The sequence below is a fragment of the Motacilla alba genome, chromosome 2 (assembly GCF_015832195.1).
Source record: "Motacilla alba alba isolate MOTALB_02 chromosome 2, Motacilla_alba_V1.0_pri, whole genome shotgun sequence".
NCBI lineage: Eukaryota > Metazoa > Chordata > Aves > Passeriformes > Motacillidae > Motacilla > Motacilla alba.
This window is the reverse complement of record NC_052017.1, coordinates 77516637-77645823: the sequence shown is the minus strand read 5'-3', so window position 1 is coordinate 77645823 and position 129187 is coordinate 77516637. Positions and strand designations below refer to the sequence as shown.

The window sequence follows — 129187 nt, the reverse complement described above, 5'->3', positions numbered from 1 at the left end:
TTATCGGGATTTTGGCTGCAGGAGGTTGCAGAACGAATATTCAACAGTTGTTCTTTGGGTGTGAAACAGTAGCTCTCCCAGTCTTCTGTGGCTGCCTTTTTAAAATAATTTCTTTTCTTTAATTCATTACATCACCTCATTTTCAAAATTAAATCTGCTAAAGCATAATGATCAAATACCTTCTGAAAAAGTCCTTAGCAGTTAGAAATTCTTTAAAGTTTGGCTGGGGCTGCTGAAGGAAAGTAGGTGTGAATTTCAGCATCAAGTATGACACCAGTGCACATTTGATCTCGTGAAGATGACAGCAACTGTCTGTGCAGGGAAGGAGAGAAAAATAAAACCTAAAAAAAAAAAAAAAAAAAAAAGAACCAACCAAAAACAATTGCAAAGCCATATGCTTTTCCACAGCCACATTTAGATCCAAAGTGTGATGAAATCACACGCCTTCCTCATTGGCCACTTATCTGTAGTCTCAAGATGAGGGAGTACCTGATGAGCTCAGCCAGTGCCTTCACTGGCTGTGTTGTGGTAGTAGTGACTTTCTCGGTGTCGCTATTTTATCAGAAGACCGAAACAGCACACAGAACCAAAGCAGCACTCCTCAGTCCACGACCTCATGGCATTGCATGGCTCTCAAGCTCTTCAGAGAGGCTTGCAGAATATATTCCAAACACTTGGTCTGACCTTTTGGCCTAGGTGGAGACCCGCTCAGCAATGTGCTCTTGGCAGAAAAGCATCAGACCCATATTGCAGGAGAGTGACATTCAAAGCAGTTGGGGCAAGGTGCTGTTAAAGCAATTTCATTCCCCCTAGAGTCTGCATCTATTATGGAGGCCATGCAGCAGATATATTAAGGACAAAAACCAGCAATGCTGTTTACAGTATTGCTCTAAAAAAATGCATATTCAGAGGTTGACTCCTTATAGTGGAATAAGAAGTATCATTGTAACTTTTCTGATCAGCCACTAATTCTGATTGTCATGAAAGTCTATTTTTCTGGAAGCTCTACATTAGCTAAGTCAGTGGTGGCCATTAAGCTTGGCCATTAAGGATGCTCCAATCCTAAAATTACGTTTGTTCACAAGGTGGTTGTTAAGTAGGTAAATAACATGGATTCGTCCAGATTTGATAATGCAAAGCAAAAAAAATCGCACATTGACAGAGACATTCTGATGAACAGCAGATGCTGTGGAGTTAGGAAATTCTCTCTATATAATTTTTTTCATAGCAATCTAATACCTGAAGGGGTTGGCAGAGAGGCTAAACAAAAGTGAAGACAGAACTAATCAAATAGATTAATTCTAAAGAAGGAAATGATAATCACAAAAATGATGGGAAAAAAAGGAAGTGTCAGAACAAACAGATGAGTCAAAAATACTGGGTAGAAAAGCGAAACCAGAAGGAAAAGACAGTGGAACTAAAGGAGTGAAATGAAGAAATGAATGCTAAAAAGTTACTCAACCATATCTGAGTAATACAGCATGCCCTTGCCATTTGCTGTATATGGAGGTTTATGACATTTTTCTTTTTCTTCCTTTTGTTTGTCAGCAAAAGTTCAGCAAGTGACATGGCTTTTGGGAAGGCTATAAAAAGAAGATAAAAATGTCAACACAGAAATGGAATGACTTCTTAGTGACAAAAAAAAAAGAAAGAAAAATGTGACTGTACAGAATAATAGAGTGCTTTGAGAAGGTCAGTCTTTTCTACCTAATCTTGCCTGAAATAAATGTATAACATGACTCTTAAAAGGAAATGCATCTGACATGAATCAGAATTTTTTTTTTTCACACATACGTAATTATCTTGGAGAGCTGACTGTGAGTGGGTATTTCACAGACATGAGTTTTTTAATACATCACCTGTTTGCCTGTCTACCAACAGCTACTGGCTCACTGGCTAAAACACAATTACAAAGGCTATCGATCCCTGTGCTTCAGAGAGCATTGGAGTTGTTTGGCATGCTGGGGGTGGGAGGAGATGCCAACAAAAGAGCAGAAGGGGTGGAGAACATTCTGTAACACAGCCTCCAACCAAAGCAGCGTTCAGCCTTCTGCTGAGTGAGAGAGGAGGACTGGAGCCAAAATCAAAGATTGAAACAGAAAGAAGAAAAATTTAAAGCAAGAAAGGATAATTCGCTTCATAACAGCAGTAGTGTAGGTGGTTGGGAGAAAGTAAAAAAAAGAGAAGCTGAAACCAGGAATAATTAATTTGTGATTAAGACTGGAACTTATGGGATTTATATTGAAGCACATTTTGCTATACATTTCTTGAAGAATCTTGAGCAAGTGATCTCAAGTGGGCTGAACAGAGGCGTCTCATTGCCTAAACACAGGCAGCTCTTTGCACTCCCAGACGTGTCCAACAGCCTCCAGAGGACTGTGGCTGTCACTTCTGCCATCTCTTTTGGGAACAGTAGGACACATATTCAAACCAGCTCTAGACTTCCAGATGCAGGAACATCTCCCTTAGATTGGTTTATTCTCTACTGAATAAAACTGAAACAATAATGTTTGCTTTCTCTGTTCTTGTTCCTACATCTTCCACTATAATTATGCGACATTTTACTGGCAGATTCAGGCCATATTTGTACACTCTTGATCTTGACAGAAGTATCTAGGCATTATAACAAGACAAATAATAAGGAACAGTGATACAGATAAAAATAACACCAAAGTAATAAGACTGTGGGACAGTAAAATGAATTGCATTTCCAGCAGGCAATGGAACAGGCAGGAGAAGTACAACCCCTGAGGGAACAGCTACATTCTTTTCTCCACAATGCCAGCTCATCACTGTGCAATATTTTCCTCCAAATAAAATATTGGTAATTGGAATACCAATTCTTTTACTTGAGGAGAATCAGCTGTAGGTAGAACATCCAGGAACAAAAAAAAAAAAAAAAATGAGGAAGGAGGAGAAATGAATGGAGGAGAAATGTTCAGGGAATAAACAGAATAAGGGGTATTGTTTAGTTGTTGTTTGGTTTTTGGTTTTGATTTTTTTTAAATTGTATATCAAGATAAACACTTTATGCAAATCTTTATGTACAGAAGAGGTTACACAGGAATAAGGTGTGCAGGTAACAAACTACTCGGGGGGGTTATAGGAATGGAAGCACTGTGTTACCACATACTGAAAAGCTGAACACTGCTCTTCTTTTTTTTTCCTCAAAAAATTTCCGTAACACATTGACCTGTACCATAAATAGAGGAACAAAACAGCTCAGTGATGAGTTTCTTCCTTTTTGCTGCTTCCTGTACCTCTGAGGAAGACAAGATCATACAGTCCTAAAATATTAATAAGGGAGCAAAGGGAGTAATTGCCAGTGTGTTACATTCAAAACAAAATACTAATGAGACAGTAAAAGTTAAATCTACTTATATAATAATACAGGCACAGCATTCTATTTGCCGAACATCTCATGTACACCCCTTTCACAATGAAACTCAAATTGGTGAAGATCACCTGTAAACAAAAATGAGGCATTTTGGCTGTAAGCAGATGTTTAATTTTAAATACATTTTGCATGTTTAATGTGACAGAAAATGCAGAAATGCAGAGTAATAAGGCCGTTTGCCACATTTCCATGTCCAGCTTTATTACACTAAAAGATCCCTGCAGATGGTTAATAGCTGTGCTAGTGACAGTGGATTATTTGCTGGTTCACTGAGCGTGCCTGATTTTTGTTATGAACACACACACTCATCCTGCAGTGGAAGATTTTGCAGTTATGTCAACCAATTCAAATCTCATGCAGGCAGAAACCACTTGTCCAATGAAAATCTTTATTTTCACACTGCTCTCTTGCATTTTTGGAAATGCATGCCTAATTTCCTATCCAGCTAGTGTTGGATAGGGTTGCATGCCTAGTTTCCTATAGCTCAACACTGATACATCCCTATATTGGCAGAAGCATCCATTCTCAGAACACTGAGGCATTTCTCAAACTTCTGTACATGCTGGGGCTCTGAGTGCATTTCCCCATCATGGAGGAAACATGGACATTTTTGGAAATATGAAAACATCCCCTTCCTTCTGTGGCTGGGGATGCTGGGGAAGCCACAGCCCCATTTTGTGGGAGCTGCTTTTAAGATGAGCCTCTGCTCTTTGGCCCTAACCTGAGCCACAGCTCCCACCATGCCTGGCCAGTGCCAGCCTCACCCCAGGGCTGTGGCTGCTCCAGTGCCTGAGGGATGCCCTGACTGCCAGATCCTACCATCACGCACCTTGGGACCTCTCAGAACTCCTGGAACAGGAGTCTGTGGTGCCCTGACAGATCTCTGTAGGGCTTTTTGTTTGCATTGTCCAAGAAGTGGTGGTTGGCATTCTTTTCCTTTCCTTCCCTAATTATTTCAGCATGCTTTCAGATGCTTACATGGATGATGTCATGAAAATTCTGATTTTTCATTATAATACATTTCTCTTCTTGAAATGCTATCATACCATCCATAATTGCTATGTTTTTCTGCTGGAATTCCTTTCTTAATTGCCAGCATGCTGTTTTTTATTGAAGGTGCTGATTTTTTCTTAAAACTTTTGAAACTATCTATGATTAATTTTTCTTAACCATGATCTTCCTGTGAAGATAGTCTCCCTTTTGATCTTCAACTGTTTGAAAGCATTTTCTTAACATTTTCTCTTGTTCCAGTTGATGAGGACAGAAAAAAAGGCTTAGCATGTATTCCAGAATGAGGTAATCTTTGTTTGCAAATAAATTTAGTTACTTGGTTTATTTTGGAAATAGATCAGCTGTCACGAATTCTAGAGGGCAGCATCATTGAGTTCAGTTAATTGAAACAGAAATGACAGAATGTCAATTAGCTTTTCCATTAGATGTTATATGAGCAAAAGCTACTGTACAAGGCCAAAGTGAATTTATTTTAGTATCAGCTGGTCAGATCCTTTTTTATATGTTTACAAAAAAAAAAAAAACAACAAAACAAAAAAACAACACCTTTTTTTTAAAAAAAACCCCAAACATTTTCTTTGTATTTCCTTGTCTATAAGCATCCGAAAGACAGCAATATGCAGTACAGGCATCTATAATATGCAGTACAGGCAACATCAAACCTTGAAAAGTAGTGGTGAGACATCAAAAGTAATGTAACAGCTTCCCAGATCCTTATAGTTGTCCTTTAGTCCATTCAATGTGCCTCCAGCCTATGTCTGACAACTTGGAAAACTGCAAACTGGCCAATGTTTGTAGCAAGGCAGTGAAATGCAGCTTCTTCTATGGAAACACCTTCTGAGGAATCCCACCATGAGCTGAACCCTGATGTGGTACACACAGAGCAGGGTGAGAACTTCACAACAGAGACTTTGTGATGGTGGGAGCTTGTTATAATTATACTGTGATGTCAAAACTGAAGTCTAGATACCCATTAAGTGAGAATGAAAATTTTTCTTGATAACCAAACCACAAAGAGCAACTAAGTAGGTATTTTGCTGACATACTTTACTGCTATTTACGTGGTGAAAGGAAAAGGGCATCCATTCAGGTCTGAGATGTTCATTCCTGGCTGAAGAAGCACTGCTCTGGTTGTTTCTCATACCACAGGTAGGCCTGTTTTGTCTTCAAGGGATTAGTCTCAATTAAAAATTAAAAATACAAGCCCCTGTTATTTGAACAAAGGACCAAGTCCTCCACCCTTGATGCAGCAGCAGTTGTTGCAGCCTGTGTGATCTCAGCCATAGAACGTGTCACAGTTAAGATGAATCAGCGTAACTTACAGAACTACCTAATCTAGCATTTTCTGAGAAACTGTGGCAGAAAAAATGCAAGCTGACAGATTTTGCTCTGGTTGGACTGAGAGTTTTCCAGCTCTGCTAGAAGTGACCTGAGGAAGTTGTCAGTTATCTGTCATTTAACTCCTAAAAAAGATAAGAGTTCCTGCAGATATGAGACTTTCCTTCCTAAAAGTTACAAACATTAGTGAGATTCAGTAGAAGAGCTGGAGATATACTTTATTTTTTCAAGGTTGCAGCTTGAGCATGTTTTTCTATGAAATAATCTCTTGTCCTCTTTATCTTTCTACCCCCCAGCCCTCCCAAAAAATAATTAAAAGACAAAAAAGAAAATGCTGTCTCATGAGATTGCCCATGCACACTGGGAGCCAAAGTTCTCCTTCTTGTAATAAATTTGTAGGAAAAAATATAGAAGTCACTGTGGGCCACATTGGATTAGATTAGGAAGGCGTTACATCACTGAAGAAGATCTAGTTCTTACAAAATCCACAGTATTTGCTAATTAAATAATCTTATTTCAGGAAGACTTGTTTTGGAAAGTTATATAAACCAGAAGTGACATCTTCTGTGCTTCTTAAAGGGGAAACAGTATTTTCTCACTCCATTCTCACTGGTCCCGGATTCCTGCCAGATGACTGAGGTGTTGGCTAAGTTGCTTATTTAGGGATTTTTGGGATTTTTTAAGTTCATTTTCTTCCTCGGGAGACCCTTGCAAAAATGCTAGTAAGGCAGGACCATGTTATCTGGTGTGGGAAAGGAAAAGAAAATGGTTACTGGAAGCTCATGAGTGTTTAATCAAGGTCTGAAATCTATTGTAAAGGAAATGTAGCATTTTCTGTACCTTGCTAGGAGATGTTTCCTGGAGATGGGTGTTGAGTAAGAGTTTATGCAAACTCAAGGATAGTTTTTAAGAAAGATTCTTTATTGATGGGTCTATGGTACTTTGCAAGCAAGGTAGGATAGGGCAGGGACAGAAAAGGGAAGCATGGAAATGCCTACAGTGCAGTAAAACCCAGGGATGGCCTGTGGCAAGGATCACTGTCTTTCATTGACGTGACATCCCAACGCACCAAGTACACAAAGGGTTGAGCACAAATCCATGCACCTGCTTCCTTTGCTGCACACTCTGTTCACTCCAGGAAGGCACGTTAGTGATGAGTGTTCTCACTACCAGATGTATCTTCACACTTAGAGCTTGCAAGGCCACTGAGCTTACTGCAAACTTGAACCTGAACATTCAGTTGAATAAAATCTCCTGCAGAGATGAAGGTATGTGTATTGAAATGTGACCCTTTTGAAGAATTGCTGCAGGAAAAGGTAGACTGTGGGATTGTCCTGCAACCGGTTTGAATAGTCCCTGACTGTTAAAACTGCAAAATATAATTTGCCTGAGTTATTCTGGACAGTGTGAAGGCACTGGGGCAGGAGCGGCTTCAGCCTCAGTGGCAGACACTTCTGTGAAAACTTTAAGTGTGCTCATCTGAAATCTGTGTCCTCTGGATGCAAGCTAAGATTGCATTCACACTGAACTTGCAGATATGCCAGAGGACTTGTAGGAAATCCGTGCCTTTTTGGGGTAGCATCTGGAGATCTAGAGATCAGGCAGGGTACCTAAGGGCATTCAAAATGGCACCAATTGTGCATGTAGATACATAAAAGCTTAATCAGTCACCTCAGAAATAGGACTGGGGCAAAGTCAGATTGCATTTAAGTGCATCTCAGCCTCTCACCTTTTCCCTAGACTTCTGAAGAACTAAAGCATTACCACTCCCACTTCTGTTTTGTCACAGTTCCTCTTCTGCCTCTGTCATTTGGGGTGGTGATGGTGGAGAAACAGATACATGGAAAATGCTAACTTGGATGAACAGATCCTGGATACAGTTTCAAAATTTTCATAGATTAAGCCTACTGCTAATCATGAATATACAATTAGTGAATTTGACCCTTGTTCTCCTGGTAACAAACTCTTCTTTCTGGAACAATTGCTTAGAACAGCAAGCAATTACTTTCTTCTGTACATTTGATTACTAATTTCTTACCAGAACAATAAAAAACAAGTAACTTCTCTTCCAGTCCTCACATTATAATTTTATTCCTACTGCCAAAGTGTGCCTGGCTGCTGCTTTGTATATTTGATGTGCAGCTGTGATAGGAAGCCACAAATTGCAGCATGGCATCTTGAAGAGCTGTGCTGCCAAGGGTAAAAGGACCCTGCAGGGTGTCTCTCCTCAAGGAGACACCCTAACTATTTGGAAAATACCAAATCATGCTGTGGTGTGGAAGATGCAGAATTAACTAAAAAAAAGGGGTTTTTTTCAGCCTTCTCCATTGCAGGAAAGAAAGTGGCTTTTGGCCAGCACACACTAAAGAAATGGGTACCCTTTCTCAATGGCTTGAAAGGCTGCCACTGGCTGCTGTGCCTGCGTTACATATTTATGTAGGCATGGCGCAGGAGGGAAGTATTATACCATAATGCTGTTTGGTTTTTTTTCACCGGCTGTAGTAGATGAGGGATACTTACAAAGCAATCAATCTGTAGGATGCCTCAGGATTAACTAAAATGCTTTTTTCATCATTTACGGTAAGCACGTGCCTTTTACACTCAAGAGAGGAAGGACAGCATCCTGAAATTGCACACAGTATAAACTAATCTCTACCTTTTATTGCATTAAAATGCATGAATATGCATAGGTGGCTGTGTCTATCTTCAGGTGAAATAGGGCAACCTTTATAAAGCTTCCATGACTAGCTGTGAACTTTTCGAATTCTGCATGTCCCAGAGACTCCGAGCTCTTTTTAGCCAAATGCTGGAAGCATAACACTACTTGAAAGATAAACCTGGGTGTTTAATTAAAATCTGAGTAAAGATATTTGAATATGTTACCTTAAATTTCATCCCTGTATGTATTTTCTTCTCAGAGATGCTTCTCCTGATAGCATTTCCTCTTTTGAAATTGGTCTGTCCTTTATTTATAATACACATTCCCAGCTCTCTCGATAATATTGCAATGATTCATCCAGAGAGTGGGGTGAGTTAGATGATCTTGTCCAAAGTGAAAAGTAGCATTCAGTGATTTTTATATTTTTATGTCTGGATCATGTTCCTCTGAATCACAGGGAAAAGGAGTTTTACCATCTTTAGTAATAAATGTTTCCCTGCAAAGCACACCCAATTTGCACAGTTACATAGCTGATGCACACATGAAAAGTTACCAGCTGACATTAATTAGCACTTTAAAGCTGTAGGTCCTGGGAGCAAAGTTCAGCACTCCAACCAACTGATCTTTCTGCCTATTTATGTACTTTATCTTCTCATGCCCATATGCATTCACTAGTTACTTTGATATCAAACAAACAAAAACAGATCATGCATACCTTCTTGTCCAATTGAATGCCATTATTGAATTTTTATCGAATTTGATATTGTGTTCTGAATAAACATGAAACTGCAGCATAAAAATCCCTAGGGGATTCTGAGAGAAGAAAATGAACAGAGGCCTGTGGTAACTTCAGATGTTCATAGGAACATAGGTCTCAACAAGCCAGAAAAGATCAAGAGTCTAAATGATTAAATGTCCTGCTTCCTGCAATGGTCTGTAATTAACTTTCAAAGAAAGTTCACATGGCCTATTTCCATACTGAGTAAAGCCTACCTGAAATTTATGTTTCAAATCCTAGTTGCAGGGGTGTTCATCTTGTGCCCTAAAGCATATGATTTGCTGTCCTAAATCATTCTAGTATGAGTATGAGTTTGCTCTTCTTATTGCCCCCACACACTGCTCCTTTAATCTCATCTTTGATACTTAGGAGAGATGTCAATCCAAAAAAAAATGAGATTCCTTTAGCTAAGTGTTTCCACATTATTTCCCTATTTTTTTTTTCATTAATACACTGGTTTCACTATAGGACATGAAAAATTTTAATGACATAGAGCCTAATTTCTGTACTTTTTCTCAAGGTATCTTCATTGTAATCTGTATCACTACTATTACTGCCTTAAGTAATAACTAAAAGAGGTCATGTTCTAGGTTAATAGCCTGCAGCTGCAATGGAGAGAAGTTTGCTGTACTAAATGCAGCTATCCAAATAAACTAGATATAGCTAAAAGTGCTACCCAATGATAGGAAGTATTTTCACACAGATGTTGATATTAATCTAAAATGCCAGTTCATTTCACTCTGCTTGAGTTCATTGTATTTGCAGCTACACTGAAAAAAAGAAATAAGCTTTGGAAACAAGGTGACCAAATAATTCTTTCAAGCTGAGAAGTTTCTGAAGGTGTCCAGCTGGAGAGAAAGGTGTCCAAATCAATGATTTACAGGGGGTTCCAGTCATCTTGATAGTCTTCACTTCAGATGTTTTTATATTCACTGTCAAAACTGACTTTGTGAAGACTTCTTCACCTGTGTGTTTGATGGAAAATAAATCACAAATCCTACATGACTTCAACAATACTTTCAGATTTTTAATAGAGACACTGACAGTGTCCAAAATTATGCTATGCTCAGTATTTATAGAGTTCAGTTGCCAGCTTCAAGTCCCTTTCCTGTCAAACCTAATAGTCAAATATCTGCATACTCAGCTATCAGGAGGGGGCTTACAGTGAGAACTTGATGGATACAAGGGATTGTTCTGCTATATCTAACATGCTCAGTCCAAACATTCTCACAATCCCTAGCTTGCACCTTCACAATTCATTATTATGACTCAAATACTGTTTGCAGCCAGCTGACGAGTCTGTCTTGTTCTTTTTATTTCCTTACAGAAATTATTAAGAGACACAAAAATATGATTGCCTTCCACCAAAAAAATATACCAAAAATGACCCCAATTTTGAAATTGGCATTATCCCCTTTGGCAAATGTTGGTAAGGAGCAAACACTACAAGAGCCTATTTTTGTGACATGCTAAGCAATCAAGCAAGCAAGGATGGAGACTAACACAATAGATGAGATTTTATTCAAGTACAGATGAGCATTCCCATTGTCTGAGAAGTTCAGAAATGCAGCAGAGAGAATAAGATATCAAGACTATCATTTTCCTGAGCAAAGCACATACAATTGCATACAATAGTGGATTCAAATCATTTTATCTGGCACAGAAATTAACACATTTGGCATTGAGCTTGTAAGCGTTAATTATAAGTAATTTGCTCTGGTCAAACCATGGTTTTACTGGTGCCTCTTGTTAAATCTATTAGAATATTGAGCTGATTAGTGCAGCATAGAGAGGAAGCAATATGCCTGGTTTTGTTTGTAAAATAAATGCTTTCCAAGGCTCTGTATGTGAATCCTGGAAAAGAATGGTTTTGATTTTCCCTTGAGAAATGGGCTGATGCATTTTTGTCAATAGGCATCCTTTTCAGATATAAACCAAATTCATTCTGTCCTTGCTGAATGGTTTCAGAGCCATATACCCTGGCAGCAATAATACTGTCAGCTTTCTCTCATATTAAATTCACACTTGAGGAGCTGTAGATGATGAATTTTAGATTTTGTTAATCCTTTCAGGTTTTGAGCAAACTAATGCAAAATCTGCTTGCCAAAAAAAAAATAAAGTCTGTAAATAAGAATAAAGAGTCTGTAAATAAGGGTCTAAACCTTAAGGTCATACAGTGAAACATTAAAAAAATTACATCTTTTTTTTTCATATATATATATATATATATATATATATAAATATATATATGATATCTCTCAAAGAGAGATGATTTTAGGATCGATTAAATAAGCCAAGTAGAGATCAAGACAACTAAGGTATTGAAGTAAACTTCAGTTATTACTGTAAATTTTAGAGCAACTGTATCTTTCCCTAGTCTGGTATGTATTGATCTTGGGAGGTAGGGGAGAGGCAGACAATTTTAGTGCTATACATGTTTTTACAATATCATGAACATTTAAAGAAGAAGATATGCCCATTCAAGATGCAAACATGATTGCTTTACACAGTGGCCTTGAGCTCTGCATTTAGTTTCATGGAGAGAGCATCAGAATGAAAATCAACAAACAGAGGCTTATCATCCAAGTGGGAAGCATGGGAAGCACATCATAGCATGGGAAGCACAGCATTTCTGGAAAGAGACAGAAAAGCAAGGAAGGGGCAATTCTGGAGCAAAAAAAAGGGATCAAGCCCAGTTCAGAAAAAGGTACTTCAGAGAGGAATTGGTATCCTGTTTGATTATTTTCTAGTGAGTATTGGCATGGCACTACTAGCCTCTACACAGCCTTTCTAGCTCAAATAGCTAAAAAAACAAGGTCTCATACAAATACTCTCTCTTGAGTGTAACTAGGGTGTGAAAACAGATAATCCCATTTACCAAGGCAAGCAGAAAGAAAAGACACATTGAGAACATACAGTTACTTAAGGTTCTGCTCAGCAATGTGTTTCTGTGTCCATTCTCAACACATGCCACAAACTCTCCCAAATATTTTCTATATGACTTCAGCTCATCTGTTCACCAGATATTTTTTTAGAATAGGGCACTGCAATTTATTACTGGGGAACAAACTTCCCATCCTTGCCTCAACATAGGAACATAGCTGGATCTCAAGCAGGTTCTACCTAGATGTTTTACTTTCCTCCTTAGGCTTATTTCTTTTCCTAGAGCTATACACTGTTCCTGATTTACTGGATCCAGAATTTAGGCAGAGTTCACTTTGAAGTCATTATGATGAATGGCAAAAAATTGGTAGGCTTCAGATTGCCAATTAAGTCTAAATTGAAAAACCTTATAATAGCCACTATTTAATATGGCTCATACAAGAAAAGATAAAAATAATTATGACAACATCATTGCAGCATGATCATGGAAAGAGTTATGATTTGTTTCAGTTTTGAGGAAATTAGACTCAGTGGGAGAAGAAAAAAGCATTAGGCATAAGAACCAACTGTAGCACTAAAACATAGACAATAATATTAAATCCTGATTTAAAAAAATATCCTGAAGTATGTGGGGAAATGTTCCTTTGTTCTTCAGGAAGGGAGAGTTCTAAATATTTATTTGTATATCAGGAACTCCTCTGAAACTATCCACTCTGAACCTGAAATGGGCAGAGTGGATGCTTCACACTATGTTCTGGACATCAATCTGTATCTTTCCTTTTACTATACTCAGTACAAGGTATGTTTCTACCTCAAGAGTCACAAATCCAACATGTATCTACACGTTTTAGCCCTGACACCATGGAACCTGTCTCCTCACCAGGGTGTCAGAAATATCTACAATTATTGCTGGAAGTTACAGTGATTATTTGTATAACATGTTAAAATGGAAAACATCGAAATTCACTCAGTAGAATGTAAAAAGTACATAGAGAAGGCTTTCCTCAAAACACCAGATTCAGATAACTGCAAGTTAACCCCAAGCACTGAAGAATGTCTTAAACATGGTAGCAGTCAGCTCTATACACCACAGGTGTAACGATGCAGAGAGTAGAATCAGGTAGTTGTGTATATGCTGCACTTACCAATCCAATAGAAGTCCGTCCCACACCCAATAAGAAAAAAAGTTGCAGTGGAAAAGAAACCACAAAAGAAAAAAACAGAACAGGTTTCTGTACACTGAGATGGCCCCAAGCAGCACCAAATGTAAGGAGCTTTCAAATTCATTTTCACACTTGAGTGCTCAGCTTTGTCACTGGTATTTTTAGTACCTAGACATGAAGACATATGAAGACATATTAGACATAAAAAGATGAAAGAATTTCCTGTCACTGAAATAATTCTAATTCACGGATGTTTGAGGTACTCCTAAGAAGTAGTGACATATAGGTATCCTGGACTAAACTGGTGAAATGCAGCATTCCAGGATCAGCCATCACCACTGCACAGTGATAAAGAGTTCAAACACACTGAATCATAGCTTCTGCTGGGCATTTTACACGATCACTCATTCCCTCTTCTCAGCCTGTCTAGAGACAGACACGAAGCAGTATCAGGACAATACTAACACAAGAGTTGGCTCTTGTTTTGTGGTTTTCTCCCTCTCCACATTTTAGCAGTATGTGGCTGTTTCTGTTATTTCCTGATCTGAGTCCTGTGTGTGTGTGTGGAAATTTTGCTAACAGCTAATTGTACTCATGAAATTCTAGAAGGGAATCCATTTCAGCGTGAAATACACTGTATATCCTGCATTTATTCTTAATCAGGAAGCTCAGCTTCTAAGGAAGTGTGCTGATACATCTTCTTTATTTTTATGTCTGGCATCTCAAAAAAAAAGGAAAAAAAAAGAAAGTATTGGCAAGACCACAATCTTTACTAGACTGAGGATTTAACTCCTTCAGAGCCTTGTGTTAAGGGAGGATGAATGAGTCTGAATAGGAGAGGCATCCTCATCCTTCATGCCGTACTTGTGGAGAAATCTGGTAGCTCTCTGGAGGTGGAACTTCAAAGCGATGTTATTCCTGATTCCAAATGCTAGCAGGAATTTGAAATTGCAGATAGCACCAGCCCACTCAAAACTGAAAGCCTGTATTGAAAGATTTTGTATGTGCCAACTAGATTTCTGATCACAAGAACGTCAGTTGCCATACTGAATTTGATCCAAATCTCTACATCTCTTGGGGTAGAGCAATGCACATGAGAGAGATGCACATGAACTGAGGAAACCCATTTAACTGTCTTCTCAAGTAATTGAATCTTAAAAATTTCACCAAAGCTATGCCATCATATACACCAGTTTGGAGGCATCTGCTGAGAGGAGTGTTTCAGTACCAGCAGATGTTGTTATGGATGATGACATTGCGTGTCATTGTTGCCTGGTAAATAACTTAAAAACAAGTGAAGAAATAGCCAAGCATATACAAAAATGTACCCTGCATCCAGAGTTAAAACAAACATTTAACTCATCCTTATCACAAAGAATGTTTCATCAGAGTGAATTTCTTAAGGTTACTCTTTTACTTAACTGGTAACCAGTTACCAAAGAGGGGCCAAGAGGTAAAAACATGCATTAGAATAGAGGGTTACAAATATTAGGCTGAAAAACCTGAAGAGTCTTGTTTATGTTTCTCAGAGAGGAAAACTCTCATTCCATAAAATCATGTATAGTAGCAGCCAGAAGGGTTTTCAGGAAAAGATACTAATAATATATGCTAATTTTTTAAGACTTTCTTTAAAAAATTATGGAAAATGCTCTTTTCAAATCTTGTATACACTATATTTAAATTCCAAGTAAAATGGTTTGGGAACAGTAACTTTCTGCAGAATGATGGAGACAACTCACGAAATGGCCTAGTTTGGCCTCTAGTTCAAACTGTAAATCAGAGCTGGAATGTGTATGGGAATACATATGCAACTCTACATGCACACACAACTGCATACAGTGCTGACCCAGAGATGCAAAACCTGACTGAAAACCTCTAGGACGGAAAAGGGGGAGCTGGAACATACAGTGTTCCAGTGGAGGCCACTCCCTCAGCTGAGAAAATGCAAGAAGGACATCAAGGCTCTGTCTGCCCCAAAAAGACCCCACGAAACTTACCCTGAGATCTTTCAACACTTAGAAGAAAATAATGGGAGATATAGGAAGCAACAGCTACTTCCCTTCCACTCAATTATGGCAGAAGAACATTTGAGCCATTCTCTTCTGACTACCCAACAGTGCCATTTCCACTGGGTGATTTGTCATGCTCCAGTAAAGCAGTCACCTTGGCTATACAGGATGAGGCATTGTCACCAGCTTTTCTCAAGGCACAAATTTTGTGGCCACAAAATTTGGAGGGAACACATAGACTGGACAAGTACCCACACACAGCACAAACTGTTCTCATAGCTACTCCTTAAAGACAACCACAGCTCAAGATAATCTATGCTTTGGCTGATAATCTTAGTAGTATTTATGGGAATTGCTGTGTAAAGTTACACATGGTGTTCCTTGCCAAAGGATCAATTTAATGTTCTGCCCTGAAGGTGCATCAGTTGTCTGAATAGTTTCCTCTTTATGGATTTAGGCAATATGAGACTGCATTTTCAGATACTCCTGGCTGGGATCCAATCCACAATTCACAAATAACATTGCTTCAGAGAAGGAAATGAAGGAGATGGGGAGGAACAGGGGTACAGACCTTGATAGTCTCTGTCAGACAGACTGAATCACTCTTCTATTACCTGCATTGGAGGGATTGTATGAAGCAAAGATTGGTTTAAGAAAGGGCTGTGAATCACTGAGCTCTGTTTCTAAGTAACAAAGAAGCTTACATTTCTGTGATGTTCACTGACCTTTTCAAATTCTTCTTTAGAAATATGATTGTGCTTACTACTCAGCAGATTAGCACTTGTCAAAGTGAATCTAGTTTGGGTATCAGAGCAGGCTCCCTTCTTCTCCCCATCCCACCCTTTCCAAGTATTGGTATCATTCCTTAGTATTTTGGATCTGTTAGTGTATTTGTAACTTCTTCCTTGGGATCTGGAATGCTGTTTTTTACAATTGCTCTACCTGACATGGTGCAAAGCTTATATGTCCCCACTGAAGCCAATTTACGGTCTTCACTTTTCCCCTGTAAGTCTTCATTCAGCTAAGGTTGGGATATCCAGTCTGATTTCCATCATTTGCACAGTGCCCACAGAGCTGAAACAAGAACAACAAAATTACTGGCAAATTAATAAAAGGAGGAATTATGCTATTATGTGCAAGATAGTGTCAGGGATGGGAGACAATTAAGAGCTGCTAGACCATAAATAAGTCCAACTAAGTGTGCTCAGAGACAGACATGATTTTATCTGATTTGTTTATTCTTTCACATAGAAATAATTTCTGCAGATTATTTCATTGGAATTTGTTAGGAATTCTGCTAGAAACCTGTCTAATTTCTCACTGTTCTTGTGCCCAGCTTCTGTGTCAACCTCTTTGCTGGTAGGCATGGGAAGAATGGAAATGCCTGATTCTCAGTGTCCTGAGATCCAGAGTAAATTTTGTGTCCATAAATCTAGCTTTCCTTTCACAAAAGGAGATGCAGCATTTAATGAAGGGATATTGATGATGTTCATCTCCACACAGGACCACTCAGATTCACTTTTACTCTGATCCCCATCAGATGCAGAAATTAATTCTCTGAGCTCAGTTCCCCACTGTGTCTCATGTCTAGCTCTTCAAAATGTGGGGAAAAAAGCAGAATAGGATGCTTTCTGCTTAGAAAGATGGGAATTCACAGCCACCCCACTCAAGAATTTTGTATTAGTAAGGGGGAAAAAAAGAAAAAAAATCCAACATGCCAGCTTTGTGAAGTGGCATGTGGAAAAATGAAACCCTAAGACATGTTTGTGAGATGCAGCTCAGCTATCTGTAATATATACCACACACTGCCTGACATGGTGTCGAGGTTTTAAGGAGTCCTCTGAAAATGTAAGATGATGCTTTTCTGTTTTCCTTATTCTTTTCTCACCATGTTTCACAGCAGATCAGGTTTCATAGCAGATCAGTTACTTAACTTTATCCACAGTATTTGCTCCCTTGCATCTGCTTACTTCTGTGTTGATGTTGCTTAAATAAGAAAAGGCACCTTGCAGATGAACATGTGCATATTTCTTCTCTGACTAACTGTTGTTTCCACCAGAGCAGTATATCCACCTTCTTCTGGAAACTGAACTGCTTCCACCTTCTGGAAACTGAACTGTCATTAGATTTAATCTTGTGGCACTTAATCCACACTACGGCTTCTGTGAGGAAAGAAACAGCTGTAGGGTGGAAAAGAGAGTACAATGGTAAATAAAAATACTTATAAACTCAAGGTCTACCTTCAGCCAAATGAGCACGAAGCAGAAAGAAAGTGTTCTTCTTTCAGAAAATAAATTACAGAATCCTCTCTTTGAATGTGGTTGTTACATGTATCTGCCATCAGCTGGAATTAGCAGAATGGGAAGAGTTACATAAATTCTGTGTACTGATTGCACAGCAGCCCAGAAGCCACTGGGGTGGAAAAGCCAGCAGGGGGTATGGGTGGAGCATGGGGAAATGTGGTAAAGGAGAAAAAGAACTAGAAAAGTTATTCTTGATTAAAGAGTGTTCCTATCTGTTGTTGGAGGCTTCATTTCTGGCCTGTTGTTACTGAATTTCATGAATACAAATGTGTACTTCCACATGTTGCTGAGTGTCCTGTCAGCCCAAAGGAACTTGTTCCCTCACGGGTGATGGGCAGTCTCAGGGAGACTGCAATAGGTCTATGCCAACCTCTTCAGTAAGTAACAAGCTCCACTCAAGACATTTGAAACCTATCTCTGAAACTGACAATAATTTAGTGCTTTACTAACTTGGCCACATTGCCAGTGATAGTTCCATCCACTAAAGCATCTGATAATGTCTTCAGGGTGAACAAACACTTTCAGGTTTGTTTCAACTAGCAGCACTACTGCATGCAGAAATGCTTTCTGGGCTATTTTCCTATTCCCAGCCATCTGTTACAATGGCATCCAGGCAGCTTAGAAATCCTTGGGTTTGTTTCATTGATGCATATATGCCAATGTAATACTAATAATACTAAGAGGTTGACACAGGCAGGCTGTCAAAATCCTTCAAGGGCCACTTCTGTTGAAAGTCTCAAGGAAAAAAACTGCCAACCACCTGCCTTATTTCTCTGTAAGGCACTTTGGTACCATGGTGATGAATGCACAGAGAGGATTAAACATTGCTTTGTTATCAGATGAGAAATCAGATGAGAAATCATTTTCCCTTTAAAAAAGGGAAAATGAAAGTTCCATGCTATTAAAACACTTATAAAGTGCAAGAACATCTTTTCATTGCACAGTCTGACTATGAAGCCCATTTACTCTTATTCCTTGTTTTATTTGCCAGATTAACTTCTCTAAAATCTATAGCTGCAGTAAAAAAACCCACAAAACTCCTGCCAACACTCCTCTGCATGAGCAGGACATCAAGGACAATGATCACAGGAAAAGCATTTAATAAAGTATCCATCAAAGAGTACTTTGTATGTACTGTGTCAATGAAATAAAACCTGTGCAGGTTAGGAACACTTAAGAGTGGAAACAACACTCTTCAATGTGTTTCCATCCAAAAGCCTGCACAGAGCTTTTTATTTGAAGAGAGTCAGCTCTCATCATCTGGGTCATGAAAGACAGTGGGTGGTCTGTGCTGGTTGTTTGTTAGTTGCAGGACTGATGAACGGTCCCATCTTCACTCTCCTGCACATCTCTGGTCTGGTCAGGATTTTTAGAAATTTTTCCAGGAAGACCATTGTCACTGATGAGATTTGGCTTCCAGCTCATATTAGTGTCTTCTTGCACCAAATACAATCCACTGGTAAAGGGGACCTTCAAGAACAGCAAGAAGAAGGCGGTGGTAGTGGGTTTCTGACTGAAAACAAGCAGCTGGGTTGTGATGGCTGAGAGGCCAGCGTGGACACTTGCTTGCTGGGCACCAAGGCAGGGAAGTTTGATGCCTAGGGAGGGTACTTAAGGGTCCCAGAATGAGACCCCAGGTGTGCAGGAATGCTGGCACCATATGGTAGAGAAGGGTAGGATGGTAAGCTTAAGATAAAGTCTGCTGTTAAGAATGAGACTGTAGTCCAAGACCTCTATCCTGACTTTTTCAGAATATTTCTGCTTTCTTGTGACAAACCATGGGGGCAAATAGAGGTCCTGAGTGCCAGTAGATGGATGAGTCTTTGGGTAGAAAGGAGGGATTTATGCCTGTTAAGAGCAGGAGACAGGAATAATCTATAAAGAATGGATGCAATATATGTTAACTGAAGCCAATACTTAAAAATGGTAATGGTCAAATGAGAACAAGCATGGCCATAAAGTAATTTGGGTCAACTGTAAACATGAAATTAAGAGGGCAAAATAAGAACTAGAGCAGCACTTTGGGATGGATGCTTATACTTACAGAAAAAATGTTATGTAAATACTCAAAGACAGGAAGAAGTAGGAATTGTGAGTTGGCTGGATGACCAAGGTGTAGAAAGGACATTCAGGAATGAAAAAGTCATGGCAGAGGAGCTCAATTTGATCTTTTCTTTTCTTTTTTGCCGATGAAGATGATGGGGAGACATCTGCTCCCAATCCAGTGGAAATGTGGCCGTGTAACATATCCCATATCTTGGCCAGCAATGCTGCAACACCACAGCAGCACATACACAGTGCTGCCTGCCACGTTTGGTCCCATCTCAAAATACAGCTCAGAGGAGGTTCTGGGAACCAGACTTGTGACCCTCCCTCCCACCCCTCGTAAGAAGGACTCTGCTTTGTAAAATAGGTTTTTGGAGAACAGGATGAACACAACCAGCTGGGAAATAACCAGCAAAGCTTCCTTAAAAATAAGCTTTCCAAGGAAAGGTGGAAATGATGGACGGTCCCATCTTCAATTACAATTGTATTCTCTGTGGAGGTGTCAATAAGCACATGAATACAGGCAATCAAGACAGCCTCATTCACCTGGGTTTTCAAAAATTGTTTCATAATGTTCCATGTGGATGGTATTTAGGGGTGTCCTGAAGAAAAGCTCCTTCTTCGGATTTAAAGGTTAGAAAGCAGATGGTTGTCTCAATGGTGACTTCTTAGGATGTGGACTACTGAAGGGCTGACCTAAGAACTGGTCCTAAGATCAGTCATTTTCAATGTCTTCATCAATTCCCTGAAAAAAGAATACTGAAATCTCCACAATGGTGGAGGCAGTTGGAATCTTTCCAGCAGCAAAATGCCCACCTGATATCAAGGAACTTGTAAAAATGTGTGCCTGTGTGGTGGAAGTGGGGATAGATGAGCTCCAGGATCAGAAAATATGTGTTATGCATTTTGGAGGGGAAAAATCTAATCCTACATGTACATGATGCTGAAATTAAAACCTGCAGTTGTAACTCAAGAGGGGTTTTGGAGTTACCACTGACAGCTCACTGAAACTGTTTTTCACTGACTGCTGCACATTTAGCCAACAAAATGTGGGGAATCATCAGGAAAGAACAAGAATTTGGCCCTAAAAAGACTTTGCACAAACACAATGATCTTAAGTACTGTCTACAGTCCTGTTCATTGCATTTAAAGAAAGGGAGTAAAGCTGGAAAAGGTTTAGTAGAAAGTCAAGTGAATAGCACCTGCCTTGGTAAGAAAACATTTACAGAGCCTGGATGTTGTTTGAAGATGTGGAGGTTTTTCCCACATAACCTCTGGAACTCACTACCACTCACTAGTCATTGCTACTCAGGCAGCTTTTGGAGGCACACCGGATCAGTAGGCTCAAGGACAAACTCATTGACCATGGAGAGATGCTAAAGGAAATAAGCAGGAATGCATCTTCAATGCTGCTATTAAAAGAGGCATGACTGCCGAGGATAGATGAGGAGGGTTAATTGAAAATGGCTGGGTTTACAGACTCTGGATAGTGTCTCCTTTTACCTTTGCTGGCTCTATGGGCTATTTGTTCAAGTGGATTTTCCACAGCTTTGTGGCTGCTACTGGAAACAGGATATTAGACTAAGTGCCTTTTCATAAGACCTGGTACAGATATTCTCATGTTCCTAGAGAGCTGGAAAATAAAGAAAAAACATGTAAAAGCCAGGTAACGCAGATCAGAACAAATCCATTTGTTTCTTTCTTAGGACTCCCAGAAAGAAATGCTATAGTTTATTGCTCTTAGATGAGGAGCTGAAGAAAAACTCAGCAGAGGAGAATATGCACTGTTTGTTTGTGAGACACTGTTGTGAGTGCGATTGCCAATTGAATTTTATCAATAATTTGCCAGAGCCAAATTATGATATAAAAACAAAGTACAAAATTTATTTCGCGCAAATTGACAAAATTTCGGTAAGCCACGGATCGGACAGGGTCTAGCCCGGGAAATAGACCCTGGGTGACGCCCTGAGCAACTCTAAGCACTGGCAGCTTCAGAGTGCGGCGAGCACACCAGCTTTCTCCATGTAGGTCTTTTTATCCCATTTTTTCTGCCGCGGGCTAGGAAGTCCATTGTCCTTTTCATAACCAAACAAGTTTCCAATGTTTCTCCGGTCCAGTAGAATGGTATCTGATGGAAGGTGGTCCTGTCCTCGATGTCTTCGGGAATAATTCATCGACTTTTGGTCTTGTGCTAGACAGGATTAATCTTAACAATACACAATCACATCCCGAGAGAGATATCCTTATCATCCGATACTCAGTTCTTACTGGAAATCTCTTTTGCAAACCGAAGTTTCCCAGAACTGTTTTAAAATTCTAGTGAGTTTCCCCCTTCAGTCAGGGGATTCAGGTGTGCTGCTGATGACATCATTCCCTGTGGGGCTGCAATTGTGAAACTGACTGTCTCTGTTGGGTTTTTACATGTAAATAGAGTCTATTGGTGTGGTAGGCGTTGGTGCTTTGCTGCACTGACTTTTCTGGTGTATTTCTTTGAGAACATGTCTAAACGTAACTCTCCTTCTACCTTACTCTATATTATTCTGAATCTATTCTTCTACCCTAATAAATATGAATTTTGACACTCATTCATAACATACCCCCACCTCTCAAGTTGCTATTCAAAATTCATATCTTAAAATTTTTTCTACTCAATCTATATTGGTAAAAAAATAAAAAGTAAAATTAAACAAAAAAGTCTGTTAAATTCTGTAACAGATCAATTGATTTCCCAATCTTCAAAGGGTACCCCTTTGTAAATCTGAAGGGTACCTCTAATATCCTTTGTCTGTTCCTCAAACCTTGTGAGAGCTTCGGTAGCAAAATCGTCTACCTCTGCTTCCTCTAATCTCATAATCTTGGATATTTGTCCGGATTTTCCTGTTGCAGCCTCTGGATCTATGGGCATAGTGCTGAGTTGCATACCTTGTACGACTGAATGGATTAGCCTGATAAAACAGGGAATTAAACAGGGTAGAAACAGGATTCCTGTGATGGAACATAAGATGAAAAAAATCAGTTTTTTCCACCAAGCACCATTGAAGAGGTTGTCCCACCATCCCGATTGCAGAATTGAATTCCAAGTTTGTACAGGTACATGTGCTACCCGTTTAATTTCTGCGGCTAATCCTTGGATAGTTTCCCCATAATCGTCAATCTCAATGCAACACTCAGATTCATTAAACTTTCCACAAACCCCTCCTTCTTCTGCGAGCAGATAATCCAGTGCAATCCTGTTTTGATAAACAAAAGCCCTCATTTGAGTATGTTGTTTGGAAAGCAGTGCTAATGCGTCAGCCGTGTGATTGGATACAATCTCTACTACGGCCTGGAGTCGTATCAGTCTGTTTAGTAAATATATGGGAGTTCGGTATCCCCAACTGCCATCCTGTGCCCAGGTGGCTGGACCGTAGTATTCAATTATTCTTTCGGCTGGCCAGTCATCTCCACCCCAAGTTTGTTTCCCCCCAATCTCAGGGAATTTGTTTCTAAGGTCCCGCTTGTTTCTGTTTAGGGTCTCAAACAGTGGGACTCCTAAAGAACTGCTTTCCGTGCGTGGTATGGTAAAGAAAACAGGCCTTATGATCCCCAGAGTGCATGACCCCTTCCATCGAGGATGTAATTCACTATATGCTTTCCTTCCACATATCCAATAGAGCCCATCGGGGGCTTTCCACCTCATTTTGGCATTCCCTGGGTCCTCCCAATACACTTTTAGATCAGGTACCGCTTGGTAAGGGTTAATCCCAGAACCTTTGTTCCAACATAGTTCAAGCTGTTCGTTCCAATCACAATTGTTTCCCCTTATCTGACTCCAATACCCTGCTGGTGGTTCTGGCTGCCACATTGTAACTTTGTCCTTTGAATTTGTTGCCAGGGTGGAGACGCATGGGGTGTACCCCACAACCTCGGTGTATTCCGGGCCGTCTCGGCTAATACAATGAGTTCCAATGACTCTTTGTTCTAACACCCACCCTTCGGGTCTTTGGATTGTTTTTGAGATTCTGGCAATTTTCCATTTTAGTATTTGTTCTGGGATTAAACTTTCCCCTTTCCAAGGCCAGGTTTCAGCTGATTTCAGTCCCCCGCAAATCCAGCAATTAGTCAATCCCAGTTCTGTGGCGATTTCTTGCATGAGATCTATAAATAAATTTTTATTAGAAGCCGGTAGTCCCATGTTATTATATTGCTTTTCCAGCTGATCGTACTGTTCACTCAAAGTTTTTAACCTTTCTTGTTCGATTCTTTTTCTCCTGAATTCAGCCTCCTGCCTCTTTCGTTCTAAGGTGACTTGTTTCAGTTTGCCCTCTGGATCTAACCCCTCTCTATTTCTTGAAAAACAAAACATTTTGTCATATTGAAAACACCGTCTGTTATCGGTTTCGCTTAAAAGGTCTAAAATGACTGGCTCATTATGTGAAATTGTACTCTCATCCTTTAGGTTTTGTCCCACCCAGTAAGTTTTGTCTCCCATTATACACATTTTGAGTCTCTCATTATCATAGCATAAGCGATTGACTTGTAGGTAAGCCACAAAAACAGATTCCTTTTTATCCCCAACCCAAACTGTTCGATTGCACATTGTGCAGACAGGTAAAGAAAGTATTTCTGTTTCCCTCTTATTTCTGTGATGGCTAAGATCCTCTGGTTGCCTTGCTGGATTAGTCACCTGGTCTGTTTTACTTTTTGATTGTTTTTCATACAGCCCCTCATGAGTGCCGCTTTTAGGGTAAAGTTGGTCTGGTTTTATTTGACCATTCCGTAGACTGGTCTGGCCTTTAGGATCTTCCGTAAGGGAACTGGGGAGGCCTGTTGCGATTCCTCCTGCCGCTTCGGTGATTATGATTAGGCTGAGGAGGACCACTCGGATTCGTATCCCTCTGCCTTGACCATCGCCCGTTGGGTTGCCACCAACGGCGTGGCAAACCATCTTCTCGGCAGCAGGTATATTCTCCCGGGTCCCCTCGCCGATATCTAGCTTCAAATCTCCGTTTGCAGGCCTCCCAATCTCTTTCCCTAATTGTCACTGACCAACAAGGTACTTTAATTCCTTGGCGACACTCTGTGGCAGTTATTTGAGCAGGCGAATTCAGTTTTCCCCTTATCCCGTTAATGTACCAATCATACCACTCTCGCGAATCCAATTCAATCGCCCCCGCCCACGTGGCGACTGCCAGGAGGCAACCAGTTAATCTTTGCTCTGTTCTAAGACACCTCCTACACAATCCCTTCGGTCTGTCCCCGTTTAGGCAGTGAGTAACCCAAATTTCATTACAATATTCACACTTAAAATGTACAAAAGGATAACAAGAACATCCCGCGATCCCGCATCGGATTCTGTCCCCGTCGGTCATTTACTTGCTCGGTGTAGCTTAAGTTTGAGGTCCCCAGGGGAGGAGGTGATTCTCCACTCGGGGTGTTGTTCTCCCGCCTCGGCTTTCTTTATTCGCGAAGCGTGTGTCCACCCCTTTTCCGCTGTCCGCACTGCAGTATCTGTTGTTAGGAGGACAAGAAATGGACCTTCCCAGTGAGGGGAGAGGGTGGCCTCTCTCCAAGATTTCACGAAGACCTTATCTCCCGGTTGTATTTTATGAATTGCAAATCCTAATGGAGCACTCTGTGTTATAATCCCTTGTTTCCTTAAATCCAGTAAGTTTTTGCTTATGGCTATAAGGTATGGCTGAACCTGCCTATCTTCAACTAGTGGATGCCCTACCGGTATCCCACATTCATAAGGCATTCCATACATTAGCTCGAAGGGAGACAGCCCAGTTTCAGAATGTGGTTTCGTTCGAATATTTAATAGAGCTATCGGGAGGCATCTCAACCATGACATTTTTGTTTCTAACATTAATTTGGCCAATTGGGTTTTTAGAGTCTGGTTCATTCTCTCTACTTGCCCAGAGCTTTGGGGATGCCACGGTGTATGGTATTCCCATCTTATTCCTAGAGCCTCCGCAAGCTGTTTTATAATTTTGGAAGTAAAGTGTGTTCCTTGATCCGAATCAATGTAATTTACAATCCCAAATCGAGGTATTATTTCTTCTAATAGGTTTTTAGAAACCACTTGGGCTGTCGCCCGTGAACTGGGAAATGCCTCTACCCAACGAGTTAGTTTATCGACTACTACCAATAAATATTTGTATCTTCCTACCTTTGGAAGCTCGGTGAAGTCCACTTGGATCCTTTCGAAAGGCCGGTATGCAATCGGTCGACTTCCCCGTGCTAGTCGACGTCCCCCCGCTCTATTAAATTTCTGGCATGTAACGCAGCCCTGAGTCTCCTGCTTAGCCAACTCGTATATCCCTTTGCAGCCGTAAAATTTTAGGAAGTGTTCCGCGAGAGCCCAAGACCCCCAATGCGTTTGTTGGTGTAACCTCCTCAGGATCTGCCTTGTATATTCTCTAGGGAGGAGTTCCCTCCCATCGGGCAATTTCCATTTGCCATTGTCTAATCGCCCCCCCATTTTCACATATTCCTCAGTTTCTTCAGGAGTAAGGTGGGGGACAGGGTCAGGTACCCCCTCCCCCTCTGTTGCAGGTACTTGTATCCTTAGTAGTGCGGCCCTTTTTGCTTCTTGGTCAGCTAGATTGTTTCCCTTACTGTGAAAATGTTCCCCCTTTTGATGTCCCTTAACGTGGACAATAGCTATTTCTGTGGGACCTCTTACTGCCTCCAGGATTTCTCTGATAATCTCACCATGTACCAGTTCCCGTCCTCGGGTGCTAATAAGTCCCCGTTCCTCCCAAATTCTTCCAAACGTATGTACTACTCCAAATGCATACTTGGAGTCTGTGTATATGGTGCCTGTTTTTCCTTTTAATCTTTTCAGAGCCTGTAAAACCGCATACAATTCACAGGCTTGGGCAGACCAGCTTCCATTCAGAGGTCCTGACTCAATTACATCTCCATTCTTACCGTTCACTATGGCATAACCTGATTTCTTCTTTCCCTCAATCACCCTAGCTGACCCATCAACAAACCACTTCTCACCTTCTTCTAGTTCTTCTTGTTCTAAGTCAGGCCGAATTTTTGTTTGTACTTCAACTACTTCTATACAGTCGTGAGTGAGAATCCCGGGTGACTCCCCAAATAAGAATTGAGCAGGATTAACCGCTGTGGTGATTCTTAACTCTAAGTCTGGTGAATGTATTAAAATGGCTTCATATTTGAGAAGTCTCGCGTCAGTCAACCATTTGTCTGCTGTCTGCTGCAAAATGCTACGGACGTTATGAGGTGTGAATACTGTCAGTGGAGCTCCAAAGGTTACTTTTTTCGCCTCCTCCACTAACAAGGCTGCTGCCACAATCGCTTGTAAGCAAGTAGGCCAGCCTCTGCTCACAGGGTCCAATAGCTTAGATAAGTACCCAACTGGTTTTCTGTCTCCTGCCCATTCTTGTGTTAATACTCCATGAGCAGTGTGTTCATTAACATTTACAAATAGATGGAAGGGTCTTTTTACATCAGGCAGACTTAACACAGGGGCTGAAATTAAGGTGTCTTTAATTACCGTGAATTTTCTCTCATCCTCTAAAGTCCATGTAATCCTGTCCTCCGTAAGTTTTTCGTATAAAAATTTTACTTTCTCACTGTACCCCTCAATCCATTGCCTGCAATATCCTAAAAGCCCCAGAATCTGCCTTACCTCCTTTTTGGTGACTGGAGGAGGTAAAGCAATTATTCCAGCAACCCGATTTGCATCTAGCTTTTTTTTTCCTTCCGTTAGCCAGTGCCCCAGATATTTCACTTCGGGTTCTGTGAACTGTAGTTTAGATTTGGAAACCTTTAATCCCTTTTCCCCAAGGAAATTTAGGAGGGATATAGTGCATTCCCTTACTGTTTCCTCCTTTTCCCCCGCTATTAGTAGATCATCCACGTATTGGAGCAGTTTAGTTCCTTCGGCAGGAGAAAATTCTGTTAATAGTTGCTCCAGAGCCTGACCAAACAAGTTTGGCGAGTCAACAAACCCCTGAGGCAATCGAGTCCACCTAAGCTGCTGTCTCCTATTTGTTACCGGGTCTTCCCATTGAAACGCAAAGTAATCGCGGCTTTCTTCAGCTAGTGGACAAGACCAGAAAGCATCCTTTAGATCTATGACACTATACCAGATATCTTTGGGGGAAATATTATTAAGTAAAGTATATGGATTAGGTACTGTGGGAAACAGGCTTTTAGTTCGGCTGTTCACGGCTCGTAAGTCCTGAACCAGTCGGTAACTCCCATCTGCTTTTCGGATTGCTAATATAGGGGTGTTGTGTCGGGACATACACGGTTCTAATGTCCCTTTCTCTATTAAATCATCTATGACTGGCTTTAGTCCTTGTTTCCCTTCAAGGGGAATGGGGTATTGTTTGACCCTTATGGGGTCTTCAGGTCGTTCTATTGCAATGTTAATGGGCTTCATATCTAGTTTCCCTGCTTCCCCTTTGTCGTACCAAACCTTTGGGTCTATAGCTTCTTCATCACGGGCTGTCAATTTATATATACTAGCTACTATTTGAGAATCCTGTACTACTAAATTAATTCCTAATTTTACCATAAAATCCCTCCCCAGCAAATTTTGTTCCGCTTCTTTTACTAACAGTATGTCTCCTACACCGAATTTTGTGTCCGATTCCACCTCTACATTTTTAATTATAGACACACTGAAAGGTTCCCCTTTCGCTCCGATGACAGTCATAGAGTCCCTACTAGGAATGCACCCCGGTGGGAGCTGCCGTACTGTTGTCCGGTCTGCTCCCGTATCAATTAAAAAGGTTAATTCTTGCCTTTGGGGTCCCACTCTAAGTTTTATCAAGGGCTCTTTAGGTGTTACTGACCCCAAACTGAAAAGCCCCTGACATCCCTAATCTTCCTGAAACATTTTCTCATCTCTTATCCTTTTTCTGCAATCCCGTCGAATGTGTCCCTTCAGATGACAGTAAAAACACTCAGGAGGTTCTCTCGGGCTGGCGGATTTTTCTCTAGGGGTAGGATTTGGCTTCTTTGTATCTCCAGAAGCCGGGTTACTCTCCTTGTTCCCCTTAGAGGGTTTTTGAGCCTCCCGAACAGCAGCTACTAGAATTTGGGCTTGGGCTTTTTGCTGTTCGTTCTCCCTTCTCATATATACTTTCTGTGCCTCTCGGAGTAGGTCCTGAAGAGGCTTTTCTTGCCAATTGTCTATTTTTTCCAATTTCTTTCGTATATCTTCCCAAGATTTTGCCACAAATTGTGTTTTTAATAAAACCATCCCAACTGGGGTATCCGGATCTGTGCCCGAATACATTTGTAGACCTTTTCTTAGTCGGTCTAACCAATCGGAGGGAGTTTCATCCTTCCTTTGGCATTCTGCCAAAACTTTACTAATATTCTGCCCTTTGGGGACCGCCTCTCTTACCCCTTGAATTACAAGATTTTTTAGATCGATCATTCGGCCCCTCCCCTCCTCTGTCTGGGCGCTCCAGGAAGGTCGCTGGTCCGGCCACTTCTCCTCCCCCCTCCCCCCTTGTGGGTTTCTCCTCTCCCAGTCTTTAATTGCTGCCTGCCTGATTAGATCTCGTTCCTCCGCATTAAACAAAGTTCTTAGAATTGCCTGTATATCATCATATGTGTATATGCTATTTCCCAGGAATTCATCCAATCTCTCAGCTACTCCCAAAGGATCATCCATGAGTTTACCCATTTCCTTTTTAAATGCTCTCACATCCCCCGTGTTGATAGGAACATTTACGTATCCCAGAACACCCGGGGCCGTTGGAACTTCTCGTAGTGGAAGTAGTTTAGGCAATTCCTTTTCCTCCCCTTCCTCCTCAGGTTTTGATTTCTTTATTTTTCCTCTTGTTCGGCTAGCTGGTGGTGAGTCTGCTTCCCCAGTAGGGGCCACCTGTGCTTCTTCCAAATTACTTTGTGCCGAACCGTCTGAGGGGAGGTTTGTTACCTCTCTTTTGGCTGTTGGTAAATTGCCAGCAGAGACGGCCCCCTGCTGTGGTGGCTCCTCTGGCGGCGCTGATGCCTGAGCTGGAGGATACGGAGGCGGGAGATTTTCAAGTGGTTCCCAATCCTCCTCTTTCTTTTTGCATATTTTGATAGGATATAATCCTACCGTAGCATTTACCCAGAGTCTAGCATACTCCTCTTCCTCATAGTTTGGGGCCCCTATATCACGCACATACTCACACAGAGCCCGACACACTCTTTTTTCAAAGGTCCCAAATACCGGCCAGATGACATTTCTCTTTATTTCTTTCCCTCCCCACACCTTAATGCAATAGTGTATCATTTTCCTCTTAGATTTCCACCTTCTGTCATAGTTCTCGTCCCACTTCTCCAGCATCCACCCCAAAGGGCTGTTAATGGGGATATTTAATTCTGGTTGAGTTTTCTCCCCCTCCCCCAGGGTCTTCTTAGCCTCTTTGCTTTTCTTTTGTCCCATACTTACGTTATTTGTTAGGTCGTTCCGCCTGTGCCTTTGGAAATGGTAATTTCCCTATTTCACCAGTGTTACTAGTCTTACGGTGAATCGTTCCGCAAGATTTTCCTCACTAGTGCTAATGCTCTCAGGTTTTTTCTGGGGGGTTTTACCGTGAAGTACCCCCCTCCCGAGGTCTGGGTCCGCCCCTGATACCCCCTTCTTGGGCTAGCTTTCCCAAAACCTCCTGTGATCGACGTCTGAAACCGCCCGTGTGTCCCAGATTTGACGTGTGTGTTTATCACTCGCTTCCCCGTCGCCTGACCCCTGCCCTCGCGGGAGAGGGGAAATGCAAGCTAAGGGTCCGCTCTCGCTTCGTGATTAGATCACGTCTCACTCACACACACGCTCGACCACCCCACTCAACCATGCGATACTTACGATTCCTTTTCTCGCGTGGATTTCTTCGTGCACGTAGAATTTTTATGAGTGAAAAAAATTATCCGCGGTTCCTTTGGAGATCCTCTTCTCCAAAAGTACTGAGAGCTCTTGGTGACGGGCCCGTCCTATCCCTGAATCGTGGCTTAAATTTTGCAGTGTTCGTTTTGATCTAATTGGTCTTTTGGATTTACCTCGAGCCGGCAGGACCGCCAAGCGCTCGGGCTTGGCGGGGCGCCCCCCGCTAGGACAAGGTGTCTCCAAAGATCCGTATTAGATCACGGCGGCGGTCAACATTTTGTTGTGAGTGCGATTGCCAATTGAATTTTATCAATAATTTGCCAGAGCCAAATTATGATATAAAAACAAAGTACAAAATTTATTTCGCGCAAATTGACAAAATTTCGGTAAGCCACGGATCGGACAGGGTCTAGCCCGGGAAATAGACCCTGGGTGACGCCCTGAGCAACTCTAAGCACTGGCAGCTTCAGAGTGCGGCGAGCACACCAGCTTTCTCCATGTAGGTCTTTTTATCCCATTTTTTCTGCCGCGGGCTAGGAAGTCCATTGTCCTTTTCATAACCAAACAAGTTTCCAATGTTTCTCCGGTCCAGTAGAATGGTATCTGATGGAAGGTGGTCCTGTCCTCGATGTCTTCGGGAATAATTCATCGACTTTTGGTCTTGTGCTAGACAGGATTAATCTTAACAATACACAATCACATCCCGAGAGAGATATCCTTATCATCCGATACTCAGTTCTTACTGGAAATCTCTTTTGCAAACCGAAGTTTCCCAGAACTGTTTTAAAATTCTAGTGAGTTTCCCCCTTCAGTCAGGGGATTCAGGTGTGCTGCTGATGACATCATTCCCTGTGGGGCTGCAATTGTGAAACTGACTGTCTCTGTTGGGTTTTTACATGTAAATAGAGTCTATTGGTGTGGTAGGCGTTGGTGCTTTGCTGCACTGACTTTTCTGGTGTATTTCTTTGAGAACATGTCTAAACGTAACTCTCCTTCTACCTTACTCTATATTATTCTGAATCTATTCTTCTACCCTAATAAATATGAATTTTGACACTCATTCATAACAGACACTAATTCTACAGCCAGCCTCATTGAGTAAAGCCAGGTTGGAGGGCAGACTCAAAAAAAACCAGCAGTGGATGAAAACAATTGCCCCAGCTTTATGAAGGAGCCTGCTAAGAGTCAAACTCAACTCGACCACAGTCAGACAACAGAGGATATAACACCTGAATGTTCTGCTTAAGGCCATCATCATTATTCAGCTGCTTGTAATACAGACTTTGGACACTGAGGTAAGGTGCTGAGGAAGGGAAGGAGGAACCAGACTCACAGGTCTGGTCTGCATTACAGAGTATGAACTAAATGACTGTAAGCAGGATTCTAAAACAAGACACAGCAGGAAGCAACACAGGTGCTGTAGTGTAGCACAAGCAGCTGGCCTTAGAAAACCAGCCTTAGAAACCTCAAAAAAATTGTCCTTGGAGATGTAACCTGCTTATAGGATAAACCTGCTTTACAGCCTAAACTATTGGGCTGGGGGAAGGGAAATCTGTGCTGAGCAGCTACAGGGGAACTCACTTTCTTGAAAACAAAACAAGAAAAGTATATGAAGTACACTTAAGAAGCTGAAGTCAGAGACAACTGGAGTCTAGTGATGCTCAAGGCTTGTAGGACATTAGGGAAGGAAGGCTGGTGAGAATCTGGCAATGCTAATATGGGAGTAGGATAAGGAAAAATGAGTCAAAGTCATATACAAAAATTGCATATTGTTTATACAAATAACTGCTCAGCTTTTTTGTGGTACCCATGGAGCAGCGCTGCCAGAGTTTAAAGCCTTGAGGCTTTTCAATGGTTTTCCATTAATTCTGTTCTCTCCTTTAATGTCTTGTGGAGTCTGTCCTTACCTTACAGATTATGCCATTTCCAGTTATAAACTTTAGGACTGAGGAGGAAAGCTGTCAAAACTGATGTAGTCACCTGTTAGAGCTTTGGGAGGGCATGGGAGTAGGGAGAGAAGAGAAGATTTCCTTAGCTGCTCCTTAAAGCTGAAGATTCATGGACTGTTTCAGCTCCAGGAAAACATCAGTATCTTCACAGAATCATAAAATACCAGGTTGGAAGGGATCTCAAGGATCATCTGATCCAAACTTTCTTGGCAAAAGCACAGTCTAGACAAGACAGCCCAGCACCACATCCAGCTGGATCTTAAAAGATCCAGATTCCCCAATGCTGGGGAATCCCCTGCTTTCCTGGGAGGTTTATTCCAATGGTTGATTGTTCTCATCATAAAAAAATGTTCGTGTCCAATTGGAATCTCCCCAGGAGTGACTTGTACCAATTATTTCTTGTGTTTTCCATATGACTACTTGTAAAAAGAGAGTCTCTATCTTCTTTGTAGGCACCCTGTAAATACTGGAACACGGTGATAAAGTGTCCCGTGAGCCTTCTCTCATCAAGGCTAAACAAACCCAACTCAGCCTTTCCTCACATGGCACCCATGGCCCTTCTCTGGACCCTCTCCATCCTGTCCACAGCTCATTGCATAGTGAGGACCAAAACCAAACACAGTATTCCACGTGTGTCCTGACAAGCACTGAGTAGAGTAGGACAATGACTTCTTTATCTCTGCTGGTTGTGTCCTTGTTGATGCAACCCAGCATCCCCATCCAGTGGGCTTGCTTTGCTTCAGCAGCACACTGCTCACTCATGCTGGACTTGTTCACCAGGACCCCAGGTCCATTTGCACTGAGCTGCTCCCTAGCCAGGTAGATCCCAGGCTGTGCTGCACTACTGGATTATGTTCTCCCAGGTGCAAGATCTTACTCTTGTCTTTGTTGAACATCATATGAACATCAGGCCACTCTTTCAGCCTATCCAGGTCTTCCTGCAGTGTGGCTCTCTGGAAGTGTCCACTTTTCTTCTCAGTTTCATTTCATTGTCAGACTTCATCAGAATGTGCTTGATCCCATCTTCCAGATCCCTTTTGAAGATATTGAACACTGTTGGGCCCAACATTGATCCCTGGGGGACCCCATATGTGCCAGACTGCCAGTCTGAAGAGAAGCTCTTTCCCACCCCCCTCTGTGAGCAGCTCATAAGAGGGTTCCCCAACACAGGGCCAAGCACAGGAGGAGGCTGTGGGAAACTGTACTGAAAACTTTGGAAAAATCCAGGTAGACAACATCCACCACTTAACCCACATCAACACAGGAGGTTACTTGGGTAACCTGCAAGTCCAGCTTTGCAGTTAGTTATTTGTGCAGACAGATTAGTCCATTAAGACGAAAGCATGGAGTTCTTCCCACTAAAAAGAAAAACAATCAAAACCTGAAATTTGGATGCACCATTCAAGCTGCAATACCAAAGCACTTTCAAGTAGATTATAGTAAGAAAATTATTATCTTTGAAGCAGCAGGGAGTGAGGGAAAGTTAATAAGAGCTCTTGCTTCTCTGCAGAGAAGCTTAAAAATACAATTCATATGCACCCTAGAAGTCCCTACTGGAGGAAGCATAAGAGGGTTGGGTTTGCCACTTTTTGCTGTAGGGGAGAGCTTGTTATTATATACAGCAGAGACTGAGGTAAGACTCATAATTCCTGTGAAAACCTGCTTCTGTGGCACTGGAGCCTCTTCTGTTCTTCATGGCTCTTTTTTTCAGTGTCCTGTAAAAAGAAAGAAGTTAATCCAACTATGCATGAAAATATTTTAAAGGGTTCTTGCCACTTTCTCCTAATTTACAAAATATGATTTGGGGGATGGAGAAGGTGCTAAGAGCTGCTATTGCCAGTACACACCTTGAGCCCAGCACCATCAAGACAGGGAACTGCACCAGGTAAACCTTTGGTCTGTGCAATATCAATGTTTATTAGTCTCGACAGTGATGTGAGGAAGATGAAAGCAATTTTTGTCATCTCTGTTTTGAAAGGATTGAATCTCTTTCAGTACTGCAGTGATGTTTTTCAAAACATACAAAGTTCAACAGGATGAATTAGTACATTAAGACAAGAGCATGGAGTTCTTCCCATTAAAAAGGAAAACAATCAAAACCTAATGTTTGGACTCATAATTTAAGATGCATTACCAATGCACCGTAAAGTGGACTATAGCAAAAAAAATACTATTCCTCTCCCTTACTGTGGCACACCTCCAATTGCTTGATGTACTGGTGAAACACAGACTTTCCACATAAATGCACATCACATGTAATTCACTATGTGAGGCTGATTCTTCTGGTTAATTTAGCCCCATTGATCAATGATCATCGCTCTTGCCACTCCTCATTATCTGTTACTCTCCTGGGGATGTTTACCTGCCAAAGCAGCCATCAGTAAGCAAAATATTGCTGAAATGCTGCAAAATGTCTTGGACTTTTGTTCTTGACTTCAGCCCAGACCACAGAGGAGAAAACTTCAGTGGAGTTGAGGGGATTTCCTGTAGATACTAAGGACAACTAAGTCCTATGCTGAATGGAGTAATTTCTCCAGTACTTCTTGGTTTCCACTCCCCAAAAAGAGTCCCCATACTGTCCTACATCTCTAGGAATGATGCAGAAGAAAAGTTTAGGTAGTAGACAAAGTTCTACAGCTGAGTGTGGAGACTTCTTATCTGCTGAGGTAATGGAAGGTACTGTCAACAATAGCAAGTGCTGTACAAATGAAATGGCACTGGCAGAAGGGAACTCCTGAGCACTCAGTCCACAATATTCTGCTTATTCTGATCAGATATTTAGCACAATTCCCATTCACAAATAATGAGTTCTTATCAGCTGGATCAGCACCACTATTGATTTTCTGCATACGGCTCCTCCATTCAGTCATTAACTTCTTTAAGGTTGTTTAACCAAGCTAAGATTATGCAAAAAAGATTTTGATTAACAGGGCTATCTTCTCAATGCAGCCCATTTTAAGGTTCATGTTAACTTAAAGAATGGGCTCCAAGTGAAATAAAAAATCCAGGTCATGAATACTGTAAATAGAGCTCTGTATGCTGATGAGTTGGGATTCTGCCATTAGGAGCCAAATAAAATGCAGGCCTAGGTAAATTAGCATATGCTGTATTACCGAGCTATCTACATCTCACACAGTGACACTATGGACCCCATTTAATCAGAGAAGATGACTATTAAAGGAGATAAAAAACTGAAAAGGGAAGCTGTGAGCTGGCATCAAATTTAGAAGCCGTTGCTTTTAAGCTGGTAGGCTGGAAAGGTGTGCTGGACAGAGGCTGCCATTTCCTTTAAGATTACACAGAATTTATGACTATTCAATTAGAACCACAAGGTCCAGTTTGTTATTTCTCTGACCCTGCATGCAGGTCTGCTTGGAATGCAAAGGCTAACCCTTGTTTTCTCTTGGCTGAAAACCATGGGGGCTTGCCACAGAGCTGGAGCTGAAATGTGGCTGTGGATGGGCCATAGAGCAGAAGTGGACTGGGGCAGATGGAGACATGGTGCGTGAAAGCAGGAGAGTGTGGGGGCAGCAGTGGGGAGAGAGCTTCATGGCTGTGGAAGGTTCCACAGAGCAGGTGCCAGAGGGAACACATGAGCTACCTAAGGCTTGTTCCTCCAGGTCCCGCCAGGAAGACTCCACACTTCCCACCCATATGGTGCCTGAGCTAACATTAGAATCATTCAGCTTGAGTGAAGTACCAGCTCAGGGAAAGGCAACAAGGCTGCTCCTAACAAATGTGAAACTCTTCATCCACATGCCCCCACATGCCATCTGTCCAGTTCATCACCCAAGCAAGGGAAAGTTGGAAGAACTTCCAGGATGAATAGCCTAGTGAGAGCAGAGGGAACAGAGGGCAGACTGTGTCTTCAGGAGTCCTGTCAGCGCTGTTTGCCATGGTGTCTGTATTTTCTGAAACACCCATAGTGACACTATTTATCAAAGATTGGTTTTCTATTATGGTGGCAAATAGTTTGGTCTGTAAGTGGAGCTACAATAGGCAGTGCGAATGGACAGAAATCTTGGCTGTGTCTCTCTGCTAGGCAGAAATGCAATTGCCTTCGATGAATAAAGGTGAAGTGGTCTTAACTGCAGTGCACAGACTCGTTCAATGTTTGCATCTCTTGCTCCATCATTCTCCTTTTTATTTTTTTTTTTAACCTGCTTACCTCAGGGCTCTGAGGGAAAAAAATTCCCTTCTCAAAATATTTGCTCATGACTGTCTTAGGTTGAAAATGGTGTGTATATGCCATTCCTATCTGATGGGACAGTTATCTTCTGCCCAGGAGGAGGAGCCAAGCATTCCTAACTGGATATAATCAGAGATTCAGAAGACCATAGCAGCCTTTCCCACTGGATTCCCAAAGAAGCAGCTCTTTCCCACCGGATTCCAAGGAAAACCAGGCCCATCTACACCACCACTGCATCTTCAGAGGAAGACTACATGCTTCTACAGGATCACTGCTTCTACAGAACCACATCTATCACTCCAGGAGGACTGCAGCCACCATTTCCATTGGGCTGCTACCAACACCTTGACCAACAGGGTGTCAGGTCGTATTCTGACCCTGTCAATGTTGTTTTGTATTACTGCATTGGGTTTTGTTTGTTCTTTTTCCTTCTGTAATAAAGAACTGTTATTCCTGCTCCCAAATTTTTGCCTGAGAGCCCCCTTAATTACAAAATTATAACATTTCGGAGGGAGAGTTTTACATTTTCCATCTCAGGGAAGGCTGCTGCCTTCTGTAGCAGACACCTGTCTTTTCAAACCAAGACAATGACTCAGTGCTGTCTCCAAGCACAGGTTCAGGGAAGTCAGTTCTGTTCTTCTCTCCTGTCAGCACAAAGAACTGAGACTAAATAGATCGAGTGTTAGGCCACAGCCTCCACTGGACTCTCAATGCACATGCCAGCTGGGAAGCAGAGCTGGGATCTCCTATGCAAGCCCCTTAATTCCACAGGATACATGAGGTTTTCCCCAGGGCTATAGGTGACAGCATTTCCCCTCTCAGGCAGACAATGCAGTATAACGGGCTCTGATAAATCTGGATTGTGGTGAAAGTTGTCAAGGTACAGCACAGGAGCTCTTACACTCCCGGTAGCTGGAGTCAGTTTCTTCCAGTCTGGCTGGGGTTCACATTGTGGTGGTATCCTTCTGGAGGCAACTTCTCCCTGCATCAGAAATAGTTTTGCTTTTTAATGGATGTACTACAGCAACTGTATCATGAGAAATAATTGCCTGCTCTATCCTCTTGTGGCTAGTGTGGGCTACATTGGACTCCAAGGCAATTTGTGCTTACTATTGAATGTGGACAACAGTGTGCATTTCTGATCAGGCTGGTGTACTATCTCCAAAGTTCTACACCTCTGGTGAAGACTGTAACAAACTTCTGGTGTAAGATAGCAAGTCCCATCTCCAAAGACAGAGGAAACCACATCCAACGGTTGTCCTGTTTGATTCTGAATCTGCTGGGTCCTTGCAAAGATGAGTGTTTTCCACAAATGACTGGATAGGAGACATTGCTGGAAGGAAGCTTTGATATCACTGCCCAGGGGGCTGCTCTGATGACTGAATCAGCAGCATTTCTCTGTATTTTAGTCTCAAAATTCAGGACAAGCATACATCAGACAGCAGGAAGAGGAAAGCAATGAAGTTAACACATCCCACATGAGCCAAAGAAACTGAACAACTAAAATCATGTTTGTTAATAATGCAAATTATGTTATGTCAAAACATCAGCTGGAATCAGAGCCCTTACAAAAAGCTACGTTTTGTGGGAGAATATCCCCAATGTTGTGTGGCTGTCCACAGAAGAGACCTTGGTGCTACTGCAAGATTTCCTTTTCTTTCTGTCTGAATACATTTACCTCTTTCTTGCTGTAATCTTGATCTGTATTTGTACTCCAGATAAGGCACATCACAGAGAAAAATGAACAGATGTGTAGGAATGCTGAGGCTTTTTGCAATATCATCACCTTGGCCAAGGAGGAAGATGGCCTTTCAAAACCTGCTGGGTACTCATTCATAAATTGATACTGTTGCATTAATGAAGGAATTCCACTTTAGTCTTCAATGGCTCCAGAAAATCATTAATTGTAGCCCAATACAGAGAAAAAAGCAAAAGCTCTGTGTACATGACTAAAAAACATGAGAGGCAAAAAGGTTAAAATGGAACTAAATCAAATAAATTACATCTACCTGCTATATTTCATATTTTTCTGAAGCATTTGGCTAGTTTATAAGAATAGTTCACACACTTCTTTGATGGACTTTTAAAGCATGAAGTTACTACTCCGTAAATACTATCCTCTAAAAGTCCATTGATATTCCTTTATTGCAGGCTGCAAACTTTTACACTTTCAGTATGCAGAAGTCTTGGACTGCACAAACCCTTTTCCCCTTATCATAATACTTTATTCTTTTCCTCTAAGCCCTTTAAGCTGTGCTGCAGATTTCATTATTTGCTCTGATAATCTTGAGAGCTGCTGGTAGGTGACTAATGAATTAAAGCAGGGAAGCTCAAGGCGCATATATTCAGAATAATCAAGAGTTTTCCTCTGAGATAATATCTAATAGGAATGCATGCCTTGGTCACACAAGAAGACCCCACAAGCACTTAAGATATAACTGGTACACAGTAAAACCCTGAGAAGCAAAGATTTATTAAAGGTGGAAGGTCTTAGCAGGAATGGAATACTCAGGAGGGAAGAAAGCCCCTAAACTGCTCTCATGATGATTTTACACAAAAACACTGAGAGGGATCTGATTAAGTACATCAAAGCAACCAGTTATGATATTTTTTTTGAGAGTGAAGGTTTGAAAAGCCTATGGTAAAAGTGCTCATAAGAGCTACTGACCACGTGTGCAGATGGGGCACAGTTTACCTGGGTGCTCCTGATACATGACTTAATGCATTTGTATGACCTTCAGTCCTAGGCATGGCTTCTTCTTGCACTTGCCACTGGACATCAAATCATCCCCTAGCCAGTCAGAAGGGGATTATTTCCCCACAATCAGTGAGCCAGTAAAATATTAGACAGAATAACAAAGGATTTATTTATTTATTCTCTCTGCTTGACTGATTTGCTGATAATATCTGCTGCTGTCGTAGATAGGCATATAAATGGGCATGGAAGTTCAGGAGCCTTCATACTGCAATGCCTTGCTTAGGTGAGCATGGGAACTGTAGTCTGCTCCTGCTGACATAAACTGCATGAAGAGTAAAATGTAAAATGTTATTTTGCTATCAGAGTTCCTTTGGTTGTTTGCTAGAATTACCAAGCGGCTTCATTTGCTTTACTCAGAGCTCAAATTCCTAACTGAGGGCTGGTGTCAAGGAACAAAGCATGGATTTTGGGTTACTCTACTGAGCCCTGTGAGCTCCCACTCAGCTTGAGATGACTCAGGAACAAGAGGAACAGCAGCAAAACAAGGACACAGTGCAAGGGTATCTAACCATGGAAAGAACAGGGGGATTTCCAAATGATTCAATGCTTCATGACCTTCTGAGTCTGGGTGATCTCGCTGCTGGGATATGATAAATGTTCAAGGTGGGCTGACTGCAGTTTCTGGCACCAATTCCTGACCCTGAGTAACTTCAGAACGCACATACAGCTTTGGCTGTAATCCTGCCCAAAGCACCTCAGCTATTCTTAATGGCTGTGCTGGGATTGCTTCTTGGAGCCATGCCACAGTACAGAAAAAAATGGATGATTCATGGGGCCAAAAGACCAAGTCATTTAATATAAAACTTCAAAGGCATCTGGCTGATTTCTATATTTAGCTGCTTAGTAACAAGAATTTGAACAGCTGGCCTATTAATTAAGAAGAGGGCACCCTCCTGCAAGCACTTAAACCTTCAAGTCAGTTCTGGTCAGCTATCTGAAATGCATCTGCCCTCAGGAGAGGACTCTTGCTTCAGATTACAACTCAAGGCAAGTGCCCAGACCTGGGGGAAGACAAAATGTTGCATTAGATCCTGCTGATTAATTCCTGATAGCTAGAGAACTGTGTGGGCACAGCAGAGCCACCAATCTTCTCTGTGCTCTGTAAATGGCTATGAAACTGTGCCATGATTACACTGCTCCTCCCCTCTTCTATAAAAGGCCATTCTTCTGTCAGGAACTGTATTGCAGGAAGAACCATGATGGCTTTAGGTGGAAAAGAGTCAAGGACAAACCTAAGCACAATGTTCTCTCAGGCAGCTAAGTTAGGCATAGCTGAGTTCAACAGACAAGGAAACCAAGACAGACTCTATGATGAATTATGGGGCATCTACTGACACCTGTTGGCAAAACTCTCAAATGTCCAAGGGTGATGGACATAGCTCCACACCTCACAGGTCACTCTTCCCTTCTCTGTGGGACAATGAACCTTCCACTGGCAGGAAAGCAGAGGCAACTGCCACATCCTATGCTAAAGATGAAGAAAGACAATGCCATTTACCAGTCATTTACTTGGATGTGGGATCAATGTAATACATTATTAGAGTAAAATTAAGTCTGGGTTTATTGTTGGCCTATGGCCATTTTAAGGTAATATCAGTTGGTAATGCTTAGCACTTAGTGGGGAAAACCCCTTGAAACAATTTTTCATTTTGAAAGCCTGCACAGTACAGTTTAGTTAAAATATTGATAATAATATAATTGTATTATAATAATAACATGAATGGCAGGATCCACTGAAACGCTGTGATTGCAAGGAATTAAGTAAACTAGGTATGACTGCTTCTATAAAAGATGTCAGAAAACATCTGGATTTTGGAACACATGATTTTCAGTGCATATATCATGAGCAAACACACAGCTGCCCTACCTTTTAGACATTAGTGTTAGTGCAGCAGAACAATAAAGACCAAATGCAGATCTTGCCTAGGAAAGCCAGGCTGCTTTCATGTCTGTAAAGTGCAGAAATTTAAGGGTGGAAAGCTACCCAAGCCAGAAAAAGAGAAGCCAACATATCTGTAGATGACTGTATAAACCTTGCAAACCATTAACAAGCATTGGCAGGGGTAGGAAAGCATTTTGCTTGTTTTTGCATGGGGGGATTTGGTTGAGGTAGAGCAATGCAAGGCAAATTGGCCCTGAGGTTTACAAACATGCCCTCTTTTCTAGCTTAAAAGAAACATAAATAACAGAGGAAGCTGAGGCATAGACAGCACACTCTGGCTTCAGCTGGTGTTGAGGACTGCACCTCCATGTGCTGCAGAGCCTGATGTGAGTGTGCTGCAGAGGCCAAAAGCTCTGGAGCACTGCAGCCCATGTGACACAGGGAGAATGCTCAGGAAGACTCCTTCCACCTCACCTGGCTGGAAAATATCACCAGAGCTGGGTAACAGGTTATCCTGCTGCAGTGCTCTTACACATCTGAAGTCCTTGGTTTAACCATTTGTTACAGAAATGCAAATTCTGTTGGTCTTGTGACTATTTACTCAGCCACTCAGTTTTGTAAACTTCTCACTGGGTCTTCCTGGCACGCTTTAAATAATGAAGTTCTTATTGAGCTGGCAGAATAAACGAAGAAGTGTTCCAAGGAGAAGTGTACCTTGCTACAAATTTCTTTTTGTAAAGCATCAGGTTATTCTTTGTGGCCTCTGGAGCTCATACAAAATGTAAAGACTTTCCTTTTCCCCTTCTGTAATCAATAGCATTTGCTGCTGCTAAGTCTGTTATTTGGCTTATTGATTGCCAGTCATTCCTACCCAGTCCTGTTTTCTGAAGATCTTTCAGGAAAGGAATATTAAGATATGAGGTTAACTGATGTGAACATGCAGTTCCTCTGAGTCCTGGTACACATTCCCTTTTGCCTATTAACACAATGCAGGAGGAGCAAGCCTCTTACTTCTACATGAAAGGTTATGGAATTTATCACTGTAAATTGCTAGCAAATATGAACTTGAATACATAAATACAGTAAAGTAAAAAACAAATAAGATTCCAAGGCCACAAATATAAGGAATAACAGAAAATATGTCTCAATGTTAGATGACCCTTTTCCTTGCATCAGAGAACTGTGTTAAGACATACATGCTTGGTAATGTCATTATTAATAAACCTGCTTACAGATTGCTTTTTGCTTTTGGGAAGAGTCATGTAACTTTAGACTGGGAAGAACTTTCAGAGTGATTCCGATTCCCTTCCTGGCCCAGCTAAAATTTATCAGTCTGCCTTTTAGTCTGGTACACTAGATGTGCAGAAATCCTTAACACAAAACCCATTACAGGTGTCCTGTCACCACTTCTATGGCTCCTGAAGTGCCTGGCTGCTGCATCTTACAGTCTGGAATGCAAGGGGTGGCAACAGAAATTTCCTTGCAGTCAGAAGTGCCTTTAGGTGGTCATTTTAAATATCCAGGCTCTGCCAGCTGCTGAGGATTTGATGATAGTCTGGTGACTTCTATTCTGCAATGGCAGCATGGTAGACTGTTGCATTAAAGCAATTAAACATTACAACTCAAGGAGTTAAAGACATATTTTTAATTTTCAGTCAGATGTGTCCTAAAGCTTATTTATAACCTTCCATCCATTGTGGTCATGATAGTATAAACCCACTTGAGTCCGTGCAGTGCAGTGTCCCACCAGCAGCACTGAGCTAATGGCGTGGAGGAGGATGACCAAAGCCCTGAGCAGATGAAGCCCATTAGCACAGGATGATGTTTTAATAGATCAAAACTCTTAAGACCTGCAGTGGAGAATCTCCCTGAGATGCCACTCCAGCATCAGCTGTCAACTGGGGAGCAGTCCAACACTTTTACATGTCAGGCCCTTTGCAATGAAGAAACCAAGGATCAGTAGCGGACTCTTAAAGGGGCTGCTTACTTTAAATACTTATTGACTTGGCAGCTTCAGCATAATTAGCTGTTAATTTGCTTTACATTTCTGAGTCCCCTGTATCTCTGCCACACTACATCCATATGCTTCTCTCATTCCTAGCTCCTTCCTTCCAGATGACAGGTACATGCTTTTCCCTCTAGTAGCATTTGGCTGTTTTTAGGTAACTAAAGTGTACAAAACAGAATAACTACTTCCAAAGTGAGATGTCAGATGTACACATGTGCTCCACCAGCTTCACCAGTTCCTTCATTCTGCTGCTTCATTCTGCAGTGCCAGATGCAGCACTAGGATCTCTTCAGTACTCAGCTGTTAATGGATGGACAGGCAGGAAGAACCCTAACCTTGTCCAAAATGAGGTACCTTTGCTATGCTTCTAACCAGCCTTTCCTACAATGAATGCACTGCCTGAGAAGAGATGATCTGCTGCTCTGGGAACAGCATGCCCACTGAATTACACTCATACCAGGAAATTCTTGCTCCAGAGTACCACTGTACTCTGACACAGTCTCAAATCTACTTATTGTAGGAGCCAGAAAATGCAAGGTTAGAGCAGGGGAGCACAAGTGCAAGGCTAGATCATAGCTGGAAACACAGCTCCCTGACAGGAACAAATGTAATTTGGAATTCTCTTAGGAAACAAAAATTACCCTCAGCTATCCTTTGTACACGGAGGTAAAAGACTAAACACGGAAAAGTGTGTTAAATAAAAATACTCCCAAATACTTGGACGTAGCTGAAATTACCCACAAGTTGTGCAGACTGTAGCACTGTTGCTGAACCCTGCTGATGGCCCTCATGTACTTGCTCCAGCCATCCTGTGCCAGCAATGATCTCCCAGGACCTACATAAAGATATTAATAGCAATTCATCTCACAGAAGCCTGGTGCTAATCTTGGCTCATGGCAGTGGTGAACTTTGCAGTCTCACCCTACCTCTGTTCTGCATGAATGCACTTTTACTCCGCTTTATTTATTTTCATAGTAAACACAATTCTGGGAAAAGCCTTCCTACGCCCTCTGCTGGTTTTCCAAGACAGCCATTTTCACCCGAGTATTACAACTTTTTCTGTAAAATATCAGTAGGTTCCCATACCTCTCTTCCATTTTCTTCTGATTAAACTGCAGCAAGATGTATAGGACAGAATCATAGGTCTAATTATACCAATTACTTCCTCCTCTTTCCCTGTGACCTGCAAAATGACTACCAATTTTCATGTTTACTTACCAGCATTTTTTCTGAACTAGACTGTTCAGGAAATTCAGGCAATCCCCATCTCTTCATAAAGAGCAGGCTTCCCTGAGCAAGTCTGCACAGAGAACAGGATCTGCCTTTGGTTCCCTTCCATGTTGAGGAGAGTGGCAAACTCCATGCACCTTCAGCCTAAACCTTATGGCTGCAAAGTGATTCGTCAGGGGATCAGTAATCTCCTTGTATTTCTGCTTTCACTGCCAAGCCTCCTTAAACACTTAATCACTAAGATTGAAGCAATTGTACTAGGTTATTCCCAAAACTCTTCCAGAATAATTCTTTAGTCTTTAATGTAGGTTTTGTATATTCCATGAATGTTTACCAAAAGCTCAAGACTGCATACTGCTCTGAGTCTCACTGGTGACTTATTCTGGTATTCAAAGCCAGCCTTGCAGGTTTCAATACTCAGGTTACTAAGTCTTAACCCTTCTATATTTTTGTGTATTTATATATAAAGACAATCTAACTTATCCATATGACCCTTTGATAGTACTTCTCCAAAGAAAAAGACATGACCAGCTCCCAGTGGCCAGATGGTGAGTCTTGTCAAATACAAGCAGGATATATTTTCAGTGCTAGAAATCCATACCATAATCACAGGCTGGGCCAGGTCATGACTGTAATAAGGGAAATGGTGTCTGAAGATTCACACAGCTTGAGTCACATAGCTGAGACCAGGTGTCTTACCTCTGACTTTGAGAGTGACTAACACAGAGTGAACCCTCTACAATCAATTCAAATGTGCACCAGATCCAGCTAGGGATATACAGTGGCAGTAAGTATCTCGTCAGGAAAAAGGAGGTACTCATTAATCAATCCAACTTTAGTTTACAGTTTCGGATGTGAACACAGCCTTTCTTGAAAATTCTCTCTGCCTCAATTTTCCCTTCACTCTAATCTGCACCTTTTCTAAATGTATTAGCCAGTTTACTTACTAAATGTTGTGCAAACCTGTAGCCTCCATTAATGCTCAAGCTCTTTGTTCTCAGTAAATGCAGGAACAGCAAAAAAAACTTCCAAGGCAGTAGAACTTTCACTAAAGAAACAAAAAAGCACTAATGAGCAAAACGTCACAGACAAATCCACAAAACCAAAACCCCCACACAGCATGCACCTCCACTATGAAATTATCACTTTCCTAAGAGTTCCATAAATACACTGCTCTCTCAGAAGTGCCAACATGATGATGGTGCTGCTTCTTCAGAACTTACCTCTTAGGGAGACTACAGAACTACCTTAAGTCAAAACACAATGTTAACAGACAAATCTCTCTCTGCTGTTCCCAGTGATATCACGCACACACTACTCACAAGAAAGAAAGAAAACTTTTATCAAAACCACACAGTGAAAGCCCCTCCTCAGGAATCCAGAGCAGTCCTAAATGCAGAAGTGAAACCTGGCTGTAGCCAGCTGCCTTCCCAATGAACTGACAGGCAAGGAAACAGCCACGTTCCTGCAGCACACACTCAGTGTCCAGCACACTACAACTCAGGGCATCAGGAGCCAGCTCATGACTTAGAAGGTGCCCTCCTCCCTAAAGGAAGGTCAGAACTGGTGAAGTCATGGAAACATTTAACATCTCCACCAGCAGGACCAACACAGTGCTGCTGCCTCAGCTCTAACATGCAGGTTTTCTCTGCACCAGTTGCAGGGAACTGCGTGCAACAGTTCACCTGCTTATGTGGGAGAGCCTACCTGTTCCACGCAATACATGTTTTGGGCCACTGCATGATGATAACCAAACAACAGTACTGAGTGGGAACAAAAAACACTGTCATCCACAGTATCTTCAGAGTTTCAAGCAGGAAATGCAAAATTTTGATTGACATTCATCTAAATGTTAACATCATTTTGAGCAGTTTTCAAGAAATGCAAATTCATTACATTCAAGGTAAAACAACTACGCTGCAGATTATCAATCCAGCCCTGAGCTGGAGCATTAGCAGGTACAAACAGGACAGTATTAATCCCGGAGTTATGTTTTTCATCAGTGCATTTCTTCAAACTATTATTACTTAACTTTCCATGAAACTTTGCTCTCAAATTTTTACCTTAATAGTGCCAGCTAGAACTCCAAAATGCCCAGCTACTATGTCTGGCACCACAACTGAAAACATTCAATACACTCCATCTTAAGCATTTAGATCTAGGATCTCCTCTTGGCTTCAACCACTTAGTAGAACTGGAAACTGGAGATATTCAGAGAAATGACAATGTCAACTGCCCCCCAGAAATGGGCTGCACAAAGATGGGCAGGAAGACTATGCATGTACCTTCAGTCATAGCCTTGACTACTCTGCCACATGTCCCACTGAAGATATTTTAAGTTAGGCCACCATTATTTCAGAAGAGACAAGTTCTCTGCCGTTCTTCTTTTTACAGAGGAAGACACACCAGCAAACACATCAGCATTTAATAGGTACCAAGTCCATTTTAATAGGAGAATCCACAACCCAGAAACCATTAAATCCCCCTTCCCATAACCAGCTGTAGGCAGTTCTCTTTGGAACTCAGAATCTGACTTGCATCCGGAAGTGCATCTGCTTTGTAGCATTATTACTCATTCCTGTCTTGAGCATCCATTTTGACTTCATCCTCTGCAGGTACTGCATGTCACGCTGCTGAGCAGAGATGGCCGCTGCAGGGAGAGAGAAGGAAGAGAGATGGATCACTGTCTGCCACCTTACTTACAACTTGTATGCAAACCAGCTGACCTGCTCATGTACTTCAGCAGTTACCTATAGGTTTTCCTGCCCATACTAGTACCCTTTTTCTCTGGGGAAAGCCCAGTTGCCTCTACAAATACCCATGACTGCAATTAAGGCAAAAGGTTGTTTTGCATTCCAAGCGTGATTCTTGTATTTCAGAAGTGGATATAGACCACAACTCTGTTCCCCAACTGGAAAAGCATGACTTATGTTATATTACTAAATAGCAAGAGTAGTGCCTTGGACAGGCAGAAACCAAGAAATCTCAGGAAGGCACCGAGTATCACAAACAATGGAATGAAAACCTTGCACAGAAGCTGCGCTGGATTTTAGAAACAAACTTCAGAAACAAACTTTTAGGCAGAAACCAAGAAATCTCAGGAAGTCACCGAGTATCACAAACAATGGAATGAAAACCTTGCACAGAAGCTGCGCTGGATTTTAGAAACAAACTTTAGAAACAAACTTTTAGAAACAAACTGGACTTTAGAAACAAACTAGATGTTTTAGAAACAAACATCTGCTTGGATGTCAGGAATTAAAATGAACCAAGGGGAAGACAAACTACTGCACAAATCCCACATGTAAAGCAAAGCTGTCCTCTGGAACTGCAGAGTGATGACATCCCAGAGCCTTCTCCTCTGCAAAGCTCTCTCATTGTCACTCACCTGCCTGCCCTGTCCAGCCCAAGGCTCGGTACTGCTGCAGCACCCGACCCACGGCTTTCTTGTTCTTTGCAACAGCCACGTCTCTTGTCACACCAAAACGCTGCTTGTAGTACCTCATCAAGGAACGGTGACCCACTCTGGCACCTGTTCACAGGAGGGGACATCTTGTTATCCATCATGAAACAGGCTCTGAAATGGAGTACTCAAGTACACTGTGAGAACTATGGAAAACCCTTCTGCTGAGACATGTTTTTTAAGGGTCCAGAACCTTAAAAATGTTAGGATTATTCGGGAACTCAATGTAATTACTGTAAGAGCTGCTTGAAGAAAAAACACAAAATGGGCTGCTATTCAAGACAGATAGCTCAGATAATAAACACGCAGTTATCAGAAAAAAAATCTTAATTAGTGGAATGAGCAGAAAGGCAATGCTGTTTCGAGTAAACAGTGAAGCCACTTGCTGACATTCAGGAAAACTTGTGTAACTGAAGAGCTGGCAGCACTTTTCAGAATGAAAGGGCTGAGGTCCCCTCATAAAAAAACACCACACACACAAAGAAAAAAAAAAGCAGCGAGAGTGCCAAATGCTGAACTAGAGAAAGGCTATTTAATAACTTAATTTACTGAACTAGTTTACTGAATTAGGTGGCTCTCTACAAAAAACTACTATACAAGATAACCTAAGTTATAGCCTCTCCAAGCTGCACTCAAACAAATATGGAAACTCTTGTTGGAGTAAACCACGACAGTCACATTATAATGAAGATGTAAAATGGGCAAATCAACCACTGCCCCAGCCCACATATCCGTCAGTGCTGAAGAAGCTGAACTACTTGGCAATGAAAATAATGGAAGGTGAGGACATATTAAATACTAAACTATCTTCTCCCCTCCCAGGGGAAAACACAACAATGGCCTATGCTACAGGTATTGGGGGCAGATATGGGAAGTGCAGCGAAAGTAAGCTGTGACACAAGCCTGTGCCCACCTGATGGAAGGATCAGCTCCATGGTGTCATCATCATAATCCAACTCTTTCTCTGCTGAGTGCTTTCCAAGACCCTCCACATCTTTCCCATCCTCGTGATCAGGATAACTGCTCCTGTGGAAGAGCAGCAATACATGGTTTAAACTATCCAGACCCACTCTGCAGAAGAACCACAATGCACAGCCACAGCACCTGCCTTGGTCTGAGAGTTCTTAACGGCAGAACTTTGCCTTGAACAGAGTCTGGAGACAAGGAAGCCTTCTCCTCCACCCTGTTCTGCAACTCAGCACAGTTCTGCTGCTGCACACTTTACAGTGACTTATGGTGAAAAGCCACCACAGTGCAGGTCACCAGCTCTGCACAGCTGCTGAATGAGTGCTCTCAGAAGCTCTACCTCTCACCATAATATGAGGTATTTCTGACCAAAACGAACAGAGCTTAGGATTAGTTGCAGGAAGTCCAACAAGAGGCCTCTAAATCACAGCAGTCCTGTTCAACTCCAGCTACACAATGAAACTTATGTAAGAAATCCACAATCTATTTAAAAGGTAGTGGGAAAGACAGTTATGACCTTTTATGGCCTTTGCTGGTGCACTGAAATCTCAATTCAGTAACAGCAAACAAACATACAAGACAGAATTCAAAATGTACTTTGATGTAGGACTGGTAATTATGGTCACAGAAGAAGACAACCAATCTTCTTGTCACCATTATCTAAAAGAGTGGGGAACCAGCAATGCAAAATAAGTATTGGAACCTGAAATACCATTAAATTTTAAGAATGAATAATAGTTTCTAATGAAATATTTAACTGTTCTTTTGACTGTCCCCACCTGTGTCCCACTTAGAGAGAAATGACCTCACCTAAAATCATAGAAATCTGCAAATTCCAGGGCAGCATCTCCATCTGTGAAGAGTTTGCAGTGGCTTTTATCATTCATATGAGCCTGGACTGCTTCCGTAGAGTAGAAGGATTTCCCCTTTTCATTGCACCAGATGCAGATTTTCCCAACACCGACTTTCTCTCCTGCAGAAAACATTGGCACTTCTATTGGTCTGAACAAAATCTCCCTAGTCAGTAATTAACATTTCTGTGACAAAGCCTTCCCAGCTTGCAGGCAGAGAGACTTAAGAGAAGCCTCAAGCCCTTAATTTCCAGGACAGCCCTGCTGTTCCTATGCCTTGACCATATGGCCTCACCAAGGACAAGTCTGGCCATTTAAAGATTTCTTGTGACAAGGTATGGCTCATGCATTATTCTCAATAAGAAATTTCACACTTCCAATACGTTTTTCTATGCAATACTCCAAAATTATTTTATTCTCATCATTATTTTTAGACTTGAAGGATGATACATTTTTTCCTTCTAGCTCTCTCACAAGCACTGTAAACCAAAGAGACAAATACTTGTGACTCTCCAGGTAGGACAATACAATTCATATGATTACTTTAGCAAGAGAGTTCTGTCCCATATTTCATGTTATCTGAACAACTTTCTCAACATCAGAAAACTATGTGAGACCTGCAGGGTACATGACCATGTTTGCTCATCCAAGTTTTCGCTCATTCTCCCAGGAATGCCTGTGGTCCTGCTCATGATCAAAATACTGTCAGCACTCAGACAAAAAAAAAAAAAAAGAAAAAAAAAAAAAAGAAAAAAAAAAAGCAACCCAAACCAAAACATTTGGTGTCATATCCAAATGAAAATAAGCACTATCAGAATATAATTATCCTGACAAAAAGATTAGAGAGCATCCAGTCATACCAAGATACTTGATTAGTCCTCTGAGATCCACAAGGTACTCTATGTCTGGAATGAAGAAGCTGTGGATTTTTGTCATATGCGCCACATTTTTTGTGAGAGATCTTGAGTGATGGGGACAGAACAAGCAGTCTGTGACTGGTATGGCCCCAACAGCAGGAATGCTTTCAGCCTCTGCCTGCTGTTCCTCTTCTTCTTCCACACTTTCCATCTCTTCGTCAGAGCCAATGTCTTCATCAGAATCCATATCTTCCCAGTCTTTTAAAGGAAGTTTTAAAAAAAATACTTAATTCATACTTTTCCCAAGCAACATAAGTCCCAAATAAGTTAGAAATATCATAGAACATATTGCACTTTTTTGTTCTTACAGCTAAGTGCCACACAGTCACTTGCAGGTGCAAGAATTGACCATTGCCAGTAAAAGACATTTCTTTTTAAGATGCACGGCAAAGCACAAGGTCGCTTATGAGAACCACTGGCAGATCTGATACTTCCCCCCCTCCATTTTCTCAACTATTAACACTTTACTGCTGTTTCTAGGCCTTTAATTTAGCACAGTTCAAGAACACAAACTTGGCTCATTGAAAACAAGACAACTCTGGTGACATCAGGAAAATACTCATTTCCAGCAGCGAGGAAAACGCACTCCTGTTCACACACTTAAAAGAACAATTAACATTCAGAAACCTACTAAGATTTTTGCAATACAATCTATGACTAACACATTAACACCGGACAGGGGCAAGCTGGCTTCTTCTTGAGGTGTTACAATCTATGTTCAGAGGTAAATGCTTCTTCTCATGTAGAACAGGTTCACTGAACTGCAACCGAAATTTCAAGAGCACAAAACTGCTGTATCAGATGCAGTAGCGTGACACAGGGGTTTCAGAAGCTGGACTGAAGTTCCACCTCATTCATACCTGTCCCTTTGCTTCAGCTCAATCACCCCATTCAACTGCTCCAATAGATGTGTTTGGAGCTGCACTGTCAACTACATTACTGAAAGCATCCTGGTTAAAAAAACCTCTTTTCTGGAAATTCTGAACCTCTGATCTTTTCAGCTGTCTGCTTTCCAGGCTGACCTCCAACACAAGAGCTGTATTCATAGGAAAAGGCCACTGGGGTGGCAACTTTAAAACCCATTTTAACACAGACATCAAAATGCTGAGAGGTGACACCACACAGGTTAAAGAGCAAATTTTCTCCTCTGGTCTTGGTGGGCAGAGGGAAACAAAACCAACTACAGTCTCACCTCCCTTCAACAGATCAGGAAATGAGTTGGGACAATAGCAAATGATCATAACTGGATTTCTGTTAATTTATTTTTTCAGCAGTACTTTTAGGGTAACCTGTTACATTAGCCTTCTTTAAAGGAAACTTCCTTTGACATTTTATGTGGGAAATAGTGCTCTATTATACAGATATACTAGTGACTATTTATACTCAATCTTTACATGCATTAGTGTCTCTAAGTTGAACAGCTGGCAGTCCAGATACTAACACAGAGTCCTTGGCTGCAAACATGGGCCAACTTTAACTCCTTTGTTAAAGGGAAAATTTAATCAACAGCAACACCTTTTGTGATGGAAAATGCTGCACTGCTACAGAAGTAGGAGGACGCTTTTGCTCAAACCATAGCTTACCCCAAGCTATCTTCTGTCAGTGTGTTTACTGCCTTACCTTCCTCATTATCCTCTTCTTCCTCTGCTTGTTGCTTGGCCAGCTTCCTTGCTTGCTGTTCAAACCACTGCAGCCGTGGAGGTATTTCTGGTCGTTCTCTGCTCTGGGACAAGCTGGCTCTTTCCCCGGAAACTGGAGAGCTACTCGCATTATTAGGAGGCAGAGGTGTCTTCTTTGGAGACGAAGATGGCTGGGCTCTGATGGCTTGCTGAATAGCTGTGTTCATTTCATCTTTATTTACACTCTCTGGGGCCAGCCCCTTTTCCAGATTCTTCTCATTTAATATTTTCACCTTCTTGCTGACAGCTTGGACAGCTTTCTTCTCCAGCTCCACGTGCTTCTTGGAATTCAGGTGATTCTCATAGGCATTGAAGGTGGAGAACCTCTTGCTGCACACTGTGCAGTAAGTGGCAGTGATTTTGTTCTGCTCCTCTGCTACTGCTCTCATTGCCAGGACTCTCTCCTGGAAATTCTCAGCAGTAACAGGAGGCATGTCAGCAACTTTACGCTTCAGGTTGTACCTGTGCCAGTCGGTTTTGTAATGGGCACGCTGAATGTCACCATCCTTGAAAGCCACACGGCAAGTGATGCAAGTGTAGGTGGCCATTACTAGAAAATGGCAAAAAATTAAAATTATGTTAAAAAAATTAAGTAACAGACACAAAAAAGCCCCGACACCTTCATCCTGACAACCTTCTTTTAAGGCAGTGTTAGACATACAGTTCTTGCACAGAATAAAATTTATTAAACACCAGCATCAGCAATGAGTATGGTATTCATGGGCAGCAGCAGCAAGAGAGGAAACTTCTAAATAAAAGACTTTGAGTTTACTTGTACCACAACAGCAGCTGAGCATCCCAGCTCTGGATGCAGAACCTGCTGTGCCTGTTGAGACTGGGATGCATGAGAGGGCCCCCATCACAGTACCAGTATTTTAGAAGATCTATGCTTTTCACTGAAGATCAGAGACTAGAGGTTCTTAACAAGCTCATGTTCTGCCAACTGTAAGACTTTGAGGAGACCAGTGATTTCTCAGAAACAAGGCTAAAAAGGGAAAACCTGCTTACGGGCCTATTTTGTATCTTCCACAGCCTTATTAAATGGCAAAAAAAAAAAAAAATTACTGCATTTAAAAATAAAGCCTTCTTAGCTACTTTGAAACAGTGTGTGTAGCGTTGACAACATTTACCCTGCAGAGATGTTCACCTGGAAATGCAGTCAGTCATGCCCAGATCTGGCACTTGAAACCACTGCCAACCCTGGTCTCTCTTCACTTCCCACCACCCAGCCAATCCTTGTTACTAGGGCTGGGACAGGACAACTGCAGAGCAGTGTCCTCCCACCCATGCTGTCCTTTCCTTCCTTCTCAGGGCACATGTTTGTTTTGTTTTTGGTTTTTTTTTTAAACAAAGTTGGTGGAATCTCTTGAATGCTCCAAAAGCAAAGAGCAAAAAAAGTGTCATCTGGAGATCACAGGAAGCACCCTCACTGTTTAACTGATTTAGAAAAACTATGGCTTAATCTGGGGGGAAAAAAAGAAATAATACATCAGGATGGGGGGGGGGGTCTGAAAGCAGGGAGAGGAAGAGCAGCCCCTCCCTGAAGCTATTAACAGGGAGAAATAGCCATAGAAGTTATAAACATGTGGAGTCAAAACACATTTTATGAAATGCTCGTTTCCTGGAACCACTGGGATCCTTACTTATTATTGCTTGTGCTATCTACAGCGTGATAGTGACAGGGGGGATGCAGCAAATGAAGGCCATATCATCTGGAGTACTTTAAGCATCTACTCAGTATAACAGACGCTTTTCTTTTTGTGTTTCAGAGAAAAACGTGTTCTCCGCCCACTGAGAGATCCCGAGGATTCCCTGAGGCGTTCCCCTGCCACCGGCAGCGCTCCCTGCCCTTCTCCCCGCCCAAGCACCAACCTTTGCCATCACCCACTGACTCAGAGCCACGCTGGCTGTTAGGGACTAACTCCTCGCAGGACCCTGGGGCAGAACACTCTGTTCTGATCCATGCCGGACAGACAGAAGCTACACGCTACGCTGTGACCACGGGGGCATTTAGAAACACCCAACCTCCTCCCGCTCCGCCCCACCCAAAAGCAAGCAGCTCGGAAGAAGAGGTTTGTAACTAAGGGAAGCCAAAGCCATAAACCTTCACCTCTACTACGTGGAGACGCGTTTACAACGCAAACTACGTAAAACAGAGGAATCCCGTGTAGTTACACAACACAGCGCCTTCCCACGACCCGTCTGCGTCTTCCCCTCCCGTTTTAAGCCACAGGAGCGAAGCCCCGAGTCCTACCTTGTGTGGGGCTCAGGAAAACGAAACCCCAGGCATTCGCAGCCAAGCCCTTCCAGCCAAACGCGATCTCCCCTGAGGCTCTTTATTACGGCCGATTTTTGGCTGCCTTCGGTTGGATTTAAACTGAGCCCGTGTCCCTAATTCTGGCACAAGGCAGGCGTTTATCACACGGACAACTAAAATTCGGGCAAAACCTACAGATAAATAAACACAAAAAAACCCAAAAAAACCCCCAAGAGATAAGACGGGGCGCAGGCGGCAGCCGGAAGCCACCAGGCCAGGCGTGGAGCAGGCCGGGATCACACGGAACATGCATCCCAAGGGAGCGCAGCCGGCTCGGCCGGGCCACGCCGCCTGCCCCCCTCCCCTTCCCGCCCCCTTCTCCGGGCCGGACCGGGCCGGGCGAGGCCCATTCCATCCCATCCCATCCCATCCTATCCCTTCCATTCCCGTCCCGTCCCTCATGCCCGGGACACGCACCTGCGGCCGGCGGAGCTGGCGGCGGCGGGCGCGGGGCGGGGCGCGCGGGCAGGAAGGGGCCGCGCGGCGCCCGGCGGGAGCGGCCCGCGCGCGCCCCCTGGCGGGCGGAGGGCGCGGGGCACGGGCGGCGCCCGGAACGGACAGGGCGGCGGCGGGAGCGCCGCCTCACGGGCCGTGCCCGGGCGTGGCTTCTCGCCTTCGGTTGCTTGGGTTTGTGTTTGTTTTGTTTCTTTTTGGTTTGTTTGATTGATTGTTTTCACGGAGTCAGTTAGGATGGAAAAGATGTCTCCGGTCATGGAGTCCGACCTGTGGCCGAACATCGCCTCGTCAACTAGACCATGGCACTAAGTGCCCGCCCAGCCCTTCCTGAAACACCTCCAGGGACAGGGACTCCGCCACCTCCCTGGGCAGCCCGTTCCAGTATCTGAGCACCCTTTCCGTGAAGGAATTCTTCCTGATGTCAAACCTTAACCTCCCCGGTTGCAGCTTGCTACTGCCTTCTTGTCCTATCACTGGTTACCTGGGGGAAGAGGCCGAGCTCCACCTGGCTAGAACCTCCTTTCGGGTAGTTGAAGAGAGTGATAAGGTCACCCTGTTTGTTGTTATAGGGTTTATTTCCATTTCTTGGAGCAAACACACAGTGAGATGATTTAAGATAAAAACTAACACATATTTATTAAAACAATCAATATAATAGTTCCATGTTTACAAAACAGTGATCAGGCAGGTAAAGTGCTGCAGAATACTTAAATACGGACATTTTGTAATTCTCCAGTTTCTGGTTGCCCAGGTGGGGGTTACTCACAGACTGCGACGCCGCTCATGTGCTGAGAACAGACGTGGAGACTACAGGGATTTATTTGTTCAGAAGGCTGGGACAGCCTGGAAAAAGTGCAGAACGAACACAGAACAAGTAGAACGAGTATCTCATCAGACCCTGTTACTTTGGGTTACAATTATTTAACCTCCTCTGCATAGAATAGTATTTTATTTCAACTAACAAACAGAAGAATGGTCAGTAGGTGTGTGGTACGTACGCATGGAAACCCCGTGTGCTGGGAACGGGTGGTTTTGCATTGGATTTGACACACCAAAGGCCACCAATCCGATGGTGATCCTGTCACTTGTCTACTGACATGAGGGGCAATTTTCCAAGTACAAAAGAGTGACCTGCATCCCTGCCCTGACATAGGTCCTTTTCTTCCATCAGGATGCGTGAAGAAGCCACTGCAAGGCACAAGAGGGTGAGCCCTTTGCTGCCAGGTACGAGCACACACACACACAACACAAGCAGCACCGATCCCAGGGCAGGATCACACACTCTTACCCCATGGCATTGGCTCACACTATGTCCTCTATGCTGCCTGTGTGCCTTTTGACTGGAAATCACACGCAAGGACGCTTTCCATGGAAAAACTCTATGTTTCAAAGCTATGTATTGCCTTACACCCCCTTGCCTATCTTCCTGCCCAGGCATACCATTTGAAGGATGAGAAGGTGACAACAGTGCTCAGTAGGAAAGACGCAGTAGACCATTCTGACAGGAATTTTTAAGGAACTGCTATTTCTTGGCTGCTGCTATAATGCAGCAAAATGAAGTTTTCTCAAGGGATTTCCAACTGAGGGCAGTGTGGAGAGGATCCACAAAGGAGAGAAACATTTTCTTTGTGTTTTGCTGGCAAACTGCTGGCAGTGGAATGTATTGTGTCCACGCTAAGTGTTTCTTACATGTGGTTGTGTGGAAGGGAAGAAATAATTTCCTGCAGAAAATGAGACATTTTTTTACTACCTGAGGAAGAATATTAAATATTACAGAATTACAGCCTTCCCATTACACAGTATTTAGGGGCTTGAATGTAATTGACTATTATGACAGCAGAAAAAAAATTCTAAAGACTCTCAGATAAGCAACTATGTCCCTTACTTTACTGATTTACTTGTTCAAGTTCTGGTTGGTTTTTTCTTTCTGAAAAAAAAAAAGGAAAAAAAAGAGAGTTGTATTGGAGAAAAATCAATCTGTTTATCTATCTTGAAACCAGAAAATGGGTAATTTACAAAAAGTCTGAGAAACTCCTCCAACTGCTTTTCTTTCTTATCTAATCTATTATTCTAGAACAGTGCCCCTGTGTTACATACTTTCATAACCACAAGTATTTTCCATAAAACAACAATAAAGTGCATGCTGTTACAATGCCACCATTGACAACCAGCTAGCCTGTCCTGCCAATCTGCTCCAGAAAAGCCTGGGAAGGAAGACTGCTCCCTCCCTGCCGCCTCTCCCTGTCCTGCAGCCTGCTTCCCCTTCTGGCACCAGTACCCCTGGACAAGGGAGCACACAGTTGTTTGGGCATCCTACAAAGCTTCATCAGCAACTTGGATTTGTACTCTTGTAACTGTACAGATTGTCCTAAACATGCGGCAAGGAAATGAGGCTTTTAAGTCATCTAAGAACTTTTTTAACTTGCTGATTTTCCAACAAAAGCTTTTTTAAATTTTGGTTCGGTGTTTGATTTTCTTAAAATTTGTTTTTTCCAAATGAGAAGAACAACCTGGTAAAAGCTAAAGAAGAAACTTAGCAACTAATGCTGTGGGCCATGTTTTCTAATGACTTCCAGAAACTCAGGTGTTGAGATATTGTAATTTGAAAGCTGCGTCTTGTGGGATCTATATCCAGCATCCACTTATTTTATAATGTATTTGATAATGAAGGCACAGGCTTACCCTTTTACTGGTAAAGGACAGCAAACACAGTCAATATGCATTACTGACACAAAAAGCACAAGCAACAATAAAGCTAGTGTCAAAACACCTCAGCATCCTTCCTTTTGCTATATTCTTTTTGGCCATCTGCCTATTCTTCCACCTCAAAAGGAAAAAAAAATACAAAATGAAGTTAATTTCAAACACAGGTTTACCTACACATGTATGTTAGTGGAAGATTTTTATCATCTGTTGCTGTACTTTTTGAGGGTCCTAGATGACAGTATTTACCTCTTCAAATGCCAGCAAATGGAAATTTACTTGAGTAGTAGTAGCAGCTGACATGGTCCCTCAACTTTGCTAATGGTATACATCACATTAAAAAAACTAGCTTTATTTCTTCCTATTTCTTGGATTACTATTGCTTGGTATTGCAATGCAGTTTTGTCACAGGTGAACAAAAAAGCCCTAGAAAAATAAGTTATCTGCTTGAGATCCCATGCCACTTACTCAGCATGTGTGGACTTTAAACTGGCAAATAATTTAAACAAGTTCTTTTTTTGTTTTAAATTACATGCCAAGAAGAAGATTCTGAGTGTCTTCTCTAGGAACTGACCTCACCAAATGGTTCTAAGTATATTAAAATCATCACCTTGCAACACAACTTTTGTTGCAAGTGGAAGCAGCTATCATGGGAAAAAAAGCCAAACCAAAACCTACAGAATCACAAATTAAGGAACTGGCACCTAAAAAGCCTTTTTGCTTTTTTTTTTTTTTTTTTTTAATCCCTAATCTCTACTCCAAACAATAACTACCCTCACCTGCTCCCAAAAAGGTTGTTCAGTTTACACAATAATAACTTTTAAACATAAAGATTCATTGGCTGACTTCACATGGGCAATACTGCCAAGGACCAGACTCCATCAAGGAAAACAGCAGGTGGTCAGTCATATAACATGCCACTTTACAAATCTACAAGGCTATAACAGCAAAAAACTTGGAAATGCATCACCATATCCAAAATAATTCAAAGGTTTTAAGTATGAAATCTAGGGGGTTTTATAGTGTTGCACACATATTTAAACTCGAGTTGTGCCAGTTAATGTGTTTCATATACAGTAGATGCACTACACATAATGCTAACTGCAGGGATCCATACTTTTTGGTAGTATTGAAGGAGGTGAGATGCAGTTAATCTCACTGCAGCCCTCTGATAACTTGCCCTCACAATATGAGTCATTAATTGTATTACATGATTGGAAAACTAGAGTAAATAAACTGCCAATATTGGAAATTTGGCTCAGGACCCCAAAATAGATGGTTGGCAAAAAGGTAAAAGAAACCTCTCCCCCAACTATTTTGAACAACTGACTTCCACCACGTATCTGCAACCAAACAGTGGATAGAGAATTCATTTCCATGCTATTACATTGAGGTATAACTACCAGAAACATTAAACTATCAGTATTAGCTGATACTTATCCAGTTAATTCACTCTGCATAAGGGAAATTATTACAACACATCTAAAGGGATAGTTAAAGCTTACAGCTCAGAATTTTCTTCTTTTCTTTTTCTTTTTTTTGTTTGTTTTGTAGTATTTGATGTTTTTTTTTTTTTTTTGTGTTTTATGTTTAGTTTCTTCTGTGTTACCAGCTGCAACTTCAAGGTTAATGACTTCCAAGCAGATTTGAAAGGAAGCCTGAAGACTTTTTCTTTTCCTGGGATTCTGCTTCTTGACCTTGTGAAAGTCCTAATTCTTTCTCAATCTGCTCTAGCTCAGACTGGTCAAGCAGTTCAAAATCATCAGCTTCTTCTGTGTCTGTCTCTTCGCTCAAACTGGGCGCTGCCTGTGAGGGAGCTTGCTGTAGGGACTGCAGCTGGTCTTTGATGGCAGCAGACACCGCAGCCGTGATGACATCACCAGCAATTCCACTCATTAAATTAAAGGTTTGGTCACTGGTCAAAGGCAAGGACAGCCCTGCAGTGGATGGTCTCTCTTTACTCTGTCTGGAAGCGTGATCCACCTTGACATCAGTTTGCTCTTTCCTTCGTTTTTGCTGGGTGGGCAAACCGATGCTTGAGTCATCGTCATCGTTTGTGCCGGCACCATTTTCTAAAGAGGGAAACTCTAAAAGATCTCTAGCGAAAGCTTCTTCATGATCACTATGTCGGTCAAAATCTATTACAGGGTTAGCAGAAGAAAACAGTGTTAGCACTCACAAAAGTTTTCCCACAACGTCAGCCACATGTAACAATGCAAGTACCAAGTGCTCCTCTGAATACATTTACTAATCCCTACTCCAGTAGTTCTCTACTGGAAGGAGCTTTGTGTGGCATCTAAAACAAAATGGTTTTGAGGTCTAGTGCCACAAATTGGCTCGTATCAACCTAACTATTTGAACAAAATAACTTTTTAAAGCTAACTTTTTTAGGTACATCTCTCTGTAATGAAACAACCCATGCAAATCCTCAGCACTGATATTTCAAAATATACCAAACACATGAAGTCCTAAAATTTATTTCTCTTCACAATATATATAAACTAAAAATATGTAAACATGTAAGGATGTGTTACAAGCTTTTAACATGCATATGGAGTAATAAAAAGAATGTTTATCTGTTTAAAGAAAAAAGATATAAAACCAATGTAAAGACTAATTTCTTTTTCCTTTCTTGGCCAATGCTTGTATTTAAAAGGAAACAGAAAATGGAAACTCTACAGATGATCAGAAATGTTTCATGTTGTCAAGAGGATAAAAAGCAGGATGTAATCAACATTAGATATTAATGGCTGCATTAATGAATGACACAATATTTGTAACTAGAAATGTGCAAAACATACCGTGGAATACATGGTCTGTGGAAGAGGCCTAAATCAGCACAAGCAAATACTTTCATCAAGTATTTGAATGAGATGGTAAAAAGTTTGAACTTAATTTCTATTAAAACAAGCAACAGAAGCTCGTTGTAGGATCATTCATAAGGGTTAAGGAAATAAATTCTAAAAATGACTCATCCGTCATTTTCTCCATTTCCTTTAGGAAAGACAGGCTGGGAAGGTGAGGAGGAAGGGTTGTGCTGCATGCAAAGTGGTGGCTTGAATGCACAGAGCTTTGACAGGAGATGAGGCAGTCCCTGAATGCATCCCATTAGGTCTTGCTCTTCTGTGTATGTCCCATTTGCTGAATTGCTCCATGGAGAAGAAGAGCTGATGTTATTCTTCACTTAGCTAGGCTATAAATACAGTTTCCCACATGATCCTTACAGCCAAGCTGGTGAGCAAACACGGTAAGGGAACCGAAAGGTGGGTGGAAAAGTGGCTGGACTGTGGGGGTCAAAGGCTTCATCAGCAACACAAGGTGCATCTGGAAGCTGCTTACTGGAGTCTATCACAGGGACTGAAACTAGCACTGTTCAAGGTTTTTATTAATGACTTGGATGACAGGCTGGAGTGCACTCTGCAAGTTCAAGGGCAGAAAGGAATTGCCGTGGGACAGGTGCATTTGATATTCTGGAGGTCAGGATGCCTTCAGAGGGACCTCAACAGGCTGGAGAAAGGAACAGGCTGAAAAGGAACATCATGACATTCAACAAAAACAAATGTTTAGTCTTGCATCTGAGATGGAATACCCTGTGCAGCAGTACAGGCCAAGGACAACAAGAAAAGCAGCTTTCCAGAAAAAGATCTGTGGGCAGCAGGTCAGTGGTATGTCCCTGCAGCAAGGAAGACCAACCACACACTGAGCTGGAGTAGCAAAATTGAAGGCAGAAAGTTAGTGGAAGGGATTTTCCTCCTCTATTCAGCAACTGAGTGTACCCATTGAAGTACTTTGCCTGGTTTTGACCTCTCCAGTCCTAGACAGACAATGGCATAAAGGACTGAACCCCCTGGAGGGCCAGCATGATTATTTAGGGGGCTAGAGAAAGAATGTATGTAGATGCTGAGAGAATGGGCCTCGTTTGGCCCAAGAGAAGGTGGCAAAGGGGGATCAGTTTAACTACTGAATGGGAAGGTAGAGAGAAGATTAACCTTACTCTTCTAGAAAATGCACAGTGAAAGGATCAGAGTAAACTGACATTCGAACATGGGAAATTTTGACTCAGTGTAAGAAAAAAACTTTTTCATCATGAGGGTAAGCAAATATTGAAAAAGGCTTTCCAGGCAAATTGCTGAATCTCTACCACTAGAGATGTTCAGAATTCAAGTGGTCACAGCCCTGAGAAACTTCATAAAGCTTTAATGAAGAGCTTTGAACCTGCTCTAGACAGAAAGATAGATGAGATGAATGACAACTGCTTTTTACAGCTTACAGTTCTGTGATCATACAATGCTGTCTATTTACAACTTGAAATATTAGGAAAATAATTGGAATTATTAATTTGGCCTGTAGTATCATCCTGCTTGTCACTTACAGGGAGCTTTCCCTAGGAGAAATGCAAGATGAGCAGAGCTACAGATCCCCAGGTGAGATAACACCAAACTACTGTTGTCCTTAATCTTTATTCCAGCAAAGTGTTTACTAATAAAAAGTAAGACATTTTTTCTGGTCAAGATCAAGCCAAGTGCTTGAGAATCTTTTCCTAGTCTAAGTCTTCATAGGCTCATTGCTGGCTGTCTTCATGTCTAGTAGTAAAACTTGATAGTACTTTCTTTAATTGGCTGTTTAACAGGTCAGTGTATTCACTGTTTCTTTCTCAGTTTTTATTTCCCTAGCTTACCCACAAAAGCATTGGTAGTAATTTTAAAAGGTTTACTTGCTTGAAAGGTTTGGTAGAACAGAGTACTACATGTAGCACTTATTGAATATGTTGGTTTCACCCAGTACTACTTATTTATTTAGACACTTGCTGATGTACTTTAACATTTTTAAGATGAGGATAGCTCTTACATAAGATGTATCCAAAACTATACAAAACACTAAGATTAAACTTAAACTCATTTCAGAGGGAAAAGTAACAACCCCAAAACCTGTCCTCAAATTGTCTAATAATTTTGAGGTAACTTGCATGTCTGGAATCCACTGATGATATAGATGAAGCTGTTACATACCATCAGATGTGTCTGTCTGTGGAGAATACCCCTCAGATAGATTAAAGGTCCCATTATCAGTCCAGGATACTTCTGAGACATCTGTGTCAGACACTGACAGCTCTTTGGCAACAATTGCAGGACTAACCTACACAGAAAACAGTCCCATACATGGTATGAATATATTTTTAAAAAAATCACACTGCAGAAAGCCAATGCTTAGAGAATGAAAAAAATCCTTCTTATATGTGATAGCAATATAAATCACCTACTATTTAAGCCTTAATTGAAGAAACATGAAAATACTATATGATGCTTAGAAGTGAAACATCCCTCTTTGTAATAACTAAAGGCTGTATTATACTAAAGAAGCATAGAAAATTCCAGCTGCTGTTATAAAAGCAAAATGAGCCTGCAAATACAAAACGTGCATAATGTAACAAAATGAGTAGACTTGGACCAGAAAAAACAGCCCGATATCTATAAGACCATCAAAAATTAGCTGAACAAAAAACCCATTATCTGTTACCAATTTATTGAACAATATTTAGTTATGTCAGATACAAATTTTTATCCCAAGGGGTATTTTTTTTTCCAGCACAAAACTACCTCCAAAGCAATCCCAGTCAAAGTCAGGCTTTAAACACTACTGATCAAATACTGCATAATAATTCCTATTTAGGATGATTTTTAAAATACCAACTGGTATTCTGATTGTAACAGAAAAACCTTTGCCATACAGTCATTTAGAATACTAGAAGAAAAGTGAGAAATTTTAGTGTTCTCATACATATCTAGAAAGATTTTATATACCAGTTTGCACCATCATTGAAAATTATTAGACAAGTGATTACAAAAATATCTGACAAATTACGTAGAACCACTACAGTTTTCTATTAATCTTTCCCTTTTGTATTTTAATTTGATAAAAATCAACTGCAATTTCAGTGTTGGAAATAAAAGTAACCACCTTTGCTTTTAAATATTAACACAATCATTCTACAGCCAGTACAAAATAAACACATTCTTAGCTCAGTAGGCCAATGAAACCATTACCTTGAAGGCCAGAAGTCACAAATGCAGTAGGTTGGTTAGTATAAGGCTAAAGGTGGAGACTATGAATCACTTCTAAAGCATACTGCTTAGTTCAGGAACACAGCCTCCTGGGGAGGGCAAAGTCTTCCACAGAAGAACAGAGACAGCAATCTAGATAGCCTCCCATTATCTATATAGATTTTAAAAGCAAGACAGGGCTGACTGAAAAAAAGTCACCTTAGGACACAGAGCTGATATGTCTAATTCACTGTCATCTTCTGTGGCTTTTGTTTTTGCTGTTTCTGAAAGAAAAAAGATACATTTTTTACCCTACTCATAACAATGGATTTCCAGGTTCACTGTGTGTTCTCTGTCACACAGCTTATGTAGCACAATAACTCTCCACCTGCTGACACAGTGCACCATTTATGTGCTATGCTACCAGGGAAACAAGCCTGACTGAGAGACTGGCTGCTTATCAAAATACAGCAACCACAGTGGGAGAAAGAATGTTATTCTGAATACATTCCAGTAGATCTATTCACCTGCACTGCACTTCCTTCAGGAGTCTCTGTTTTTCACTAGAATGTCATCTGCCCTGGCAAATAGATATCTCTCTTTTAGACTACACTGCTGGTAAAATGCACAGGTGTAACGTGTTGTTAGAACAGGCTGTGTAGTTATCCCACCACATTAATTTTACATGAGAATGTGCAATTTTCTTGATAATTGCATGTAATCTTCGTTCACAAACCCCTTCTTCTACCAACACCCAGCTACCCTGCATTCACAGTCATATGCAAATATGCATACGAAGCATCCTCTGAAGTCTGGTAGAATGTTGCTCTTTACAGATAAACAGAGATACAAATTTTGCCTCCTCTGCCTGAGAATCTTTTAAACCAATATAAAATGAATAACACAGTCAAAGTCTTCTTGGTTGTTTCTTCCTGCAACTTGATCTTTCCTCTCTTGTGCCAACACAAGGTTTGTGAGCCCATGTGGTGAACCCAAGAGGCAAAGCAAGGTAGGGAACTTGTCTGTGTAAAATTAAACCGGAGGATGAAATGCAGGAAAGAACACATATACCCTCAACCATTTTCCCAGTGCCGGCTTATGAAATTTATTAAAATATAGTCTGATCTTTATCTCTGCCAGTTTCACTTAAAAACTGAACAAGTAGAATAATGCATGAAAGAAAATTTCCAGTGCCTTATTCCTTATTTTCAATTACTATCACATTAAATGTAAGAGAATGGGAAAAGACACATGGTGGTTCTCCTTGGGTCTAGGAACAGCACATTGTATAATGAATTGTGTAATGGTTACAAGAAATGCATGTTTTAAAGCAGATATTAAGTCTACTGATATAGCACTAATTTAAAAAGATAGGCTACCTGCAAGTAGTGTAACTACACTACAAAGGTTTAATTACCAAAACTGGAGCACACACAAGAAATAAACTAACACTATTCATATACAGATTTTCCTGGAAATAGCTTTATTGCTTAAAACCTAAAAGTGTCCAGTATCAGAAAGATATTGGGGGAGATATGTGAGATTTTGTTTTAAATTGATTCCTCCCCTTTCCACATAGAAACTTGGATTAATTTGTAGCTGCTATCCTGTGGCAATCCTTATATGCTTTTGGAATATTTGGAGAAGAAAACTTTTTCTTTTTTTTTTTTTTTTTTTTTTTCTGGAGGGAGTGAAACCAAGGCAGATTTAGTTACAGGAAGAGAGTTTGGTCTCTTACTGAAAATTCTGTTAAGTACTTATTTTGAGATTCTTGAGTGAGTGTCTCACTGGGAAAGTTTACCTTATCTAAAGAGAGATAAGCACTGCAAGCTTACAGCAAGTAGGTTTTTTTTCTGAAAACTTGTAAGCAGTATATCTAATCACATACAAAGAGCTTGCCTTGTTTCTTTCCATGAAGTAATAATTTCTTTATTATCAAACCCAGATGTTTGACATACATTGTCACTTCTTATAAAGCTAATAAGAGTAGCCAGGTTCAAAGCAAGAAATATCTCTACAGTTGGCTTCTCAGGACAAACCAAACTTTTCGCAAGGTGAATAAAATTCTCTGTATACAGAAATACAATAGTAATATATAATAATATATGGGACTATAATTAACTACTCACCAGATCTCTCTTTTTTCTTCTGGTTGATATATTCCACTATTCCAAAATCTAGTTTCATGAAAACAGCCTTTATTTTGCTGCACAGTTTCTGTCCAAATTCATTGCACTTAAGGAAGGGACATAAAAAGGCACACAATACTGTGATAAAAATGAAGACAGAGAAAAAATGGTATTGAAATATTGCTGTACAAGAAGTTACTCAAAAATTTTAAACAATGCCTTTGCATAAGATAACTACTAACTTTACATAATACAGTTAGTTTTACATAAAACGCATGGTAAAATCCAGTTTTGAGGAACCATTCCTAGTCATCACGGAAAATACCATTATATTCATACCAATTGACATCTTTTTTACTATCAGTAAGACATGATTTATGGTCATTATAACATCTATCATTACCTTAACTTAGTCTGATTTTGATAGCTCAACTTGGACAAAACTTTTGACTAAGCAACATTGTGCCAGAAGCAACACACTGAAAAAATGTGTAAGCTGACTTCCATATGACAAAAAATTGCAAACAAATTCTTTCTTATATCTAACCTAAACTGACCCTCCTTCAGTTAAAAACCATCTCCTACTGTGCTATTGCAACAGGCACTGCTCAAATGTTTGTCCGCAGCTTTCTTGAAAGCCCTCTTTAGGAACTGAAAGGTCTCTCCCCAGGGTGCTCTCTTCTCCAGGCTGAACATCCCCAGCTTGCTCACTTTTCATAGGAGAGGTGCTAGGGCCCTCTGATAAACTCCATATCTCCTCCTTTGGACTCAACAGGTCCATGTCCTTCCTGTGCTGGAGACTCCCAGGACTGCAGATTGGGTGTCACCAGAGCAGAGCAGGGCGGCAGAATCCCTCCCTCCCTCCCTGCTGGCCACGCTGCTCTGGCTGCAGCCCAGGACAGGTTTGGCTCTCTGGGCTGTGAGTGCCCATGGCTGGGTCGTGTCCAGCCATTCCAGCGCCCCCAAGTCCTTCTGGGAAGGGTTGCTCTGAATCTGTTCATCCCCCAGCCTGGGTTGATACCAGGGTTTACCCTGACCCAGGTGCAGCACCTTCTACTTGGTCTGGCTAAACCTCATGAGGTTCTCATGGACCCACTTCTTGAGCTTGTCCAAGTCCCTCTGGATGGCATCCCGTCCCTCAGACTTGTCAACTGCACCGCACAGATTGGTGTCTTCTGCAAACTTGCATGAGTGTGTAAACAGGTATATAAATAAATAAATGAACAGTCCCTACACAGAGACCAAATAATGACCAGCACACACATACACAAATCATGACTGGAAAAGAGACCATACTTACACAAGACATAGGAGAGGACAACTCCAGGAATGTAACTTCCCAAGACAGTGAAAAATGTACATATGCTGCAGACTAGTAGGCAAAACTGGCAAAAACATTAAAATACACAATTAACACTTTCACTTAAACGATTAGATCATTTTGCAAAAGGAAGATGTTGCATGCTAATGAAATCTAGAATGCAGTGCAAAATTGAAGTTTGTTTTTTAAAACTGGTAATTACTCTTAACACTTCTAGTGAAAATAAGCATCAAACAGTCCACTTTGGATAATTAGGGATGCACCCTCTTCTACCATAAAAACATGCTACTTTTATTCATTTACTGTAAAGCTTTAACAAGATCATGTTTATTGCTAAAATTATTAGAAATTATACCCTCATTGCGTGAAAATAGGCTGGACAATTTATATGCAAGAAAAAACCCAAGTCACTAATTGCAATATTACAGTGCATACTTGCTGCATGTTTACAAAAGCAAAACATCCTTCCTCCAGCTACAGCTCTCTCCCCTGTCGTGTTACTTTGTGAAACTATTTTCTCTCACAGGCTGGCATGCAATGTCTTGATGCTTGTTGGCTGCTCTAACACCGCTGTTAATGCCATGGCTGAGCCAATTTTCAACATAAAATCTAAGATTTGGCCTTTGTGGTGACTGAGACATAACAGTGCATTTTTCACAACTGCACAGTGCTCAACTGATCTGTTAAAAGTTTGCAGAAAGGATCCATTTGCTTTTGGAGCTGAATTGCAATAAAATGGTTAATACAAAGAAATTTTGCACACAGCATTACTGCCTAATTTGCTTCTAATTATAGCAGTAAAATAATGGCATGGCTTAGAGAATGAGGTCAGGGAAAAGAAGGGAAAACATGCTATCAAATTGTATTTTCTAAACTAGTATTAGATATCTCTTAACATACAGTTACTGTTAAGTTACCACAATACTGATACCACATTTCTTTACTTCACTATAAACTTCTTTTAAATATAACTTTATTGTCCAAACATACAACTGCTCTTTATATAATTTATTTTTTTCCTACATAATTTTCATTCTTCTGTCATTTTTTTATCCAGTTGCTCATCTATATTTTCAATCAAAACTGCTAATATTTGAGTGTGGTACTACATACTTTCTATTTGGTAATTCTGAATGGCCTGTTTTCAGGAAAGATTTTCTGGCAAAATTAAGAGAGATTAAAAGAGGAGAAAAAGTCTTGTAGTCTTCTTTTAACTTATATTTAGCAACACAAATATAAAAAAAATTAATCTATTATTATAACAACATACATTTACTTTATTTATCTTTCTCTTTGGGAAAAAACCGCTGTTTCATGTTTGACTAGAACTAAATAATGATATTCTTCCAACTTGCAGGAAAAAAAAGCCTTACTTTTGCTTGCCTCTTCATGAGCTGGGTTCTCCAGCTCAGTCTTTCCAGTAAAAAAAGGGAAAATCACCAACTATTGTGTATAGAGAAAAATTGCAACAATAAAGGATGAGAAACTCTTTTCATATAGCTATTCCTGAAAACTACAGTTATTTGAGAAAAAAAAAAGTACATTTAAGAACATACCTATTTCCTTCTTTGCTTTTGCAAGTTTTTATTAAATTGTAGTTAAATTGTGGTGTTTTAAATTTCCTTTAAAAAGTCCATGGAATAACTGGTGAAGTTCCAACAGCTGTAAGGGGATGGACTGTATTGCTATAAAGTTTACTGTGAACAGCTTTTCCCAGTGACTACTTACCCATATTCTTCACCGCAAAAAAAAAAAAAAAAAAAAGTTAGCAGAAACTCAAGACTGAATGTGTCAGAATGTACATTTTATTTTTTTTGCTTGTCCTCAAGTTTTTTTTTCCTAAATCTATCTCAACTTTTTATTAAACCATATAGAACTGTTAATCTTACTGGGGAGTGCTTACCTTGCCAGGGTTTTGTTCCTTAAAGTGGGACATTTCTTGAAGAAATACAAATAAATTCATCAGTGTTTCTGAAATGCACTGATTTATTCTGGGTCTGTAGTCTTGACTGGAATCGGTGACTTTCCAGCTGAGCAAAACAAACAAAAATACCCAACTTTGTTTACAGCTCATATAGAAGTTGAAACTGGTTGAAAACATCATGTCAAGTCTTAGCCTCTGGCAATCCAATGGCTGTAGCTATGCTAGAGACACCTGTGCTTGTTTCTTCATATTTTATATTGAGCTAATTTGATCTTTTTAACTGAAAAAAAATAGTCTATTCAGTAGTAGCAGTTTTCAGTCCATAAAATATTACAGCTTATTCATTCTGGTCATATTATGACATTGAGTTGAAGGCACAGTTGTCATCTAAATCAAGCAACTGACCCCAAACTTGTTTTTAAATACTATTTTTCTTTTAAAAACATACCACAGTACTTTTTATTGCCACAAGATGGCCACATATATTAATACATTTCATTTTATGCATATATATATTTGTGCTTTTTCATTTCTATCTTTTATCTTGTTCTGCAAACTGTGATGATGAAATTGCTATCCAACCTAGAAAAAAGGAAATTGCTCTTGGAGTCTTAATGTCTACATTAATTTTCCTACTGAATTTTAGTTTTTCTATTATATTGAAAGGACTGTTTCTAAAGCTTATGACTGTTCAGTGCTTTTAATAAATAACAACCCCCCCAAAAAAAACCCATACCAAAGAATTTTCGGAAAACCATGGGACAGCATATGTGTCTATCACATTTGGGGCTGATCAGTTTATCCAATATTGAGCTTAAATGGTCACATTATATACCTTTGTGGAGTAAACAGAGCATCTACAACAAAGCTGGTTTATGAAAAAACAAATAATGATAAAGACATGCACAGGCCAGTCAATGTCAAGTCAAACTGGTGCAAAGAATGGACGAACCACCGTGCAAACACTGAGAATCTGAAGTCACTTCTACACCAGCTTTATGGAGTTACTTTTCGCATAACGCACTGCTGAGAACACACAGCTTTGATCACAGCGAATGCAAGCCAGTCATGAGCAACTCTGGTCATTTCACTGAGATATATAACCCATTACATGTCTAATGCATTAATAGTAAGCATTTTGTCAGAAGCAGATCGAATTACAAGATTAATAAAAAACTACATTATGAAAAAATGACCGTACACGGGTCGGTGCGCAGCCATCAGGGGACACACAGACGGTCAGATCAAGCTCCCAACTCCTTTCAGCTGCACACGGTCTCCGCAGCCGCTTTTGTAAAAAGGCACGATTTCGGTCCAAAATGCTCCGCAGAGACCCTTCCCTGCCTCCCGGCTGCCCCCGCTCGCCACGAGGTGGTGGCAGCCGCGGGGACCAGCCAGGGACGAGGTGGGGAGCGGGGGGGACACGGCGGGGACACAGCCACACTGCCCGGGCACCGCCACCTGCATGAAAAAGCGGTTTCAGCCACGGGGGAAGGCTCATTAAAGTGCGAACCCCAAAACTGGTGCCTTACTCCTGACTGCATTGGAGTATTTATGGTGTTGCAGTGGTGTGATTTCCTCTTACACTACAAAATAGTCAGGGTGAGGGTTTTTCATCCCCTTTGAGGAAAACAAACATGAACTATGTAAAACAGTGCACCTGAAATGCATAGGATAAGAGCCCTGTGTCTTGGACTAGGTGACTTTGGCAATTTCCCAGCCATGCAAGGCACTGAATGCGGATATTTGTCCACAACAGACAGTGAAAATAAAACCATAACATAACTCATAGAGATCACTGCAGGAACCCAGCTGGAGGGACGAGCAACTTTACACAGAACTTTCTGTCTGCATGCCACCCACCGCAGAGATTTCAATTTCCATCATCTCTGATCATTAGCGGCTTCAGGAAAGCATTATACAAGGGCTTTGGCTTACAGGAACTGCAGTTTTTATGGATAAGCTACTTCCCCTAAAGAAACACTGCTTCCACTGTCTGTAAACCATTCTACAGCATTAATAATAAGTATTTTAAGAGCTGCCCATTTATTCCATTATTGAAAACTGCTATTATGACAGTGCTCTGAATAACAAAATCCTTTTAAAGACTTTTACTCCTACCCTTTATTTGAAATTGTTGACAATCAAAGTAGAACTTTGCACAAAGCAAAAATGAACAGGCCTGATGCCTGCTATCAAATTAGAGCTTTGAAATACCTAGGACAACTGTAGATACTCACTTTAATAATTTTAAGCTGATAGCAAAAACGGGGGGAAAGAAAAAAGCAGAAACTACAAACTATTTTCACCACTAATATAAAGACAATATAGATTAAAGAGAAGGAGCTATAACAAGGCACAATGGGATAACTAGTAACAATTCAAAAACAAAAATGCAAATTATGAAGAAAAATTGCACATTTGCAGGGAAAGTTCTCTACAGTTGCGCCTTGCTTGGTGATAGTGATTCTTTCTTTAGCCAAGTTTTTGAAAGCATGAGCTACAGTGCAGATAAAATATCTTGCTATATGCTTTGGCCTTGTGGTCCACATGTGGTACGTGGACAAGAAGACAAGCAAGAGGAGTGGATGGTACACATGAAATTTGCTTCAAAACTTTGCAAACACACTACTGAACTCCACAAAAGAGTACTTGGCAGTTGCTTCTAGGCCACAAGAAATCCTAAGCCACCTTTGTCAGTTCTATAATAGCTACAATTTTCTATTTTACAGGGAACACCAGAGACTATTTTGAAGCCTTATTCTGATCTTAGGCAATTAGAGGTGTAAGAAAGCCAGCTTGCTGGTCTTTGGTGTGACCACCAGATGCACATGCTGCCTCTTACTGTTCACACCAAAAACCACCAGCCTTGGTGATATCTGTCTTTCCTGTCTTTTTACCCTGAGCTGACACAAATAGCAGTGTTACTCACAGTCCAGAGAGCTGGAACAAGGGGGAAGCAACAGATTCTGGTGAAAGGGGAGTGAGAAAGAAGGCAGGTACATCATATAGTTGTATGTACAACATATAATGTATGTACACAAAGACAGAGAGGTTATGTCATGGCCCTGTAAAAACAGATGTAACTATGAAGCCTGCATTAGATCAAAAGGAAGCAGGCACACAATCATGCATACTCCAGAGAAATTAATTTTCCAATGGTCACATTTAAAGATAAAAAGGGAAAAAGAAGACACGTGAAGTGATGTAGATGACGAATGTGGAGTGCCTGACTCTGACATAAGTCAACCAAGAATATAAATCTATTTCAGCATAATATTAGTACATTACTTAAATGTAAACCCTATACTTCCTGCCAAAACTTTGGGGACTGCTGTCCGGGTGCTCCTTTGGGGATAGCAGCCAACTCTGAATACTTTCAAAGGCTTTTGTGGGTCATTTAGAAAGAATAATATTTTATGCTCCCATCACTTACTCTTAGTTTGATATACAGTGCTACACTTCCATTCTAAAACTACTGTCAATAAGGTTGAGGGCGTTCAGAAGAAATAAATTACTCACATCCTTCTGACTGCCTATTGCATCATTTCTATAACTGAGCAAATATATAAACTGTTGCCTAGTAATTGTAAAAGAAACCTACCCAAAACACTCTACCACCCAGACGCTTCCAGTGATCACAGTCACAAACCCTGGCCAGAAGAGATAGTGGCCATTACGTTCGCTAAAAATGACTGATGGTGTCATGCTCCCATTTCATAGCTAGACATCTGTTCAAGCAAAGCCCCATCACATTTCTCTCAGAAAGGTCAGCAGATCTCATGTTACTGCTTTAAAGATCTCTTCGTGATGTGCTGGATTGTTTTAATTATGCACACACTATTTTCTATGTATCTTCATGCAGATATGCTACTCAGAACTGCTGCAGTGACAAGAGAACACCATGATGTGGTGGATTGGAAGGACTGCACCCACATAAACATAGAGTTTGTAATTATAGAGCTCCTAAACCCTCCTGATTTCCCAACTGTAACCACACACATTTGAAGCCTGTGCACTCTGTAATTTTCAGGGTAACTTGGAATGTAGTAGTCAAGGTGGAAGAACCAAAAGTTACATTCCTGAAGATATGTAAATCAAAATATAGGTAATATGGCTTTTTGGTAGCTTTCAAAAAAGTAATATATAGAACCTATAGGATAGTGCATCTCTAAGGGATCTGGATATCAAAGGACAAACAGGCAACCAGGAGTTCATAATGAAACTTGATCAAATGAAATCCAGGGTGTAAACTGTTAGCAAACCCTAATCAAGCAGGTCTACCTTTTCAGAGCTTTCACAGGTTTCTGCTTTAAGAAAGAAGTCACCACAGTGCAGAAGGGAGTGATTATAATGATACAGTTTTTCTCTGAAGCAAACATTTTATACCTGAAGACCTATACAAAAAAGTAGGTTTTAAAATTTTTCTTCTAAATTATTAAGGTACAGAGATAAGGGATTTAAAATAGTATCTAGACTAAAATGGTTTGTGTAAATTTTTTATTTTACATAGAAATTTCAGGAGGCAATATACTGAAAATGAAAATAAACACTCCTTTTTCTTTCCAAAATATAAAATAGCGTTGAAAGGAAATTTTACAGTTAAGTATATTAAAGTACCAATGGCAAAACCTCTAAAAGCTACTATTGAACTTTGGTGGAACACAATGCACTATTGATTAGCCTTATGGACACAAAATGTAACACATTGGTGAATGTTATGTGCACTATGTGGAAAGATAGAATGGCCAGCACTACTAAACTCAGAGCACAGTATCCTAATGACCTATGTGGCTAATTTTAAAGGTGACTATATAGAACTGGGCTCTATCCTGTGCCACTTTTGGATCCTATGCAATCATTAAGTATACTAAAATAATTGCATTTGTGTCATGTGGTCATGACCAAGTTAACCAGACCTACAATTTAAATGAATCACTGGGATACCATGTAAAATTGTCCTTGCATGAAAGACTTCCACCAAAGAAAAAGCAAAAAACAGGATGCATCTACAAATATACTCCATTCTTAGACTTCAGGGAGAATTTTCATCTACCACCTTTTTGCTCCAAATATTGCAAAGCTTTTCTAACAGAAATCTCTTCAGCTTGTAGCTTGTAGATATCCATATGCACCCTGTTTCCCATTGCTAATCCACAGGTGCGGCACAGATTAGGCTCACTAACATGTGGTACTGTGGCTAACATCCTTTACCAGATCACACCTGACTATCCCTTCAGTGCTGAGGCTTTGGGACCCTTTGAATCTCTAAGATAAAGAGACAGATCTTGTTTTTAAATGGAAGCTGGAGAATGTAGTTATCCACCTTAAAAAGTAGATAACATTTCCCAATCCAAAAATCTCCTTTAATTATCATACCACCAGTAGTTCAAATACATTGTTTATAAGAACTAAGTGAATTGTGTTATACTGTGTAACATTGCTTCTTAAACTCTTGAAATGCTTTCTTCCTGGCCTTGTCTATCTGCATCTGACACTTCAATTTTGTGCTTTTTATTAACAGTGCATCTGTCCAATTTGCTGTTCTTTTTTCCCAAAGGAAGGTGTGGAATAAAAAGCTGAAAAAAAAATCTTATTTCACAGCTTTCCTCCTTTTATTTCCCGACCAAGATGATTTTTTGTAACATTACTGTACAAGAAATATGTTTAAATCATCAGCATTTGATGAGGCTGGATGTGCCTTTCCCACTTGACTGCATAGCAGAGTGGTAGGGCCATGTGACAGATAAGCAAACTTTCATCCCTGACTCTATATACTCCTTGCACAGAGTGTTAAACCAAAGCCATAATTATATTTTCTTCTCTTCATCTGACACAGGAACATTTTACCACTGATTTCCTGCTAAACAATAGCAATCCAATAAATTAAGGTAGTTTTTTTGCTTATATTACTAGTTGGGAACAAAATTTACTGAAAAGGAAAGTAAACTTATTCTTATAAAAATACACTCAAGTGTTCTGCAAAGAGACAGGGGAATTCATCTTATCCAACAGATTGTTTAAATGAAAAAAAATGACCCATTGCTAACAAGATTATATTTTGGAGGGCATGTGTTCATCTCTTCTATTCAGGTATAATACATCAGTCATCTTATGAAGTCTTAATAAGGAGCTGCATTGTATTTCTTCAGCTGACTGAACACAAACTGGTTTATTCCGGCTTTTTTTGAAGGTGATTCCAGTATACAAGTGCCTCAATACAGCAGACAGTATTAAATGTTGTCACTTTTTGCTGAATGTCCTGCTAAGACAAACAAAATATACTCCAGCTAAATTGGGGCATTTCAGGGCTGAGCCCCTCTGGGCAGACTCTGGTGAGCAGACTGGCAGGCCAGCTCCCACAGGAAACCCTCCCTCTGTTCTCCTCCTGCCCAGCTCCCCTGAGGAGAACACCAGCTACTACTGCAGTTCGAGGTCATTCAAAGCATGATCTGACAGTCAACTGCCATTCGTCCAAATTCAAGACTTATGTCATTAAGATTTTTATAAACGTCTCTCTGCATGAGAACAGAGTGTTTCAGTGCCATGTAAATACTATTATTGACTTGCTTTCTGTTTAGCAAAGACTATAATGCTGTTTACTATATGCTGTTGCCCTTTTACCAAGACGGTCCAAGGGCTGGGATCTTTCACATCAGGTTCCCATTTGTAACTGTTACAAACACAAAAGAGATATTTTTGTTCAGAAAACTAAGGAAACTCCTTACTAATCAACAAAGTTCCATTTGCAGAACTTTAAACAGATCTGCCCAGCTGTTGGAAGCAATTCTTTTGGAATGATTTTTCTCTTGCAAAGACAACTCTTTTAGTGCTTTTTTCACAAAATCAATTTATTTTCCTCCTTCACAGCCTCCACATTCTTCAGCTGGGATATTCCTAGCTCAAGGCCTTTCAAAGTCAAACAGCTAGGAAAGATGAGCTTAGTATTCCCTGAAGTGTAGAAAAGCTGCACAAAAAAAAAAAAAAAAAAAAAGAAAAAAAGGAAAACTGTATTTTCAAGTGCCAAAGAGTATTTTTTAAAATTACTTTCTGTGTTACCTAACAAGATGACTATAACTTTTTCTGTGAACCACAACTTCATTTTGACTCTTTTCCATGGGTTTTAATGTATTTTGTACAAGTAGGTCATCACTTACTACTCTGATACGTTACTGAGAGTTCCTAAAGCCATATATTTCCACCACTTCAGAACCAATACTCACAGTGTCTTTTATACATTCTTGACTATCATTAGATTCCTCACAAAATGTCAATTAAAAAAAAAAATACTGTCTTACACCAAAACTGCAGTGGACTTGATGATAAAGAATTACTGAGGGAAAATATCTCCTTATGCTAAATTATTTTCAATCCTCTACCTGTGGCCATGTATTTCCTCACTGTTCTTCATCTGTTACCAGCCATGATCATGTGCCAAAACACAAGAGAAGATACGAGTGGGTACCTGCTCTTCACAGCTCTTCACTTTTTGGCTAGCCTTACTAAGAAGTACTTGTGCCTCTGTTCCTTTGCTTTTTTTTTATTTTAATTTGCAGTATGACTAACAAGAGTATTGACCAATGCCACATATTTAACTATGATGTAACCATGTTCATTAAATACACTTGTGACACAACAGTACATATTTTCTGAAGTAGGACATGAACTTGGAGAGAGGATGTAAGAAGTATTTGCATCTGAGCAGGGCCTACAAGGAGGGCAATGCACTGAAACCAGTCAGGGATCAAAGCTCATTCTGCACCTTCCACAAAAATACTACTGCTCTCCTTTTTTAAATGCATACAAGATGAAGCTTTGATTCAACGTGCCCTTAAAATTACACCATTATCTGTACATTTACATTACAATTTCTTCCTTTGCAATTCCAAGATTAATTGCTGCTGTACAGCTCCCATATCTCCTCCTTCTATTCCCTCTTGTTTAACTTGGACCAAAATATTCTGACCTCCACTAAGCCTCATTAGCACTTCTTCAGCAATGTTCTCCAGTTATATCCTATTTGTTATGACCAAGACAAAAAGGCAAATTAATTTCAGAAAAAGAAATTGGATGACACAAAAGGATGAGGGATGAACATCAGGGTCAGTTAATTTAATGGTAGCTTCAAAAATGATAAATGGGCAGAGCAGGCTCTGTTATGTTTTTCCAGGTTACTGCTTTAGAAAAGCTCATCTTTTTTCTTCCAAAACAAAAACTCCCAACTTTGACAGAAAAAGAGGTCTTAGAGTCTTAGGCCTTCTGTTTAGCTGCCAAATTTTGCTGCAAGCCTTTATAGAGAAAGAACTATGAACAAAATAAATTAGATATCATTACAAAGCTGAAAACTTTTTTTAAGGGGTCACACATATTTCCAGTTTATTGAAAAATAAACAATGGAACAAAGTGGAGATCTCACCAAACATTATTTGAAGAACAGCAATTAACGCTTTGGTGGTTATCAGGAGTCAACATTTCCTTAAGGAAAGAAAAAATGCTACCTGCCACTACAATTAATTGTAATCTATGTCATATATATATAGGGCACAATCCAGATATCCCTGCAAACGGAAATGTGTAGGTGACCCCACCCCTGCAGAGACCCAGTTGCCCCTGGGGATCCATTCACCCACGCTCATCCAGTTAGGGGGCCGTGCTTGAATGTGCTGCTCTACAACAGAAAACCAGAACCATCTCCTGTGTTTCATCTTGCAACACACTGACAGACATACTGGAAAAACATCCCCATAAATTTAAATTTTAGATTTAAATTTAACTAGAAGAAATCAAACCCAAAGCCACAATGAAATGCCCAATTCTGATCCCTGTAGTTGCTTAATTTCTTAGATTTGCCTCTGTATTCTGGCATTTTGTTCACTAACTTCTAAAAAAAAATCTCTTTTTACATACACAACAAATACTCTTTTTACAACATCAAATATTTCATTAACACCATTTTAGAGCCAACATTCACACCATTTTAGAACCAGCATTTTGATTAGCATCAAAACTATGGAAAAACCATGTGGACTTTAGGAAATCCAGATTATAAACTCTGTCATAGCCAAACATTAATAACATCTACTTTTCAAATACCTATTTTAAAAACTATTTGGCTAAATTTAATTAAAGCATTTATTTCACAGGAATGTGATAGATCATATTTGAGAAAACAGTATTTTTTTAAAATGTTATCAAGTTTTGGATCCAATTACTTTTTTTTTTCTTTTTGTCCTGACTGTTGGTTTTATCAGCTAATTAAAGTAAAAGCTGAATTTCAGAAAGACAGGTGTACCTCAACGGGACCCAGTGCCTTATCTCACAGAAATGAGTTAGTGTTCTTTCAGTAGCAAGGCTCCAACTAAACTGTTTCCATGCCTGACATACTGAGGCTTTGAAGGAAAAAGTGACCCGGTAGAAACCACACAGTATTTTCTTCCCTTCAGCTTCAGTTTAAGAGGTACCTCAGAGCTGTTCCATTTACCCCTATCAGACATTAAGGCTCACACTTCCCTCCTGAGAAGGTTAGCATTAGAGGCGAAGCCCTCAAGAAGCAGAAGATCGGTTACGACGCAGAGAAAACTGATCTCAGGCTGAGCACTCAGGAGCACACACAGATTAATTACATGAAGCCTCAGCCCTTGCTGCACTGCACGGGAGGGCCAGCACAAGCAAAGTACAGTACCTGTCATCTTGTCCCAGATCCTCACTGTCTGGCATTTCAGATGTAAAAGGGAATTCTCAGTCTCTCTCTACCAATCTAGATAATCCAGGCAATGATCTTCTAGTCTGTTTTGTGTTTTAGGAGCCACCAGCCCGGCACCTGTGCTGCTCGCTGCCAGGAAGAATGCTCCTTGCTCAGAGAGCAAATGTTTACAAGACATCCTAAGAGCTGCTGGTCTTGAATGAAGTTCAGAGCGGTCGGCTTTGATTGGCCGTGGCTATAAATAAACAAGTCGTGACTCACCTCACACACTATGACAGGGTGTTTAGTAGCAAGCACGGTCAAAAGCCAAACAGTTTGTTTTCCTTCTGGTCATGTGAGGGAGAATCACCACCCATTTAATACTTTTATTTTCCTGCTTCTACTGGAAATCTTCCTCAATATCTCCCATTTTCTCAGGTGTAAGCAGCAACCCCAATGATGAGAAGCTAAATCACTCAAACTTTAATAAAGTGAAAGGCTTGAAAATATGACAGCAAAGTGTTTATTCTTAAAACTATAGAGAAATCCTTTTTTTCCTCCCTGCAAAGCATCAGTCACAAGCTGTCATAAGAAGCCAAATTATTCCCCAAGGACTAAATTCACAGACGAAAAAATCCACAAAAACTTAGTAATTCTTTAAATAAGGAATAGGAAGACAAGTTTTCAATAATGATTAATTGCATTGCTTTTAAGTTCTGATTCTAATCTCATCAGCCACAACTAATCTTAGATAGGAGTACCAGAACACTGTGCTGAAAGAGTCCTCAAAAACTAAAGTATGCTGGCAGGAGGAAGCTTTCTGCCAGAATACTTTGATTGCTTCTGTGAAGGTGAATTGAATATGGATTTCCTCCTACGGCTCTTCCTCCTATTGCTGCATGCGTGACAAGGATTCTGTCACTCCAGCTACACCAGCTACGTCTCTATTAATGTTCAACACCCCCGCAACCTTATCTGTGCTGGTGAAGCTTTCTCACACACTCCAAGACTCCAAGGATCCCTATGTCTGTCGTTCAGTACATGGCTCAGCACTGCTCCTTCACACAGCTCTTCCTTCACTGAACAGGTTGACCTGTTGTTCTTATTATGTTTTCAAATCCATATTACATCCAGAGATCTTAATGTAAAAAAATCACTTTTCCTAGGAAGGAATCCAGCAAGATTTACACCTGCCTGTCCTGCATGAGACAGTAAGAATTGTCCTGGGGATGTCACATGTTTAAAATAAATTTAAAAAAAAAAAAAGCAAAGCTGGAGCAAAGGTATGCCATGTATCTTTGATTTGCTAAGCTATATATGGTGCATTGTGAGTAATGCATAATTTCTGGAAAGCTGCTTAACTTTTAGAACGACAAAGGATTCTACCCTTTCTTCTTTTTTTCATATAAATTTCTTCAAAAGGACTAGTAAGAGCTAAAAAACCAGGAGTAAAGCCCTCTGACTAAATTATGTAATGCAATATGTAAATAAGCATTAATAAATGTCATGCCTACAACTGAGACTTTCCATGGTCACCTATACCTCCATGTTCCAATGTAATAATTTTTTCTTTCCTTTTCTTCTTTTCTTACTTCTGATAGTTATAGATGAAATAATTAAAAGTTGAGTTTCTTCAAGCATACCCTGAAACAACAGACCTGCTAAATTCAAAACTCTTAATTAATTAAATGATTCTGTGTAACAGTTTCATCTTCAGATTGAAGTTGTGATGTCTTCTGATTAGGAAATAAAGCAAAAGAAATAACTGAAATCTGCAACATGAAGGAGCGTCATTCAAAATTTAAATGTAGCATGAAAAATGAAAGCAAACAAACCTGAACCCCCTATGCAACTTCGGCTGCTTCAGTTTCCATGCACTGGAATATACTCTTACATAACCACATACATTTACTATGTCAAATGCCTTTTTATAAAATATTCCATTTTAATGCATTCAATGGTCGCACTCAGAAGGTGAAAAGCTTTCAGTATCAAGTCTATCCCTGTATTTCAGCCTTGGAACTCGATGTACTCCAAACTCTTCAAGTGCAGCTTTGGACTGTTCATTTCTTGGTCATACTCTGCACACAGAGCTTACTGCTACAGCAGTAAAACTGTTTACTTCTACAATTCGTTACAACTCTTTCCAGCTCTCACTGAGGCAAGGAGGATAATATCACCTTATTTACTTATTCATAAGGAAGACCTGGAAAGATTAGGTTCAAAATTGCCTACTAAATGAGTACCTATCTAAAATGTCAAGGACCTGTTAGGTTGGAATTATACCATTTATAAAACACTTCAATACTCTAGTATTGAAGCGGTATTTTAGAGGTATCACTGCTCATCACTTTTGAAAATCATACTTGAGAACAGCATGAGTGCATAATTAGTGGAACTGCAATCACACTGAAGTATTTTACTTGATATCACAAAGACTCTTTAGAAAAATCATCTCATTTTTTTGACAATTCTAAATTCTTCTGCACCCAAAGGAATTGGAGTTTGTATTGGCCCATCTAGAGGTTTCCTGCAGAACAGGTTCCAGATTATTTCACAGAAGCATGAGATGGACTGACCTCTCCAAAAACACTTGGGTGGAAGCAGCAGGTAAACAGAAGTACTGTACTGAATCAGGCCAAAGGGTTCTGGAATCTTTTATTGTGTCCAAAAGGAACATCCAAGGAAAAACTACATTGCTGCCTTCTACAGATAGTCTTCCAGATTGTGGAGATTTGAACCAGCAGTGACGCCTATTTTTTAGCTCTGAGTGCATTTCCATCCTGTTGAAACACCTACAACATCTTGTGCCAAGGGCATCTGCAGCTTATCTGCATACTGTTTGGGAACAAAAAAACCAGCCAACCCCCACCCAATATTGTTTGCTCTGGTCTGGCCACTTCAACTGGTTTCCAAGATGTCCTATATTGGAACAGGCTCTTCAGCTTTTCACAGTGATTTATTGTTTTTGCAGACCATTATAGTTTGGGGTTTTTTTTGGTGGGACTGCAAAATTGAAAGACAAAGCTGTTTAGAAGAGTTTACCATTTTTTATCATTGCTAAAAATCAGTTTTAAACTTCTCCAATATGGAAAACTCAAAGTGACTAGAAATGACAGAAGGAGGAAGGAAAGTATTTTTCTACTGGTGTTATTTTTCAAGGAGATCCTTATTTCCTTGCTTAGCTGCAGCTAAGCCCTGCATTAACTGCACTGGACTTGAGTCACTCTTCTCTGTCCTAAGTTCCTTCTTGCCACTTTTGAGGCCTCAACTCACATGACTAATCCATACTTCTCTGAGCAACTTCTTTGTCTGAGCTGCTACATTCCAGCCTTGTTGTGTCTCTCTCACTTCTTGCAGCGTGTTCTGAAATTCTCCCTCCCCTTGGCTCTGTTGGTTCTTCAACAGAAAGAACAATCCCTTCTACCTTACAGTGAATTCCTCCTCCTTGTGCTATTACTTCTGAAAGGAACATGGAAGCCCTTGGTTTTGTAATCAAGAGGAAGAAGATTGTATCTACAATGTCCTCCTCTTGGTCAGCTCATTCAGCTTTGAAAGCCCTATTTTGCTCACCTGTTTCATTCATGTAAGCTCTTGCATGCCCTCAAACATCCTCATTTTTCTTTTGTAAATTCTTCCTGTGTTTACCATAACCAATTTAAGGTAGGAGAGACCAGAAATGTAGTCATCCAGAGTGAGAGCATACTGTTATTTACACATTTTGGCCTCTTTTCTAAGTTGTTCCTCATGCTCTGTTGGCTGTCATTACCACATTTTTACACAGAGCTTGCCAGAGCACCTGATCTTCATTATGTTATTTGGATAACTTTAAGAATAAATTCTTCTTACTTCTGTTGATAGGATAACTACATTATCCTGTTTTCCACTAAGCTGACCTCTTCTAGACCTTTCCAAAACCTTCCTTGAGAGCTGTTGAGAAACAGCTCTTTACTGTCAGGTATGAAGACACCCGTGCTGGCATGTAGATCGGATTGACAGTCTGCCTGACATACGGCTTAATCAGGGAATCTTACCAGTTTTCCTCTTGCCAAGTACAGATTTGGACTGAACATGTACCATAATTATCAAGTAAATGGCCTTTTCCCCAAATAGTACGGACATCTATGCAAAATTTTCCTTTTACCAGCAGGCACCAAAGACTGCACAAGTCTTCAGCAAAAGAAGGGAAGGAAAAGCTATATTCTTGCAGAGACAAGGAAGCAGCCTCACTGAAAAGCTAAAAAGGATTGGAAATAGTGTCACTGCTTTACACACTCAAGATAGATATGATGCTCAAGGGTTTCAGGAGGTAGGGGGTGTGTCCCACCCAGGCTGCAAGCTTTCAAAGACTTTAATTAATCAGCCTGTGGTGTACTTTAGTCAGACAACCAGCTCCAGAACTACTCACAACCACTGCTGCCTTCTATGGCTCTCCTCATCTAAAAGGAAACACAGTGCTTTCAGTGTATAACCCTGTTCTAATTATTCAGCTATGAATGAGTCTCACTTCTAATAATGTGAATGAAAAATGAAAAAATTACATATAATCTACACACACACACATATATATAATCCCACTCCCAAATAAACATCTAGTTTAGTTTGCATTTCCAGATTTCCAGAAGTAATTGAAAAGTCTAGCATTTTACTTTATGTAGATGGTTTGTACTGATGTTATCTTCAGCAAAAGCGTGGGTTTTAAAATAACCATGATTGTCAAATACATGTTTAGGATAAAAACTATTGTGTAATGACTTTTAATGCTATTGAAAAAGAAATCATATTATTAACATACATGAAGTCCCTCAAAATGGACTATTTCCCCTCTATTTCAATCTAGGAAACTGAATAAAATGATCACATTTGTGTGTGTGTGCAGGCATGTGTACATTTATATATTTATAAGCACACACATATGAAAGTATGTGTTTTACCATATTTCATCAATTTGATGGGCGTGCCAATTTTCCCATATTTTCCACCAAAATTTGCTAAAAGTTTCCTGTCCCGATTCTTTCTGTGTAAAGCTGAATTCAAACTGCAAATACTTATTATATTTACTTAACTTTGAGGTCTCTCCATACACTGTGAGATATACAAAGGAAGCTGGTTTTAAAAGAGAAGGAACCTTTCAAAAAAGCATAAATGAAAGATCCTTACACTGGGCCTGATGAGCCTGCTCAGTTCTTTGCTGGGGTACAATACCAGGTGTAACCACAAGCAGTAAGCAGTGTGCTAAAAAAGATGAAGACACCTATTACACACAAAACATAGTCTGGTATTTAGCTGTACCAAGGTTCAGGACTGGAAAAAAAATAAAAATAAAAAAAATCTTTCAACAGTTGAAGACCAATAAAAGCAAAGAATAAAAGTGCTCAGGAAAATTTTTCTTTCTTCATGGAATTCTGCATTTTATGCAGGATTCTTATTTGTACCTGAATGAAATAATTCGTTGTTAAACATTTTTAAGATCACAAGCTGCATTTTCAGAAAAAAACACTCCAAACAAACAGCATTCCATTTTGACAAAAAAAAAAAAGTAGTGCAACATTCAAAAAGCTAAACAAGATACCACATGCAAGAAATATTCACTGGGCAGAACAAAGCACATGAATACGTATTTTTAGAGAGTCATAAAAAATTGAATATGAAAGCAGACTGACTATCAACAGAAACCAAAACCTGATTTGTATCAGCAACAATGAATTGTCACTATGAGGTTTTAGTGTTTCTTGCAAAGCACACATAATGCTCCTTGGTGCATGACAGTATTTCCAAGTTTCAAACACAAGCAGAAAAAGGAGTTAAAGGAAGTAAGAGACACTTCAACTGCAGTTTTAAAAGCAGATTATTATATTTTAGTCACATAAAGACAGCAAATCTTGCTGCTTACAAATATGACAGATCATGCTGGATTTGTGGGACAAACAGAGAGGAGCTGGAGACAGGAAGGTAGATCTTACCACTAAGGGTGAAAATCTCAACTGCTCTGTGACTTTTTGGCCATGGAATCTTGTTAAACAGCTATAAAAGAAATAAATATTTGGAGGCAGAAAAAAAAAAAAGACTAAACAAAAAACCTAAACCCACGTAGCAATGATCTCAACCATTTCTGAAAATGATGGAGCATTTTTTCAAAATTTTCAAGAAACCTTTTACATACTGTTTCATGAAATTATTTGATTTATTATACTGCCTTTCTACAAAGCTACTAGTTTTCTCCTAGTTGTCATGATCTGTAATTTAGTCAAGTCATATTGAAATACATTTTTTCCCTAGGCATACAGGCTAGTCAATATTGTGAAACCTGTCCATCTCCCTGTCTCTTTGTTTGTAGCACTCTGAATCTGTTTCTTCTCAGCAGTTGTTTTCTTTTCCTACTGACAAAAAGAACTATATGAAAGGCAGACCACACAGCAAGATACTCAGACCACATACTGAGTGCACCTATGTCTAAAAGATGTTGCTGGTATTCTCACAATTTGCTTAGATGACACACCATTACTTCAATGCTGCAATCATCCTATGAACATGAGGCTAGGAGCCAGTTTTCCACCTAATTATATAACTTCTTCTCTGGTGCAGTAAGAAAATCTCTCAAGAGAGAGATTAGTGCAATTGCAAGCCATAACTAGAGCCAAGTCCAGGTCACCAGTTCTGAATTAGACCTTAGAAGCTTAAGGATGAATAACTGCAGGACTTCAAGTACATTATAATGTAAGCACAGCACACAGTTATATATCATTCATCATTTTCATTGACACCAATCCTATTCTTCTGTCCCAGCACAAAGAGCCAAAGTTTTGATTGATATTCAGAATTGCTAGCCAGACATTTTTATAGTAGGTATGATCCATTCTGATTCCTTAAGCTTCACAGCCTTTTTCAATGCCTGTATAGTGGAGGTGAGACAGATGACTAAATGACTGCTTATTTATCAACTTACTAACATCAACTTATCTATTTGTTTGCTTGCTATGTGACAAGACATGAACTCTCCAGTGTTTATGTGCCCAATGGTAAAATTGCAAGCATATTCTCTCCCTTTAAAAAGAGTTTTTTTTTCATTAGAATTGTCTTTCTTCAGCCTCAGTGTGGTAGTTTATAAAACTGTGCAGCTGTGGCAAAAGAAAAGATAATTAAATTATCACTAACATGACTCAGTTTCAAGGCCATATTTTCATGTGATGGAGAAACTGGTAATCTGTATGCTACATCTGTATGCTACTTTCCAACTCCAACAATTGTAACAGCAATTCTGATATACTATATCTGATATACTATATTCTGATATCAGCAATTCTGATATACTATAAGAAAAACAGTAACATCTACATTTATATAAGCAAATTTTAAAGTATTTACAAACTAAAATCAGGGAGAAAATGTCAGAGTGCATGCCACTTTAGAATGCACATATTTGTGTACCCTGATCAATCAGCTGGTTTAAAAAAAAAAAGGAACCTGTCACCACAGTTCATATTACATTTTGACTTCACATTATAGCCTTACCAGCTGAAGAGCAAAAGCAAACATAAACTTCTTAAATGCTAGCACCAAAACTTAAAGAAAATAGTTCTACCTAGTATCACTTGTGACAACATAGAAGGGTAAGACAGATAAATAATGAGAAGCAGCAGCAAGAAATGAATTATACAAAGCAGCAATTCATACACATACAAAATTAGAAGCTGGGTAAGATGGTTAATTCTGAGAGCACTGATTTAAACAAAGCTAACTTTATCCTGAAGTGACTGGGTAAACCAATTTCTTCACAGGGTTTCTCTGAAGTGAATACTTGTCAAACCAAACCATTCTGCTCTTTTAATATCCAGCCTTCCAATAAACATCTGCAAATTTAAAGCAATGGGAGGCTAATGCAACACCACACAGCTCCATGGAAAAGGCAGAGGGGCAGCCAAGACTGCAAGAGAGAACTCAGCGCTCTCCTGCAACCACACCCACCCCTAAAAAAATTACAGTCAAGTGGCGCCCGGGCTAGTAGAAGTCAAGAAGGGTTCAGACGAGGGATGATGATCAATGAGGACCTGCAGCTTGACCCATTTGTCAGCAAGGGCACCTGCTGAGTTGTGACTGAGAGGAATACCCCGAGCTGGCCAGGCGAGTGCTGCCAGAGCACTCAGCCAGAAGGGCAGGGCAGCCGATAACCTTCACCCTGCCTGCAGAGGATGACAGGACCCATGGCATTCTGCTGAGGGGCCGACAGAACCACTGGGAAGTCAAAACTAACTTCAGTTAGCAAGAAATTTGTCCCAAAGACTAATTTGCCATTCCCTACTCCTTTACTATTAATTTTTATTTAAATTCAGGGCATTTCAGAAGGTCGTTTAGAACACAGGTTTTGTGTTCAGGTATAGACCATTTGTATTGTACAACATGACAGCTGCTCCTGTCATTGCTAAAACTTCCTTTTTCCTCAATTTTAAAGGGACATCAAAAATTTATAAATAATCCTTTTTTTTATTAAGCTGTATGTAGTATATTTTAAAAGTACAATTTGCTGCTTGAATACTGAAAAATTAAGCTTACAATTTAGAAGTTACCTATATAAAAATTCGTACATATCTATATAAATCTGTAAAGTACTGAATATTTTATCACAGCTTTTGCTGTTTCCTTTAGAATCTTGAATAAAAATCATTGAACCCATCTCCCTGGATGTTCCAACAGATGTTCCTATAAAGAAGAGAAGTAGGAGGATGGGAAAAACCCCTCTCAACTCAGACTTTTACTTAAATGCAGTAAGGTGGTTTTTCATATTAAAAATCCCAAAGAACAAACCACAAAAAAAACCACCAAAAACAAACAAACAAACAAAAAAAAACCCAAACAAAACCCTAAATAAGAAAAAAAAATCCACTCAAAATAATGTATTTGGGAAACATTCAGAGTACTTCAAACACATAATTTTTCAACTGCTTTTCAGGTAACCTGCAGTGCTTTTTGCCTCCTTTCAGTAACTAAGAAAGACCCAAAAGACTAATTTCCATCTGCTGAAAGTATTTGTTACAAAAAAAAAAGCACCTCTTCAGTATGTTTTGAGTTTGATTACTGATTGAATAAGTATTTTCCAAGACACATCTGCAAGACTTTTGAGCAAAGTGTTTGAAACTTTAACAAAAAAGTTCTATTTATGTGTCATTTTCAGAAACTTCTGTTTCTGTGTATCATCATATTGAGTTTCTAGCTGAATTCCCACACTTTGAGACTTCAATTATAATAAAAAATACCTGATTCAGCTAACCAGTTAGGACAGAAGTTGTCAAGGTACACATTCTAAGAAAATTGTCTGCTTATGGTGAACACAATGGAAACAGCTTGTTCTTGTACAGCCCTGACATGAGAACTTCATACAGTAATTGTTCAGACACATCTCAGTTTATGTTCTGAGGCAAGCTACACATGTTTAGAACAGTATTTTTTTAAAGATCAGACATGAGAACCTCAGATATTGTTGCTCTGATTAATTATATTACTCTGATCTCATGCTGAAATGTACAAAAGCGTGATGTTAAGGTACACACTGACCCTGCAACTTCCTTGGAATGTGGTGGTAGCAACAGACACTCCATCTAAAATTGAGCAACAGCTATCTCACGTGCCCTTCTCGGATTTCTCAGAGTTTAACATTTATATACAATTTGTATAAAAATGCAGCTATAAATAGCTACATTTATTTCAGTCTTAATGTGTCACTTAACTGAATAAAAAGTCTTTTGCTGAAAAAAAGTCAATTACCATGACCAGCTAGACTGGGCCTGCAAAAGGCCCATCTAGCTCTGTGCCCTGTCTTTAATGCTTGCCAAAACTGAATACCTGGGGACACCTAAGCAACAGAATAAAAATATGGGATAATACATAATGATAGCTCCATAGAATACAATGGAACATACAACAATCTGCAGCTTGGGGACTTCCAAAGTCAGAGGTGGTGATTTTTAATTTAAAAGCCTCCAATTAATTTTCTTTAAAAAACTGTCCTGTAATTTATGTTTAAAATCCATCTATAGTTCTAATATTCACAATAATCATGTGTCAAGGCTTATTGCATGTTTTTCTTCTGTGTGGTATTTTGACAGACCTCTATTGTATTTCTCCTTAATTATTCATTTTCTCTTTTTAAAAGACCTACCTCATTTACTTGTTCTTTATATGGAAATAATTCTTTGTATTTGATCTACCTTGTTGCTATGCTCTGGATTGTTTTGTTTTTTTCTCCTGTACTGTTTTCTGGAAGGTAGCAGATCAGTCCCACACAGAGTATTCAGGATTTGGATGTACAATAGGTTGATGAGAGTGGCACGTGGCTGTCATTGCTTTTTCCCTGCATGTCTTTTTTACTGACACCGAACAGTAGATTTAGACTGTTGACCAATACTGGTTTTGTGAGACCACATCTTCTTCATGAGTGGTTACAGTCACCTTCAGACACTATTACTTTATATGTGAATTTAGTACTGGTATTTCTGCATAACTTCACAGTTACCTACACTGAATTTCAGATGCTATTTTACTGAGAAAGAATCCTGTAACAATATTCTGAAATTCTTCATAATTGGTCCTTGTCTTAATTTTCTTGAATAATTTGGTATCTGGTCATCCTGCTACTCACTGCCTTTTCAAATCCCTTATGAATACATTTGTCAGAATAGCTCCAGCACAAATAGTGGATATTTTTTTATTCACTATGAGATTCTCTTTAGCATTACCGCTCACTATGAATTGACCTACAGTAACCTCAATGGCCACAACTGCATCAGTGACCTATTAATCATACTACTAATCCAAGCATTCAGTAAAAAAAGGCTGAGCTTCTGAAAGAGGAGCTAGGGAAAATCTAAGCTAGGGAAAGGAAATGTGTGTCATATGGTGCTGTGACCATAACACACAGGATGACTTGGGAGAATGCGGTTTTGCGCTACAGCAAATATTTATCTCTGAAAATTTAATTAAACTGGCCACCTTAATAGGTCTGATCATCTATATTCATTGAGTGTCATGCAGAATATGAGCATATGTTACATTCTGTTTCTCTTAGTGTAAAATTTAAATACTTACAGCTGTCTAGAATTTATCTTCAGTGTTATTTAGACTCTAAAACATTTGGAATATTAATTTTAAAAATGTTAAAAGCACAAGATATATTTTAGTAAGCAAATATGTAACATCTCTTCTGTAAATAAGAAATAAGAGACGAAAAGGATAATTGGAAGGAATACCATGATGTTTGTTGAAAAACAGCTGAGCTGTTTTACTCAACTGTATGTTGAAACACCTAAAAGAGTTTAATATGTTATTCTGCTGATAGGCTCACATGCTTCAACAAAACTGTGCCAGGACATTCCTTCCTAAATTAGTGACTAATCAGATGCTGGGCTGGGAAGCACACCCTCACATGTTACAACCACCCAGACGTCTGCAGCATTAAAAAAAACCAAAAAACCAAAAAACCCTAGCCAACTACAACTGTATGTTCTTGTGTCCCCTATAAATAATTTCCATCATGCGTTTTGTAATCTAATGCTTGCATTTGGTAAACCAGATGTAATTAAAGGTCAAAACCTGACTACTATAGAAAGTACCTGATTACTTCTTCTGATCTTTCTCTTGACTATTATCATTCTAAATATTCTAAGCAAGGCTGTCCTCTTCCCTCCATATCAACAACTAGTATGTATTTCTAAATGCTAGTATATATTTCTTGTTTCATTGATCACAAATTTTTCTTGCTTCTTTTATCAAGTTCTCAAATTAATCAAAATTGCTTGCTTCTTTTTCTTTCTTATTACCCCCAGATTTCCATTGTCCTTTAAAAATTGTTTAGAATTTGAAAACTTGACAGAAATTAACTTAATAGGCTGTTAGGAGACCAGCACTTTTTTTTGTTGTTTTTGCAGAACAAACCCTACTCTTTAAAAAAAAAATTATATATAGCAAAAGCAGCACTTCTGCCTACAGTAAACAGTTAATACAGGGCAATATTAAAAGAGGATAAAAACTACTTGTATTTGCAGGAGAAAAACATCTTTTTCACATGTTCAGCAGAAGACAGTCCATTTGCTTTTCACGCAGTCTCTAATGATAATATAAAAGTACAGAATATGGTTAAGCCTGCAACCTATTTTTATGGAGCTTTTAATCAACCATCAATAGACTTATATTTAAAAGAAGCCATTCCAAAATGAAACAGTCCAATTTTCTTCTTAATCCTAAAAGGAGTCTCTCTATTTAAGGTAACACTGGGGGCTCCCTGAATGCTATAGTTTATAAATACCCTTTAAGATGACAAGTCAAATGACTTCAGGATTGCAAGTTATCTCTCACAGTTGTTCAACTGTTAAAATGGAAAGTGGTAAGAATAGAATAAAAACACCGATGGCAAAAATATTACATGTGCAATGGAACAAACATAGCACACAGGACATGACCATTTTAACATTACTCTTTTTGCTTGAATTTACTCTCTACCCTTTGAAAAGGTCAGCTTTGTGAACTTCTCTCCTGATGAGCAATTTGAGGTCTGTCATTCCACTCACACTCTTACACCCATCAAAAATGCAATCATCCTTTATTTACAATCAGTCTGGTACTTGTTGCAATGATATTGTGCTAGTTTAGGTAGTAATTTGATGCAACCCACCTAATTCTACAATAATGTACACTTTGAAATACATAAAAAAATGTGAAAAATAGCAACATTATGTTTGCAGAAAATGTAAATCTCTGAGGCAGGCAAACATATCCAGCAGCTCTGTGGCAATCCAACAGGCTGCTTCCAAACTAGGCAGTAGTTACATTTATTTTATTGTGTAAGCCTACAAAGAGTTAGAAAAAGGATGTTTCAACTGTATGTCAGGTTTCTGTTCTCTTTTGCAAGGCTTGGTACCTTGGTACTCTAAAAAAAAGTACTATTGCCTGTTAACCAATTCAAACTGACAAACACAATGTGCAGCTAAGGTCTGACTGTCTAGACATCTAACTACGTCTGCCTAAGCTCTTTGAAGTCTTTGAACTAGAAGAGAGCCTTGCTAACTCAGAGAATTGCCCTAGAAAACAGATGTCCTTTACAAGGAATTGACTTTCTCCAGTTTGTGGTGTCTGCAAAGCCTCGGAGTACAGTATCTCCACTTGAAAAAAAGGAATTAAAGATTGCACTCTGGTCAGTAACTTAGTGTCAGTTCTGCTGTATTGATATGAAGCTACTTTTGCATAATCACAAATTGCAAGACACATGGATTGCCATCAAAAATTAGAAAATCCCAGAACATGGAATATTTGTTCATAAATCTTTATGGATTAGGGATAAATATTTAGGGTGAGACCTGACAGAGGCAGTGACCAGTTGTTCTGTTTAAAATTTTGTGACTGAATCCAAGTCATCTCCTTTCCCTATCTGAGCTGGTTGGAAAGGCTGTTGCCACCCTTCAAGAGGCAGTTCTTGTAACTTGAACCTAGTAAGTTCAACACATGAGTTGAAGTACATGGCATTACTTTTTGGCTGACATTTTGTAAGACTATGTCCAAGCCTCTTGGATCCTCCAAATGGAAGGATCTTTACTTAAGATATGAGGGGTCTTTGTCACTTTCTACCGCATACACTCAATTCCAAGTTTCACTTTCTTATTGACAACATACCCGTCTATCACACCCCAGGACAGGTTCTCCTGCAATGCTATTTAGGCTGGCAGCCAAATTAAGAGTGTATCCTTCTACACCCTGTGCTGAAGCATTCTATTTATAGCAACAATTTGTAAATAGAAACAAGTTTAAAAAAAAACCAAAACAAAACCCAAAGCACAGTATTTATGCTGAAAGTGCAGTAATATTCAGAATTGACAACAATATGTAAATATGTCTGCCATTACTGAAAATTTCTAAGCAGCTTTGAAAAAAAAAATAGAGAAAGAATAACAGATGCTATGGTTAGCATGAAAAAGCTGACCTGCTCAAGAACAGCCAGAAAACAACATTTCATTAGATTCAGGAGGTAACCAGATATTGTCCCTTTTAGTTCATTTGATACTCTCTGTGGGGTGTTGCACTCCACATCAAGATTAATTGCTTGTTTCACAAGAGGTCCCTGAAAACAGAAAAAGTAATCTGAGATGGATGGTACCAGCACAATTCTTCTGCAGTTTTTCAGCTAGATTTTCTCTAAAGAGATGTTCACAGACTTAAGTCAACCCATGAAGATGGGATAGGCAAGTATTTTATGAGAAGCTTGTAGCTTTCATTGTATGACCAAAGTGTGGCCCACATCTCAAAACAGAAGAGAGTTTGGTTTGTTTTCCCTGTAATTAAGATTTTAAAAGCTTTAGTTCGGTTGGTAAAAAATACTGGTGTCAATATTGCTGTATCAATAAGAAATATGAAAGTATTAAAAAGTGAAGGACACCCTTACTGAAAGCTGGGAAAACTTGCCAAACAGCAAGTCAACACATCTGTTTGCAGACACAAGTCTGTAAATTCAAATGCAGCACTTGCCATACTTGCTCTTGTCTAAAATGGAAGAGTAGATCTAAGCACTCCTTACTGAGAAGGCGCAAAGCTGAGACAGGGACAAGTGGTATGGGAGAGTTTCAGAGTAACACTAATTGTTTTAGCAATTTTCTCCTTGTGAATCTCTGGTTTGTTTCTCCACTCACCACCTTCTGTGCCATTTTCTGTATTTGCTTTATAACTTTCCTTTTAACTCCGCCATTTTTAACAAGTTCTTTTATTTTCAAAGTGCTAGAAAAAAACTGAACTAAAAAAACCTTCAAATACCTTCAATTTTACGAATCTTCTACCTAATGTTCGGTTAGTGCTGTGATCAAAATAAACATTCTATCATTACAATAAACACAGTGACAAAAAAAAAAAAAGATGTGAGAAAGCTGAGATGATGGCAGGCAGCAGTGGGGAGGGTTCATTTTTTCCCCAGTGATGACAATATGGGTAGCACATGACACACCAGTGAGCATGTCAGAACTGGGTCAGCTCAGAATTAGCAGCTCTCAGATTGTTCACAATGGGCAAATCCACCTGCCTGTGCTCACAGATGCCTTCAACAGAACTGCATCTTAGACAAAGTGGATCCAGAAGCAAAACACTCACAAATAACTGAACAGAGACAGCCGCTCCATACTTAAAAATATCAAACATGGAATAGAGCTGGCTTTACTACATGTTGAAAATTGCTGAAGAAAAAATGCACTATGTTTAAACAAAAAATGACAAACAAAGGCTGTATATGCATCCTCCCATCACCACAGACTATGATCACATTTTCCAACTGTGTAGCATTTCATTTTTACCAATGTGTAACAAAGGAAATTCATTACTGAGCCACTTTTGCACAGGATGCAGCACATTCTGCAGTTTGCACAGACTGCACTTATGTCAGGTATTTATTTTCCACATTTAATCATGGATGCAGAGATATCACTTGAACAAATATTACAAAATTTAAAAAAGAAGCATTTAAAACTTAGTTTATTTAAGTGTAGTAAAAACACACCTCTCACAGTACCCAGATGAACTTTTTTTGCAAACTGGCAAAATCACAGAACCATTTAGGTTGGAAAAGGCTTTCAAGATCATCCTGTCCAACCACACTTCTAGGTATAAAGATCTTTTGAAACCTCCACATGAAATTGCCTTGTGTTCGTCCATGAAATTAATCCATCTGGTTTAATAGACGAATAATATTTGTTTACCCCTCAGAAGATAGAAACAGAACATGCACACACCCAAGAAAGCTTTCTAACAAAATGCTTAGAAATAACTGAAATCACCTGTTTGTGAGATTAGCAAGACCAAAAAACAACTGTCAAATCAGACTATGTGAGGTGTTCTTCTGAATCTTAAAATTTTAATTAAATATTTGTGTAAGAACACTTCAGTTACCAGAACAGAAGAAAAAATTTCACAGAGGTACACTACAGCAGTCTTCCACATGATTCCTTAGCATCTCAGTACTGGAACCCCAAAATAAACAATACTGAATGCTTTCAGAACTCTCTAAATAGTACTAAAAGTTTAAAATAATTATGAATAATTTTGATTACAACTAGCCAGTGGGGTACAGGAAAGGACAGGATTGTGGGACAAAAAGTAGAGTAATAAATTTCTCTAGGAATTACAGTTTACTAAGTAAAACTAAGGAAAAAAGGGCTATCCAAGCAATTTTAGATCAACTGCTATCACTTGGATATTAGAAAGACATTGAGCAAGTAAGTAACAAAGCTAAGAAGCTGTTAAAGCAGTCAAGGAGGTTTATTCAGCATCCAAAAAAGTAAAAATAATTTCTTTTTAAAAAGTACACAGCCTGTCCTGAAGATGAAAGCATACATCTCAACTGCTACAGTGCTTTTGATATTCTGCTATATGACACTTAAAAGCAAACTGGAAAAAAAAAACCCAGCATATATGCAATCCCCATAACTTTGTATTTAATTGAAAAGTTATACCAAAGGGCAAGGGCAGGGTATTAGAAGTGCCTTGTTATATGAGACTGGTATGTCCTTAACATTTTCATTCAGTATTTGCCTTAATCCTTCAGATGAGTGAGTTGCAATACCCCAGGAGGACTGGCAAACATAGCAAAGGACAGAATCAGGATTCAAAATATATAGGAGCTCAGACTGGGAAATGGCACAAAATCAACTACACTAACTCGTCAGGAACATGCTATATCTGACAAGCCGAGTGCATAAATGAAAAATGGGAAACAACTTATGAAACAAGCAGTGCAGTGGAAAAGAATAATGTTTCTACTTGAGTTAGTTACAAGTTTTTAGAAAAAAAAAAATTCTACGCCTGAGATGCATTTACAAGACATTTACCATATACAGCACCAGTCATGTCTTTTACATGATACTGGTAAGTGATTACTGATGTTGCTCAGTCTGAGCATCGTGCTCAGAGCAATACAGATACTGACACATGAATAATGACAGCTTCTGTAAATATAACTGGGTTAGAATATATCCTTGTACAAAAACAGTTAAAGCAGCCCCAGTACAATTGTGCTGGTCCTTTGTTTTTGCCCTTGCTTCTTCAGAAGTTACTCTTCTTGCAGCCAAGATAATGTTTAACCTTTATGCTTAACTAATAGGGACAGAAGACAAGTAAGGCTTACAGAAAGAGGAATGTAGTATTATCTTGGTAATTGTAAAGAAACGTGACAATTCCAACATTTTTCTCCTCATCTCTTCTGTGCACCCTCCACAATGAAAGGTGAGCTGAGCTTCTGGGGACAAGGAAGAGGGGAAAGTGTCTTGTAATGGTGAAGACAGAATTGAGATATAACCAAATTACTAGAGAATCACAGACAGTAGGCCTGAATTCAAAAGTTTGCAAACCACTCTATGTGAGAAGGAATTGGTTATGTGCACTACATATAATTTCTGGCAAATATAAGAAAAATAGCAAGCCAAACAAGCTAACTATTTCTACCAATGAGATACATGGCACCTACAAATGCTGAGCAACATCCCTCATTTCCCCTCCACTTAAACAAAAAAAGAACCAACCAACCACTAACCTTTTCGTGCAATTGTATAGAAAAAGGTATTAAACAGTTTTCAGACTATGTGTGACACTTTTGCCAAAGTTACAGCATTTCTACTGAAGTATTGTTTTTTATCTTGTAAGAAAAACTTTAGCAGTATGTTTATTTTATCATGTATCAATATAACACAAACAAACCCAGCAGAATACATTACTTGGAATGGTAGCTAACAACTTGGAAATAACTAACCAGAAATAAGAAATAAGGTCACATAATATTAAAAAAAAAAAAAAAAAAAAAGAAGCATCGGGAGGTTTTGCAATTCAGAAAATTCTTTCTGCAATCTGCAGGTTTGATCATTCATGTGTAAAGTGCCTTTAGAAAAAAACCCACCACACATATTGCTGCCTATCTGAGTTGTAGCAACACATTCTATAAAACAAAGGAAAATTACAATCTGGTATTTGAACAGTACAGTGGTTACTGAAAAAGTATGGGTTTAGGCTGCAAATAAAACTCAATTTCCATTTGCTTTCCACAAGTATGCATTCACTTCCTGAAGGACTGCAAAGCTTTTATATATTAAGAACATTTGGGAGAACCATATTTGAAGCAGAATTGTTTGAGGTATGTTATCTAGCCATATATATCTTCCAACACAAACTCATGAAAATATATGAGGCGAAATGAACAGAACAGCAACCACTTTGAAATACCAAGGCTGGAAGTCTTTCAATACTCCAAATGCCTTTAGACTACATTGAAATAACTGAAGAAGCAAATATTTGTTCTCAGGAGCCTATTTGTCTCCATTTATCTGTTAGACTATATTCTGCCCTCCGCCTTGCTATAGGTACACAGGAAGTATTTTCTTCAGTCTGTTACCATATTGTGTAGTTGTGTAGGGCCATGTGAGGAATGGATCCTGTCTGGATGACCAAAGCAAGACAAAGAGACTGCACAACAAAAACTGGAACTGGTGGTGACATGTTTTGGTACTGACTGGCCCACATGACTGCCCTTGGCTCACAGTACATTTTTTCCTATCTATAACATCAAGGAAATAGATTAACAAGTGTATAACAGAAACACTTCTGCTACAGCCTTGATCTTGTTGGACTTCCTAGTGGAAAAAGATCTCTTATTTCCTAATCCACTCATCTGCAAAGAAATCTCTTTGCAACACTCTGAAGGACAGGATTTTTATTTTGAGATACAGTGAAGCAGCATATCCTTGGTGTCTCAAGAGTGATCTGAATACACAATCATACTATGCCTGAGACTAATTTCAGAGAAACTTTACGTACACAAAGAGGTATAAAATTAATCAAGTCCCCATGCCCTGCAGTTATTATTGCTGTGGATTGGTATTCCCGTGTGTTGTGCCAAGAGTGCAAGAGCCAGTTTCTTATTGTAGCCACAAGCAACAGTCAATGGCATCTCCAAAACAGACAGGCCTTCAGATCAACAGGGAACAATGATGCAAGGGTTGTAAACACCCTCACTTGTCTCACCACCCTAGGCTTCCTGCATATATTCAAGGGAAACAAACAGTCATCATTAAGACACATACCTGACCCTCTTACAGAAATTTGTTTGGGAAGAGATACATCAGGATATACATCTCATGAAGCATTCCAAATCTTTCTCCATTGATCATGAAATCAGACTAAGCAGACTACGTCAGAAATATTTAGGCACATGACTTGCAGATTATCTTAAGCAAACCCAGCAGGAAAAACATATGTAAATCAGAGGTATGTAAAGCCTCTGACATAATAAACAAAGCATGGTAATTAGATGAAAGGGGCAACTGTCTCATTTATATTTAGGGACAACATGCAGATTTTTTTCATTGCTCTCAGTGACATATTAGGAATAATTTTGCACAAATGCATTATGGAGTTATTAGAGTTATGGAGTTATTAGATTCAAAAGATAATTTTTTCTTCTCCTTGGAAAAGAGCCCAGTAGTCACACATTACGTGAAATCTGTCAAGCTCTGAATGGTGCTAGCTCAGAATATTGTTCTTCAGAACACACTGACCATTGTAATGCATGCAAATGTCTATGAGCAGGGCTGCTGCAAGTGTGAAACCAGTGTAGCTCAAAAGATGAATTCAGATCTGGAGAAGCTATGACCTGAATTTGAAGCTCATCTGTCACATCAGCTGACCCAGTAATGGATGTTGTTACTTACCAAAGAGTAACAGTCGCCTGCAAGTGGGCAGCAACTTTGATGGCTCTGGGAGTTCACAAGTATCACTACAGCTAACTCTCATAAAAGGAATCCACAAAGAAGGGACTGGAGGATGGAGGTGGTAAGGAACAGGAAAGTCCTGGGCTCAGAAAATAACCTCTGTGTGTCTGTTTGTAACCTTCTATCAGTGAAGGCTATTATTTCAGAAATATCCCAGGTAGTTAACTACTGAGCTTCAAGAGCATTTCAATATTAACCATGGTTTTTAACATCAAGTCCTAAAGTGCTTCAGTACAGACAGCTGCCAGTTGAAAGCTTCCACCAAGTGTCCTTTTGCCTTGGAAATGTCACTGTTTCTCCTTACAGAATTCCAAATATTCACTGACCTGATCACATGAGCAGCAGTGGATGAGACATGCTGTTCATGGTGCTGCACTTGCTTATTTTTCCCTCCACTTGCTTATTTTTCCCTCCACTTGGGAGAAGAGGAGAAGATGTGCTTTGGAAATAAAAAAAAAAAACCCTTTCTTTCAACCTACATGGCCAGGAGAACCCTTTCAGGATTTATTTTCATAGCTGAAATGATTGTATCCACAACATTCAACATTTAATAATATAGTAGGTACTACACACCTACTGCAGTCTGTGTCTGAAGCAGCCATTAGTGCAGTAGGGAGCTTAACACCATGACTGGTCAGGCACAACTCTTTCCAGAAGTCCCAGGTAGCTTTGATCTGAGAAAATGATAAAACATAACAGGGGACTGAAAACAAGCTATGAAGAGCTGCTGGTCTTCAGAGCATTAACTCCTTTCTTTCTGGCTTATTCACTTCAGTCACTCTCTGATGGCCTTTCAAAAGGACTGTTGCTTAGTCCCTTCTCAGGCTGCAGCAAGGGTTTTTTTCAGGCTTGCTATAAAAGAATAATTCTGCATTAGTATTAATTTGACCTTCTTAAGTTTGACCACTGAAGAAATGAAGGTGTGCTACAATTCCTGTGGATATTCTAATACATCTAGTGACTAGAAAAGCACCAGATTTCAAAGAAATTTCTCTAGGATAGGAAAAAATAAAACATCTTTATAGTGAGGAAGAGTAATTTAACAAGTGACCTCTTCCAGCGCTCCTTTAAAAGCTGTCACCCATTTTCTAAAAAGGCAAGATACCTGTACAGCAGTTCCTCAGAAACAGAACTAGATTAAGGGAAAAAAAGGTGCTACATGCTACCATCCCTAAGGAAGGTTCAGCTTATCTTCAGTTTGAAATTTTAAATTTAAAATAGTACTAAATGACTCCATTAGAAAAACAAACACAGGTCTTCTTACATAGACACATTTTACATGTGAGACAACAAGCACTCTGCATTTAAGTTATGGCAATGAAAAAAGTAATGCTATGTTTGCCCTAACTAGTCAGCAGTGCTCAACAAAGATGAAGGAGAACCAAAAACAAGTGCCACAAATTAACAGCATTTTCATTGAAGTACTTCAGTCTCTGATACTTGGAATGTACATGCAGCAGACAAAATACAGAATGCATGTGAATGTTGAAAAAATGCAAGTTTCAGAACAGTCACAATCACCCTCCAATTCACCCTAAAACTACCAAAAGTTTACCAATTCACTGTAAAACTCATCAGAAATTAGTGCCACCATTTATGAAACATTCTACTGTGCTGGTGACTGACTGATATTGATTTTCAAAACCAGAATCACGTAACAAAAAGGTAGGGCAGGAGATTAGTCTGTTCAGATAATTTTGGTACTACCTACATCTGTTTCGATAAACCAAACTGTGTGTGGCAATTCTGTCAGGCACTAGAATTGGTCAGTTCTGCAGTTAAACCATTAAAATAGCTCTTAGCACATTTCTGGCGGATGCCACCTAGCACTTGCCAAAGCAATCCAGAGGAGTTTCAAAGTTGGCACAGACTAGAAACCCTTTCCTGCCTGCACACAGCCATTCTGCATGGACCTTAAGGCAATTACAAACTATGGATGCAGGGCTGTAGGGCCATGATGCCAAAGAGAAATCATGCACACAATTTATTAGAATAGACATTTATTAGAATAGGCATTGTCTCTCACTGAAAGTATCACAGATCTACACATTTTTTTCTCTGTAAGTTACTTAAGGGCCAGTGATTCTCTGCGGGATGTGGGGATATATTTGGCATGTCTTGCTCATATATGATAACATGAAAACAGTTTTTCATATCCAATTTTGCGTAAAATGAAAAGGAACCATGCACCCAGCCTCAACATCTTACAGCAGTTCTTTCAATTTCAACACAATCAACAGGCACATTTATAGTGGCATTCAGAAAAAGAAAAAACCACCCAGAGTGCAAACAAATGCAAAGTCTTTTTGTGAACTTATAAAAGCTATAATTGAAAGGTTGGGTGCAACAGTTGAAATTTCATTTCGGTTAAAAGGCGTCTCTTAAAGCTGCCTTAAGGCAGAGGACTGTGAAGTGCCTAAAGCAGTATCTATTTTTAGGGAAGGCACACAAGAGCCAGAGAACTGCAAACCCCTAAACACTCATCTCTGCTCTGTGCAAACTGTCAGGAAAACTAACAAAGGACATGCATGCCTATCCTAATGTAAGCTGTAAAGGACATCGTATCACAAACCTTCTGTCCTTTCCAAAAGTGAACCTGTTTTTAGATGAACATTGATGTCCATAAAAAATCACCTGGATTTTTGAGAAGGCTTTCAACAAGGTCTCTCATCAAATGCTTTTATGGAGCATAAGAAGCCATGACAAATAAGAGGAATTATTCTGTAAAGACAGAGACCAGCTGCAAGGATTAGCAGAATTTAATCAAGTATCACATGATTTCTTGCAAAAAGGCAGATGAAATGTGAAGAAATTCAAAGACAAAAAAACGCCAAAAACTCTTAAAGTCATATGGGCTTTAAGCTGATCTTCACTACTCAAGACATCACCTTGAAGTGATTATCCATGAAAACAAGAATCCATGAAAACATAATTTCAGAGCTCAGCAGAGGTTAAAAAAAACCTCAATCAAATGTTGGGATTTATTACGAAAAGAAGAGAGGGACAATGTATAGGATCAATGTATAGGATCATCAAGGATCTCCCTGAATGCTATTTGTAATTCTCTCTTCCCAGCAAAAAGGGGCACAGAAATGGAAGAAAAATGCAGAAAAGCACAATGAAGGCACCAAAACTCAGAGAACCTCTATTTTAGGAAAAATTAAGCAGTCATGAACTGAAGAGAACAGGTCAGGACAGAAGTTTATAAAAGTCACAGCTTGCTGGAGAATACTAATAGAGAGTAATTGCTCAGTATTTCTTCCAACAAGAAAAAATGTAAGAAGAGCTTACAAACTAATATAGACCAGTAAACAAACAGAAGACTGTTCACAAAGCACGTGGCTCAGCTGTGGATCTCTGAGCACAGGATGTTGCCAACAGCAGAAGTTTCTAAGAACAAAAGCAATGAGACAAATTCACGGAAGGTCCACCTAGAACAGCTTGGGAAGGTGGTGGGGGTAAGGTTCAACTAGAAGCTGCTGGGAAAGTACACCAGGAGAACCTTGCAAGCTTGTCCTGCTTTAATGCAGGACATTACCCAAGGTCATGTTTCTCCTGGCTGGATCCCTTCAGAGAGCAGATGCTGGGCTAGATGGACACATACAATGCTTGTATTATATTACCCAAAGGCATGAGCTATGGTGAGCTCATCAAATTCTCTTTTTCATTCTCTGCATTGTCTCCCCACAGAATAGCAAATCAAGTCCAGCATTCTGAACAACTGAAAACCTGAATCCAAGATATTTAAAGTACTATTTATAGTCTTTTCATTAAAATCAACTATTCTAGTTTGGTGACCTGATGAATCGACTAGGGAGTAAGAGAAGAAAGAGAAGAAAAATTTATCAGACTACATAATTATTTTTCAGGGAAACAAAAGGCAGTCAAAAACCTATGCTTCCTTTCACTTCACAAGCAATTTGGTTTTCTTTGCTTTCCTCTTCTTGAATGTAAACAGACAGGTAAAGTCAGATTCAAAACCCTGAAAGACAGTAAATTTTATGTAAATTTCTCTGGTGAATAACAGGAAGGAGAAATGAAATATAAATCACACTAATCTACTGTGCCACAGGAATGGCTTCTTGATTAAATTTTTTGAAGCATTGCCACTCTGCACAGATACATGAAGTAGCACTAGCTATGGTAAAAGCATTTTACTCTGCTCAGTTTATAAACTAAGCTGTCATCAATTCCATACAGCTCCATTTTATGCTTATGCGATTTCATACCTGTGGAAGTTAAGAGGTATGAAACTGAACAGGAGCTGCACATCTGAACTGCCTTCTGTAGTTGCTATGACATTGATACCTGTCTCTAGAAAACAAAACAAAAGAACAAAACCCAGCATCTTCCCTTTTTCAACTCTGCGTTGCTGTTTCTTCAGTGTCAGGCTATAAAACAATAGTGTACTAATGGATATGCTCTCAAATTATGTCAGATATATAATAAATCCTGGTGGTCTGTTTAGAAGAATAATGCCTTAAATATGCAGTGTTTTGTTCTGAAAATGGATTGTCTGCAAACTGTTTAGACATTGTTTATACTGCTGTTGTGCTTAAGGAATGGTGTTCCCTAGTTCAGTGTTCCCACTGAAACACTCCAAACCACACAATGCTCGCTCACGCCCCCATCACCCCTTCTCCTGTGAAGGGCTGAACAGGAGAACTGGAGACAAAAAAGGTAAAGATCACGGTTGAAATAAGAACTTTTTATGGGAAACAATAAGAAATAAGCAATAAGAATAAGAAAGAACAGCAATAAGAAAGAACAATAAACAGTAGCAGTGACAATATCAGAGTGTACATGGGAGGTGAATGATTCACACACCAGGTGTAAACTCCCAACCACACCTGACCTGGAAGGGACTCCTTCCCCCATCCCCGGAAATTGAGGAGAGGTGCTAGAGAATAAAAAGTCCTTTGAGTCCTGGCCATGCCCCTTCTGGCTACTGCAAAAATTAACTCTGTCTTTGCTATAACCTGGACAAGTGCCACCAAATTAAATAAATTATACACTCTCTGGTAATATAACATAAACATTTGCCTAAGACAGGCAAGTCAACAGGCTTCAAAATTATTAATTTCTATTCATATGGATATCAACTGATATTTATTTGTAATCATAATGATCAGTTACTTATGTTGACTTAAAGAGAAAACCCAGCCATCTTACCTACTTCTGGTCAGCAGCACTGGTATAAGTTCTAAAAGTTCTATGTTACCTCTTTGACCAACACAGTATTATTCTGCTTTTCGAAGAAAGCACTAATTCCCAGAAAACATAAAGCATGATCATCACAGTGTAGCAAAAAGCATTTCTAGAGGTATTCTGATATGTTACTATATACTTTAATATAACTCAAATCAGAAAAAAGAATTTATTAAAAATCATGAACAAGCACTAATAAACTTAGAAAATATTTTAAGATCAAAATAATTCAGAAATTTATTAGAAGAAAACAGACTTTTAAAGAAAAATTCCAGGCTAACTATAAAAAAATAAAGTAATAAATAACCATGCATTAAAAATAAAATACCTACTTGCCAGTGATGGTCCTCCAAAGCTGTCCACCTGCAATTATAAGAATGTAAGATCAAACACGATGCACTAAATCAGAAAGAATTTTATTTTTATTTTTATTTATTTATTTTTATAGAACATATACAGAATTGGGACAAAATGACTAAGGAATTCTCTGTATCAGTCAAACAGAAATGCTATATCATCTTACAGTAACAGTTATTGAATTGTTTTCTGTAAACTTAACATACAGTTAAAATCATTAATGGGACAAGTCAGGATCCTCTATGGCTATATTTCCACATGGAAGGGTGTCATAACCTTAACATGAACATATCCTCTACTTCTACACACTGACAACCACTCTACATTCCTCATGAATCTGTAATAGTCTTGCCATCTAGTGGCTGGCTGGAAGCGTGAAGCAGCTACACAGACATGATATACTGAGAAGAAATTTTTCTGCTTCTTGGAGTGGCACGTCATTGATTTCAATTCATTACCACAAGACTCCTGCAGTATTACTTCGAGGGCCTGATTTTTCTTAAACATTGTCCACAATGGCATCAAAGGCAACAGTAGAATAAATTAGTTTACTACAGGAAATAATTATTCTATAAGCTAGGAAACAGAGGTCTTCCTAGCCTCATCTCTAAAATGAATCATTAAATAATCACACAAACCTGAGATTGGTACGTCCTGAATTTGGTCACTACAAAAATATTATTTACAGGTAGGAGTGAATTACAGGTACGAGTAAATCTTTGCCCTCCAGCTAGCAAGGTATTCAATGATTGTGGTGATTTATATAGCAAAGAGCTTTAAAAAATCAAACTGATTGATCTGCTTAGCTTTATAAATTGGCCTCTGGGCTTGTAATACTCAAGCAGGAAACAGATTGGTAACCAAGACTCCCAGAAAAGGGAATGACAGTAAATCATCCTTCAGAAAAGGTAGCAAATACCTGCTGTAACTTAGCAGGGAACAAAGGGCTTTAGCAGTCAGAAATGACATGTTAGTACATCACAAAGTAATACCATGCTTCTCTGACATATATTTCCTGCTTTTGTACTATGTTCAGATGTTTTTTCAAACACTTTGCATGGGGTTTAACAATAAACAAAAGGCAAAATAAGAATCTTGAAAATAACAATCTTCATGGCAATGAAAATTAAAAACTTATGATGAGCATTTTGTGAAAGTATTTTCAAGATGGTAATGAAGTACAGGACTGGAATTGAAAAAAAAAACCTCCAAAACACCAGACCAGCCAACAAACTCAAAATCCCTTTCAAAATTGGTTGTATTCACATAAGACTTTATACACTCTGGACACTAAATGCTATACAAAGTAAAGCGAAAATACTGTTCACTTCTCATTTCAACTGTGCTAAGATAGGTAATTTCTCTATCTACTTACAAATTTCACTGATATATCTTGTATGTCTCAAAACTTCCAAAAATTATATGATTATTGTTAGAAGAAGTATGAATGTCAAGGAAAACTTTGTATTTTAGAAAAGAATGCATTTTTAGACCTAGCAGTTAAGAAACAATAATGACTGTCCACTCCTAACAATTACAATCATCTAAATGCTAAAACAAATCTCCTAATGCCCTCCCCATAAAATACAGCAAAATTTAATTGAAAATAGCAATAGACCATCACAGATCTACTATCACCTCCTAAAAGTAGCTGATACTTTTACAATAATCATAATACTGACCTGGCTTTAGTAATGAATTAGCATGCTCCAAAGTGCAGGTGTTTAAGCACGGAACTGTATCAGTACACTTACCTTTTATCTTTGAGAATACCAAATCCTTCATTATCTGAAGAATTAACACTCCAAGTATTATAAGGGAAGTCAGATGATACAATCTCCAAGGGGTCAATGCAACAAACCTAAAATATGAAGAAGAAATAAATGTTGAATACTTCAAAACTCATTGGAAGCATGCAAAAACAGCTGCTACTAATACTGAAAATAAACTGGAAGAAATAGACTCAGATTGCAATAATTGAGTTCAGTTTCTCCCCATAACCTTTCCATGAGAAGCAAATATGGAGAGCTCCAAGCATTGCATTTAAAGATACGAAGATTAAACACTGAGTTTGTAGTAGATTTTTGTCCATACTTTTATTTATGTACAGAGAAAATAAAGAAAACAAAATATTTTAATTATTGCATAGGAAGTGCTACTTGTAAATTACCTGTGGTTTCATTAAAAATAATTGTCTTTGCACAATGCACAAAAAAAAAGGTTAAAAATTTTCTTTGGCTTCCTACAGAACCTATGTTTAAGCAAGATTTTTATACAAATCATTCTTTAAAACAAAGATGAGGTAAATCTACATAACACTAAACTTGTCTTCATAACAAGATTTCATGAATTTCGTTTTTAATTACATAATTTTTTAGAACATATCTAGTCAAGTCAAACAACCTAGACTCAGAAAGTATGAATTTCAATCTCATGCATTGCTGACTTTACTATCCAGGTGTGTTTGGAGATAAGCTCTTCTCTCTGTTTTACTGGCAAGTATCTTAACTCACAAAAAAAAAAAAGGTGTGAAGTAAAAAGAATTAAAATTCAACTGAATAAATTTAAAAAAACAAAGTATTTTAATAGCTGGTTTTGAGCATTTTAAATCAGTGATCTGAACAGAAACAGTGAACAAGTTAATTTTTCAAAGTAAAATCACTTAACTTAAAAAAGTTGAGGTTAGCCAAAACCAGTAAGAAATCACTGTCCAAAGCACTGGATCAAATGAGAATACCAACAGAAACAAAATCATACAAAGCTGGGATGTTGTCAAGAAACCTCTCAGATTTGAAAACAGGGCAGCTGGCTACTCAGCTTCTACCCAGTTTCTGCTGCAGAGCTTTTCTGCAAGAGAGAGGGAGGAGTGAAAATAGCAGCAAACATGGCTACTGCAGGAAGCCAAGAGGTACCCTTTGAGCACACTTGGATTTTTAGAAAGAAAATTGACTTCACAATATTTCTAACAAGTTTGGGACACACTGCTGTAGTAGCAAACTGCTCCAGTATTCCTTGATAACCTCAAAAAGAAAATCTGCATTTAAAAAAAATCCATGCCACTAATTTTCACATTTAACAGAAACTCATAATAGCAATCACCCTGAGCAGACCAGTGTATGAATTCCAATACAAACACATAAGCTCACTCTGAAGGTTTTATCCAAATATAAAGGGTTTTTATATGTGTAGCGAATTTGAATTATAAGATTATTCTGTTAAATAAATACATAAAATCAGCACCTTTGTATAATTCAGCCAGTTCAAGATAACCAACAGAGAAGTGTAGAGAAAAATTTTTACAAGGCAACCTCTATCAAAACTGCTCAATCATAGCTCATTGTAACAGCTTTGCATCATGTTGTCCTACTATTTTTATTGGTAATATTATTCAGCATTAAAAATATTTGATTGTGTTTAAGTGTTAAATACCTCTGCATGGAAGACTTTGTTTAGCCTACTTACTTAATTTACTGATAATGGGCTGGGGGAGAGATGTGATGCTGTATAAAAAAAATCAAATGAAGAATTTTTCATCTAGCTTCAAGGCAACAGAAGTTTACAACAAATGCAGACCTTCAAACTGTTTGGGCTTAATATCCTGCCTATTCTACAGGGTCTTTATGGTGCTTGTGCATGAATGTTTATAGAATCACACAGAATGCCCTGGCTTAGAAATTACCATTGGCCATTCTTTGATGGTCTCAAATATATGCATCAATACTAGAATTTATATAACAGTGTGTGCATGTGTGTACATACACACACACATCTTACTAGCTTTTCAAGGTCAGATCAGATGCTTACTAAGAAGGCTTAGTGTGTCTTTCAAAAAATGCACAGAACATGTTTGACCTACTTTATGGTCACAACTAAACCACACTGTTAGTTTCACTGCAATCACAGCTGTCACCTGCTGTTAAAAACAATTGCACTAATGAGGACTAGGATTAGCAAACAAGGATTAACAAGGTAGCATCCTCTCTGAAAGATGCTTCCAAGTCATGTCATTCCACCTTCTCAATACTGCAGCGTCCCTGCTCCAATGTTTAAGGAAAAAACTATAATCCAGTTGAAGCAGCTAATGTAGTCACCAAACAAGGACTCTTAGCTTCTTTGGAGAGCTTTGAATCATTCTGACTGAACTTCCCATGTCTTAATAATATTAGCTCTTTATATAGACTGTGATGTTTGCAAAAAAGACCATCCCCTGTGAATTCACTCAGCCAGCTTGTGTCAGCCCTCAGGTGCCACAGCAACACAGATTAGAAAAACTATTTGTGAGCCATATGTCAGAGATCTGCGTCCTTGAAGCCCATCCTAGTGGAAAGCTGATAAGGTCTCCTTGCACTCTTTTGGCATATATCTATCAAACATAAGCTAATCAAACAGTTAGTTCAACATGCAGGGATATGAAAACCACCTATTATGCTACTACCGCTGTCAGGATTCAGAATTCTTCTAGGAATTATCAACATGATGCATAGCAACCAGACTAACAGTTCCTGTGGTACTTCTGCTTATTAATAAAAGTTAGGGCATTTTTGCCCCTTCTTAAAAAAAAAACCAAAAAACCAGATTGTACTCTTAAGCATTTCTAACACACACATATCTGACAAAAATGAAAGGCTCCAGAATGAAATCTTCACATACTGCACTCCTTCTGTATTGTAAAAGAATGTAAGAAAAGCTTACTGAACATGTTCTCTTTTTCAAGCAATAAACAAACCAGACTGAAGTTCAAATCGTTTAATTTCCTCTACAAGTGGTGCAGAAGTAAAAACCATTACTGGAGACATAACAAAGATTTGTTCCCCCCTCGAATTCTGCGGTATTTTGTGAATGTTTTCTGGGGGGAGCGGAGGGGTTAAGAAACAATGTACAGAATAATGCATTCCAGATAACTCCTTCAGCAGTTAATAGGACAGCTCGCACAACAAGGAGACAAGAAATTCTGCTGTAGGCAGTGCAGGACTGCAAAAAAACCCAGTCATGAGGTGCCCAGGACTCAGTCTCTGTCACTGGCTAAAACAGGCACTCCTAGCACAGGAAAGGCCCTCACTCACACAGAGCCCCAGGGGTGGGACACAGCCACCTGGCTTTGAGGCTGCAAGAAGGAACACTGTGAAGGATGTCCTCTGGTCCAGAGCACTCAAGTGAAAGAACTAATGGAGGTGCTAAGCAGGTGGCAGACCACTGTGGAGTAGGACTTTCAAAACCTTAGCTGTGTGAGAACCTGAGTACGTGCTCCAAGTGGAGCTCATCTGAGCAAGCCAGACTAGCTGACCTCCAGCTGTCCTTCCATCCTGCGTTCTTCTACGTAGGAAGAATGTGTGATGGAGCCAGCTTGCCACTCGACTCCATTGTGGAAGACTGAGAAACCATTTTTGTAAAATGAAATAGGAGCAATATCAATGGATAATTAAGCACTGGTTGTCCACAAAGGTTGTGGAATTTCTAACCTTGATGGCTGTGAAGACAAAACCCTGAGCAATCTGATCTGAATTAAGTACTGATCTTATTTTAAGCTTCAAGCCATACTAAAGACCTCGTGAAGCCCCTATGAACCTGAATAGTATTTTCATTCTGTGACTACTGTAGACTATTACAAGTGGTTGGCAAGATGCTGACCTTAGAACTTAGAGGCACAACAGTTTCTGTTTCTGGGCCTGGTTAAATTGCAGCTATTCTGAAATTATTCTAAACCACACAAGTAAGAATCAAAACTTGACAACTCCCACAAATAAAAGTGGAAATTATTCAACTGCATGAGGGTGAACCTAAAGATAGAAAAGTAGCCTAAGGCAACTTCTCCTTGTCTTTTCTCCAGTTCTTTAAAGTATGGGATGGTCATTTGTCAATACTGTCAATTTGTCATATCCAAAAGCAGGTATCTCACAGTGCACCAGAATTGTCCCAGAGCACCTGAGACAATGAACTGCACAAACCAGATTGTACAAAGTTATTCAAGTGTCATGAGCCAGCTAAGAAATTTTGACAGTTAACAATATCATACAATATTGCAGTCAGTAAACATAATAAAACTTATGAGGCATGAAAAAAGCTATTTGTAATTGTATCATGAGATACAGATCTACCAAATTGTCTCAAATGTTAAATAAATCAATCTGATTCTTTCATTTCAGCTGTTAAAATTTTCGTGTTTTTACAACACATTCTAGAGCTATGAATGAATTGCATTTTGTAAACACAAAACATAAGAAAACATTTAATCAAAAATTAAATTATTTAGACTATCAGCAGCCAGTGCTAGTTATTTCTGGAAAGCCTTAGTGGGTACATTTTTAATAGACATCTTATCCCTAGGTGAAATCAAGAGATAGTCACATAAATAAATGAAAGCTGTCAATAACACAGATGTGAGCATGGAGCTTTGCTTGACCATCAGCTTTTATGACACATTTATTGGCTGCATGAGTGACTTGTGGACTTCAGTTCTGTGTTCCACAAACTCATATTTATATCTTAAAACCAGAAGCCAAACGCTTCAGAGTAATTCCATGGTGTTCTAAAGAGCGCAGGCTGGTATATAACTGTTTCCTCAAAAAATGTTTAGGTGAAGATTTACTGACACCTTTCAGCCAGAGCTTTCCATAGAACTAGTCTTCTTCCAAACAGACACTGATAAGCAAGCATGGCCTATGACATAAACCACATAGAGAATGGCCCTCCCCTGTGTAGAGGAAATATTTCTAGTGCATTTTGAAAATACTGAACTGCTAATTTCAAAGCTATGTGTACTTTGCTCTTACAGGGGACCACTCAACGCTGTTTCAGACAAGCATCTACAGTGAAGGCATTTGGGTAAGGAAAAGATGTGGTAGTAACTGTTTCCTGGTGGTAACTGTTTCCTGCTTGGAGCTGAATGTAGCCCATTCTTCCACAATTACTGCTGGAGCAATCAACACCTGTGTGGTTGCAATAAATGCTGATGACTGTCTCAAGCAAGAGTTCTGCGGAAGGGAAGAGGGCTTATTTTCTTCTGATTACAGCATGAAGTACACTGCCTGAACAACATTTTTGAAATACATGGTAAAGGTAGTATCAGAAAGTTTGTGCCCTTACTGATCAGAGGGTCAATCATTTTGTTTGCCCTTCTGTGAATCAAGAAGGAAAAATATATATTCAACACTATATTATTTACAGGTAATTTAATGCTTAAACTCTCCTAACTGAAAAACCATCCCAAAGCAGGTTTGTGAATCCTGCTTTTTTTGTCTATTAAATTTACAATTTTATGTGAATTGCTCTTCTATATAAATGATTTTCATACTAAGCCTCTGTAAATATCAAAATGCTTTATCTACATATATGGAAATCCAAACCTCGAGTATTCAAAACAGTGGAAGTCAGAACTCAATAATCCAGTATTTCTCCCATTGCTCCTTTAGTACCTCTTGGTGTTGTGGTATAACACTAGCTGACAATTAAGGTTGCTCACTTTTCTCCTGCCCTGGTGAGATGGGAAGGAGAATGGAAAGAAGTAAAAGTCAGGGCTTAGGAATGCTTTAATAATTCAAATAAAGTTAGTAAGAGTAACAATAATAATAAATGAAATGTGATACAACAAAAAGAGAGAGGAATAAAATCCAAGACAGGCCAGTGATGCACAGTACCCCAGCTCATCACCTGCTGACCAGTGCTCAGCCCAACCTGATTTGTGATGGGTAGCTCCTCCCAGGCTGTGTACTGGGCATGACACACTGGGGTTTGGAATATCCCTTTGGCCAGCTCAGGTCAGCTGTCCTGGCTGTGCTCCTTCCTGGCTTCTTGTGTACCTGCTGGCTGGCAGAGCATGGAAAAATGGAAAGTCTTTCACTTAGGGTAAACGCTGATCAGCAACAACTGAAATATCAGTTTGTTTTCAACTTTGTTCTCATACTGAATCCAAAATACAGCACTGCAACACTGAATTGGGAAGAAAAATAATTCCATCCCAGCCGAAACCAAGACACCTGGTCTGAGCCAAAGTATTTAGGTAACTCTTCAAGAATTATAATGCAAAAATCCCTTCCCAATTCTGACACAACAAGTGTAGATTTTCACTTAAGTCAGAGTAGGTTACGCACACTTTTTTTGGTAGAATCTCTTTATACAGAATTTGGTACAGTATTATTATATTTATGTGATATTTAGCTTGCCTGTCTGAAAAATACACAAAAACTGGTACAGCAGATTCCATGTTGAAGAGAGGGAATTACATGTAAGAAACCATATCTGCATTTGTTCTGTCACAGATTTTAGAAGGAACAAAGGCTTAAATTCAGTCTAAAAAAACACCCCACCCTTCCAAAAAGCAAAATTTGTTGAATAAAATAATTTCAAAAGCATTTACTCCATATCTATGTTAATTAAAATTTTAAATATGCACACTAGCACTCTGGGTGCCTGGCATTTTGAACTTAGAAAGCTGTAATCTGTTTAGCTGAAAACCTGTTAAGTGTTGTAATAGAATGCTTCTTAAAAATATGTACATTCAAAATGTTTTAGATCGTGTCTAATTTAATGGAGAAAAACCTTCCATAAAGACATAAATTAGAAAGAAGTACCATTTTTCACTTCAAGTTTATCTCTAAATAAGAGAAAACCAGGTATTTGAGATATTTCAAACAGAGTAAAATGAAGCACTGAAAAGCAGCTGATTTGTAACCTATGTGCCAGCTAGCAAAGAGTGTTCCATTGGATAGCACCCAGAAATCTAAAAATTTTATCACTAGGTACATAAAAATAAACAAATAATTAAAAAACAAACAAACCCTAAAGCAGAAAATGCATGCTCTAAAACTTGCATCATCTTTTTTAATTCTTTCTTTGTTAAGAGAAAGAAAACTCAGCCATCAACCATTTATTCAAAGAGCTTATTTGTCCGGTTTCATTGAAAAGATTGGGATCGTATTTATTCAGCCAGAAAGCACAGACCAAATCAGTTTTTCTTTAGAAAACCTTCTAGAACTTACTAGGAAAAAAATTGAATAATAAATAAACCTCTTGTCCTAAGAAACAGACTCCCAAAAATTTAAATTACTGTTGCTTTGACAGCCATCTGTAGAAGGGGTAGTTCTCTGGAAGGTCTGCGCACAGGTTTCAGGGAAAAAGCAGACAGGTGGACAATGTTAACACATAGGATGGGAATTCAAATTGTGTATTTTCTCCACCCTAAGTCAAGAAACCAGCTCTTAATCTTAAAAATAAGTCTAAATAAAACCAAAAATACTGTAAGTCCCTAAGAAAAAACACTAGAAAAATGTTTCCAATGCTTTGCATTTAATCACCAAAGATAAATGTCCTTATAAAATGGTATATTTGGAAGTATATTGGTGGTCTGGGAAATAGGATTAAGTCAATAATTTCACATTGCAAAATTATCTCACACTGTTTGTAAGAAAACCTCTTGAAGAATGCAGCAGTTAGAATCATGTTTCAATATTTGTGCTTTTGTATCAGATTTATTGCAACCTGTTGCATTCAGACAGGCACATAAAAAGCATTTGAGAAAGAGAAAGTTTAAATGATCTGAACTACATACCTTCTGAGTCTACCAGAACATTAAATTCTTCTGTTACATCAGTGAAAAGAGGGGATGATATCTCCGTGGAAGCTAAAATTATTTTGATTTAAACACATAACATCAAATAACCTTGCTTCCTTTGTTTTTTCAGAAAAATGCCCAGATGACCTTAATTAACCTCTGGCAAAGTAGAGAAGAAATCTTAATCCCATTTTCTCATACAGTAGCAGCAGTTTGAGCAGTAGCACCTCTACCGTGCTGCCCTAAATCTCCTTTTCTTTAATGCTCTCATTAGTCCTGTAACATCTACCATGGAGCATAGCATATCCCCCTAAAACGTCCATTGTTCTCAAAATTCTACTTACTATTTGAAAGGTCTCATTATTTTGAAGCAATACATGAAGAAATTATAATTTCTCTCTTGAAACAGCTGCTTTAGACACAGCATACGTACTTTTCAGCAAGACAGAACGAACACAAGCCGTGCTGCAATTAATTTCTGTTCTCCATTGTTCTGGATTTCCATCTTCCATAATGTTCTCATCCTAGATTTGATCCTAAATTTTTCAGTAATGCTTGCTTTTCCTCAATTATCCTACTTGATTTCTTTGCAGACTGATCCTGATTTCATCTTATTGGTTGAAAAATGCTGTCAGCTGTCCAGATTTTTATGTAACACTGTCTGGCTCTTAAACAACCTCAATTTTCATTCCTGTAAACTAATCCCTCAGCCAAAAGTATGAAAACTGTCACTAAAAAGCTGTTAATGGCTTTTAATAATTTTTGTTAACTAAATCAAATGAATTTAACTTTCTCTTCCACTTTTCTACCTCCAAAGCCTTCAAAAGTTTTCATAATTTGTATTGGAAAAGTGAACATAAGCCTAAAACTGCCTGGGTAAAAACAAGTAGACCCTAAAATTATATCACAACTTCTGCTGAAGTTGGAATTTTAGCTTTACTTGAGGAAGTGTATTTTGGAATACCAACTCCTAGAAAGCAAAAAACAACAAACCACAAACATTTGTTCATGCTTAAAGAAATAGTACAGCAATTTGCTGTAATATAGCTAGGTGGAATAAAATAAATTCCAATACCAATAAGTTACAAAGACTTAGCGAAAGGCAATACATTAAATAAGTTAAGGACTATCAGACTAGAAGAAACAAACTAGCAACCATATAGGAAACCCATTCACATGAATGCACAGTGAATTTCAGAACTGTCTATGCCAGAATTTTTTTCTATTTTCTGATAATGAAGGTATTATCATTACAAAATAATAATGTCAATACTTAAACTACTCTACTATTCCTACTTGAGTCATCAGAGACATAAACTCTTATTAGAATTTAAGGCAGGAGTATTCACTTGTGTGCTATCCTGATACTTTTGATTTTGGAAAAGTAATCCCAAGACAACTACAAATGTAGCTCTAAGATTTCCTGTAAGAAAGACAGCCAGAGACCAGAATTTCCCACATTCAAAACCATATTTAGCATCTTGGTGCTATAAGGAAAAATCCATATATATTCTCCTGACTTGGAAGATATTACAAATTTATTTAAGTGATCTGAAAACCAGCATACTATAAACTGGCCTCAGAATATCAATATCCTGCCTTATTCCAACTCAGTTAATTTTCATGGATTTTCTTTATGTTTTAATTTTAAAGATTTCTTTTATTCCAATTCTCACTTAATTTGACATTTTGTCACCAAGAATGTCTGAGTAGGTCCCCTAGACTACATTTCCAGTGATAGCCACAGTCAGTGACGACAGTGAACAAAAACATACAGTCCACAAATACATAAAACAGGGCTGCTGCATGTCTTTCTTCTTGTAACAAGGAATAAAAATGCAAGCATACATTGTGCATGCACACTGCTGTCTAAATGGGCAGAAATCTTGGTTTATAGACAAGTGAGGTGTAGTAGTGGTAGCATTTACAAGTTGTGTGCAAATACATGAAAGAAATGCTTGGCTTAGTACTGCTTTCTTACACTGAAAGAATTAATGAATGAAAAGTACTTTGAGATCTCTTCATGGTATACTTTATAATTGCCAAGCAGAGATTTCAAGTAAGAAATGCTTTAAGAACAAATCTTAAAGTGAACTGGATACTTTAAAACAAAACAAACACTTCAATAACAATTCTGAAAACAAACTGGATACTTAAAAACAAAACACACCAAGCCGCTAAACTCTGAATGTGTGTTTTGTTATTAACATTTGAAGAGCAATTAGATTTTCTGTCTGGAAAATACACAATCTTTACCTGTTGCAACGCACACAGACAATTCAGATATAAGCAATACTGTTTTCTCTCTTGATTTTTTCTCTCAGATAATTGGAAATATTTACTAGATCTGAGACGAAACAAGCAAACAAAAAGTATGGGTATGGATGGTGACAAAAGACTATTTTTAATGGAAAATGAGGCCTGCAGAGCTGTCTAAATCAAGGCTGATACTTGTATTTTACAAAGTTGGTCAGTTACTTTGTTGAGTCAGTACAATAACATCATGTAACACTGTTAAAAACAGACCTGCAGTAACATGCAAATATACCTTCTGAGGTCAGAAGATATATTAAAATATTCAAAGAAAAAAGTGGATTTGGGCTGGTGAAGAGAATAGCAAACAGGGTAACGCAATAAATTTGTTCCACAAGATGGGAAAAGAGAAAAGATCTATTACAACTTAGTTTTTCTGCTGCCTTCCTTCACAAAATAATCCTAGGGACATCAGGAAATTGGGCATTGGGTGAACAGATGAAACTTGTGTATATAGGGATGACTTTGCAGGCATGAATGTAGTTTAGTTTGAAACACTTATCTGCAGATAGAAAACATGTTTTTGAAATAGATATCTGCAAACTACAAAACACATGGAACAGTTCAGAATTACTGAAAATAAACTTGTCCTTCTGACCTTGTAAAAATTTAAAATTACAGATTGGGAGAACAAAAAATCTGCCAGTATTTCCTCTATTCCATACATGCAGAGAATAATTAGGATAGAATTCTAGCTTAAAAATCTAGGATTGAATGTTAATATTTGGATAAGATTAAACCAAAGACTGAAAGTTATCAGTCAACAGCCTAACACTCAGAACACCTGGAGTGAACTTATGGCACCACCACAGAGTTTCTCTGTTCTTGGCGCAGTCGTTCACTTTTTCAGTACAACAGGTGTAAAACAGGGGGGAAAAAACATCCTCGTTTTCCTGTGTTATTTTGACTTCAGTCTGCAAACTATATACAGCACAAGAATCCAAATCATATTTCAGACGGTTAGGTGCAAAATCATATACATATTTAAGCCTTGTTCATTTTCAAGATTTTTGGTCAGGTTCAGTTGGGGCAAGAGGCTTAAAGTTGTTCACGGTGAAAAAATAATGGAGGTGGTAACTGAAAAATTCTTTTTAAATAGCCAGATTTGTGTCTACTTTTACTATTCTCTTGTAAAGAGTCCATAATAATTTGTTAGGAATATTAAGAAAATCAAGGAAGTCAGAATGAAATTAAGTTAGTAAATGACTTGTACTTACAAGAACAATATTTTAGTAGTAACCGTCAAAAATGCATTTATGTACAGTACAATGGCTAAGAGATTTTTTTAACACAAAAGAGGCTATAATGAAATACATAAAAAAAAATAAAAATCCTGTGACACCAGGGAAACAGTTCCCTCTCAGCAGCTCCTACTGCAACAGTTTACACACAAAATATTTTGATGGGTGAACATACACAAACTAAACTAACCATGGGGAAAACAGTCCCAACAATATTAAATGGATGGGAGGAAGGACCTGGTGTTGCTTTTCCAAAATTCAGAAAACTGTAAAATTAAACCTCACCTCCCCTTTCTCCTTCTTCCACCAATTGCTGCTATAATGGGAGAAGTCTCCCATCCAGCAATACAGACTTCTGAACTCCGAGATATCCTGATTAGAGGCCGCAAGCACTGAGAGTCCCCCATGGGGCACGGATACTTGTAGGCACATGACAAAGACAGAAAAGGCACATGAAACAGCAACTAGGAAACATTCCTTCTACCTATAGGCTCCAGCCAGCACAAAGCTTGGGAGAGACTTCATAGGCAGCAGGGGTGGACACTTGTTCCCAGTCCTGAAGCAGTTGTGACTGTCTGAGTCATCACAAACCAGGATGACCAGCTGGATCTCGAACAAGAAAAGGAGACACAGCAAACACACTGTGCTGCAAACACTGAGGATCCCAGTACCAAAGCACGGAAATGTGACCTTAGATTTAAATGACAGTTTAATTTTCCAAGTGTCAGGTTTCATAGGTTTGTTACCGAGATCTTTCCTCATGTTCTCAAACCACAGAAGTTTACTGGTCATCATTCCTGCTTCTACACATTTCCTTGTTTGTCTACACCTCTCAAAACTCCCTGGCACTGGGATAGTGAGCTTCCTTCCGAGGTACAATACCACCAAAATAAAATCAGCAATCCGTGCCCTGACTTTTGCTGTTCCAACTCACTCTGAAAGTAACAAAGTAGAGTGAGCTATGAATTTTGATAAAATAACTTCAAATACTGGTCACCATAACAAGTTGCCAGTAAGACTACCAAAGGAGACTTCTAACAGGCATTGAATAATGCAGGCATTTTATACCTTGCTTGGGTCAAATCTGGAAAAAAAATAGCCAACAGGTTCTACTATTCCTTAAGACATGGAAATGTATTCTGCTAGATGTTGTCCCTGAAAATTTTATCAGAGCCACTCTGAAAAGAAATATAAAGCATTATGACTCTTCCAAATGGCTGAAAGAACAGGTGACCTCTGAAGGATGCAGAAAATGAGAGCAAAACCATGTAACTTTCTCAATTAAAGGATTTACCATGGATACCTAAGAGCAAGACGGATCATAAAAGTCAACCTAAATTAGACGTCATGCACACTCTGCTTCTGGAATCAAAGAGGATGAAATGATTTTGAAAATATTTTCTGAGATTTTCTTGTGCAGCACAAAGCTCCAGAAAGCCTACTTTCTATGACTTGCATCTCGTGTTTAAACATCACACTGTTAGGGTTACAGAGAGCCAAGAGGAGTTTGCTATTAATCCACTGCACTGTTTGTATACCTCTTATTCGCTTAAGAGGAAAGGAGGCAGTTCTAGCCACAGGAAAGGAAACACTATTCAGTCGTAAGAGCCTCTGCAGTATTATTAGACAATGCATTAATTTATAAATTGCTCTTCATGATCAATCAGGCATACAACAACATTTTAGATCAGAAAGCAAAAAAAAACATAGGCATTGGCAAAACCTAAGATCACGGGAAAACCCTGAAGAAGTTTCACATGGACAACTTTTTTCCTACAGAAATTAACAAAAGAGACACGACAAACACAACAATGAACGCATCCCTATGTTAATCTCTGGGGCTTATTCAACTAAACTGCCTCTGACTACAAAAAGCTTAGTCCAAAAAGAGAACTGGTGCACTGCAGTAACACTCCGGCTGTGCCCACTTCACAAAGACTCCACTAAGTAGGCCACCAATTTGGAAAAGCACATATACCCAAAGTGAACTCTAAAGTACTGGACCAGGGCATAAGAACGGCACAACCTATGGGCTCGGGACCCTATTTCGGCAGGTTTCAAAACTCTGCACAGAAATGCGGGCCCGCGGCTCCTCCCGGCTGTGACAAATGCGAGTTCTCGGCAGAGTGTCCTGCAGCCGCCCTGCTCAGCTTCCATCTGAGACTCCTCCACATCGTCATCATCATCATCACGCATCCCACGCTGTGGGACATGGGGGCAGAACGTGTGTGTGTGTGTGTGTGCGAGGCTGGAGCAGAAACCGAGGGTGAAGAACCCGAGCAAGCAGCTGCACTCCGCGCGAGGGCCGTGGCCAGACCCGGAGCGGCGGCTGGGGGCAGGGAATGCCGGGGGGCAGGGAATGCCGTGGCGCAGGTGAAGCGGAGAGCAGGACCTTCCTTCGCTGGGGGCGCGGGCCACCTCCCCGCCAGGGGCGGTCGGGAGGGGAGGGCAGGGGGCAAACGCTCCTCCCGGGGGCCGAGGGAGGCGCGGGGCGGGGGGAGGAGACGCCCGCTGCGGGCGGGGCGGGCCGGGCCGGGCGGGGGCTTTCCCATCCCGGGAGGCGGTTCCGACCCCGGCCCCGGCGCCCACCCCGGCCCGGCTGGCTCACCAGAAGAGCAGGTTGGCGCAGACGAAGCCGCCCAGGCTGCGGAGGGGCCGCTCCCAGCTCAGCGCCGCCGCGATGCAGCAGCCCACGGCCAGCCCCGTCTCTCCCAGCACCGCCGCCGCCCCGGCCCCGCCTGACACCTCCGTCGGCTCCGTCTCCCCGGGCGCCGCCGCGCCTCGCTCCTGCGGGGCCTCCGGTTCCTGGGGCTGCGCGGGGAGCGCCGCGCTCGCCATGGCTCGGTGCGGCCGCCGGGCTGCGGCTCGGCCGGGCGGAGCCGGGGCTGGGGCCGGGGCCGGGCCGGGGCGGCGGAGGCGGGCCCGGGGCGGAGCGCGGCGCTGCCCCCGCGTTACCCCGCTCCCGCCTCCGCGCAGGTGCCGCGGGGCGGTGCCGGCGGGCGGGCCCGGGCGAGGCGCCGGGAGCGGGCGGGCCCGAGGCTGCCGCCCCTGGCGGGAGTTTCCCCGGACTGCGGGAGAGACCGGCGTGAGCGTTCTGGTTCCTTACTGGGGGAAAGCTGGGCAGCCCAGTGGCTTTCTAGATTTGGGAAGGTGAAGGCCACCGGAAGGTGTTGTCAGCTAGAGTTGTCCTTCATCTGCTCCTCGCGTGTATGTGCCACAGCCGAGCACAGCTGGAGCACGTCCGGAGGAGGGCCACCAAGTTGATAGGAGGGCTGGAGCACCTCCCCAGTGAAGACAGGTTAAGGAAATCGGGGCTGTTCAGCTTGGATAAGAGGAGATTGTGTGCAGACCTTATAGAAACCTCCCTGTGTCTGAAGGGAGCCTATAGGGAAGCCGGGGAGGTACTCTTGTGAGATACAAAGCTGTGTTTCGTGTCAGGTACACACAGGCAGCATGTGTGCTTATGATTGTGATATGTATGGAAACTGATCATGGGACAATTAAAGGATGAATTCCAAAAAAAAATAACTGAGGGAGTAAAGCATGGAAGAAGGCCTTTGAACTTATCCTTTGTTTGCAATTAACTTTTATAGCATCTAAAATAAAGCTTTAAGGATGTTGCTACTGGACAGGAACTTTTTGCACGTAGCTAAAGATTAAACAGCTTTGCAATAATAACCTTTTGAAGTATAATTTTAGAATATTGCTTGTAGTAAGGAACTTTAGAAATATAAGTTTAGAATATATGTAAAGGAAATATGCTTATCTCAACACCTTAGCAAAACAGTAAAAAGCAGCTTGAGAAAGGAAGATGAACATCAACCCAAGGATTGATGGCTTCGACCAAGGGAAGCTGGACATCACTGTTACAAGATTTATAGTCCTTGCAATTAAAAGGTAGGCCCACATCTGGAGTCTGGACCGCACCAGCTGGAAGACCTCTTTCTTCTTTCGGAAGTTGGACCCCACCATCTGGGAATACTCCTTTCTGGGGTACATCCTGAGAAAACTAACTCACAATAGTGTATAGAATTGTGACGTAAAAATTGGGAATAGAAACTGCTGGAAAAAAAGCTTATATGTGCCCCTATAAATATCTGTACGCCCCAACCATCGGTGTGCAGTTGGAGGGAAAACTTCCCCCACTGTACCCAGCGCTGTTTTGCTCATACTTTACCACATTAATTAATAAATTGATTGCTGCTTGAATATTGGCCTAGTCAAGCTTCTTATTTTTAACACTCTTTGAGTCCCTTTGAGTGATAGGACAAGGGATAATGGGTTCAAATTGAAAGAGGGGAAATTTAGGTTAGACATTAGGAAAAAGTTCTTTGCTGTGAGGGTGGTTAGACACTGGAAGGCGGGTCCCAGGAACATTGTCGATGCCCCATCCCTGGCAGCATTCAAAGCCAGGCTGGATAAAGCATGAAGCAGCTTGGCCTAGTGGGAGATATCTCTGCCTGTGGCACGGAAGGTGAGACTAGATGATCTTTAAGGTCTGTTCCAGCTCCTTGACATTCTGTGATTCCATGATTCTAAGATAACAGTCCCCAAAATCCTAAGAAAACTCAAATTATAGTGAGTTGCTATTGTCATAATACTGGAAGCTTCTATAACCACAAAGGAGCCTATGGGAGTTTGATGGCTTGCATCTGCATCTTAAATATCCAAGAAACATACTTAAAATTTATACCATGCTGTCCTGTCATCTGCACTGCTACCTATCTGGCCAGCCCCAGATGGAAGCGTGGCATTATGTTGAAGCTGATGATGTGTGTAATAGCTGATGTGACTGCTGGGAATCTGAATTCTGGGGAGCCTGCCTGGTGAGAATTGTCACTTGAGCATCTGTTGCTGAATAAGAAGAGCCAAAGATTGGAATAGTTGAAGGTGTTTCACAGGATAAAGTGTGTAAAATAAAATATTTTTTACTGCAAGAGCAAGAATAATAATTTTGGATTGGGAATCGACATCTGTTTCAAGCTTGAGCTACCCCATTAGAATGTTTTTTTTAATGGGAAAAGGAGTCACACTCGCTTGAAGATCAGTGTGTCTTTTTTTTTTTTTTTTTCTCTTAGCTAAAAGAAGACAAAATAAAATTACAGCATTAAGTTATAACATTGGCTGTGGATTGCAAGTCTGCTGTGCGTTTTCACCAAATAGCCTTTGGAAGGAGTTACTTTATTTTTCTTATTCCACATGCTCTCTCTAGCACCTAAGAGGAAATGTACAGAATTTATTCTAAATAGGCAATAAACATTTTTCTAAAGGACATTTTAATTTTATGCTAACTAGTTATACTTCTATGCTCTTGTGTCTAAAAACCTGGAGCCGGGCAGACCTACCTTAATAATAAGCCCAGCTAAAATGTGATTAAGTGTTGTCTCTGGAAGTCTGAGAGAGCAAAAGGAAAGAGACAGGCTCCTCTAGTAACCTGAAACACACATGAAAAATAAAGGGAAGTAGTTGCAGCAAGGCTGGGGAAATACTTCGTTCTCTTGCTTCACTTTTGTACCTATAAATAAATATTTGTCCTAAAAAGACTTGGTCAAAACAGGGTGTTCTCTGTGTGCTGGAAAGCAGGCAGCTGCCTCCTAAGTGTGCAAGCAGCTGCTCACAGTTACTGAGTACTCCTCCTGCTGTCACTTGGGCATCTCATGCTTTCCTAGGCTGAGTAGTAGTTGCTTGCTTCCCTGGTTTTGCAGGAGGGAGCAGAGGGAATCCTAACAGGAAATCTTAACAATCCACAGGAGAAAAGACAGCCTTTTTGCAAGGAAAAGGAGGTAGAGAGATGGGCACAAATGAGAGAGTTTCTCCTATACTCACCCTTTTTTCAGGTCATTGCAGGATGCCAAGCTGCTGCTCTAGTGAATGCTGCCCATAACTTGCAAAAACCATCCCCAGCTTAGCCAGCGACAGTTTGCTTTCCCTTGCTAGCATTCAGTTATTTCAGTAATGTGGGTGGTTCTGTCCAGCACCCAAATCTAGCTAACTCCATACAGTTAATAGCTAAGCCTGGGAAGGAGTCAGATGTTCCTCATGCACTTTTAAAGTGACCATGGGATAATTAGACTTAGAAAGCACATTGGGGTTAAAATGTTAAAATTTGGGTTTAATCAACTGTAGGATAATGACAATGTAATCCCACTGCCCTAAGGATTATAACCATGGCAGGTTTGAGGCAATCCTCCCTTACCAATATTCCAGTTCTTTTTTTAAACATTTGAGGATTATTGTATGTTCCCCCTGCCCCAAATTTTTACTCTCTGTGGTACTCCCTTCAGTCACTGGTGTTCAAAAATCCCCTCTCCTCAGAAAAGGGGGGATGGAATCTGGGTGGGGGAGGATGAGGTGAGGTTTCCCTGAAAAGGGTAGACTACAACTAAGGGAACTCCTGGATTTTGATTAAGGTTGCATCCATTCTAGATTACTGGCCTCTGCTTTCCTGACATATACCGTGAAGGATATGAACAGAAATTAGTGAAAAGCCCTTCCAGAATAGGTGTTGTAATTTAGCTAATGGAAAAAAAAGAATGCTTGGTGGATGCCAGTTCTCCTTTTTTTGCTGTTGATTTTTCTTGGGCTTGGTTTATATGAATGATTTTACTGAAAGCACTCTGGTATAAACATTAGTGTGAGAGAAGAAATGGATGCTTCATTTCCAGCCATTGAAAGTTTAGATGTCTTTTTCAGAAAAAAAAAAAATAATAGCAAATAGGTTGTCTGGCTTTGATCTTCCTGTACTTTGATGTTTTGCCTTCCAGGGTTTAAAAGGTTTGTGAGCAATTTGTGTTTGGGATTGGGAAAACTAAGACTAGCAACCAGCGAGCAGTTGCATGGGTGAGTTGTAGTGCACAGAATTAGGTTAGGGACTGCAAGTCTGGTGCTAAGAACTACAGTGTAAATGATGGATGAAAACCAAGGAGGAAGTTTTGTAAGTGGTTGTTTCAAATGAGTTTACAAATATAAAAGCATTCTCATGCTTCTGAAATATGTTTGAAAATGCTGATGTCATCATAGAGTAAGTATTGAATTCAGCTGAGGATTTCAACTAAAAATTGAATGAATTTCCCTCCTTTTTTTGTTTAAGCTTGTTTTCCATTACCTTCATGTCCTCACAGGATCACAGACTAGGTTAGTTTGGAAGGAACACCTATGAGACATTTGATCTGATTTTCTCCCCACATAAACACTCAGCACCCCTGTTACTTGGCTGTGGCATGTTACTCTGTGTCATGCCCAGATTAGCTCTGATCATCTCTGAGGGCTAGAGATTCTGCAGTGCACTCTGGGCAATCTGTTTGAACATTTGACCACATTCATTGTGAAAAATATTTTTTTAATTATCTATTCAAAATTTCTTATTTCACCCATTTCCTCTAATTTGGTTCTTCACCTTGCAGGGAGGGGCTCTGTCCCCATCCATTCTCTGTCCCCATCCCAGTTTGTCCCAAACTGGACAAAGTATTCCATATGTGGTCTCACAAATGGTAGGAGGAGAGGAAGAATTGCTTCCCTTGTCCTACTAGCAACCTATAATTAGTGCAGGATTATTGACTCTTTGCCCAGTCATACCCATGGTATTTTCTTACTTGTCTCTGCTTTGAGGCTGAGGAATTGTGTCTTAGTCACTCTTAATATGGTATGACTTTGAACATCCATCTTCCCTTTTCCTGATTTTTTTTTCAGTTCTATAACTGAAATAAGATTTCTCAAGAAGAAATAACTTTCTTGTGCAATTCTAGTCACATCATCTCTGCATTTGTTAGAAGTAGGAACAGATCAAAGATTTTAATAGTTTCATAACACTGTGCCATGATTTGCTTTTGTAATAATTTCTAAACACTGCTTTATTTTTTTTCCTGTAACTAATGAAACATCATCATTTTGTCCCTAAGTGCTAATGTTCACTTAAGAGCCTGCTGTACAGCTCATTATGGTATTGGGCTTCCCCCTCACCTCACCCACCTCACTTTATCACTTGGAATTTGTTTGCCATTTCACTGGACAACTATTCAGTTTTCTGAAGTCATGCAGGTTTTTTTAGTCTGCCCTTATCCTGCTTTTCCTGAATAACTCGATGTCATCACTAAACTCTAAGCTTGCTCTTCATAATTTACCGGTTCACTGTTCAACAGGTTGAAGATCTTAGAACCTCTCCTGACCTCAGGAATGATCTCCTTCATTCCTTTGTTTGGAATGGATTGTTTTCTTTCACTGTCAGTTCCCTATATCTTCTAGCCAGTTATTTACCCACAGCAGGACTTCTTATGTGTATACATAGCTTTCTTTGAGCCTTAGGTGATGAATTTTGCCAAAACTGTTTTTGGCAATCCAGGTAAATTTTGAAATCTGGGTAAACCAGACTGCCCTCATTCAGAGATCTGTCAGAGAACTTCAGCAGACTTCTAGAGCAGAGCTTTATTAATCAGAACCTATGCTGTCTCTTCTCAATAGATCATATTTCTTCAGGTGTCTACTCATTATATCCTTTATTATAATATTGAGTAGTTAACATTAAAAGTCTTTAGTTGCTTAGATTCCTCAAAACTCTTTCAAGACTGCTGTCATAGGTGACATACGTACCATGCACTTTTAGTTAATCCTATTTCATCCTGAAGCTTCATGCATGCTTTTGTGGAATTTCTCCTGCGTCTTTTCACTAAGCTCTGATATCTTTCCTATTTACCATTTAAGTGTAGAATAACTTTCAAATTAATAACTGGCAAACAGTTTTCTCTTTTGATGCACTCCTTCTCAGCCTTTGCAGCATCCCTAAGGTTTGTGTTGAGGAATATGTTTGAAATTACATCCCAAGCTCTTTGTTCTTTTATTTAACTGTAAAATAATATTTTACTATGGAACAGGAGTGCATTAAGTGTTGTCCCATGATATGCAAAATGCAATTAGGACTGTGACATGTCTTTAAAGTATTTTATGTCCAAGTTTGTGCATTTCAAAATACTCTGGTGTTCCACAGAAATATGTGTTGGGTAGCTGGAATCATGGGACCTGATTGACCTTGTAAACTAAAACTATGTTGTAGCTTGACTGTGGCTTTGTGCCAGATGCCCACACACCCACTCTATAACTCCCCTCCTCAAATGGGCAGAGGAGAGAAAACACAATGAAAGGCTAACCAGTCAAGACAAGGACAGGGAGAGATCACTCACTGTGATACTGTGTTACTGTCATAGGCAAAACAGACTCAGTGCTGGGAAATTAGTTTATTTACCAATCAAATAATGATAAATAAAACCAGATATTAAAACCACTTTCCAAACACCTTCCCCCATGCCTCCCTTCTTCCCAGGCTTAACTTTACTCTTGATTTCTCATCCTCCTCCTCCTCCCCACAGTGGTGCAGGGGACCAGGACATGGGGGCTGCAGTGAGCTCATCACATGTTTTCTCTGCTGTTCCTGCCTCCTCAGAGGGAAGAACCCTCATATTCTTCCCCTGCTCCAGTGTAGGGTCCCTTCCATGTGGTGCAGTTCCTTCAGGAACAGGATGCTCCAGTGAGGGCCCTGTGTGGGGTCACAAATCCTGCCACTAAATCTGGTCCAGTATGGGCTTCCCACAAGGTCATAGCCTCATTTGGGCATCCACCTGCCCAAATGTGGATGGTCCCCAAAAGGGTCTTCAGTTGGCTGCAGATGGATCTCTGCTCTGCCATGGACCTTCATGGGCTGCAGAGGAACCGCTACCCCACCACAGGCTGCACCATGGGCTGCAGGGGAATCTCTGCTCCAATGACTGGAGCACCTCCTCCCTTCCTTCTTCACTGACCTTGGTGCCAGCAGTGTTGTTTCTCCCACATGTTCTCACTCCTGTCTTCTACCTGTTGTTGCACAGCAATTTTTTCTCCTCCTTACATATATTATCCCAGGGGTGCTATCACCATCACTGATGTGCTCAGCCTTGGCCAGCAGCAGGTCTGCGTTGGAGCTGGCAGGCATTGGCTCTGCAGACATAGGGAAAGCTTCTGGCAGCTTTTTACAGAAGCCACCCATGTAGATCCCCTCCTTCTTCCCCTTGCCACTACCAGAACCTTGCCATGCAAACCCAATACAAAGTGCATAATATCAGGTGGCATAATATGAAAAATTCAACACGAGTGACAAAAATAGATGAGTGTTGATGCTGCTTCTTATTCAAAAATGCTAGTGTTTGGGATTTTTTTCCCTCACTGCTAGATGTTAAGCTTCTTAATGCCTGTGAACTCAAAGCTTTCAGAATAGAACTCAACAATGAATTAATGTATGGAAGGATAATGCTTCAATTTTATATTTTCTGTAGTAGAGATCATGATCAGGAAGCTCCGATCATGATCAGATGTATATATATCAGAACATCAGATATTCCTTTTTGTTTAATAAAAGTATGAGAGGACAATAGTAAATATTCCATTCCATTTTAAACCTTCTATCCAGATTTTATAGAATTGAGATAATCTAGCAATTATATACACTTATTTTAGCAATTATTTATATGTCTTGAGTAATTAGAAAGAACAGTATTTCTGATGTAAGTGTTTAGGACTTGGGACAAGGGAGTTTGCAGGAGAAAATGTATGGCTCAACAGCTATGGTGAGACCCAGTTAAGCCACTTAAAGCAAGTGTTTTTAGCCCAGAAATAGTACTGTACAGCAATCTCATAAAATGTTTATGCAACAATTTATAGGTATTTAACACCAAACTGTACTGATCTTCCTGTCTGTATAATCATGCCATGTAGAAGATCAGTAAGAATAATTGATTTTCATGGATCTAATTTTGGAGCTAATTACTGTAATCTCTTAGATGGCATTACCTGTTTGATTATGTGTGGTGGAGAGTCGATAATGACTTTATAGGTTTAGCTCCACTCTTCAGTCAACTTCACGTGAGAGTGGGCCAAGCAGGCCAGCAACCTTTTTGAATCTAGCATTTGTTTAGAGTTTATGAAACAGGCAGGCTCATACTGGAGTTGTCATTGTCAAGGAAGAATCAAAATTACTGTGAATTAGCAAGTTTGGACATTTTGGCTTTATTTGTAGAAAGAGTAATCTAAGTAAAAACATTAGATGTGATGTTAGGTTTAGTAAACTGAGAAGCTCCTAGTGGGAGAAATGCCTAGGTAGAGAAAACTGGATACTGGCACCGTACCTAGACATCTGAATGTGGTAACATGGATGGGGAAATACTCTCTCAGAAGGCAGGGTGTAAGAAAAAAGTCTTTCAGAATGCAGAATAGGTAGTCTCCTTCATATGGAATTGTGCAGAGTGCATGCAAGAGCCTTCCTTATGATTGAGAAAACAGGACTTGAAGATGGAATTTCATCAGAACCTACTGTTTTTAAATTCTAACACATTCAAATGAGAGGATGTTTCACAAAGTGACAGGATGGATCAGGTTGGAAGGGACCACAGTGGGTCATCTGGTCCAACCTTCCTGCTCAAGCAGGGTCGTCCCTGTTCCCTAGAGCGTATGCCACTGGATTGTTTCCAGACAATTCTTGAATATCTCCAGTAACAGAGACTCCACAACCTCTCTGGGCAATCTGCCCCAGTTCTCAGGCACCTGTACCATAAAGAAGTCCTTCCTCATGTTCAGGTGGAACTTCCTGTGCATCAGTTTCTGCCTCTTGTCCTACTTGGCCTACAAGAGCCTGACTCCATCCTCTTGACACTCTCCCTTGAGATGCTTATCAACATTGATAAGACTCCACCTCAGTTCTCTTCTCAAGGCTGATCAGGCCCAGTTGCCTCAGCCTTTCCTCATAACAGAGATGCTCCTGTCCTGTAATCATCTTTTTCACCCTCTGCTGGACCTGCTTCAGGAGCTCCATGTCTCTCTTGTACTGAGGAGC

At 39.8% G+C, this 129187-nt stretch overlaps 2 protein-coding genes across 11 annotated transcripts; both read right to left on the bottom strand.

Moving 5' to 3' along the window:
* Positions 1-46869: 46869 nt before the first annotated feature.
* ZNF622 (zinc finger protein 622) lies at positions 46870-55115 on the bottom strand. 3 transcript variants are annotated; one of them, XM_038124493.1, is made up of 8 exons: positions 55057-55115; positions 54577-54770; positions 52264-52872; positions 50587-50841; positions 49686-49848; positions 48823-48935; positions 47835-47978; positions 46870-47096 (listed from the first exon to the last, which is right to left on the bottom strand). In XM_038124493.1, the coding sequence occupies exons 3-8, from the start codon at positions 52868-52870 to the stop codon at positions 46969-46971; spliced, it is 1410 nt and encodes a 469-aa protein (XP_037980421.1). In that variant the 5' UTR covers positions 52871-52872; positions 54577-54770; positions 55057-55115; the 3' UTR covers positions 46870-46968. The 3 variants fall into 3 exon arrangements, with proteins under 3 accessions (XP_037980421.1, XP_037980441.1, XP_037980431.1); XM_038124513.1 differs by having other exon boundaries at positions 54577-54752; positions 55057-55111; XM_038124503.1 differs by lacking the exon at positions 55057-55115 and having other exon boundaries at positions 54577-55003.
* A 590-nt stretch (positions 55116-55705) lies between these two features.
* Positions 55706-123297, bottom strand: RETREG1 (reticulophagy regulator 1). Of its 8 annotated transcripts, none has more exons than XM_038124433.1 (9): positions 117821-119728; positions 105990-106096; positions 104211-104241; positions 69193-69319; positions 67269-67353; positions 65969-66106; positions 64059-64123; positions 62808-62934; positions 55706-59936 (listed from the first exon to the last, which is right to left on the bottom strand). In XM_038124433.1, the coding sequence occupies exons 1-9, from the start codon at positions 118129-118131 to the stop codon at positions 59425-59427; spliced, it is 1503 nt and encodes a 500-aa protein (XP_037980361.1). In that variant the 5' UTR covers positions 118132-119728; the 3' UTR covers positions 55706-59424. The 8 variants fall into 8 exon arrangements, with proteins under 8 accessions (XP_037980361.1, XP_037980392.1, XP_037980371.1 ...); XM_038124464.1 differs by lacking the exon at positions 117821-119728 and adding an exon at positions 123163-123297 and having other exon boundaries at positions 59425-59936; XM_038124443.1 differs by lacking the exon at positions 117821-119728 and adding an exon at positions 119945-120247 and having other exon boundaries at positions 59425-59936.
* Positions 123298-129187: the final 5890 nt, after the last annotated feature.

Excerpts from the sequence above, each read along its gene's own strand:
- ZNF622 (XM_038124493.1), bottom strand. The coding sequence starts at position 52,870 with ATGGCCACCTACACTTGCATCACTTGCCGTGTGGCTTTCAAGGATGGT. Across the intron at positions 48,936-49,685 it reads GCAGATTTCTATGATTTTAG|GAGCAGTTATCCTGATCACG; the intron begins GTGAGGTCATTT and ends GCTCTTCCACAG. Across the intron at positions 47,097-47,834 it reads GGGCTGGACAGGGCAGGCAG|CGGCCATCTCTGCTCAGCAG; the intron begins GTGAGTGACAAT and ends CTCTCCCTGCAG.
- RETREG1 (XM_038124433.1), bottom strand. The coding sequence starts at position 118,131 with ATGATGACCAGTAAACTTCTGTGGTTTGAGAACATGAGGAAAGATCTC. Across the intron at positions 67,354-69,192 it reads AGGAACAAAACCCTGGCAAG|TTTTGCCTACTAGTCTGCAG; the intron begins GTAAGCACTCCC and ends TGTTTTTGCCAG. Across the intron at positions 64,124-65,968 it reads GAAGAAAAAAGAGAGATCTG|AAACAGCAAAAACAAAAGCC; the intron begins GTGAGTAGTTAA and ends TTTTTCTTTCAG.